Source organism: Uloborus diversus, chromosome 7, assembly GCF_026930045.1.
Source record: "Uloborus diversus isolate 005 chromosome 7, Udiv.v.3.1, whole genome shotgun sequence".
Lineage (NCBI taxonomy): Eukaryota > Metazoa > Arthropoda > Arachnida > Araneae > Uloboridae > Uloborus > Uloborus diversus.
Window position 1 is genome coordinate 97,627,116 of NC_072737.1, and position 144,179 is coordinate 97,771,294.

A 144,179-nucleotide genomic window follows, 5' to 3' on the forward strand; every position below is an offset into this window, starting at 1 on the left:
CTCAAAAATTTAAGTTCGAGGTTCCCCTGGTCGTGATATCCGTTAAGTTGGGATGCGATCAAAACAAAAAACAAATAAAGCTTAAAAACTGATCTTTTTTGTTGAAAACTTATGAAAAGTCTTATACCAGTGAAGTGTTTTAAAATCTAAATAATTACTTTATGAATACCACTCAATGTTACATCTTTATCATAATACTATTGTTTGTTGTGAATCTTTTATACAATAGCTTTCTTAGTTTCATGGGTGAAATTTCAATGCATCGTTAATGGAGTATGGAATTCAAGTTGTTATTTACAGGAAAACAATCAAGTTGAGCTATAGTAAATACCCAGTTTTGTCGATGCAAAATTATTTTCATAAAACATAACATTATCATTCTTATATGACAAACATTTCTAAGAATTGTGACTCCTTGAATGGTTGTTTGTTCAGTTATTTAACAAAAATAATAAAGTAAAAAAGTATTGAACCAAAATATAATTCAATGAAAACATTGAAAATCTATTATTTTGAAAAAAAAAAAAAAAAAAAAAAACAAATTTCTAAGTGCAGATTTGCACCTAAGGTTGCTCTGACGCAAAAACAGTTAAAATAAGTTACTGTTTATATTGTTATTTTATGAAGAGGATATGCAGAGGGTCCAGATAAAAATTGTGATCAACATCTGGGTCGCGATTTTTAAAAAGTTGAGAACCGCTGGTATAATCTACAAAATAAAGTGCACTGCGCATAGCCAAATATTTCCTCTGTTGGATATTTGCTGGTATACTCTCTGTATCACAAAAAAAAAAAGTAAATAAATAAATAAAAAATAAATAAATAAATAAATAAAAATAAAAAAATAAACTAGTAGCAGCTTTTGGCATTTTAATAGTTATAGTCATGAACTCATTAGGATTGAAGGATGAAGAGTTTGTTTAAATATTTATTCTTGGTTTGTTATCTAATCTGCTCATAACCAAAAATAAGACAAATATTGATAAAAATGGACAAAGTAGAATCATTTTATCTTAGGAGCTACTTTAGTTAATGTTGAACGTTTTGAGGGGAAAAAAAGATGTCTTTATTAAGAGAAGGAATTACTTGAGACGTTATGAAGATAATTTCCATGAAATTCAACTTTCATTGAAGTATCTCTTCTTATTATGTTAATGACAAACAATGCCTCTCATATTCCTTTGTTTTTTGTTCCGTTTATTCTTCGCTGTGCTTTTATTTTTTTTCCCTCCCTTCTCTTATTGACGCCTTTCATATTTCGCTATTATATTTGAAGTTTTGGGAGCGGACGGGGGTGTTTGGAACATATTTGTCAAGGAGCCATTCCAGACGATATCGTTGGAAGGCAGACCATTACTTTGCTAACGTCCGGCGCTTCTGCCGGGCGGAATGGTGATTACATAGCGCTTAACTGCCGGATCCCATTTCTTCGCCCGGACCGTAAATATCTGGCAAAACGAGCGCCTGGATCAAGGCAAAAAAATTTCGCAAAGGATTTTATTTAAAGATCTCGGTCACCGAGGCAAAACATTGGCCAGCACTTTATCCCTCACCAAAGCAAACAAAATTTTTAATTTGAATTAATGGACTCCTCGTCTTTTAATAAGGGCATACGTTATTCTTCCAGTGCAGGCGATTTCGTTCGATTGCCGAAGACTATTGGAAGGGAAAAAAGTGCTAAAAATCACCAATAAAACTTGAGCACCGGTAATAAAACAGACCTCCTCTGGCTCAGACGATTTGGATGGAATGTCTGAGGGGTGGCGGCGGGAAAAGAGCATCCCTCGCGCGCGAGGGACATGATTAAACTTTGTAAATCAGCTGCTAATTGCTTCGGGACGTGCCTGTTCGCACTTTGAATCCATCCCTCAAAGTTTGTTCTGTGGACTAACTGTCGGGGTAATGGAGGCCCACCTCCGGGCCTTATGGTTATGGACGACCTCTCCGCAAAGTCTCTAATAACCCGGGAAACTTTGGACGCGCCACATAAAAAGTCAGGATCATTGCGTAAAAATGAGGCCACGCCTACAGCCCCCGATGAAGTGTGTGGTCTTGAATTAAACACATGAATTCGGAAACCCGCTCGACTCTGATAGCCCAATCCCGGAATAGTCCGGGAGGAAAAGTTTTCCCGTTTTAATCTCTTCCTTTCCATTTTTGTCGCAATCGCCGGCGACTCTGTCCGAAAATTCATTAACGAATTCCCTGCACTTGAGCACGTAGCTGTTGACGGCTTATGGCTGCTTGTCTGTCGTTTTCCCGGTTGAGAATGCTAATGCTGGCGTCGTTCAAGCGCCAGTTTTTCATTTTTGAAACCCCGGTTTGGCGGGTAATTGAGGAACAGATTTTTGAATAGTCACGTTCGGAATCGGACACCGTTCCGGAATGGCGTGGACACGCGACTTTTTTTAATTATGGCGGACGAATTTAATATCTTCAGAGCAAATTTCAGAGTAGAGTAGGAGATGATACCGAAGGAATCGTGGATGAAATGGCCTCTCTGGAATGGAAGGAGAAATGAAAATTTATTTTCTTAAACTCGAAGGCATGTTTACATAGTAGAAGTGATTGTTTCTTATTTCACAGAAGGTGAAATATTTTTGTTTGACAACCTTTCTACTCTCTGGATTTAAAATTAAATTCATTTACATTCAGACAAATTAGTCTGCTTGCGTACAACCGTAGGGAAGGATAGGTGCGTACGCCAATACCATTGGCACCTATATCAATTTTGTTAGAAAATCCTGAATTTTTATTAGCTATTCTCGATTTTAGCACCGTACTTCTATCGACTATACAAAAATTAACTATTAAGATTCATCCAGATTTAAACGTGCGTACTTTTCCTTAAACTTTAAATATTAGTCAACGAGTTTTTGGTTCAATATTATTTTATTTGGGCAAAACAAAATAGATTTTTGCTGATAACCATTAAACCACAATTTTCAAGTCCGGAAGGCAGCTATATTATTGCCCTGTAGTGAAAGCCTCAGTTGTCATAAAAATAGGAACTATTAATTACAGCGGAAACAACAAGAAATTTGTGTAGGCAAATGCAGGTGTTTCAGAATTACATTTTCATTCAAGCATCTGAAACAGCCTTTTTCTACGATAATTTTGAAACGTAATACTTCTTCGTTATTCTAAAATTATTTTGATTCAATATGAAACATAATAAAAATATTTAGAGAAAAATATTATTTGAAAATCAAATCTAACCACCAAACCGAAATTTCTGCACCTATATACATTTTAATTGATTTACTGCGCATTTTATACGCGTTTCGGATGAAGCTTACTTTAAAATTTCCTGTATGTTTTCCGGCCCAGTTGATTATTATATATTTTTCTATTCTGTGTGTGTTAAACAATAATTTCAAATATTGTAGACATGTCATTGGTAAAGTCAGACCAAACAACGTAAGTAGAAGCACAAATTTGTAAATTACAGCAGACACGTGTTTCGGCGTTACAGGGAACGCCTTTGTCGGATGTCTTTTCATCCATAAGCTCATTATTTTTGCATTGAAAAAGGCGTTCCCTGTAACGCCGAAACACGTGTCTGCTGTAATTTACAAATTTGTGCTTCTACTTACGTTGTTTGGTCTGACTTTACTATTCAGCACAAAGGTATTTATTTATCTTATGTCATTGGTAACTCGACGTTATAAATGTACTATAAATTTTACTTATTTTCCTATAAGTCAGCGAGGTTCATGAAATATTACTTAGTATATGTGATCTCTTAGAGCTCATTTTAAACCAATTAGTTACCAAGCTGTTATTCAAAACTTTACTGAGATAACACATTTTAAAATTCGATTGATATTTTGCACACATTTTCTCAAATTATTACATATACTTAGAAAAAAATTTCCTGGCGAGGAAAAAAACCTCTTCTTTTCTTATTTTTTTTTTTAAATCATGAAGCATTATTTTTGTTTTAATGAAAGAAAATAACTGACAAACTTGCAGGTGCAGCTCTTTTTAAGACCTGTAAAATAAAACAGAGCAGCCAAGTTTGACATTACATTTCTCAGTTTTTTTTTTTTCTTTTCGCAACTGAAGTGCGATTTTTTGAGCATAAAAGACATTCAAATTGGGGGCATTGTTTTCTGAAACTTATTTACACCTTGAGCGGAAGCTGTTGAGAACAGGATGCATTCAGTGTGACGTTGATGGACACTAAACAGCAATTGCACGTCGACGTGTTTACCGAGTCGACCGTCAGCTTCACAGGTCGACGTTTTTCCAAAATGCAGATTATTTCACTCTAAAGTGGCAACATTAGCAGTTCTCACGCCGTGGTAATTTCTTCAGCAATGATGAAAAGGTTCGCCCGCCACCGAATAATTGTCTTATATGGCATCCAAAAAAGGGAGCGCGTCGGCGAGCTTTTGAGAAAGCAGTTCACATGGATGATATGCAAAATACACGTTGTTTCCATCTGGTAAGTTTGTCAGGACGATTTTACCGAATCAATTAATAGAAGCGTAAAGGAAAATTTTAGCTTGCAAAAGGAAAAGTTGCCAAAAAAAAAGAGAGAGAGAGAGAGAGAAAGAGAAATAAAGTTCTTCGAAAACATTTATCTCGGCTCCTTTATCCATATTATTATATAGATGTAACACATTTGAAATAAAGGCATTCTGTTAAAGTTCTAGATTATATTAGCGATCGCCAGCCGCCAGCAAAAAACCATTTCTTTGAAAATGGCTGCCAAATAATCAAGTCCCAGTCGCCAAAAGTGGCGATCATGTGTTTCTTCTTTGTTAAAAATAATATTGCGCGACGCAACAAGGTTTCAATTCTATCTGAGCCCTTTCCTTTAACATTGCCTACGTTTGTATAATACTTAAAAAGTAGAAAAATATTTTCTTTTGTTGTACACTAAACCAAGTTAATTTCAGGAAGGTTGGAGGATTGCTCTTTTCTCTTGGAGAGGAAAAGATCTTGCTCTTTTTCCATAAAAAATGTACAGTACCTATAACAAATACTCCTGTTAAAATGTCGATAAGATCAAAAGTAATTTTTACCGTTATTGATTGTTTAATAAAAATACTTTTGTTTCGTACGTAGACTATAACATTAAGTTTTTTGCACTGTTTAAAGCGGCTTTACAGTGATTCAAAAATGAAAAAAAAAATTTTTTTTTAATAAGAGAAAGTTTTTTGTTTTTTTTGCCCCCATTAAATCAAGAGCTCTACTTGGTTATGAATTATAAAAGATAATAATTTCTCCGCAAAGCTTAATACACGGTTAAAAACGGAGCAAAAAAATTGATAAAATGAAATGCAAAGCGTAGTGCTTTGGCGAAGATCCTGAAATCTTTAACATTTAAAAATATAATTTTTAGCAACCTACTTACGTCCTCTTTTCGTCTTTAAGACTATTGTAAAGGCAAATTATACATGCCCTTATGATTTTAATAATTTTATCATTTGCTTTATTAGTATAACTACCCACGTTTTTGAGAAAAATAGGTGCAGAAATACATGAATGATAGCATAGCAAATAAAAAAGTAAATTAAAACTAAATTTGAATGACAGACATTTGTGAACTTTGTGTTTTATTTATAAATTTCTATTCAATTCTCAGATGAAGAAGTATGTTGAAATTCATGAAATTTATTAATTTTATACTCATGATATTATTGGAAATTCAAATATTAAACAAAAAAAATTCCAAAATAATTCCGTAAATTCAACAAGAATGTAGCTTTAGCTTTGTATCGTGGAAGAAAGCCTTGTTGAGAGAGTTTCCAATAGAAAAACAAGGCATGATTTGCATGCGTGAGTCACAGGATGTAAAAAAGAAATTTGAAAAAAAAAAAAAAAAAAAAAATTCAAAGAAGTAAAACTCAAACCCTTATAGAAGACCTAAACTATACTTAACTTAAAATAAGTGTCTTTATATATTCACATTTATTTTTGATATGAATTAAATTACCTGAAACGGACTCCTTTAATTTATTGATCAAAACGGTTTCATAACCTGCTTTTAGTGAAAGAGATATAAATTAAAGTTAAGTTTTTGAAAAAGTATTAGCAACAATTATTGACCAGAAGTTGGAAAGGACAAATTTTTGTAGTCAACAGCAAAACAAGTAACTGCGATGAAATTGATTTCCTTAATGAAGCAAAGACAATAGTAGTAGTTTCTGTATACGTAAGATGACAAAAACAAACGGTTCTAAGAATTTTGGAACATAACTGAAAACAGAACTGCCAGCCTTACGAAATGGAAAAAAAAAAAAAGATAGATTGAGTCAAAGAGTCAAGGGAAAAAACGGGAGATTTTAAACTATGTTATTGAAGAAAAAAATTGGTTTTATCAAGCAATTTTAGTCCAAAATACACTAATTTAATCTATAAATTCAACAACATCTCAGAATTGTGAAAGATTCTTTGCATAAAGCATGCAAATGACAAAAGCTTTATCCAACATTAATTTACTTTTTAAAAAAAAAAGAACACTAATACAATTTATATATTTATATTAGTGTCATTAGCCCTAAGACACTTATGTCACCTTAGCTACAAATGAGATTGTGAGAAGCAAAGGGACGTATGTGGGCGTTTTGAAGTTCTAAGTAAAGCACGTTTAAAGATAAGGTCCTAGGTGGGCGCACTTATCAGGGCTACTAGTGCTACCTCTTGCCCCAAGACAGAGGAAGGGTTCACCTACCATTTGTACTGGTTATCCAAAAATTTTTTAATTTTTCCACTTACACCCCCTTGCTTCTCACTGCTTCAGTTTTAATTATGTTAGTAAATTGGAAAGAATATGTAATGTTGTAAAATAAAGTATGTATACTGAAAAAAAAAAGTCACCAAAGAATGTTCTACGGCAGTACATTTCATGTTGAAAAATAAGCTTCAAAATCAAATTTAATTTTTCCGGGGAAGGGGAGGGGGGTTAAAAGCAAGGAATGTCGAAAATACCTTTGAAATTTATCTCAATAGGTGATTCACAATGTACAATCCTGGAAATAATCAGAAAAAAGAAAAACTAGAAAGCGATGCTGAATGATTGCTGCCCAGAGTCACCTGCAGTGCGCTGAAACTGCCTAAGCCTTTTTCCGACGTGCATTCGATATACTGTATAGAACAGTGCTGCCATCGGGTCTCGGAAAGGTCGAGAAGTTATGGCACTGTCCCTTAGCAGGATTATACAAACGATTTTGCTTTTACAAACGAATATCTCGATAAACTACGATAAAATAAAAAAAAAATCTGAAGAAAAACGGGAGAAATTGGCAAAAAACGGGAGAGTTGGCAGGTCTGTAAAGATGAAAATGAAATCTAATGAAACGATTGCACTTTGACAGAATTTATTTCTCACCCCCAAAGAGAACATGGGGCGATTAAGGGCCGTATATTAACATCTCAAGCAGATGTCGACTCTTGACCTATTCAGCTGTCACTATCTGGTTAATCCCTGCGATTGCTTTATCTACAATGAGCTGCAAAGATTAACATGCAGTAGGAGGAGGGGGGGGGGGGAACAGCAGACACCGAATGCCCCTCAAATGTTTTCTGGCACCCCTCTTTTCGGAGCAACATTTTCCAGGATCTCATCTCATGATCTGTGAAATTTGCACAAAGGAAATAGAGATAAAAGGGAGATAGGTTTGGAAATCCGTGGAGATGTTATCGGTGCTACAGGTTCTATTTCTCCACCTTCTGGGATGTGACGAATGGACTTCCGCTTCTGTGATGGATCTCTGACATTCCATGTCGCGATGACATTCGATCCTTCCACTGCTCAAGAGATCCATTCCTTTTGATTCGCTGACAGTTGAGTGATGAGAAGGGGAACGTGCTTCTAAAATGAAATATTTGCAGCTTATCTTCGAACAGTAGATTTCAGTGTACCAGTAATCGTTCGAAAAGATCAGATTTCCAAGTGTTTGTGGCCTGGAATCTCATGAAAAAATGCAGTGTAACACACACACACACATATATATATAATATTAATAATAATATATATATATATTATTATTATCATTTAAAGTCTCACTGGTATGTAGCACAGTGGCAAGTGTTCTAAACAACAACAAGAAACTCAAAAGAATATTGACAATATAAATGGAAAACCATGTAAATATGCAAAGTTGAACAATATGAACATTAAGATAAACAATAGAATGGGCAGTAACTGCTACGTTATCAAAGAGCTGGAGCAGTTGGCATATTATACTAATTTGCAGGTATAATATGCCAACAACCTGCAAATTAGTATAATATGCCAACTGCTCCAGCTCTTTGATAACGTAGCAGTTACTGCCCATTCTATTGTTTATCTTAATGTTCATATTGTTCAACTTTTCATATTTACATGGTTTTCTATTTACATTTTTAATATTCTTTTGAGTTTCTTAATGTTGTTTAGTACACTTGCCACTGTGCTACCTACGAGTGATACTTTAAATAATAATATATGTAATACACATTTAATACTACAGCTGCATTTGCGCTGTCTAAATGTAGAATATTTTACTTCAAGTTTTAATAATTATATATATTTCGCACCCGTTAGTCCTAGATATTTTTAAAATTGCAAAACGTGGTCAAAATAGGAAGCAGAGTTAAGATGTTAGAAGTTTGAAGCAAAAAAGAAAATTTAGTGAAAAAAAATAAGAAACCTAATATGGCTCTAGGTAATTATGTTTATATTCCGGGAAACCACAAGCCCCTCCCATCAAAAAAAAAAAAAAAAAAACTCTAACACAAAAAAACTCAAAACATTTTCGACCGTAATTCATGTAATATTTCGAGTTCAAAGCTCTAGGAAACCGTGCTGAGACAAATATGAGAAGAGGTGTATTTGAATTTTAAAAATAAGAAAAACTAAAAAGAAAAGCAAAAGATTAAAAAAAAAAAATCTTTTTTAGCTCAAATGAGCCATTGAGCATTTAATAATCTAGAGCGCTGCGAAGAAAAAGTTTATAAAGGCAAGAATTACAAACGAAACACTGAAACACTTATTTCAGTGAAGACGGAATCCTTTTCCTTTTCTTAATGCACATAGATTATCAATGGAGCTAATAAGAAAAATACAAGTGAATTTCTGATCGAGCTTCATAATATCATTTTGATTAAACCAAAGAGGTTTCTTTTAGCCTTGAATACGATGTTCATTAGTCAAAACCAAAGTGGGATAAGGTACACTGTTAAAACTGCAGGTTGCACCTGACACTTTTTTAGGGTGAAACGTAGTAGAATCAAAGGGTCATGATACACTTAAGGGTGCCAGGAGCCAAATTGCACTCTTCGAGGTGCCATAGGGTGTCTTACGGTCAAATGGTACTACAACGTTTACCTTAAAAAATGCCATATGCAACCTGCAGTTTTAACAGTAACATTTAAAAATGAATGCGTGCTTGAACATTTTCGAAAAGCTCTTTGTTTCTTCAAAAAAATTTCCGGAATTTAGCTTCTTCTTCTGAGTAAAGAATAACTTATTGACACTGCCAACGTTGATGGTATTTATATTATGTATGGGGGTTCAAGAATAGAAAAAGTAAGACTTTCTTCAGAAATATTTCCAAGCAAGAAAGAACATTAACCCTAACTTTTGCAAATTCCAGTGTTTCGTGCATATGGGTTTAAAATATTTCCTTCGTTAGCCTGAGATACTTCAGGTAACAACGGATGACACGTGATCAGCAGCCAGAAGAATGATTGGCCGGAAGGAATTTGTGCTGCCAACTTGCGGAAAAGAAAAGTTGTCTACCGAAACAGATTAGTAAATAATGATCCTCGCAGCAAATGTGAACAAAGCCGGGCCTTTTAAATGAGCGCCGAACGCAGCTGTCACTCCAATTTATCATCGTCACTCAAAACTCTGCCAGAATAATACAGGCGTTTGTTTTCTGGGAGCACAGATGCTCAGCAACCCTTTTTGCAGTTATGCGTTTTTTTTTTCTTTTGTTTTTTTGGGTTTGAGGCTGATGGACGTTACACTAGAGAGCACAAAATTAAACAACGCAATTCTTCTTTACCTATCACTCTGCCAATTAGATAATTGCATAAAACGTTTGACTAATGAAGAACTTTCTGTTCGTTTTTTTCCCTCTAGACAGAATCAATGAAGATCCTTTTCAAGTGGTTTAAGCCTTCGTTTTGCAACAGGAAACGAGTATAAATATTGTTGCCTTGCGAACAATGCATCACCTCAGCATCATAAATCAAGTTTTGAAAGATATTTGTGCCAATGCTGCTTATACCAATAATGACGCAGACACATTAAATTTGCCTTTATTTCGACAACGGATAAAGAAATCTTATCTTCATCATTACACATTCATCAAATAGGACATTTCGATTCTATCGATACTAGTAGCTGTTGATATAATAAGAACAGTGCGTCATATCCTCTAAGTAGCAGATGCACGAGCACTCCTATTTCGGTAGGAGATATAGCGCTTGGACTAGGTCCCTTCATGTTTATTACTGCTCTAAGATGCTAACAATGTTTGTCCGGGGGAGCAGCTTCATGAGAAATTGTTTAAATCAAAATTATTTTACTTTATTGCCATTCCATACAATTTAGAGAGAAGATTGAAAATTCACGCACTTAGCAATATTTTATCGCAAACGCTCTGTGCAACCGGCATGAACTTTCATTTGCACACTCGAATACTGCTCTTGTGCAACTGTAGGTGAAGTGTCTGCGCGTTTACTCAACCCTCCCCCTCCAATTCACCTTGTGTGCAATCTGTACTCGCTTTGCCTAAAGTTAGGGCAAGCCTAACCCGGCAGAGTAGCAATGCTGTGACTAGGATATGCTTAGCCTAAACGATACAGCCAGGCTACGTATGCTCAGTTATAGTGGTTGTCCCTAGTGTACAAGGCTCATGTTCGTGATTCAACTATTTTTTTGAGCAGTCACAAATTGCTTATTGCTTTCATTTAACTGTTTTGATGTCCTATGATTTTATTTCCCCCCTCCTCTCTCTGCAGCACCACCGTTGACCGGCCTCACGATGCTGTTCCTCTAGTGAAAACCGTCTCAAGGTTGCGTCCATATCCTACGCATACATACATACACATACATACATACACACACACTCATGCCTGCACACAGACACAAACACACACGCCAACACACATACATACATACACACACATCCACACACAAATACATACATACACACAAATAAATAGATACACACATACATACACAAATACACACATGCATACATACACACATACACACACTCATGCCTGCCCACAGACACAAACACACGCCTACACACACACACATACACGCACATATACACACGCGTACCCACACACACATATACACACGCGTACCCACACACATATACAGACGCGTACCCACACACACATATACAGACGCCTACATACACACACACACACTCGTGGTTGCGAAAGAGATAATTTGAAATCAAGATGTAAAAATTCATTTTTTTTCCATGTGTGTTGCACAAAAGCTTGCTCACTTGATTCTGTTTTCACGGTGCATGTCTAAACACACTTTGCTGTATGGCTCAGTCTCAGTTCAGTAGATTTGCGTCCAATGTTTGTTACATTTATATTTAAGGCACATTCTATTGCAAAAATGCTCTTAAAATTATCTAAAGAAGTATATTACCCTATTTTACTGAACACGTATATTTTTTAATTAGTGAGCCTACAGAACAAATAGTAATTGTTTTTAAACTAATGTAATTTCCATTCGATAGCTTAGTTATTTGTTGCTCGCAGTATCATTACTTTTCTTTCGATGTTATTTAGACATTGATGACATCTACTTGATACGGTATCGATACCAAGTATAGAAAGGTCCGTAAGTACATTACATTAACCGAGGTTGTATTAATCAAGTAGTCAATTACCCTCCTAATTTTAAAAACGCAAAGGATTACAGACTAAATATTTCATTGCCAATATTTTTTAGTAACTAAAGGCTAAGATTTTTTGGCCAAATATCTATCAAAGCCCTTCGACTACTACGGGCTCCCGTCATTATAAACTGTATAAAAGACTTTCATGCGCTAAAAGAAACTGGCTACCTTCTATCTTCATATTGAAAGTATTTTTCTGAATTGTTGTCAAGAGCAGTAGATCTAAAGGTTACTAATTAAAATTGGGTAAAATAGTAGCTAGTAACTTCCAAATATTTTCTCAAAATGCAGCAATCAGAGAGTTAGAGAGATAAATAAGAAAAGGAAAGTTAGGAACCCATGACATGAAAAATTTAAAGGGATTTTAACTCATATAATTTTTTGAACTCAATAAGTTTTACTCACGTAATTTTTTTTGATTCATTAACATTAACTCATATCATTTTCTTGAAAACTTCCATTGTCGCCGCCAATGTATCCAAAAAAAAAAAAAAAAAATTGAAAAATATTAGACTCGTGATGCTGAATGGAATTATATATATATATATATATATATATATATATATATATATATATATATATATATATATATATATATATATATATATATATATATATATATATATATATATATATATATATAAAGGCTCCAATACAATTAACTACCAAACTTTTTTTTCTTTTCAAATTTGGTTTGAATTTGACTAAAAATGAATGGAACGAATTATAGAAAAGGTTTAGTGCACGTATATTGTCTAAATATGAAACATCGAGTTTTACATGAAGAATAAGCATGGAAAGTCGTATCATTCATTTCACGAAGTAAGTACATTTGTTGTTAACTTATTTTAATTCTTCGGATTTTATGAACAGTTACATTTTACCAAAATGTAGTTTTTAACGAACTTTGACTCATTTTATGACATGAATGAGAACTTTAAAATAGTGACATAGGTTAGAAATTGGAGGTTTCATAAGCCCGGCTTCCTTAGGAGGTAAGAACGGAGGAGTGATGCTTTCTGAAAAAAAAAAGACATTAAAAAAACTGTTTAGTTCCTAAAGAGACTAGGAAGAAATATAGCTCCTAAAATTACATGCAGCTTTGTTACAAAGAGGTGTCGCAAGTCTCGAAATTTTCTGTGCAAAACTGCAATAAAAGGTATGAAGATTCTATTGATTCCTTTATTAGAATAAAATGTCGGCCACCTTGTCTAATGGTCAGAGAAGTTTGACTGCGATGGGAAAACCCCGAGTTCGAATCCCGGCTTGGACATGGATGTACTTTCTCTGTGTGAATGTGTTGTTAGGCTGTGAATGGTTGCCTGTCCAATAAACGGTTCCTTATGGCATGTGTGTATACTGTGGAAGTCGGTTTTCACACCAAATTACGTTGCAGTTAGGAAAGTAAAGCAGCGCACCCTAAATTGCCAGTCTAGCTAGCACAGGACAACACCATTAGAATCAATTCAAACAACAGATTTTGGATTTTGACGATCCAGTAATATTGACATTATTGTTTGAGTAGATTCCAAATTCAAGATAAAGTTAACAAACAGCAACTCTCTTGTGGTGCTGTGGTTTTTAACAAAACTTTTCTTTTTTTTTTTAATACGTCAATACTTGTGACGTTTGTATGGTTTTTTAATTTTTTAATTTTATTTTTAATGATAATTTTGTTCTAAAAAGGTAGATGATTTTTAAAAACGATAGAAATTTTATGATTTAAATGGAATTATAGACCTTTAGCATACAAGCGATATCTCTCTAAATTATCAGTACAAATGATTCAAATCCTAATTAGCCAAGCTGTTGGGAGTTTCTTCCTTTTTTTCCCACTTTTACGCTAAGTATTTGCATAAACCTTGAGCTTTTACTATAACATTGATATACAATTTAAAGAAAAGTTTCTTCTTTGTGAATCTTATTAAACGCTCTCCCTTAAAACAATCTCACAGCATGGATTAGTTTCGCTTGTGAAATTATTACTTGCATTTGGTGAAATTTGACCCAACTATGACCAGTATAATTGATCTTCGCCATGACGTGTCAAGGTCTTCATCAACTTTTATCCGTTCCGCTCTTAGCCGCCTGGAAGGGTTAAACTTGTTAACTCCCGATGTATTCGAATGTATTCCGATAAAGAAAAGCGATCGAGTGTCTGAGGCAATTTATTCTCGGAGCGTGGTGATTAACACCTCCTCTGGTTCCATCCTCCCTTTCTTCAGACGATAAACATGCCTATCAGGTGATTCGGTCACTTCGCCAAAGGTCAACGGCGTGAAAGATGGAGGAAAAATAACAGAATTCTTATGTTGGAACGCATATTTGTTGCCGAAACTTCTTAGAGAAATGAGCTGAGATTGAGGTGCTTCCTCGAAATATTGGATAAGAATCGGGGTAAAGAAACGATAATTGATGTGGGGAATATTCTATCTATTCCTACTTGGAAATATTTTCTATCTATTGTTCATACTGTCATGCCTCAAATAACAAACACATTTTAAGTATTAGTTCGCAAATTGTTGGATATCTATTAACAACTGTAAGATATTGGTTATTAAGAAAAAAAATATTGGATTAAAAAGTAAATGGTTTAATATTAATCGTTGCATACAAATTGCGGATAACCTCTCTTTTTCTTTCTTTTTTTAAAATGCTGTGTATTTACGCCTTTATGGCTAAATGTCTAAAAATTAAAAATTGAAAATTTTCTACAAAGAAACGTTGTATACTAATATTGAACTTTCAATGCGCGATCGTTGTTTAAGCCGTAATCAATCCATCTCACACCCCAAGATGTCCCGGGCCAACTAAAGCCGTGTTTTTACCCGTTATAGGGCCATGAAGACAGCAGTTTTTTTGGGGGGGGGGGATTCAGACCAGGAACCGAGTAACCCTTAGTCCAACATCTCCAGACACATTGATTTGGAATGGGAACTTTGAGGATTTTGCGACCACAGCATAATTAGTGTTCAACAGTCACCATTAGCTTACACTAAGAGCCTTAGCCGGACTTGTATCGAACCCACAGAGCTTCAGCCACGAGCTGGTATCGATCGGGATACCTGCTTTAGTCCTAACCAACTTTCAAATTGTTTGGATTACTCTGAAAAGATTATTTTGATACTTTCCGTTATCCTACTTTGTCAAAACAACACGTAGGTATTCTGGCTAAAAGAAAATAAATTTGTGCAAATATCAAACAGTTGTTTGGTTCTCCGTATACAATACAGAAATATTTAGTAGTTTTAAATGATTAATTGATTCATATGATGCATTCTTCAACTTATATTGATACCTTTTGCTTCAAGAGAAAATTAAAAACAAATTTATTTGTCTTAGACCAAAGAAATGGATGCATGAAAATCATTGCTATTCGAAATCGAAACCAGCAGACAGTTTTAAATTCAATCGCGACAAAGACTAAAGAAAAGTATTTTACAAATTAAGGGATTCAAATGTATATAATTATAGCCTACAGAGTGGTGTAGTGGTTAGGCAGTGGCCCGTTACGTCCAAAGACGCAGGTTCGAACATACTTCAATCGGTAGACTTTCTAGGTTCATAAAATCTTCAACATCATTGTGGTATGATTGGGTGGCATCCAAAAGAACACTCGAGTACTCGTTTAGCTTTGAGTACTCTTGAAAAAATGAAATTCCTAGTTTCGTAACGAAGAGAACATAGGTGCATTCATCTGGTGGGGAAACTGGACGTCACAATTGTCGTGGTAATGGCATGCACCCAAGGCCCGACTAACTAAAAATGAGGCTCTAGGCCCACGTTAATTTGGAGGCCCTCTGAAGACACTGCAGTGGTTGACTTACAGGTATAGGGCCAGTCGGAATGCACTTTTAAGGGCCTAATCACAGAACTATGTATAACTAATTTATCACGTACATTTATGAATCCCCTTTGAGACCCCTCATAATTATGGTGAAGTAAATTCGTTTCTGACTGAGTGAATACAAATTCCCCTTTAAGGAATATTTTTTTCAATTAAAAAGTCGTTTTTTTTAAACCTTTAAAAATACATGTGTTTTCATATATTAGTAATGCTATGCATAATGTTTTAAGTAATTTGGCACCTCTTAGGAATATGGAGCCCCAGTCCCAGGTTTAGTAGGGCTGTGCGGTAATCAGGCCCTGCATACACCGATAGTGGTGTCACATGAAAGAATAGATGCTATATCGAAGGATCGCACAAGGTTGACAAAGGTGAACATACTAACGCAGCCACATTAGAAAGAAAAAATCATTCTAAGCAGCAATATACTAACAGAAATCAAAAGTATGTCTGAATAATATAGCAATGCAGCAGAGTGATGGTTCTTAACATTTGTCTTTATTACGCATAATACCTGCTATTTCACATAATTTTTGGATTTGAATGAGGTTATGTTATTTTTATAACACATTGACCTTTGTGTGTCTGAATCTGACTGTTAGCGCTGATGGTAACTACAAGTGAATGAATTATACATAAAACAGCATCCATATCTCTTGAAATGAAAATTACGCTGTTTTTTGATATCAATCGAATTAAATCAACACACACACGGGAAGTAGACACCTAAAAAAACTCCGATATTACCACGGCAAAACATACATCACGTTCTTGAGATAGTTTTGCTGATGAGGAAGTGTCTTTGCCAACCAGAGAGATGGCCGGCCGTCTAAGGTTACTGACCGTGCCATTTGAAACCTATCCACACCCACGAAGAAACCTATCAGTACGATTCCATCGGCAATTACTCAGAAAATGCGTTTTTTCTTGACTCTGTGCATCAATAACACACTTCCCCGATCAAGATTCAACTTCGGGATTGCTTTTGAGATTGCATTTTGTGAGCATAGCGAAGTGGGTTATCATTTTTAATGACAGTTTGAAGAAGACGGGTGTTTTTTAAAGAGATATTCAATATTCGTATAGTAAGACACAGACCACTAGCGCAACCTTCCACCACAGGCAAGACCTTCTGGAGGGCTTTTTTAAAATCAAAAATACCTTCTGGAGGGTTTTTTTTAAATCATAAAATCTTCTGGAGGGTTTTTTTTTTAAATCAAAGATACCTTCTGGAGGGTTTTTCTTGATCAAAATTACCTTCTGTTTTTTTTTCCTTTTTTTTTCTTTCCTTTTTTTTTGAGCAATCACATTGCTTATTGTTCTCATTTGACTGTTTTGAATTCCTATGATATTATTTTCCCTCGCCTCCCTTTGCATCACCAGCGTCGACTGGCCTCACGATGCTGCTCCTCTGGCGAAAACCGTTTCCAGGTTGCGTCCATATCCTACATACACACACATGCATACACACACACACACACACACACACACACACACACTCATGCCTGCACACAGACACAAACACACATGCCTACATACACACACACACACACTCGCGATTGCGAAAAACATAATTTGAATTCCAAATGTCAAAATTCAAATTAATTATTATTATTTTTTTAAATCAAAACAGTCCTTTCATATGTATAAACTACTGTATTAGAATTCGCATTTTTGTTAAAACCAATGCCTCTGGGGCGGGTTTTTAACCCTCCCCCCTTCGCTGCGCCACTGACACAGACTATAAGAAGGCATTCTGTATGACATTCGTAACAAGAAACTACATTTTAAAACTTTGTTGGCACATGTACCAGTTAAAAGTTGGACGGTGTCATGCAAAAATGTGCAACTCACCAGGCAGTACTTTGGAGGAAATAAATTTGAGCATCGATGCCTAGTTTCACAGAAATGGGTGGATTATTTGTTCACTAAAGGGTTCAAAAATTTTAAATTAAATTTTGTTCGTTGAATGGCATTGTAATGCAGAATTTGATCTGAAATCTTTTTTGCATCCTTTTGCAGGGGTTCAAACTTTTGCGATTCGCGGCACCTTTCGAAGAATTAGAATTTTCTCATGATACCCTAGTCTATACCTATTATACTATACGTATATATTAATACCGGTTTTATCTCGCAGCTACCCCTCACCTCTTTCTGTGGCACTCACTTTCGGAACCCCTCTCCTATAGTATGTAATTTTATCTACCAACCCACACGAGAATAACTCATTTTTTGATTTTTGCGTAGATTAACTTATTTTTGCGTTATCATCCAATTGAAACGATAAACAAAGACTTTTTTTAATTAATTTTTTTTATTGATAAAACCTGAATGCTTATTGTTTCTACTATAATGTATGTAGAATCGTTTGGGGAGAGTTAAGTGGAAAAGAAGCGTATTATTGGTGCGGATTTGAGTTGGAATATTTCTGAAAAAAACTACTACGAAAGTATTACGAATCAACTCGGTGTCAATTATATATTATACTTCCTTGTAACCCGAAATAGAGGTAGGTTAATATTTTCTAATTTGGAGTTCAACATATCAGAGTTGTACTATATCAGCATTCATTTTATTCTTTTTGATATTGGCAGACGGTATATTATCTATTGGTATTTCTCGAAAACCTATTTTCAGGATGCTGTACTTTAGCTTTTAAAGCGATTTTTATCACTCGAGACGAATGAAATTCATAAAAGCTAAATTATTGAAGAAAAAAAAAGTCCAATTTTTCAAACAAGACGTAAGGTAACGCACTAGTAGTGGCCACAGTTAAGCATAGTTTATGTTTTTTTTAAACTGTGGGTCTACAATATTAATTTAGATTTTTTAGCTCAATGAACATATTATAGCCTAACTATTCCTGAATCGTCCCATTTTTTAAAAATGCCAGAATATCAATTTTTTCAATTTTTTATCCATTTTTTCCCAAACTTCAAATTTGATCCAATAGTGGCCACTCCAAAATCTGAGATTTTCAGTAGTGGCCACATGCATGAGTCAGTAGTGGCCATCTGACGTCCTTTCCTTAGAATTAACATTACTGACTTTAAATTCAAATAACTGATGGATAAAATTGATTCAATATGATAGTTACATTGAGTACCAATATATGAATCACATTTTTATTGTACATTTCTTTCTTCAAAGCACTACGTACTTAGGATAAAATAAAAAGTTTTTAGTAGAAAATTTGTATTGGTATTTGTATTTTTACTCTCTAATGTACTCTAATGTAAAGAAAGAAGTAAAAGAAAATGAATGTACGTATATATGTATTCTACATATGAATTTTGGTAAGTAATTATCGTAACGTGGAACCGTAACATGGGTTCAAGCCAATTGACGAGAAAATTCACCACACATTATTTGTAAATATACAGGGGAACCAAAAGACCTTTTAATTTTTCTATTACGGGCAAAGCCGTGCGGGTACCTCTAGTTACTAATAAAAAAGATGAAAGTCTGTGTCTGTATATCTGGATCTCTGTCTGTCTAGATGTCTGTGACGCGTATAGCGCCTAGACCGTTTGGCCGATTTTCATAAAATTTGGCACAAAGTTAGTTTGTAGCATGAGGGTGTGCACCTCGAAGCGATTTCTCGAAAATTCGATTTTGTTTGTTTTCTATTCCAATTTTAAGAACATTTTCCCGAGCAAAATTATAAGAAGGACGAGTAAATTACCAAGTTATCATAACGTGGAACAGTAACATGGGCAAGCCAATTGGCGAAAAAGTCACCATACATTATTTGTAAATACATAGGCGAATCAAAAGACCTTTTAATTTTTCTACTACGGACAAAGCCGTGCGGGTAGCACTACTAGTTCATAAGAAAATAGTATGTACACAATTCAATGTAATTCTAGGACAATTTGTTTCCTACAATTTACCAAGGTACATCAATGGATATAGGAAATTGGTAGCATAAGTTTTTAATACTACTAAAGGCAGGGTATACATGCACCTAGAAAGTTATGGATTTCGGCTATGATAAAAAATGGTAATGGAAAGTCATGATTTTTGGCAAAAAGTTCTCAAAAATCATGGAAATTGACAATTGGTCATAGATTTTGTGTTCAAGAACATGCATATTTATCGAATTTTATACATTAGCTTAAACTTACGCATCTTGGCCATTTTTTTACGCTATTACGTGTTAATCCCAATATTTCACTTTTCTAAATTCGATTGCATCCGCTTCCTTAATACTCGCTCATTTTTCTTTTCTTTGTGATTTTACCTTTTGGATATTTATAATTATGTATTTAGCATTATTTTTAACCCTCCTTAATGTGTCTTATTGTGTAGTTAAGGACTTTTAGACTTTTAATTTTGCCAATCGCATTCGATGCAAAAATTTTAAGTCATCTGTTTTGATTCAAGAGACTCATAAAAATTATCATTAATTCTCAGCTATGTCTTAAGTTGATGAAGATTTTAGAAAATAAAATTGGTCTGAAGAATTAATTACGGACGTTTTGTACATCGATAAAATACAGAAATCAGGAAATTTTCGAAGGTAAAATTTTTAAAAAGTTCGTAAATCTTACATATTTCACAAATTCGGATACATTTGTAACCTATCATAAAACTTTGGCGGTAAATATCTGGTATTGTCTGGTAAATTATTTTTTAAGTACTTTAATATTTTATTTTTTTCTAATTATTTATGCTATTTATTGTGAACATAATTTTAGTAACTACTAAATTATTGTTAGTAACAGATAATTTAGAAAACTACTAGCAGTACCATGCTCCTATTTTTTATTCGGTAAGCTTTGAAGTTTTATCCGGTAAACTGATAGTTTCCCCCTTCCCAAAAATTTGAATTTTGGGCGTCCCTGAATATTAGCAGTCATAAATAAATATGAATCAATAGATTATAAATTGCAAAACGCATACTTAATGACGTGATTAAGACTACCAAAGAGAAAAATTGTTCCATAAACAAGTGTTATAACTGGGAATTTTATATATCATCGCTTTTTCTAATTTTACTGTGTGTGACTTACTTCTAATAAGTGTTTTACTTCAAAAAAAATTGTATTTTCAAGAAATGATTGCTTAAATCTAAGAAATTAAAAATTATCTGGTTTGCTTAGAAAAGGGATAACTTTGATCAAGCATTATGCCCTTCCCCCTTCATTTTTTTTACCTACTCAGCAATCAGGTTGTAATCTCTCTCTCGGTTCTAGTAGAATGTTTCTCCTCATTTTGTACTAGCGCGCCAAATTTCTGTTTTTTTTTTTTTTTTTACTAACAAGCTATTTAATAATCCCCCCCCCCGTGATATGCGCCCCTAGGCCGGGGCGTATGGACCTAGGAAATTGCCTGTTGAGTAATCCGGGCCTGTCTATAGAAGAGGTAAACGCACTAGCAGTCACCACAGTGAAATATATTTTTGTGGCATTTTAAAACTGTGGGCCTACACTATCAATTACCATATTTGAAACTCAATGAGCATATTATAGCCCTTCTCTTCCTCAATTGTCCCATTTTTCAAAAAGGCCAGAATGTCAATTTGTTCAATTTTTTCAGACCTCAAATTTGATCCATCAGTGACCATTATATAATGTACATGAGTCAGTAGTGGCCATATTGCTGTTTAGAAGTGGCCACCGGGTGACCACTACTAGATCGCACAATAATATCATGTCAGAAATGAGACAGGCTTTTATGTAAAGAGATTACAACCTATTAAAAGGAAAATTGAGTTGATTTATGAAAAACCTTCCTGATTCAGTAGTGGCCACTCGGTGGCCACTTTTGAATTTCTCAACTTTTTTGGTACTAGTAGTGGCCAGGTAAACTAACAGCCAAAAAAACAACTATTTCGAGTTAAAAACGTTCCATACATGATCTTCCACATTTCATAACATGGTTACAGCCCTAAAAATATTATTCTTGAGCATTATTCTATTCGTAATACAACACAATGTTTGTATGCCTCGTTACGGAGAAGCGTTAGAAGATAGCTGAAAAAACATCGACAATCCAGGCGACCATATTAAATAGTTGATAACAATTTTCCATGATGCTCTACCTACTCCTCCTTGAACTGCCCACTACACTATAGTCTGAGGTCTACCTCCTGCAAGTTTGTATCCACTGGGACCCCTAGAATCCTTATTTTTAAAATATAAACCTTAAAGTGGCCACTACTGGTGCATTTACCTTAGTCTTTATGACGTCTCAAATGATTTACTTTGGCGCATGTGTTTTTCGCATTTCCACGTTATGATAATCAAGCAGCAAATTAAATATTGCGCTCTACGCTTGCCATCTACCATACCGTTGTCAGTATGCGTGAGTAAAGATGCGAATTAAATATTTTGCGTTGCGCTTTGGCATCAAAGAATGGCATTTCCTCATTTGTGATGTGAGCAGCAAAAGCGTAAGCAATGAAAACGCACCGATTAAAGTAATTTTTTAAAAATGTTAAACTTAGTCAAAGTATTTAAAAAATGGTCAGATCCTATGTTTTTAAGCATGCTATTTCAGAAAGAAATATTTTAAAATTTTCGGAAACGACCCCATTACGTCTCTGGTAATATCGTCTGCTTTCTTCACATGAAAAAGAAAGGTTAAAAATGGATAATCGCTGTACTTGTTATTTCAGTAGATTTTTTTAAAATTGCTTAACTTTATGCGTTTATATGTGTTAATTATGAACATTATTTTTAAATCACGGCTAATTTTAGAATTTCTTACACCAAAAACATGTAACTGAGCTCCTTTTGAATGTCTTTTTTCCATTTTAACTGCTTTAAAATAAAATGTTTTTTGCTTTTGATATTACAGTTTTTCAATTATTTAATGTTTCAATTGCGCAAATTTTTTACTGCGTAAGCTTATTTCTTTTTTCGATGCTTGTTTTATGTATTACGGTCAAAATATTGCGATTTTTTAGTGCTCTTTTTGTACGGTATTTAGTATGAATAAAAAATCTGATGGTATAAAATGAAATTTTTGGAAAACTAAATTTAAAAACACAAAGTAATCAAACATTCCAGTTAGAAATTCGGATGAAAAAAAAAATATTTCTTAAAGAAAATAAAAAGTTTCAAAATGTGACTACAAGTCTTGAAAAAAACTAATTATTCAGAGAAAATTCATTTTTTGAAAAATATATTGTAACGGATTCGGTGCGACTTCCACTTTCTTGAAATGAAGACACAGTTCTTGATAAAAACACAGGAAATTTATTTACACTATGTACAGGAAAGATCTTCAACAACTGCTAAATTATTCATCAGCAATTATCACACAACACCGTAAACTCAACGTTTACACACGTATTTACTTCCAAATACGAAAACAACACAGCGAAATGCCTCGCTATAAACAGAGCAAAAATCTTCTCAGTTCGAAATATCAAACGAAAACTAACTGTTTATCCATCGCTAACGGCTTAAATACACCGAAAAGAATTTTCTCAAATATTCCACACGCTTCTCGAAATGCGTTGACCGTTATCAATGAAAAGAAAGAAAATAGGGGTCGTATACTTTAGCCGAATGAAAAAGGGGTTGTATATTCATTACGGGAAACTATTTACAGGTTACGTTCCTACAATATTTACTATTTACAGGATTTGTAACATTGCCCCCTTCCTAAGGACTGCACGTCCCGGGCAGTACAATCCCCAGAAAGGGTGCCAAACTTCTATCACAAGTTTACAAATATACACATTAATTAATAACTAACAGATACAGAAAACACAATAATAACAAGAAATATTACTAAACATTAAAAGCAAAAATTATCTACAACTTTTATGTTATCAACCATGGTTGTTTACGTAATACTCATGAACTATGGCCATAGTATGGGGCTAACCGATCATAATGTACAACCCTAGATTTTGCATTAGGTGATTTTTGGATCCTCACTACGACGTCATTCAGTCGGTTAACGACTTTGTAGGGTCCATCCCAATGCGACTGCAATTTGGGTGAAAGACCTTTCCGTCGGATGGGATTCCATAACCAAACCTTGTCGCCTTCGTTGAATTCATGTCCAGTAGACCTTGTGTCGTATCGGGTCTTCATCTTCTCCGCCGCGATGTTGATTCGCTCTCGTGCGAAGTTATGAACGTCTTCCAACCGGGCCTGGAGATCCTGGATGTACTCCTCAGGCGATGAAGGCGCATCCGGAGGACGACCGAAGACGAGATCACAAGGTAGCCGAAGCTCTCGTCCGAAGAGCATCTGAGATGGGGCATATCCGGTAGTCTCGTGGACAGCACTGCGGTAGGCCAGCAGGAACAAAGGTAGCTTCTTGTCCCAATCCTGTTGATTTCTGGATACCATAAGTGAGAGATTATTCAGGATTGTGCGGTTAAATCTCTCCACCATGCCGTCCGATTGTGGGTGTAGTGGTGTTGTCCTAGTTTTCTCAATTCCGAAAATTTGACATAGGCCCTTAAACACAGCAGAGATGAAATTCCTCCCTTGATCGGAATGAATCTGCAAAGGTGTTCCGTATCTCGAGATCCAATGTTGGACTAGAGTCTCTGCTACGGTAGTAGCCTCTTGATCTGGAATGGGATATGCTTCCGGCCATTTGGTGAAGTAGTCGATGGAAACAAGAATGTATTTGTTCCCATCAGCAGTTCTTGGTAGAGGACCCAGGATGTCGATCCCAATTCGTTCGAAAGGAGCTCCAACGTTGTACAGATGTAGCTTCCCTCTGCTTCTCTTCTTCGGTCCTTTACGAGCAGCACAGGCGTCACAAGAATGGCACCACTTCTCCACGTCATCCTTCGCCTTGCTCCAGAAGAAGCGCTCCCGAACTTTATTGAGAGTTTTCAAGACACCAAAATGTCCTCCAGTCGCACTACTATGTATTTCTTTCAGAACATCTGAAATCCTGGATCGAGGAAGTAGTAACTGCCACCTAGATGTCTTGCCGTCGTCAGATTCCCATTTCCGGTGTAGCACGCCGTTCCGTAAATGGAGTGAGTTCCATAAAGCCCAGTATCTTTTTGTTGCAGGACTGAAGATGGAAACGTCCTGCCAGCTAGGGCGTCGACTGTCACTTTCCATGAACTCTAAAATTGGTTTTATGTCGGGGTCTTCAAGTTGATCTTTTCGAACTTGGTCATCACTCCATGGATCAGGTTCTGATGATGTTGGAGTCACTGTCACCTGATAGGCGGTAGGGCTAGTCGTTCCATACTGTTTCTCGATTCGGGAACAATAGTGGCAGTTCTCAGGACAGGGTCTCCTTGATAAAGCGTCAGCATTCCCGTGAGATAACCCTTTTCGATGCTTGATCTCCATGTCATATTCCTGGAGCCGCTGTATCCATCTGGCTATCTGGCCTTCTGGATTCTTGAAGTTCAAAAGCCAAGTTAACGAGGCATGATCTGTCCGAAGCAGAAATTTTCGGCCGTAGAGGTAATGATGGAAGTGTTCTACAGCTTTCACTATGGCCAGTAACTCCTTTCTGGTGACGCAGTAATTTCGCTTCGACTTTGATAAGCATTTGCTCCAGTAAGCGATGACATGTTCATTTCCGTCAATTTCTTGGGATAAAACAGCTCCAATTCCCTCGTTGCTCGCATCAGTGTCCAGGATGAAGGATTTTTCAGGCTGAGGATAGGCGAGGATAGGCGTTGATGTTAAAGCCTCCTTCAGTCGTAGAAATGCATCTTCGCATTCTTTTGACCATTCAAACTTTTGCTTGCTCTCCGTCAGCTTATGCAAAGGTCGTGCAATGTTGGAAAAACCCTTCACAAACTTCCTGTAGTACGTGCAGAGCCCCAGGAAACTTCGCAACTGATGGATGTTTTCGGGACGACTCCAACTCCTGACCGCAGATACCTTCTCTGGATCGGTTTGTACACCCTCAGAAGAGATGATGTGACCAAGGTAGTTCACTTCCCGGCGGAACAAATTACATTTGGACGGGCTTAACTTCAGATTGGCTTCCTTAAGCTTTTGCAGCACCTTCTTAAGATTTGCCAGATGTTCTTCGAAGCTGCGTTCCACGATGATGATATCGTCTAAGTAGACCAGACAGGATTCGTAGGAAAGTCCTCTTAACACTGTCTCCATAAGACGCTCGAACGTAGCTGGTGCATTGCAGAGGCCGAAGGGCATCACTTTAAACTGCCATAAGCCTTGTCCAGTTGTAAACGCTGTCTTCTCTCGGTCATCAGGGTGTATCTCAACCTGCCAGTAGCCGCTCTTCAAGTCCAGGGTCGAAAACCACTTGTGTCCGGAAAGAGTGTCTAAGGTGTCGTCTATCCGTGGAAGAGGGTAACTGTCTTTCTTGGTGATTTCATTCAGTCGTCGGTAATCGACACAAAATCTGGTGGAGCCATCTTTCTTTCGGACCAAGACGATGGGAGAGGCCCAAGGACTGGATGAAGGTTCGATTACATCATTCTCCTTCATCTCTTTCAGGAGGGTCTCAACCTCTTCCTTCTTGGCGAACGGTAGTCGTCTTGGATGCTGTTTAATAGGGGGGTGTTCTCCAGTGTAGATCCTATGCTGCGTTAAATTCGTCCGGCCCACATCCTCCGATGTAGATGAAAACAGATGCTTGAAGTCGTCCACCAATTGTTCCGCAGCAGTTCTTTGATCCTTCGATAAGGGTGCACTCCCAATTAACTTCGATGTCAAGGACTCAGAAGACACAGTCTCGGGGGAATTGATTCTTCTAATGATGCAGTTTACGGGAGTACAAGTTGCTAACACTTCGCCTTTCCGGATATTCCTTGGCCTTTCACTCACGTTGGCGACTCTCACAGGAATTACATCCTTGGAAAGGTCCACAAGCGTAGATGCCACCAGCACTCCTTTTGGGTTATTGCTTAAGTTGGGGTATTCAATGAGTCCAAATCTAAAACTATTGCTTTCTTCAATGGAGCCGGGTATTAATGATTCTGACCTTGAGGGAATTGATAAATCTGTTTGGGCAATTATTTGATGAGCGGATTTTACATCACTTTCTGCGGGAAAGACTGCTATGTCTTCTCTCGTCGAGTGCCGCTCGTTAGTCTTGAAGTCGAGGTTGAAGTCATACTTCTTTAAAAAGTCCAATCCGAGAACGAAGGGGTCTATGATAGCAGCAACGAATGCGGTATGATGGTAAATGGCATTTCCAAACACAATTTCTAAGTTCACTTTACCTTCAATCTCGATCTTGTCACCTGTCACAGTTTGGAGGGTAACGCAGGGCGGCGTCCACAGAATGTTAAGTCCAAATTGACGAGCCACATCTGTTCTAATGATCGTAACATTGGCTCCAGTGTCAATAATCAGTTCGCAGGGAAACCCGTTTACATATGCGTAAACAAACAGTCCATTACTGCCGCCACTCGTCGATGAAATCTGGAAAACTTTAAGATGGGGCTCATTCCAATTTGGCGACCTCCGCCCCGCGAGATTGCCATGGCTTAGTTTTCCTGGACCTGCGAGGGAGAGGTGCTCTTCCCTCTGGTTTCTTGACGAGCTTCACAGTTTCTTCGTAAGTGACCCTCGCCACCACATTTCCAGCACTTAAGTGATTGTCCATTATGGTCCTTGGGAGCCGAATTCCTTTTGAGGATTCCTGCAATTTCTCTTATTTGCTTTTCCAGATCAGCAAAACGTGACGAAACCGGATCAGGCTCATCAGTTTTCACGCCGCGGATTGAATGGCGATCCTTGCGGGTTGCTTGCTGGGCGGCCTCCAACTTCATTGCATACACAACAGCAGAACTCAGGTCTTTGACATCCGCCATCCGTAGAGCTTTCTGGATTTCCGGATCTCGAACCCCGTCGATGTAGTAGTTGAGTGCCAGGTTGTCTCGAACATCCGCAGGACAGTCACAAAAAGCAAGATGAGACAGTCTCTCGACGTCCGCCGCAAGCTCTTGCAGGGTCTCCCCGGTTTTCTGGAAACGGGACTTCAACTGGAGTCGGCTGAAATCTTTCTGGCACTTCTCACCGAAGCGAAGCTCCAACGCAGATGTGAGGGCGGCGAAATCCAGGCGCTGGCTGTCCGGAAGGGTCTGGAGAATGTCCGCTGCGTCACCTCTCAGGGATGCTGCAAGATGACAGGCCTTGGTAGCAGAGTCCCATCCGTTCGCTTCCGCCACTATCATGAATTGGGTCTTGTATACCTGCCACGAACTTTTCCCATCAAATGTGGCCAGTTTAATGGACGGTCGAGCAACAGATGTGGGAGCGCCAAACTGTACAGAACTGCTTTCCGCGGTCGCCAATCTCCGTTCCATGTCTTTAATTATTTCTTCCTTAAATGAAGTAAATTTCTTGTCTTCTTCTTCCAACTTATTTTCCACACTGGCGATACGCTCTTCCACAGTATCAAATTTTTCTTCCAGAGCATCAACTTTATCTCCCATGGCGGTTAGTTGATTCTCCATCATGGTTTTCATCGACGTTAGGTCACTTTTTATTTCATTTTGACTTGTAGTAATTTTAGCAGTTAAATCACTATTTAACTGTTCCTGGTTAGTCGCCAATTCATTTTTTAATTGTTCTTGGTTAGTCGCCATATCATTTTTTACAGAGTTGATTGCGTCAAGAAGTTGTTTTAATTGTTCATCCATTGCGCGAGTAATCACCATAAAAATAAAGTCCAAATTCAAAAAGTCTTTATGAAAAAAATGTCCAAAGTCACACTTACTCCAAGAAAGTCCAGAAGAAGCCCCACGTTGGGCGCCAAATTGTAACGGATTCGGTGCGACTTCCACTTTCTTGAAATGAAGACACAGTTCTTGATAAAAACACAGGAAATTTATTTACACTATGTACAGGAAAGATCTTCAACAACTGCTAAATTATTCATCAGCAATTATCACACAACACCGTAAACTCAACGTTTACACACGTATTTACTTCCAAATACGAAAACAACACAGCGAAATGCCTCGCTATAAACAGAGCAAAAATCTTCTCAGTTCGAAATATCAAACGAAAACTAACTGTTTATCCATCGCTAACGGCTTAAATACACCGAAAAGAATTTTCTCAAATATTCCACACGCTTCTCGAAATGCGTTGACCGTTATCAATGAAAAGAAAGAAAATAGGGGTCGTATACTTTAGCCGAATGAAAAAGGGGTTGTATATTCATTACGGGAAACTATTTACAGGTTACGTTCCTACAATATTTACTATTTACAGGATTTGTAACAATATATATGTATCTACTATTCTGATTTCGTTTTTGTTTTATTTCGCCTTGTTTATTAAGAAAAGTATGTTCCAAGATGTTTACTAAGCCTCATACAGGTAGAATATTCAAGATGTTTTTTTTTAATCAATTGACTTGCTACACATCACCATCATCTGCTTATTTTATGAGATTTTGAATTACTGATAATTTTATTAAGGATTCAAGTCTTAACAATTTGACGAACATTGCTACTACAAACGTTTGTACAAAGCAAAGTTTAACCAGATGAATAGCTCAAAATAATCTGTTTAAAAATATTATTAATGGTTAAATCTTGCAAATGAGATATTTTACTGTTTATTTATTTTTTATTTGCTCAAGTTGCCAATTGTTTCGACTTTTACTCAATGGGGTGGTTTCCTCCAGTCAAAAGTACTACTTTTAGTCATTGAAATGGATAGAATGAGCAAAAATAATTACATGGACCCAGAAAATACTTTCATTTTCCCAACAGTTTTTTTTTAATTAATTTTTTTTAATGTCCGATTTTTCAAACAAGGCGTGGTCTTTATGACGCCACAAATGATGCACTTTGCCGCATCTTTCTACTACGTTTCCACGTTATGATAATCAAGCAGCGAATTGAAATTGCTCTTTACGCTTGTTACCAACCATATCGTTGCCAATACACGTGAGTAAAGATGTGAATTAAATACTTTGGACCGTGAATGACAACACTAAATGGCATTTCATCATTTGTGATGTCATCGGCAGAAGCGTAAAGCGATGAAAGAGCACCGATTTAAGTAATTTTTTAAAAATATTAAACTTAAAGAAATTGTTTAAAAAATGGTCAGATTCTATGTTTTTAAGCATGCTCTGTAAGAAAAAAATACTTTTAAAATTTTGGAAACGACCCCATATTGAAAATTAAGTTTTCAGGTTTGAGATACAATTTGCGAAACTGGAACCTAAACTTTTAAACTAAACGTTGTCATTTAATTCCATCTCTTATGACTAATAACCAAAAGACGCCGTAACAGTAAACAGCTGTAATGTTACATAAGACACACCTGAACATACATTAAACACATGTGGGTAACGCGGAAAAATCACTTACCTTTCAATATTTCTTCAAAAACAACAAATCGTTCAAAAAATGAATTTTTGTTTTATTTCAAAGAATTCAGTAACAACAACAAGATTGTGAACAAACAAAACAATTTGACACTTTTTCCCCGTTGGAGGTAACTAATTCTAAATAACATAAATACAATTTAGTTGTTGTCTTGTCCACAGACAGTAGGGGAAAGTGGGGCAAAGTGAAATGGTGAAATATTTACTTCACTTTTAGTGCCACTTACCTAGTAACATTTCAACTATATAGTAACTTATGTAGGCTATTCCAGTAAAGAAAAAATTACCTCTGAAAAGCAAAGCATATGATAATACAAGCAATTTTCAAAAGTAGGTACTCAAATTTTATATTTTATTGTAAGTCAAAAATTATTTTGATCTTGTCAAATGATAAAGTTCTCGTTATTAACATTTTAAATATTAATTGGGGACCTTCTAATATTCGGTGCATTATTTATTCAGTTAATGTTTAGCTTATTTACGTTTTTAATATTTTTCGCACTTTGGCAAGCGTATGTGGGGCAAAATGGAAGGGACAAAGTGAAATGATTCATTTCAATTACTCATTCAATCACTTACTAAATGAATTACGTATTCCTTTATTAACGAATTTATTTGCATTCCTTCATTTATTAATTCACTTATTAATTCATCCTTTCACTTATTTTCTTATTCATTCACTATTTTTTTCACTCATTTATTTTTCCTAGTGTATTAATTAATTAATTTATTTATTAGTTAATTGTTTCATTATCTTTTCATTCATTAAATTAACCTTTTTTTTGCTCTTTAATTTTTTCAAAAATATTTTTTGCAATCGTATTGAAAATATTTCATTCGAAAATTATTTTCACTTTGCCCCATGGAAAAAAAAGTGAAAATTTCCCCCTTTTTTTGAAGGCACAATTTTACTGCCAAAAATAAAAAAATGTTTCAATGCAAGTTTTATTGTAAAATACAATGCTCTTTCCTTATGAACTGTAATTTTCAAACCAAATTTCCAATTTGTTCATTCTGAAAAAGCTCGGTCACCATAACTATTTCACTTTGCCCCACATCCCCCTACTATGCATGGAATGACTCGCTGCTGAAAGCAAAAAGCACATGTTTTCGAACTAACTTCAAAATACGTTTTCAATCTTGAGGAATGCCGCATTTTTCAGGTTCAGAATATCGGATTTAAGCGTAAAATTCTAGCAGTAGAAGTCAAAATGAGAACTTTTGCATTCTTCAAGTAATAATTTGTGGATAAACATGTACCGCAGCATGTGCTATTGAATGAAGCGTTTTCAAACGAAAATCCTTAATTTATCTGTCACCAAATGAGCATCGATTCTTTCATGTCAGATCAATCAAAAAAGACAATTTTTTGACCTTACCGTTTTCAATTTTCATAAATTTAGCACAAAGGACAGAATATGCCAGAGTAAGTAATCCCGTTAAATTTTAGATTTCTACTTTGAAATTTGTTCAAAATATAAGCCTGTAAAAAAAAAAAAAACTTAACATTATGCCGGAAAAAAAAAGAAAAAAAAATGTATTCTGTCGAATAACTAATTTTAATCCTAATATAGTAGAATAAAAAATTAGAAAACATTGTAAAGCTAAGGAATGCTCTAGCTATCTATTGATATATTCCCTGACTTTCTTACGACAGATTTAGCTTTCAAGGGGATTGATTCACCATGACTTTTGACGTTAAATATCTTAACCCGCCCCCCCCCCTAGAATTTTTCGGAAAAAAAAATCTACTGCCCCACACTATTCTTACAATGTACTAAAAATTAGGTTGGCACCGCAATGGCAAGGCACTGCAAAAAAATAAAGAAATACATATTTTCCGTAAATGAGAAATTCCATATCACACAAGCCAAAAAAAAGAATTTTTGACCTCATCATTCCCGATTTTAATAACATTTTGCATGAAGGAAACTAAACGACAAGATAAGTCATTCTGTCAACTTTTAGATTTAAATTTTGAAAATTGTTGTAAAATTTTCTAAATTTGTTATTTGACACTGACTTATATGAGGCAGTAAGGAAAGCAAAGGGATGTAAGTGGCAAAATTAAATTGGAGAAAACCAGTACAAATGGTAGGCGAAACTCTCCTCTGCCTTGGGGCAAGAGATAGCATTAGTAGCCCTGGTATGTTCTGCTATACAGCATGATTTAGAACAACTTTTCAATAATAGCCAACCTAGCACCAGAACTTTAAACGCGTTTTACTCAAAACTTGAAAACGTTCACTTACATCCTTTGCTTCTCTTCTCACAGCCTTATATGTTCCTGACTGAACTAGGTCGGTATTGATTTATTACTATTTTACCTTAATGAGTTATATGCAAGAATTCATTTCTATGGTAATTTTTATTATTCAATCAAAAAGTAAACATTTGTCTTAAGCCGGTTTTACAAAAGCAATTTTGCATAGTATATATTTTTACATTATTCTTCCTAAAAAGATTCATTATTTCTTTTATTAGATAAGCATGGATCAATCTTTTTTATCAGATACTTGACTGGAACATAATCTGTTTCTATGTGATACAATCATTGATGAATCGCTAGCTTAAGATCGATTGTTATTATTATTAGAATATTTTTGCTAGATTATTAAGATTTGTTTTTCTTTGTCGGGTTACTATTTTATTTTCATTTATCTCTATCAAGAAAACGTATTTTTATTTCATTTACTCTTTGAACACATGAATGATTTGTACTTCATATACATTCACGAATCAATCACTGTGTCAGTTGCTTCCAAGGAACCAAGTGGAAACTTCATCTGAAGCAATTACAAATTAGTGACCTTCATATACCTCTCTTAGTATTAAAATTAAGGGTTAATTACTTTTTACTTCATATGGTTCATTTACGAATCTGTATTTCGTATTTAACTATAGTGAAATTCCGTTACAACGAACTTTTAATTCACTGCAAATTTTGTTCGTAGTAACGAGATTTTCGTTTTAGTGTAATTCAAGCAACGGAATGGAAATTAGATCGGGACTTTGTTGCATTGGTATTTGATGCAACGGGGATTACGCTATTTTTCTATTAAGTGTAAAAATCGTGTTTCTTTTTCACTAGATATGGTTTAAATATCCACCATCCGCCATCTTCATCGTTAAACATTGCGTACTATGACAATCCGGACAGTAATTATTCTTTTCACTAATACAATGGGTCACTAATTCATTGGCTACACTCATAATTAGTGATTGTAAAGGGAAGTCACTGTTCTAATTAAAGCCAAGAGTTAATTGTTTCTATGAGGTTGAATGATTATTTAGATTGAAAGTTGATTTACTTAAAAACCTCATATGGCTAATTTGGGCATAATTTTTTTCTTGTCGGCCTAATTAATGTGCAAGAGTTATTTTTCTTTATTTAAACATTAAACAAAGATATATTTTTCGGCTCGGTTATCTTCAATTTGAAATTGCATCACACATGATCGAAAATAACACTGGTAATCAAAACATTTCGGTGCTTTTTGATCAGTAACGCCTACTAATAGAATTTTTATTTCGAGTTCTAAATCTACTTTTCAAATTTCGAATTTTTGAGTAACACTTAGCTTGCTCTGAAACCCTCATCAACATCTAGGTAAATTTTTCAATCACTTTTTCACCCACAGGCATATTGAAGAGGTTGATAACATGTTCCATTTCAACTTGCGTGTTTGAACTGTTCGAGGTTAGTTAACATGCAGACTTCTGATTTCAAATTCTGTCAGGAATAGTAGACACTTGGTTTAAGGTCCCATAATCAAGCTGGCGGTCACCGTTACCAGCGGAGATTCGAAATGATGATGTGACTCGGTTGATGATAAGAACACTATTGCCAACTTACCCAAAAAACATACTGCGTAGATTATTCCAATTGAGAACATTTACTCATTGCAATGATGCAAAAAATGTTTCTTTTTTTTTTCTTTTTATTCATTGCTCATTTACGAAACTTGAATGTGGTGCAAAGTAATAAAATTAAAAAGAAAAAAAAACTGATTTGAATTTTGACATCTTGAATTCAAATTATGTTTTCCGCAATCACGAGTGTGTGTATGTAGGCGTGTGTGTTTGTGTGTAGGGGAATGTGTATGTGTGTGTAGGCATGTGTGTTTGTGTCTGTGCGCTGGAATAAGTGTGTGGGTAGTTGTGTGTATGAATGTGTGTGTGGGGGGTATATGTATGTGTGTGTAGGCATATGTGTTTGTGTCTGTGTGCAGACATGAATGTGTGGGTAGTTGTGTGTCAGAGTGTGTATGTTTTTGTGTGTGTATGTGTAGGTGTCTGTATGTATGCGTGTGTATAGGTGTATGTGTGTGTCCGTGTGTGTGTGTAGTTATGTATGAATGCGCGTGTGTGTAGGACATAGATGCAACTTGGAGACGGCTTTCGCTATAGGAGCAGCACCGTGAGGAGCCGGTCGACGGTGGTGCTGCAGAGGGTGGCGGTGGGAAAGTAAAATGATAGCACGCCAAAAACAGTCAAATGAGAACAATAAGCAATCGTGATTGCTCAATAAAAAATTTAATGAAATAAAATTGAAACGAATAAAAAAATAAATTATGTAAAATAAAAAGTAAACAAGTAAAAATGAAATAAATAAAGCAAATAAATGAAATAAAATAATTAAGTAAATAAAAAAGTGAAATAAAAATAAAATAATTAAGCAAATGAATGAGATAACTAAGGAAATAAATAAATTATAGAAAAATAAAAAGAGGGGAAGGCAAGGTTCTTTTCCTATACACGGCATCATTAACTTTAATGAGCTGAACTTAATAGTTACTACTTATCTTAGTCTCAATTACCATTGTATGCTAATCCTTTTTGTGGGCGTATTTATCTTGTGCACAAAAATGCATCTATTTGTATTAAATGAATTTCTCGGAAATCTTTTACTTCGCCTTCTTCAAACACTTTGCCGCAAAATTATTTCTAAAACAAATCGTCTATCGGGCGACTTTTACAGCAACCTGTCATTTCAGGAGAAACCGGGAGTTTATGAAACATTTAAATTCTCGACTCGACGGTTTGAAGAATTTGCTATTCATCCTTTCCCTGATAACGAGCGCGACAGCCGCAACTCTTTCCATTCCAAAGATCCTTCTTCCAGTCCCCCCCCCCCCATCTTCATCACTTGTTCCAAAATACCTAGATGTGCATTCTCCGTGCACTTTCATCAGTAATTGTTCCTTCCACTCGTTCGGTTTCCACGTTCTCCGAATGTGACATCTTTTGCGGAGGAGGGGGGGGGGGGTACCAGCCAAGGCCGATCCTCGACATGAATGTTCCATTCCTTCTGTTAGTCGCGAGGATTTGTTTGTGGTGATCAGTTGTCTCCCTGTTTTTGACGGTTCGTTATTGCGAGTCAAAGGCATGCCGTCTTCCTTTTTGTTATCCTTGACATAGTCTATTCTTGTCCTCCGGAGCAAGCGGTAGATTTGAAAGAGGGATGCGGAGGATTAGAACTTGTTCAAATTTGCTTTTCGACATGAACTTTATTCGAGACCTGTTCGAAGATTGTTGATGTGTCCGCGCATTCCTTTCTTGATAGCTTTGCTTATTATTTTATTCTTAAGCAAGGCTACTGTACTGTTTCAAATATGATTCCTGTTTTATGTTTAATATTTAAAAGGTCTATTAAGTCAGTGCAAAAGAGTAGCGGTTTAGGAGGAGGTTACACGAGGCTCGTGCCCCTCCCAAGTAGTTACAGTTTATTTAACTATCTTATTATTTCTTTTTTTAATTCATTTCTCTGCAACTTAAATAAAGCACTTTGCACTATTTAATACATATCAAGGGCTGGGGGCAGAAATGTTACAAGCTCCGAGGAGTGACTTTTCGATCAAAAGTTCTGTTTCTCGAACTAAATTTTAAAAAGACATGGCAATGGATTATGTCATTTGGAGGAAAACATTTCTGGTTTTAGTACTGCAAAATATAGAATGTATAATACCTTTGAAAAATTCTACAAATATTGTTTATAAGTAGGAAATTGCCTACTGAAATTTCACATCATGTGGCATGTCACATTTGTAGTGATGTCAGAGGTGGTATATTCACTATATAACTCGGTTTTTAGTATATCACTGTTTTTAAGCACAAACATTAAAATACACATATTTACAAAGTTCACTCTTCCAGTGACAATCTTCCTTTGACTGCCAGTGCTGATTCTGAGTTAGTCTTGTGGGAGTTCAAGTGGTTGCGCAATTAGGGTTTCCATAGTTGCCCAATTGGGATTTTTCTTTTTGCATGAACTGATCTGATAAATTTATGGGTTTCCCACACATTCTTGCCCGAGCCTTTTGTACCTCCTTTAAGAGACGTCTCAGTATCAGGGACACCTCTATTTAAAGGACATTTTTTTCTGAAGTCCCTTTGAATATGGACCTTCATGTATTTGGCTCTGATTAAAGTAAATGTCAATTTGGCAATATGTAACGACCTTTACGTGACCACAAAAAATAATACTTAAGTAGTGTGATTTTAAACAAATGTTTTTAATAATTTTCAGAAGAAAAACATTTTTCTAACACCTTTCAGGCTTAGTACTATTAATTTGTTTTTTGAAATATACTGGCACGGTCCTTTACATAAGTACGCAACAAATATCCTCGTTGACAATTAGATCTTTTCCATCCTTCATTCGTAACATCGAGCTGATGTGTGCATTATATGACTTCCTTTTACTCCAATTTAATGTCATTTTCTCATTATTGACAGTTTTAATGTGATTCAATAGTTTACTCTCTAAATATCACCAACAATGGCCAAATCAAAACCAGATTTTAAAAAAAAATCGCCAAATTTGTCGCCAAGTTGGTGGCAAAACTTGGCGACCAAAAGACTGGCGATATATTGCCAAGTGTCCGCTAAAATTATAGCACCACTTGAGTTTTCATTGAAATTAACAATGATTTCCCCCCAAAAAGTGGCAAAGGACCCCTTTAGAAACACTCGAATGCAACCAAAAAAGGAGGTGCACAACTAGAACTCACTAGAACTCTACGTACCAAATTTCAACATTCTAGGACATTCTGTTCTTGAGTTATGCGACATACATATGCACGTACGCACATACATACGTACATACAGACGTCACGAGAAAACTCGTTGTAATTAACTCGGGAATCGTCAAAATGGTTATTTCGCGTGTCTATACGTTCTTAGGCACTTATCCACGTGTGGTCGAGTCGCAAAAAAAAAAAAAAAAAAAAACTCAACATTCAATTCGGGGTTGAGCAAAATGGAAATTAAGGTCGATTTTTGAGTGAAATTTTTTTTTGCGAATACAATACTTCCTTTTTTTGTAAAAGGAAGTAAAAAGGGTTGAGACACCGTTGTTTTTACACAGGATTTTTTCTGTTACATTGTAAAAAAGTTTTGTGTAACTTTACTCCATAAAATCGGTGGTAGCTTAGCTTCCTTCACTGCTCTGGATTAACTTAGCTAATATAACTGGTGTAAAGTTACACATCGCTTGTGAAAGGTTAGACTATGGTAATGTAACTATAACGTAACGTCTCACTCATTTTTGCTTGAGGTTCCACCAGAATTTCCTGTATGCTTACATATAAATTGCTTGAAAAGTTACACATTAGCAAAAATTGAGTTTTCATCTTTTTCTCGAACGATTTATCAAGTTCATCTTTTTAAAACCAATGTACACCAATTATTTATTTATTTTAATATACATATAAAACATTTTTACTGCACTAAGAGAAGAAGTGACCTGACCTGAGCGGTGCGCGAACCCTCAACACGAATCTCAGATAGGCGCATTGAATTCTACTGAAACCACAGTGCAAGGTTCCTCCAGCAGTTTGAGTTTTTAAAACAATGATGCTTCACACTTCAGAATTCGTGTAACGTTACACGCATTAATATTGGTCACCTTGCACATTTTTTTTTTTTTTTTTAAGTGTACGTAGTGTGTGAGACGGGGAAAAAATCGTTGAACGGTGAAAGCACTCGCTTCGTATGTCGAAGGTCGGAGGTTCTTTTCTTGATGGTGCACTGGGTGTTATTTAATCTTTGTGATTTGAATTCTATTCTAACTTGTGCTAACTGTGCCGTGTAATACGCACCGTGGAGCACAGTAAAATGCCTTTATTATACGAAAAAAATAGAAAGAAATGAGCTTATGTGTGAATCACATGACTTCCTTTTACACCAACTTAATGTTATTTCCCCATTATTAGCAATTTTAATATGATTCAATAATTAACTCTCAAAATATCACCAACAGTGGCCAAATTGAAATCAGACTTAAAAAAAATTAATATATTTTTTTAAAAAATCGCCAAATTTGTCGCCAAGTTGGCGACAAAACTTGGCGACCAAAAGAATGGCGATATATCGCTCAGTGTCCGCCAAATTATAACACCACTTGATTTTGCATCGAAATTGATAATGATCCCCCCCCCCCCCAAAGGAGAGAAATACCCGTTTAGAAACACCAAATTGCAACCAAAAGGGGAGGTGCACAACTAGACCCCACTAGGAGTCTGCGTACCAAATTTCAATTTTCTAGGCCATACCGTTCTTGAGTTATGCGATATACATACGCACATACATACGTACAGACGGACGTCACGAGAAAACTGGTTGTAATTAACTCGAGGATTGTCGAAATGGATATTACGGGGGTCTATACATTCTTAGGCACCTATCCACGTGTGGTCGGGTTAAAAAAAAAAAAAAAAAAAAAAAAACTCAGCTTTCATTCAGGGGTGAGCAAAATGGAAATTAAGGCCGATTTTTGAGCGAATTTTTTTTTTTCGCGAATACAATACTTCCTTTTTTGTAAAAGGAAGCAAAACATTATGTGATAAAGTAGAGCATAGTTAACCAACTGCATTTACAACGACTTAGATTCCGTCCACTCGGTTTCAGCCATTTTGCTGCATCAACTCATAAATCAGCTTTTACAGACTGATTTATGTTGAATTTGTATAATACAGAATCAAGGAGAAGGTATCACAAAACAAATTCAAAGACATGTGGGAATATCCTCATTCTGTGGGAAGAATTCTCATTTTACTCATCACTTCTTCACTCCTCTAGTTTATTCCGTCAATAGACTAAGCCGTTGGACAACAAAGACGGAAAAAATCCAACGCAATCCAGACTATTAATGCTTCTCTCGTATTAGAAAAAAATGAAAAAAAAAAATATTCGCAAAAAAATCGCAGCGCCCTACTATTCTGAAAGCAGCATCTCATATGTCAAGCAGCTTTGTGGCCGTTGTCGTTCAAGCTGCGAAGCCCCTTTTCGGGCGGAGGGTGGGGGGAGGGAGGGAGATCTTTGAAGCGTCACCTCCACATTACCGGAATAGATAAAATATGACCCGCGCTTGTCAACTGTATGATGACTAATTTGAAATATGTCCTTTTTACGCGGACGTCCACGGAGAGACACTGGTCCGGGGCTGTCGTGGACGTTGATGGACTGCCGCTCGACCCTTCCCGAAAAATTCCAGCTTCCCCCTCCTCCTCCCCCTTCATCTAGGAGACTTTAGCCCCGCAGCGCGACAGTCAGCCAACCGATCGTCGCACAAGTTTAGTTTATTTAGTTTTTCATTTAGCCCGATTTTTTTTTTCGGGACTCGGAATTGGCGATGAAGCGCTCTTTTGATCTGAAGAGTAATTTTAATTATGGCGGGAACAAGAAAATATATGTCTTTGCCACGTGAGTTTGAGGTTGCTCTCATGGTAAGGAGAATTAGTCACGGGTGTCCATTTCGGAAGAAAACGGGGAGATTTTGTTAAAACAAAAACTAGTTAGAAGTTAATTACACATTAAATTTAATTTTTTATGTGTAAAAAAAAAGTTAACCAATATTTAATATAATCAATAGTTATGTTAAGGAGAAGAAAATCCGTCACGGGTGTACATTTCGGAAGAAAACGTGGAGATTTTGTTAAAACAAAAACTAGTTAAAAGTTTATTACACATTATATTTAATTTTTAATGTGCAGGAAAAAAAGTAAACCAATATTTGATGCATTATTTATATTGTATTTAAAAATTAAGCTAATCAATATTTAATATAATCAATAATTATATTAAGGAGAAGAGAATCCGTCACGGGCTTCCATTTGGAATGGAAAACGTGGAGATTTTGTTAAAACAAAAACTAGTACATAAGTTTATTACTCATTAAACTATTTTTTAAATACATAACAAAAACAATAGATAAGTTAGCCAATATTTGGTTTCAAGTAATGTCATTAGTTAATATTACATAGAATATGTAAGCAAACCTCAAACAATATGTAAGTCACATACTGCTTGAATTCATTTACTCGTTCATCTATAATTAATTTATTGTGAGGCAAAATTTCACGAAGATCGTCCAAGTTGTTACTAAGTTATTTGACTATCATTGCTAAAGAAAACATGAGAAAATTTCACCGAATCAGAATATGATCGACATGATAATTCAGTAAATACAGGGATCCTCCAAAAATATTTTCGGAGCAATTTCTTGGGCGGGGGGGGGGGGAGTAGAAATACAATATTTTTTGAAAAAGTGACAATAGCCCATTAGATTAGCTAAGAGTTGCTAATGTCGTTTAAGGTCTCAAATGGAAAGGTGGTATGAAATGTTGGAGAATATCTGTTTTCAAGTTATTTTTGGAGCGTTCTTTCTTAAAATTGTCATTAAACTACTAATTTTTCTTTCTATCTGAAACAATAGTGAACTTATGTTGGTCACGATAGGGAAACAACTACTACTGATATTTTCACTTTTCACTGTTTTTATACGGAAAAAATCGCAGTTTTCACTTTCCTGTGTCTCTGAATGAAGGAAATCACAGTTGAAAGTATTTCAATGATGAGTTACCAGGTGGCGGATTCAGGGGAGGGTCAAAGGGTCAGCTGACCCCCCTGTGACAAGATTTTTTAATGATTCTTATTCAAAACTTCGAATTTTAAGATCCGAAAAAATAGTACCTGGAATTATTGTTTTCCCTTTTTTTTTTGCTTCGTTCTGTAAGGTTTTTCTTCCTAGTACGTCATAATCCAAAGGATATGACTGAGTTCGTTTACTGGGCCACTGCTATTATGAGTTTTTTTGTTCATTTTCAAAAGAACAATCACCTCTAATGAGCTTAAAAGTTTTTTCAGAGCACTCTTCCACTTCAAACCACAACGTTTTGTGTACTATAAAATATTTATGTAAATGTATCCAAAGGTAACGTGACACGGTATCGTGACAAGCCTGTCTGCCAAATAAATATGATTTTTCGAGAAAATTTGGGGGAATATGATCCATGGCACAGATTACGCCGTTGAAAAATTTAGGGGCAGGGGGTAATTTGAACCGGTTTTGATAAAAATTTTTTGGCGGGGGTGGGGGGTCGTAACCTATGAGGGAATATTCCATGACCTTTGGTGGGGATTGGCACCCCCGTGTAATTGATTTTTTATGCGGTTTAATATGCTGACCATTGAAACTTGATCCCCCTTTCAAAAAATTCTGGATCCGCCCCTGGATCAGATCTTTGAGAAAAAATTGAAATCATCTACCTGTTCCCGTTTCATTAGTGATTACGAGAAGAAGTTAGTTGTGAACTGCGAGCTGTTTTTCATTACACATTGTAGCAATTGGAACCAATATGTGTACGGCTTATAGTTTAAGTGGTGATGACATACCTTAGTAAGAATTTAAATGATATTTGTTCACATGAAATGCAATTGCAAGATATCTATCTCCTTGCGTGAGTTATTCATAACAATACTTCCTGACACCTTTGACAGGACAAAAAGTCATTTTTTTTGTGTAGGAATAATAATAATAATAAATTTTCGCATTCGCCCTTTCCTCCTGCTTGTGAATCAATACCTTTGTAAATTCACGTGACTAAAAGTAATAATAAGTTTAATAATAATTTTAATAATGACATTGAAAATGTCATGTTTTAAAAATGCCCTACCAATCAGTTTTGTAAAATTTTTCAGAACATGCAATCAAAGATGTCTTATCGTTATTCATTTTATGCTGTAGTTTAACATATTACTGTAAAAATCGAAGCATTAGTTCAACTAATTATCATGTGGAGTGTAGAGTAATTTATTTTTGAAATTGTATAGCGAATGGAAAAAATCACTCCTCCACAATATTCAGTTAGGGGTTCTAAGGTATGACTGATCATAGCTTTATTCCATTCTGTTCGAATCCCTCCCATCCCATCCCCCGCAACTAGCGTCATGCATCCACCCAGTCATCCCATCCTCATTGCTGCCAGTCAATCAGCCGTCAGGTTCTTGGCGAAATTTGGCTGCCGATCATCCGTCATCGGAATCGGGGTAACCCTAGCGATCGCTAGCCAAATGTAGGACGGCCGCAGCATCTCACCCTTTTTTTCCCCTTCCTCTGCTATTATTTATTATTATTTATCGTCTCATCCCCTTTCCTTTCTTCCCTCTTTTTATTACTATTATTGTTATTACCGTGGGGCCCGGCTACCAGAGGTTCAATCTTTTCTTCCCCGCATGACATTTCATCAATCAGCGCTGGGTAATTTTGGCGATAATCGCCGGGACTCCTCTCTCTCCTCCAAGTTGGCTGTCACACTCGGTTGGCTGCCACTCTTATTTATTTATATTTTGATCTATGTGTGTGTGTATGTGTGTGTGCGCGAGGATCTCTCTCTCTTTTTATTTCCACTCGGGTCGCCTATCGTCTGGGATTCAGGTTGAACATCTGCCAGAGGTTTTTGGCAACCCCGCCCACCTCGGGATCATTTTACCATTCTTTATACCTCATCCCCCCCCTCCCTGCTTATCCGTCGCAAAAGAGTGCTCATTAACTCGCAAGAAGTACAAATGGAACAAGAAATGACGGGAGGCGATTTTGATACATTGTGGGAGTATAATTTTTCCAGTCTCTATGTGCAAGTTTCGCAAGTGTCTTATAAATGTTTATTTCCTTGTGATTAATATACCCACCCGGTGACGTGGGGAGGGTGGGGGAGGATTAGGAGGGTCAAACCCCATGACGTGATAAAACTCTTTGTTGTTCATCTGTGTGCATGAAAAAATACATGTACGCATATGGGTCGTTCTCTCGAAAATAGAAAATCATGTTCCACATTTTAGAACGCTTTTAATCAATTGTAATAATTAATACCAATTAATGATATTCCCGTTCTGGAATGTTTTTGTGCAATTTCAATAATTACTCTCAATTAACCATATTTTCTAAATTGATTCTGCATTTTTTTTTTTTTTTTTTTTTGTATGTTTTATCAATTATCAATGGTTTGTACATCTAATTTATGTTAGGTTTTAAAATTTTGATCACTCTTAGACATGGAGAGAAACATAGTGGACGAATAACAAGGGGAGAACTAATTGTTCAACAAATAATTGTTCTGACCATAAAGAGAATTCAAAACTACACAGCAAACAAAGAAGGAAACAGTGTTTCTATGATTGTCATTATGTTTGCGATTTGAAGAAGAACAGAAAATATCATTAATAAAAATGTAACATTGCGGAAATGGTTTCAACAGCGTAGACAGTATGAAATATAGAAAAGGGGGAGGGGGCATAAATAAAGAAAAATTTGTCTAGGGAATTTATTTTCTAAGTTAATTCTAAAACTATTTTGATGTGAAATGTATAATTCACCGACATTTTCTATTTTCATTTTATAGTTTATTGTTGTTGGATTAAATGGGGAATAAATTAAGAAAATAAGGTTAACTGGTGATAATCACTGAAGTTGATTAAAATAATTCACTGTTGGAAGTTGTTATTAAACTGCATCTTAGTCCCATATACGCATTTTTTTTAAATTGAAAAATCATAATTGTAAAGCAAAATTAGAAAGAGTAAAAACAAGCGATTCAAAATGTGTCAAGAACTTCTCAAAACAGAAATGAAAGCAAAATTGAGTCTATTATCAGAATTGGGCATTGAAAGAATTAAAGACTTGACTTCTGAAAAGTTGATTCTGGAAGTAGGGGAAAAAGGCCGGTTCTGCGACAGCAGGCGGATCGCCGGATCAGATCCGCCTGTGACCTCGCCTCTGACCTTGGGGTTGCGCCTGAAACCTTGAAGAAAATGATGAGGGTATTTTCCCGCGTTTTTGAATATTTTCCCGCGTTTTTGGATTTCGTTTTAGGGAACGGCAACACTGTGTAGAAGATTAGGAGGTTTTTTACTTTTTGGATGGCAACACCAGTTTTCGAGTGGCAACACTTGTTGCTATGTTTTTACTTTTCGATTTTTACTTTTAAGAACGTTCGTGGCGCCATCTATCGGAACTTTGAATATTTTTTTCCGGACTTAGAATATTTCCGCGAATTTAATTATTTTTATTTTACAGAGTGTCGGGAATCGAACACCCAAACTTTGAGTTAGCAAAAACGTATGCTAACCACTATGCTATATTTCCCATTACACTTTCAGTCTTAATGTGAATCTGTACCATGACAACGAATATTACAATTAAATTAATTTTAAAACCATCAGTTAATTCACTCTTTAGTACTAATCATGGCATATCATTAACTGTATTTCAGCTCATAATTGAAACTATCATCATTATTATTATTTTTCATAATAACAAAGTTTTCACTTAAGTAAAGATTTATTTAAATACAACCCATTCGAGATTTTAGATTTGGTTCAATGCTTTGTGGACTTGAAATATATTTTAAACTTTGATTTTCTTTTTCATGCATTTCAAACTTTATCATTTTTATTTTTTCTAACTTGTTAAATTTTCTTAACTAATTTCTTTTTTCTTTGTCAAATTGACAAATATTTTTTCTAACTTGTAAAAATTTCGAAGAAATAATTTTCTTAACTAATTTTTTTTGACTTTCATACAACAAAATATTTTTTCTTACTTGTTAAATTTTCGAAGAAATAATTAACTTAAATATTCTTTCACACATTTTGAACTTTAACGTTTTTTCCTGTCATTTAGCACTTTGATTTTTTTTTTTCACTATTTTAGCGTTTTTCAATTATTTTCAGTCTTTAACTATTTTCTTAACTTTTTAGTCTTTAACTAATTTCAAGCATTTCAGACTTAGATTATTTTTTCGTGATTTCGATTTTTTTTAGTATATTTTAGAGTTTGATCATTTTCTCGCTTGTTTTTACTTTATCGTTTTTTTTCCCGATATTTTTAAACTTAGAAATTTTTCACAAGTAGTGACAGGAATCGAACCTTCAAATTTTTCAAAACGTTATCATGTCTTCAATTTTTGCAATCATGTCAAACTTGCAATCAATTTACTCGTAGTAGTAATTAACACTTATCATTAACAAATTTTCTCAGATTTTAAAAAATCAACTTAATTAATTTTTTCCAGTAAGCAAATTGCGCACTCAAGTTACATTCCAACACTGCATATACGTTTCAAGAGTTTCATTGAATTTATCACATTCCATTTAATTAACTCTAATAATTACTTTTTCATTAATACTTAACTTAATCATTTTATCATACATTTATTCCAGTTACAAAATTATGCTTAAAAGTTATTTATTTTTCTTAGCACAAGAGATTTTAACATGTTCCTACTAAAATGCTTTTCACTCTAGTTTGAGTTTACTAAAATAGCAACTCATTTACGATTTAGATTCATTTAATCGTCTTTGATTCTTTTTTCATTGTTAATATTTTAAATTATCACATACGTTATTATTTTTATACATTCATCCATTTAATTTTCCAAAATCTACAATCAATTTACTTTTCGTATTAATTAACACTTATCACTATCAAATATTTTCATGAATTTTAAAAAATTATCTTCTTAAATAATTTTTTACTGTAACCAAATTTCCCACTCAAGTTATATTTTATCACTACATATGCTTTTCAAGAGTTTCACTTAATTTATCGCATTTCATTTAATTAACTCTAATAATTATTTTTTTATCATCGATATTTAAGTTAATCATATTTTCCTTTCTTTATTTTTTTTTCATGCAAACACTCTTGGTGGAATAAAACAAAATTTTCAACTTTCATGAATTAAATCCCCTCTGAATATTTTATTTTACTTTACCATACTTTACTATTTTACTTACTGCGTTTTACTATTTATCATTCATTACAGCTTTTCCAAAATATTACTTTACAACCAACCAATTTCATTAACAGAATTTTCATTACAATTTATAAATTTCACTTTTATTTAATTATTTTTACCTACGGTAAAATAAAACACATAACACAAAAATGTTAAACATCAATGAAGTACCCAAGAAATGTTAAAATTATAAGTCGAGTATCAAAACTTCATGTCAGCAAATTTTAAAAATAGACTTACCGAAAAATAACTTCTACTGAAATTCATTTCAAAACTTGGAATCAATTTACTCTTAGCATTAATAAACACTTATCATTAAGAAATTTTCATGGATTTTAAAAATCAACTTATTTAATTTTTTTCCAGTAAGCAAATTTCGCACTCAAGTTACATTTCATCACTTTATATGCTTTTCAAGAGTTTCATTTAATTTATCACATTTTATTTAATCAACTCTATTAATTATTTTTTTGATTAGCATTTAACTTAGTCATTTTATCGCATAGTGTTTTACTTTATTATTATTATTTTTTTTTTTTTTCATACAAGCACTCTTGTTAGAATAAAACAAAATTTTCAACCTTCATGAATTATAATCACTTTGGCTATTTCATTTTCCCAATAATATTTTACTTTAACAACTAATTTTTTTAACAAAATCGATATCATTTATTTTAGTCTTTATCCTTTTCGAACGATACATTCAAATGGAAAGCTATACGTTAAATTAAGAAACTTAATCTAAATTTTGACAAATTAAGTTATAGCTAAATACTGACTAAAATTAAGTACAAAAGACTAACCTTTTTGGGGTGAAATCCCTCAAGTACCAGCTATCGCGAAGTTATTTAAAAACAGTGAATGAAATTGTAATAAGTGGATTGTTAATTATAACTCAATCTCACAAAATTACAATTACACGCATGTTTTATTTGAAATCGCTGCATACGGCTGGCTGCCCATCGTCGATTTGCAGAACGCATGCCGTGATATCGCAAATCAACTCGGCTGTTGAAAAAAACTACCGTAATCCTACAGCACTTCGGATCGTCCACACACACACCGAGGCGAATTGAGAAAATGACTTTATCAATATTGCTATATACCCCTTTACCGATAACAGATAACAAACCCCACGTGCTAGTATTATTCACCACCTGGCCTACGTCTTTCATGTGATGTCACTGTTTCTGACCAATTAAAATTAGTTCACGTTTCTCAAATATCAAGCACATAGATCGACAATAGCCTGATGTCAGGTTTTCCAAACAAAATTTTAGATTTTAATTCGTAGTTTCGAATTAATTTCTTTTTCATTTCAAACTTATAAAAAAAATTTCCAGCTTGTAAGAATATTTCTTTCAAAAACAGATTTTTGATTCAAAACAGTATTTTTTCAAACTTGTAATATTTTTCTACTTAGAAAATGAAATCAAAAATTTTTGTTTTCTTTAATCATATAAAATGTTTTTAAGAAATAATTTCTCAAACTTGTAATATTTTTCCACTAATTAAAAAAAATCAATTTTTTTTTTTTCAATCATATAAAAATAAATTTTTAATCTTACAACAGTAAATTTTTCCGCAAAAATATTTTTTTCAAATCAAAATAATAATAATAATAATATTTTTGTAACATATTGTTTTTTTTTCCTTTCAATCTTTTTTTTTTCAAAAATTTTCAAACTTACAAAATAAAATTTTTTCAACTGAATCTTCAAACTAAATGATTTAATTAAATTTAAAACTCAATATCACTTTACTCTTAGTATTAATAACCAATAGCACTTAACCATTTACTCTTTGCACTCTAAGTATTAATTAACACACACGCATTACAAATAATAATAATAATGTTTAAGATACTTACAAATCATGCACTCAAACTTTCAAATATCCATCTAGCATGTTATTGTTCATTCGTGTGAGGGAACTTGTAATAAAACTTTACTTATCAACCGAAATTATAAGCGAAAATATCGCATTTTTTAGCACTTAATATAATCCTACAATTAACAAATTGGTTTTAACTTTGAATTTAAGAAAAATAAAAACTATTACACACTTAGTAACATATCTATCGATGTATATTATTTCATGACAAATCACAAATAGGTGAGGATCTTTTATCGATCATGTGACCAACTAAGTTAAGAAAGAGCGTTCTTATCTCATATGAGAATTTATAAGTCTTTAATATTTCTCTTTAATGTAAGTGTATTGATACGTACGAGTTTGTGTATGTGAATATAACTGTGTATTGTTTTCAAACCATTGTCATGTTTAAGCTTTACGGTTCTAATTTTGACTTTCCACTTAGCATTATTTGAAGTCCTTCGCATGTATTAAACTATAGAAATATCACAAAAATTATATTTTCATTCAGTCTTAATTACAAAACCATACAATAAGATGAAGACAACACCGATAGTATAAAGATTACTTACAAGAAAGTGCATATAAAAAATATATGTAAGAGTGATTTCAAAGTATAATCCATCAACCATATTCAACAACTCAATAAAAACACAAGTCTCTTTTAAAATGATAAACACAATTTATTCACACACACAGTAAAAGACAATTAAATAAACTTACATCTTTAAGTAAAACTCTTCAAAACTTTCAAGCATATTTTTAACATCGATTGCATCAAATAAATCAGACACATGACATTTTAAACATGGACTATCAACATTCAAAGTAACGAAGTCACGAGTCAAGTTTTCCCAATTAACATTAAAAAGAGCCTGTTCGAAAAAAGTGTCGAACTTTCGACCCCTTGTTAATGATTCACATTCATGCACTCTCATGTAAAAAATGAATCCATTTTTACAACCCACACATTCTTTTTAGAAAGGTACTTTATGTTGCATATGAGCTCATCAAATAGTCACTTACGTAGAGAATCAGCCAGTTTACCAACTTCTTGTGATGTATATGTGCTGATTTTATCACATCGACAATCACAGGGATATTTTTTCTCAATTTCCGAAAGGATGTACTCTTTTAGAGTATAAGTCATAAGTTTGTCTTTGACACTACGTGAGATACAAGGGGGACGCGTAACACAATTTGTCAATCTGGCTTTTCCAAAAGTAGAACTCTATCAGGCATCAACTGGAACACTTCTCGTTTCAGTTTGAACAATCTTTGCACACTAACACAGATGTTACCATTCGCACTCGACTCTCCTTTTTTATAACAAAAGCGAAATCACGGTCTTCGATTAATTTTTGATTTATATTTTTACGTAGGCTTGAAATAAGTGATCTCCACACATCTGGTTCTAAGGAAATACCATCCATAGTTGGTCGAAAAATACCATCTTTCCCACACGTATATCTTCTAATATGCACGCGTGTACGTTTCCGAAAAGTATTCACCAAAAGTGAAAATACAATCACCCAAGTGTATCATATCATCAGGCTGTGGAGAAGCCTCAATGTTCATTTTCATGTTCGTTGCATCCCATCTGTTCATCTTCAGGCTTCAAAGTTTCAGAATGATTTTCACCAGCGTTAGTCATTCTTAACTCTCATAGGATTAGGAGTCACAATACTAAAACAACTTCCTGTGAACTTAAAAAATAAATCAAACTAGGTTTTAACACTAGCTGGTGAAGAAATATCCTAAGTACATAGAATAAAATTTCACGATCTCTTTCAAAGCTCAGAATCACCCTGAAAATGATTCTCCAAACATCCACTATAAACCAATGAATATTCACTTTAACCAATGAGAAGTGTACATAAGTCTCTTGCTACTGACGTCATAGAATATCACACGAACTTTTGAGCAGAGTTGAGTTGTTTTCCTCAGTATTCAGATTTTTAGAAATGCCAACACTTTGACTTCCAACTTCACCCTGACCTACTACGAGTAATTTTAAGATGGTAGCAGATTTTCACATCACATCGAATGCCGATGACGTTTTCGCATCTCATGCATGACATGATCAATCACGTGTAATTGATCATGTCAATTTGCATGAGATGCGAAAACGTCATCGGCATTCGATGTGATGTGAAAACCTGCTACCATCTTAAAATTACTCGTAGTAGGTCAGGGTGAAGTTGGAAGTCAAAGTGTTGGCATTTCTAAAAATCTGAATACTGAGGAAAACAACTCAACTCTGCTCAAAAGTTCGTGTGATATTCTATGACGTCAGTAGCAAGAGACTTATGTACACTTCTCATTGGTTAAAGTGAATATTCATTGGTTTATAGTGGATGTTTGGAGAATCATTTTCAGGGTGATTCTGAGCTTTGAAAGAGATCGTGAAATTTTATTCTATGTACTTAGGATTTTTCTTCACCAGCTAGTGTTAAAACCTAGTTTGATTTATTTTTTAAGTTCACAGGAAGTTGTTTTAGTATTGTGACTCCTAATCCTATGAGAGTTAAGAATGACTAACGCTGGTGAAAATCATTCTGAAACTTTGAAGCCTGAAGATGAACAGATGGGATGCAACGAACATGAAAATGAACATTGAGGCTTCTCCACAGCCTGATGATATGATACACTTGGGTGATTGTATTTTCACTTTTGGTGAATACTTTTCGGAAACGTACACGCGTGCATATTAGAAGATATACGTGTGGGAAAGATGGTATTTTTCGACCAACTATGGATGGTATTTCCTTAGAACCAGATGTGTGGAGATCACTTATTTCAAGCCTACGTAAAAATATAAATCAAAAATTAATCGAAGACCGTGATTTCGCTTTTGTTATAAAAAAGGAGAGTCGAGTGCGAATGGTAACATCTGTGTTAGTGTGCAAAGATTGTTCAAACTGAAACGAGAAGTGTTCCAGTTGATGCCTGATAGAGTTCTACTTTTGGAAAAGCCAGATTGACAAATTGTGTAACGCGTCCCCCTTGTATCTCACGTAGTGTCAAAGACAAACTTATGACTTATACTCTAAAAGAGTACATCCTTTCGGAAATTGAGAAAAAATATCCCTGTGATTGTCGATGTGATAAAATCAGCACATATACATCACAAGAAGTTGGTAAACTGGCTGATTCTCTACGTAAGTGACTATTTGATGAGCTCATATGCAACATAAAGTACCTTTCTAAAAAGAATGTGTGGGTTGTAAAAATGGATTCATTTTTTACATGAGAGTGCATGAATGTGAATCATTAACAAGGGGTCGAAAGTTCGACACTTTTTTCGAACAGGCTCTTTTTAATGTTAATTGGGAAAACTTGACTCGTGACTTCGTTACTTTGAATGTTGATAGTCCATGTTTAAAATGTCATGTGTCTGATTTATTTGATGCAATCGATGTTAAAAATATGCTTGAAAGTTTTGAAGAGTTTTACTTAAAGATGTAAGTTTATTTAATTGTCTTTTACTGTGTGTGTGAATAAATTGTGTTTATCATTTTAAAAGAGACTTGTGTTTTTATTGAGTTGTTGAATATGGTTGATGGATTATACTTTGAAATCACTCTTACATATATTTTTTATATGCACTTTCTTGTAAGTAATCTTTATACTATCGGTGTTGTCTTCATCTTATTGTATGGTTTTGTAATTAAGACTGAATGAAAATATAATTTTTGTGATATTTCTATAGTTTAATACATGCGAAGGACTTCAAATAATGCTAAGTGGAAAGTCAAAATTAGAACCGTAAAGCTTAAACATGACAATGGTTTGAAAACAATACACAGTTATATTCACATACACAAACTCGTACGTATCAATACACTTACATTAAAGAGAAATATTAAAGACTTATAAATTCTCATATGAGATAAGAACGCTCTTTCTTAACTTAGTTGGTCACATGATCGATAAAAGATCCTCACCTATTTGTGATTTGTCATGAAATAATATACATCGATAGATATGTTACTAAGTGTGTAATAGTTTTTATTTTTCTTAAATTCAAAGTTAAAACCAATTTGTTAATTGTAGGATTATATTAAGTGCTAAAAAATGCGATATTTTCGCTTATAATTTCGGTTGATAAGTAAAGTTTTATTACAAGTTCCCTCACACGAATGAACAATAACATGCTAGATGGATATTTGAAAGTTTGAGTGCATGATTTGTAAGTATCTTAAACATTATTATTATTATTTGTAATGCGTGTGTGTTAATTAATACTTAGAGTGCAAAGAGTAAATGGTTAAGTGCTATTGGTTATTAATACTAAGAGTAAAGTGATATTGAGTTTTAAATTTAATTAAATCATTTCGTTTGAAGATTCAGTTGAAAAAATTTTATTTTGTAAGTTTGAAAATTTTTGAAAAAAAAAGATTGAAAGGAAAAAAAAACAATATGTTACAAAAATATTATTATTATTATTATTTTGATTTGAAAAAAATATTTTTGCGGAAAAATTTACTGTTGTAAGATTAAAAATTTATTTTTATACGATTGAAAAAAAAAATTGATTTTTTTTAATTAGTGGAAAAATATTACAAGTTTGAGAAATTATTTCTTAAAAACATTTTATATGATTAAAGAAAACAAAAATTTTTGATTTCATTTTCTAAGTAGAAAAATATTACAAGTTTGAAAAAATACTGTTTTGAATCAAAAATCTGTTTTTGAAAGAAATATTCTTACAAGCTGGAAATTTTTTTTATAAGTTTGAAATGAAAAAGAAATTAATTCGAAACTACGAATTAAAATCTAAAATTTTGTTTGGAAAATCTGACATCAGGCTATTGTCGATCTATGTGCTTGATATTTGAGAAACGTGAACTAATTTTAATTGGTCAGAAACAGTGACATCACATGAAAGACGTAGGCCAGGTGGTGAATAATACTAGCACGTGGGGTTTGTTATCTGTTATCGGTAAAGGGGTAGATAGCAATATTGATAAAGTCATTTTCTCAATTCGCCTCGGTGTGTGTGTGGACGATCCGAAGTGCTGTAGGATTACGGTAGTTTTTTTCAACAGCCGAGTTGATTTGCGATATCACGGCATGCGTTCTGCAAATCGACGATGGGCAGCCAGCCGTATGCAGCGATTTCAAATAAAACATGCGTGTAATTGTAATTTTGTGAGATTGAGTTATAATTAACAATCCACTTATTACAATTTCATTCACTGTTTTTAAATAACTTCGCGATAGCTGGTACTTGAGGGATTTCACCCCAAAAAGGTTAGTCTTTTGTACTTAATTTTAGTCAGTATTTAGCTATAACTTAATTTGTCAAAATTTAGATTAAGTTTCTTAATTTAACGTATAGCTTTCCATTTGAATGTATCGTTTGAAAAGGATAAAGACTAAAATAAATGATATCGATTTTGTTAAAAAAATTAGTTGTTAAAGTAAAATATTATTGGGAAAATGAAATAGCCAAAGTGATTATAATTCATGAAGGTTGAAAATTTTGTTTTATTCTAACAAGAGTGCTTGTATGAAAAAAAAAAAAAAAATAATAATAATAAAGTAAAACACTATGCGATAAAATGACTAAGTTAAATGCTAATCAAAAAAATAATTATTAGAGTTGATTAAATAAAATGTGATAAATTAAATGAAACTCTTGAAAAGCATATAAAGTGATGAAATGTAACTTGAGTGCGAAATTTGCTTACTGGAAAAAAATTAAATAAGTTGATTTTTAAAATCCATGAAAATTTCTTAATGATAAGTGTTTATTAATGCTAAGAGTAAATTGATTCCAAGTTTTGAAATGAATTTCAGTAGAAGTTATTTTTCGGTAAGTCTATTTTTAAAATTTGCTGACATGAAGTTTTGATACTCGACTTATAATTTTAACATTTCTTGGGTACTTCATTGATGTTTAACATTTTTGTGTTATGTGTTTTATTTTACCGTAGGTAAAAATAATTAAATAAAAGTGAAATTTATAAATTGTAATGAAAATTCTGTTAATGAAATTGGTTGGTTGTAAAGTAATATTTTGGAAAAGCTGTAATGAATGATAAATAGTAAAACGCAGTAAGTAAAATAGTAAAGTATGGTAAAGTAAAATAAAATATTCAGAGGGGATTTAATTCATGAAAGTTGAAAATTTTGTTTTATTCCATCAAGAGTGTTTGCATGAAAAAAAAATAAAGAAAGGAAAATATGATTAACTTAAATATCGATGATAAAAAAATAATTATTAGAGTTAATTAAATGAAATGCGATAAATTAAGTGAAACTCTTGAAAAGCATATGTAGTGATAAAATATAACTTGAGTGGGAAATTTGGTTACAGTAAAAAATTATTTAAGAAGATAATTTTTTAAAATTCATGAAAATATTTGATAGTGATAAGTGTTAATTAATACGAAAAGTAAATTGATTGTAGATTTTGGAAAATTAAATGGATGAATGTATAAAAATAATAACGTATGTGATAATTTAAAATATTAACAATGAAAAAAGAATCAAAGACGATTAAATGAATCTAAATCGTAAATGAGTTGCTATTTTAGTAAACTCAAACTAGAGTGAAAAGCATTTTAGTAGGAACATGTTAAAATCTCTTGTGCTAAGAAAAATAAATAACTTTTAAGCATAATTTTGTAACTGGAATAAATGTATGATAAAATGATTAAGTTAAGTATTAATGAAAAAGTAATTATTAGAGTTAATTAAATGGAATGTGATAAATTCAATGAAACTCTTGAAACGTATATGCAGTGTTGGAATGTAACTTGAGTGCGCAATTTGCTTACTGGAAAAAATTAATTAAGTTGATTTTTTAAAATCTGAGAAAATTTGTTAATGATAAGTGTTAATTACTACTACGAGTAAATTGATTGCAAGTTTGACATGATTGCAAAAATTGAAGACATGATAACGTTTTGAAAAATTTGAAGGTTCGATTCCTGTCACTACTTGTGAAAAATTTCTAAGTTTAAAAATATCGGAAAAAAAAACGATAAAGTAAAAACAAGCGAGAAAATGATCAAACTCTAAAATATACTAAAAAAAATCGAAATCACGAAAAAATAATCTAAGTCTGAAATGCTTGAAATTAGTTAAAGACTAAAAAGTTAAGAAAATAGTTAAAGACTGAAAATAATTGAAAAACGCTAAAATAGTGAAAAAAAAATCAAAGTGCTAAATGACAGGAAAAAACGTTAAAGTTCAAAATGTGTGAAAGAATATTTAAGTTAATTATTTCTTCGAAAATTTAACAAGTAAGAAAAAATATTTTGTTGTATGAAAGTCAAAAAAAATTAGTTAAGAAAATTATTTCTTCGAAATTTTTACAAGTTAGAAAAAATATTTGTCAATTTGACAAAGAAAAAAGAAATTAGTTAAGAAAATTTAACAAGTTAGAAAAAATAAAAATGATAAAGTTTGAAATGCATGAAAAAGAAAATCAAAGTTTAAAATATATTTCAAGTCCACAAAGCATTGAACCAAATCTAAAATCTCGAATGGGTTGTATTTAAATAAATCTTTACTTAAGTGAAAACTTTGTTATTATGAAAAATAATAATAATGATGATAGTTTCAATTATGAGCTGAAATACAGTTAATGATATGCCATGATTAGTACTAAAGAGTGAATTAACTGATGGTTTTAAAATTAATTTAATTGTAATATTCGTTGTCATGGTACAGATTCACATTAAGACTGAAAGTGTAATGGGAAATATAGCATAGTGGTTAGCATACGTTTTTGCTAACTCAAAGTTTGGGTGTTCGATTCCCGACACTCTGTAAAATAAAAATAATTAAATTCGCGGAAATATTCTAAGTCCGGAAAAAAATATTCAAAGTTCCGATAGATGGCGCCACGAACGTTCTTAAAAGTAAAAATCGAAAAGTAAAAACATAGCAACAAGTGTTGCCACTCGAAAACTGGTGTTGCCATCCAAAAAGTAAAAAACCTCCTAATCTTCTACACAGTGTTGCCGTTCCCTAAAACGAATTCCAAAAACGCGGGAAAATATTCAAAAACGCGGGAAAATACCCTCGTCATCTTCTTCAAGATTCAGGCGCAACCCCAAGGTCAGAGGCGAGGTCACAGGCGGATCTGATCCGGCGATCCGCCTGCTGTCGCAGAACCGGCCCTTTTCCCCTACTTCTGGAGCATGTTAATGTGTAAAATATTTGAAGTAAATTCAAAAAAAGAAAAATAAGAAAAAGAAATCTCATCCCAAAAAGAAAACTGTTGAAGCACATATTCGCATGACAATTTTCGAAAAGCGTTTTATAGTTGCAGTAAATTCATTCCTCAGTTGTAAAAAAGTTTGAAAAAATGTTAGTTTCTATATGAGAAGTAGCATAATCAGTACACGGATTTTTTTTAAAAAACAACCCTGCAATCTTGAGCAAAAAGTTAGCAATTGTTAAAGCAATAGCTAACTTGTTGAAGCAATAGCTATAGTTGTTGTTAGCAACTGAAGAAAGGCACGCGTCCTTTCTTCCTTCTCTGCCTATTTTAAGAAATGGACTCGTTTTCTCAAATTATTGATAAGGGCCATTTGTGGTCAGACTATAACTGCTCCACCCGTTCGAAACTTGATTCAATTAAGTTGCCTCGTGGAAAGAAGGCCCTTACAGCGTTGTAGAGAAGCTCCTCGAATAAATTTGCCTTATTAGAAGTAAAGTTGATTCAACTAAGTTGCCATGTGTGAAGACAACGAGAAACGTCAGCTAACTAGTTGACTGGCAACTTTTTTTAAAAAGTTGATTCCACTAACCGCCTCGTGTGTAGGAGGCATAAGAAATAAAAAAAAAAAAATGAAAACAGTGGATTTCTGGCATGATTTCTCTTTATTTCACTTTAAGCCTCGAAACAATGCTACTGGTTAAACTTTTGTGTACAAGTATAAAATAATGACAAGTCTATATGTAAAGATTCTTTTGTTACACAATTTACATTGAAAAAGAAAAGAAGTTTCTCTGGCCTACGCTCGCAATGCGAGGAACAAAAAAAAAACACTCGTAGAAATGATTCACTCGCTTGGAACGAAGTATTTACTTAGAATCGTTACAAAGTAAATCATAGCCTTTTGCTATTCCAACTGCTGTTTAAGAATATAGAATTTTTCCCATCGATTCATCATCGTTAACTGAAGTTGACTGCAACCGCATGAAAAATGAGCCGGTTGCGTCTGCAGTTGAGAAAATTGAAGGGAGAGATGAAAAAGAAAAGAATAAAAAAGGTAGAAGGAGCGGCGATAAAGAGAATCGTACAAGGGTGTAAAAAAGTGCAGTAGCTGATTTTTATTAAATTGATATTAATCGTAGCACACTATCATTGCATTTAAAACTTCATGTCGCATTTTTTTCCCTTCTTTTGTCGGCAACTTTGAAAATTGTTCGCGAAATCGAATGAAATAAACGTCATTTTTACATTAGAAAAGATTGCGGACATATTAAATCTGCCGAAAACAAGATTTTTTTTTTATTGCTCGATTATTCTTTTAAATGGAATGGAGTGGGATGGAAGTTTAAAAATATTGTCTGCCATTGAAGATTGAAAAGTTTCTTAATAATCATTTTTCTTGTATGATGTTATTTCATTGTAATAACTGGAATTTTATTTGTACATCATAATAAAAAAAAAACGATAGTAATGGAAAAACTAACTCTAAACTAAGAAAATATTGCTGAATTTTCTAAAATTGAAAATAAATGAATTAACATAAAAAATGAACTTGAATTATTTGATAACTCCCATCGGGCAACAAGTGTTTGAAAATTGCCGAATGCAATTAATAATAGGCAACAATAATAATAAACCCAGTGAATAAAATACAAACTATTTTCCGATTTAAATTCACAGTCCGGAAGAAGAATATTTGAACTGCATCCCAAATTTATGCTGCCAATAATAATGCTCATAAAATAGTTCGCATTATCTTATCTCATGAATCAAAAAAACATCTTGAGCTTTACGAGGAGTTTCTAAAGAGTTACCTGAAGCTTGATGTTACACCTATTTTGTTTGAAGCCAAAAAGTAACCGATGTTTCTTTCAGAGTACTCCAAGTTAATAAGAAACCTTAAAATCTGTTTTGATGGAAACATTTTTTCTGGAAAAAAAAATAAATAAATAAAATAAAAATAAATAAATAATAATAATAATAATATTAAAAATAAATAAATAAATAAATGATATGCCTATTTGGCGAGGTGGTACAGTGACAGTAAACTTAAGAATTGATGAATAGATGTAATTTAAATGACCGGAAGCCAGGATCATGATTATTGATAGAACTAAGCCTACTTTGCCCTCCAGTTGGTCCTGCGTCCTTGAGTTTCTTCTAACATTTTATTTTATCCGAAGATAATTTATAAGACTCATGTTGTAGCCATAAATAAACAAAATTTATCACAGTAAAACTGTAAAATGGAAATATTTATTGCCATAAGGTTGCAAGAAAATAAGTTAAAAAGATATTCGTGGTCAAACTTTTAACATTCTTAGATACGCCTTTCCACCAAAGCAGAGTGCTAAAAAGTAGAACATACCATCAATGAGCCGCAGAACAATAGGGAAGTTGCAACCTATTAAATGTTCATATTTTGGCTATTGGATATTGTTAATTGACCCTCAAAACTAAAAAATTCACCACCGCCGAATTTTAAAACACCGTGATTGATTTTTAATGAATTTTTAAAAATCCACGCGCAAAAGTGCGCTCTTCTGAAACGTCACGAGCCTACGTCACATGGCGCTAATAGGCAGCCTTCCGCCGAAGATCCCTTTTTTTTTCGCTAGGGCCATTTTGAGCACGCTGGTATTTTTATTTTTTGGAAATTCAATAATTCTTTTGAACACACTATGGAGGCCGGATTCGTTAAAGCACAATCTAAATAATCTTCCTCAATTAACATCAATGATGATATTCGAATATTTCCGAGAGGATGAGAGGTTAAATGTTCCAGAAACGTGAGGAGTTAAATGCGAGGAGCTAAGCCTTTTACGTTTCGTCTTCGAAGTCGAATATGCACGTCCTTCAGCTTCTCCCATATCGGAAGAGCGCGTGACGTCACTTCCTATGCCATTTGACGTCACAAGCGCTTGAACTTTAAAAATTAATTAAAAAAAAAAAACTACTTATCGTATCGCAAAAATTTTTTCACCTATGATGTTCATATATGTTACTCTATCATATAAAAATAAAATTGAAAAATCAAAAACTTCCCTATTGCAGATAAATCATTGAAAACCGTAAAACAGATCGGCAGCCCAAGACATTTACAAAAAGAAAATCTCCTTTTTCATCTTAAGTGTGAAAACAGCTTTTTATCGCTGAAGTGCAAAATTTTGTAGGGAAAATTGTTTTAAGTGAGAAAATGAATGGCTTAAGCAGAATAAGTTTAACAATTGCACCCAACGAAATACTTTTAGAGCCGCCCGCATTGTCTAGTGGTCAGAGGAGTCTGACTGCGTTGAGGAGGTCCCGGATTCCTTGTCCTTTCTTTGTGTGAATATGTTGTTATGCTGTGAATGGTTGCCTACTCTATAAACGGGTCCTCTTATAGCTTATGTGTACTGTGGAAGTCGGACTTCACACCAAATTATGATACAGTTGGAAAAGTGAAGCAGTACACCTCAAATTCCCAACCTAGCTGGCATAAGACAACAACAACAGCAAATATTTTTAGATTGCTTTAAGTAGATGACCGAGTCAACACCATTTGGGAATCTGTTTTTTTTTTCTCCTTTCTGCGCATGGTTGATTTTTATAACCAAAACGAGATAAGTTGATAAAAAATGGATGAAAAAAAAATTGAATTACTTGTTACTGGTAAAGTTTTTCTCTTTCTGAATTATTTTCTGTTGAGGAAATGCGTACTGATTTAACTGCTTGGTGTCGAGTATCTCAGAATACGACATGAAAGGGCCTTTGACTACGGAAAAGGCGTCAGCCGAAGAAAGATTGCCTCTTTGTTTGAGGAAGTCTCTTTAAATCACCCCTCATAAATCCCGATATCCTTAAAGTTTTATTTTAGAGCGCAAATTTCGCAACAATGACCATAACGAACCGTGTAAGAGTCTCTGGATGGAGGCAGAGCGCGAAAACAGAGTCTTCCATATTTCATGTACGTCATATCCCCATCTGTCCCATTTTATCACCGGGACAGTCAAATGGGAGATTTGAGCCGACATGCGAGACGTAATGAAAATCCGTGGGCACATCCTTTCCTACTTCAAAGAAAGGGAGAAGGAAAAAAGGGGGGAGCCACCTTTTCTGGAGGCATCTCGTTCTTTGTTTCCTTGACTTTGAGCAATGGTTGGATGACGCTTAATGCCCGGAGATGAATAATATTAATAAATAAAGCGAAAAAGCTGACGTCACGTTCCTCTGCGGATAATTTATTCTCTCATATTGAAAGACCTGGTTGACAAAGATGACCATAAAGTATGGCAACTCCCCCCTATCCCCGTGTATGTAAACGTGGCGTATCGGTGTTCCCTTTCTTTGCGTTGCCTGCCACCTGTGTGATTGGACAATGCGGCGGCATTTAGGCCGGCATTGTGCCATCAAGCAGGCCTTGGCTAGTGAGTTATAGTTGGGGGCTCCGGTTTAAGAACTACTGTTCTCTCTTTAGATGCAAAGCTAGAAGATGGCAAAAGTCGCGTTGATATATTGGCAGAATCGGGATCCGTGGAATTTTGTCACATTGGAATGTGTGGAATAAATGCAGTAAACATTTTATCGGTTGTTCATGAGTCAATGTCTGAATTGGACTAATCAAATGTAATCAAATTCAATTGAAATCAATGAAATACCCTTCTGTAGTGAATGAAGACAATTGCCTAACTTTTTGATTATGAATATTTATGTAACTTTACATATATATATCACCAATAAATGAATAATAATATTCTCTTTACTAGTATACTTTTCGGAGGTATTTATAGCAAAGGAGCATTGTGCTTTGTTATACTGTGACTGCAATAAATAATCATCCACGTTTTCTGTGGTCAAGTACCATTTTTTTCCTTTCCTTTTATTACTTTTATTTATCTATTTTTTTTTCCTTTCTTTTTTTGATAAGTGTAAAGCTAATGTTACAAGGAATGTCGTTTAATGTTTTGTTTTCAGCAACAAAATCGTACAATTGATCTTGGGAACAAGATGACAATTCTGAAATCTGGGAGCCCTAAATTTTGTTGAAGTTAGTTTTAGCTAGAATTAAGACTTGTCTTTTGCGAAACGTGCGTTAAACATATCGTAACTGTATAAAATAGTTATTTAATACTTCTTTAAATATTTTAAAAGCTTGAGTTTTTCTATTTGTGTTGTCCTCTATCACCTTTGCTTTGGAAAAGAAAAGACCCAGAAGCCTCCCAAAAGAAATGGATATTTTTTCCATGGTTGTGGTTGTGGAAAATATATTAGGAAGGAATACTATTTTTCGCTAACCATCGAAAAAACTAGTAATAGATATAATGGAGAAATATACTTAATTAAATGATGTTCAATTGAGTTATCCCAGTACTCTGTTGCCTTTCTAACTCGATCAATCAGTTAGTTATCTGAATTTTGTCGAAAGCAAAAAATTTTTATTACTAACCGACAGGAACGGATCCAAATTTTTCCTAGGGGGTGGAAGTGTTAAGTTTCAACTAACAAGTGTTTGCTATAATTCCCATAGATAAAATCATCAGCAAGTTGGGTGAAATACGAAGTGTATGTGTAATATGAACCTACTTCAAAATGTAACATGTAATTAATATCAAATGTACACTTCCTCAAAAGTTATAATGGAATTCCTAAATGAGAATCACTTGAATCAGCAAATGATTAAATTCTTGTCATTTTATTCTCCCCTAGCACCTTTAAAATGAATTTATTAAAAAAAAAAAAAAAAAACTGCTCACTTTCGAAATTGGCTCTTTCGTTTCGAAGCATGCGCAGAAGCTTGAGTTGCCTAACTTAGGGCCAATAGAGATATAATTGGATACAACAGGTGCAAAAACTTAGCAGATAGTGTTGTCTATTATCAGGCTTTCAGTTTCGTTCTCAATAAAATTGAATTCATGTGAAAAATTTTAAAAAGCTTTACGTGTTTTGTGCATTATAAATATGTTCCACTGGCGAACTTAGTTGTTATGAATTTTAAAAAATCTTGCAGTTTTATGAATGACATTGAATAAGACGTGCCCATTCAAATTCGCACGACAAAATTTGCCCTCAATTCCACCGAATCTTTCATCCCAAAAATAACAGCGTCGAATGAATGTGAAGTTCGTTCCGGTGTTAGAAAACTTCAACTTTCCCTCCCCCATCAAAACAACTTATTTTGTTTACGCGGGGAAAGTGGGGGCGGGGTTGAGGGCAACCTTAAAAGAGCAAACGGTTTATGCTCACGATAAAGAGCCTTCAAAAACAGGAGTAAGTAATGTTCGCAAACGAATCTCCGCCGCAAAGGCGAAGCTGGGGAAGTGTTCCATTCGGCCTCCAGAGACCCTTTCACTTTCCCCCAAGACTCTCCTGTATGCACAAATAAGTGCCTCCGCCATTTTGGTGTGCAACTTTTTATGATTTTTGTCTCTTGTATGACATCTTTCCCACTCATTACAAATAAGGTGAGCAAAATCTTGAGAAAGTAGAGATCCTCACCATCCTTTCTAATTTTATAACGTTTGCCTTACTTTATGCTCTTTTGGGCCACTAGAAGAAGCGAAACATAGTTACACATATCTCGGGACTCTGGTGTACAGGTGCGCCTCGAGCTGAAATTTTTGGGGGGCGGAAATCCTCAATTTCCTGAATGGAACTCCAAATTTTCCTCAATGATGATAATTTTGTTGAAGGGAACTCTAAATTTCGTTGAATAATGATAATTTTGCCAAATACCCAGACAAAAATCCTTTGAGTAAGGATTTTTTTTTTTGGAGTCTACAGTGACTTCCCGTGACCTCCCATTGGATTGCCCCTGCGCGTATAAGGAAGGCTGGATCTTAGTAGAATTTATAGAGACACCACGACCAGGTCCATGATTGGACGTTCAGGACGTATACCTTTTGATTCCTAAAAATTCCAACTGTTCAATGAAAGCTCTTTCTACTGTAGGTTGTACACAGAAGGTTGGATCTCCCTTTGCAGAATATATGCATAAACGTCATAATTAAATTCCTGATTGGACATTAATGTTGATTCCTAAGAACCCTAAGTGGTAACCCTCTTGTGAGTAAACAGGATGTGAAAATCCTTGAATAAGCGGACGGTGTCCAGTCTTACTAGACAATCTGTATGTATGTGTGTGTTGTGTATGAATGTATGTTTATGAGGATTTTGGGTTGAACCAAATGTCTAGGGTTGCCAATCATCACCAAGGGCGATGGCGTCCCCCTCCTCCACAGAACGAGAACTTCTTAAAATAAGATGGTAAACCTATCAAATTACCCCCTAAAACTTCAATTGCGCAGTGTGAGCCATAGACCTTCTCTTGTAGGCACCCCTGCAATGTCTTCTCACACAAAAACTGTTTCCTACATAGATTTTGTTATCATTTTGTCATTGAAGCCCTGACTGACTAAATAGAGTATTTTCTCACAAAAGGAAGAAATTTGAATAGCCGGTTGAGAGTTCTTCGAATCAACATAAATTACGTCTTTAATGTCAGTTCTACAACTTCTAATGGAAAGTCTTACTTTCAAGCTTTTACTGTACATGATTACTGGAGTAGACATTGCGTCCTCAAATCTGCATTTGGTCAATGTGTAAGAGAAGGAGCCTAAACTGTTTACTAAATGTTTTTGACTAACTGGAAACGAAAAGCTGATCTAAGCATTTGAAAACTGCCGAAGAACATATTCATCAAGCAGTAAATTGATAAAGTTTTTTTACGAAGTTGGGCAGAATGTATATCACAAATACTTTTTGAATAGCACACCAAATCCATAGAGAAGCATTTGCAGTTGTTTGGAAATTTTCATTTCTTCTCCTCCTCCCCAGATAAGTTTTCTGTTGACGTTTCACTCGTCACAAGTTGGTAAACAAATAAAATTAGTAAACAAATGAGAGGCAAGTAGGAAACGTTTGATCGAGGGGAAGTAAGAAAAGTTTGATCGAAGGGCAAGTAAGAACTTTAATCGAGAGGCAAGTAAGAAAAGTTTGTTCGAAGCTGCCTAAGAATCTTCGAGTGTTACTTTACAGAAAATAAACGCAAAGGGAAAACGAAAACAGCTTCCATCATTTGCAAAGTCCCATTGGTATGACTTTTAAACAGCCTTAATAGTTCAATCTTTTGAAATTAAAAAGTAGGTAAATAAAGAGAATGCATTTGCATGATTTCTTACATATTTGCTTTACTATGTTAAAATCAATGGCTCTGGGGGGTGTTTTCACCACCAAGCTCCGTAGGGGCTTCACGGAGCCACTGCTCCGAACCCCTCCTTTATACAACAATTACTGGCTACAGCTACATTTTGGGGACCTACATTTCCAAAAATTAGTCCCAGATCCCCACTTGTGTTCAAATATTACACTTATGATCCCCCCTTACTTTTCTATAATAGTCTACTTCAAAACCAGAAGCTACATTCGCTCTTAAAAGCGTCCATTTGCTTCTCACTATCTGAACTGTCCTCCTATTATGCGACAAAATATTCGTTCAACTTTGAAAATGTGAACACTAACTGATGTTCAAATTATTTTTCTACTGGAATGAAATATTGAATGGATAATAAAATAATGATAGTAAATTAACACATTTGAATATTTTTCGTTCCCGTTATTTGCGGATTACACCAGGGATCTCCAAACTGCTTTTCCCGGGTTACATCCACATCCTACTCGAACTGATTTTGTTCAATCCACGGAAAGCTTATAAATTGGAGGAAAAAAATGTGTGTGAGGGGGGCAGGAGGGGGGGGGTGTAACTAGACCATCTGAACTGAAATTGTTGGGTCGTTGATCCACTTCTCCAAAAATTTACTATGTGGACTGTGGAGCTTGAGTAAAAAAAGTTGCAGACCCCTGGATTACTCTATGGAATTTCGAGAAATAGTTTCGTATGCATAGAGCCAAAATGGCGGACAGAGTTACGTTCGTGCGGACAGGGATTCCCCCCTTTCCTCCCAGAATGTCAAATTCAGAAGAGAACGCGGGGCGCGACGGAGTAGAAAGTGCAATTACTGATTGAAGCGAAAATGCAATCTTTAGTCTCATGGAATATCTATTGAGGGATTCTCGGGGAAGGGAGAAAGTGACGAAAGCGAACGAAATTATTCGACGAATGACTCGCGACTGTCTCGCTCATTATCGGTGGAATTATGAAGAGGAAATTCTTTGGGCAGAAATAACTCAAATGCATCGGTTATTTAAATTCATCCCGCTTTTTGTTGGCAACGGGAAATGAAAATATAGATTGTTCGCGGCTTTGTTTTGGATTAAATGCTAGCGAAGCGTTAGTTTGTTTCTGAGAGATCCGATTCGACTATGGGCGACTCTATTGCAAACGAAGCTCAATTTTTTTTTCCACAACTTTCTTTTCTCAATGCTAAAAATCCTTTCCTTTCTCAAGTCAAATATAACTTATTTTTCACGGTTGGTTACGTTTAATCTGTCGACGTTTATCAATGATTCTATATAAATGTTTGTTCTTGTGGTAAACTTTTATCAGTTTTTCCAGTCTTAAAATTTGTATCATTTATTTCAGTGCATAAACGGTCACGTTGCCGAAGCTAGAATCTAATTTCGAAGAAAAGAGGGGGGGGGGGATGCACTTCTTAAACCTAAAAAACTATGATCTTTATAATGCGTGAACTTCAAAAAATTTCCCCCTTTTTTTTCATTAAATATATAAAAAAGGATTACGATGAATCTTTATAGTTCAGTATGTACAGGTCAGCACAAAAAAGTTATTTTTTAAAAATTTGATTTTGCTTTGCTTTAGCTCCAAGATATAAAGCGAAATTTTAACATAAATTTCCTATTTTTAGGTTAAAAAATCCTTGCATTCTTTAAACATATATAGAAGATTTAATAGAAGATTTTTTATTTTTATGTAAGATGAACTTTCTTTGACGTTTTTGAGGCAAATAGCGCATTTGTAACTAACGCCTGGGGGGGGGGGGAATAAGATGTAGTAGTAGTTGTTTGTTTGTTGACAGCCAGTTTGAATCTTTTGACTAACTGATATGTTTATTGGCGTTTTTGAAGATGAAGGACTAGGTTTTCGACTTGGGATTTTCATTCACCTTTTTCATTTTCATAAATCTTTTCCGTTTTTACGATACAATTTTGGAGTTTGAGGTATTATTGTGAAAATCAACCTTATCTATGCTGGTGAACTGTCAAGTATGTCTATTAACATATATCGCATCTCTTCTAACATGTATAGCAACCATAAATATTAAAATACACTCTCAAATACTTAGTTTAATTCTCAGAGAAGTATACGTTCCATCCGATGTTTGCCAGTTAGTTTCATTTTACCAAGAAAGTGACGTAAGTGTTTAAAGAAACCGACTTCATATCATAGTTTGGGATAAAAACATCTTTCACGGTTTTTTTTTTTTTTTTTTTGAATATTTGGCCCTTTTATGTTTTAAACATTCTTATGTTTAGTTAAACATTTGCAGACTTCAAAGTATAGTGTATACTTGGAAGTGATTAATCTAATTAAACAGCCGCGAACTCTAAATTCTGAATGAACAAATCAAACAGGAAAATGCACACGATTGAGTAAGATAGGGCTTAAATTTTGATAACTTTGTTGGTAATTTTCTTCCTTTAATAACGTAAGATCTAAACGCTTGTTTGAAGAAAAATAAAGAAATAAATTTATATAAAGGGATAATAGAAATAAAACTAAATTTAAACTTTCGAAAATAATCAACATTTGAATTGCTTTTTGACACAGTAAGCATTTTAAAATCTAATTACTGTTACTGTAATTTACTAAAATTATTTAAAGTTTTTATTAAACTTTTTTTCATTTAAAATGTTTAATGGTGTTTCTTTGTGACTGCTACTTAGTTCCGGACTTTTAACTTTTTTAATATAAAAATGCCTTTAAAATAAAGGTTTTTCTTTTAATTTGGAAACACGGGGATGCGATACGTTTTGCAAATTTATCCTTTTATTATGTAATATTATGATTTTCTGTTGCTAAAAGTAAAATATGTAATTCAATACATAAAAAAGGAAAAACTAACAAGATGAAAAGATTAAATTGAGCTTGAGCAACGTATTTTCCCCGAACTTTAAAGTAATAAAACAGAGATTTAAAATTGTAAAGTGAAGCTTTTTTGCGACTGCTTCCAAGCGCAGAAAATTGTTTTAAAAAAATTTAAAAAAAAGAAAAAAATAGCTCTTTGTAACTTTATTTAAGCGCTTAAATGCAATATTTTCGCAATTTTGTGTTTTAATCACGTAATTTTGTTATCACACCTGCATAAAGGTTTCATATCTTACACTGATTTTGATTATTTAACTGATAGTAGTGTTTATATACTTTGCAAAGATTCGGTAACGTATTTAGTTTCAGATATAGACAGTGTTTCATTTTTGTGAAAATACAAAATAATTCGTTGAAAGCACATTTTAAACCAGTGATCTGCATCACCGGCAGGGAGCTATTCTCTAAAATGAAGAATGGAAGAATGTCAAGTCGAAATAGGAATCATGTTTCTAACTCTCATCTCGAGAAATCTCTTTGAATTATGTCAGCATAAGGAAAAGTCAACGTAGACAGATTAGAAAAGACAGGATTGCCAAACTTGGAGAAACTATTTGAGGAGCATCTGTGGTGATTTTGAGGAGCATTTTAAAATTTTGCGGAGCAGCTCGGTATTTTGTATGAAAATCTATATAAAATATATAAATCTATATTCTAAAATTGCTTTTGAGCTTTGATAATCTTCTAATCACTAGCTAAAAATAATTATTTTAAAATTAATGAAACAGCTTTAAAGACTATGTCATGCTTTGAGTAAGCATCTTTCATTTTCTCATTTTTACATGCCTGTTAAAATGAACTAAAATATAACAAGAGTAAATTTATTATTTTTTTAGGATCTTTCGTAAGACTGATCAGAATTAAGACAAAACTGGAAATAAAAAGCAAAATAACTAATTTGCGGAGCTGCGGAGTTTCGCTATTTCTGCGGAGCAACTCCGCAAAATGCACTGTAACAAATTTCGGAAACGTTTCTGGATATATCGGAAACGTTTCCGAAATAGTAGGAATCCTTCATCCAATAGCGAACTCCTCAATATTCAGAAAGCTTTTTGTTATTTCAAGATATCTAGAAGCGGAAGTGATGACGCAACGCTTCGAAACCTATTTCATCCTTCCAACACAGGCGCCAATGAGTCGGAAATAACGAGAACTTCTTTTTTTCTTATCTATGGTTGCTGCACCAACTGTTTAGCATTGGATTGCTTGTTATTTCATGTCTAGAGAGTAGTAAAATGTGTCGAAACTAATTTTACGCCTTTGCATTTTGGACTGCCCTTGATTTTTTAGACGATGTACGCAGCTATTAAGTTAGTTAATAACCATTTGCTTCTTTACAATTTCCAATGCGACCATAATTAGATATATATTGTGTGTTCAAGCGTGAATAGTTTCAACACCCGTGTTTATACTTAATGAAACGAAACCCTTTGGATTACTTATTCAGTTGTAATGGAAGTACTTAGATTTTCTTCCGCTCATGTTCACTTGTAAGTATTAATGAATATTTTAAAACATGTTGTTATATACATTTATATTTTTGTTGATTTGCATTTGATGAGGCTCCAATTGTAACTGTTTTTGGGTTTATCGAATTAATTTAAAGTTATCCTACATACCTATGTGCGCGGTGTACTATTTGTTGTAACCAACTGAAACTGATTAATTACGCAAAAGAAGTAAGATTTATATTTGAGAAGCAATCACAGAAAAGTTATTTCGAAATACTTGGATGTACATACATTTTGGTTCAAAAAGAAAAAAAAAATCAATTGTTTAATTCATTAGAAATATGGTAATGCAAATATTTTCTTGTATTGTAATATGCTTCACAAAAAATGTGCCGGTATAATTTATCTTTTTTTATTATAATTAATTCATTCATTTAAAAATATTTATACCATTAGAAAATGACCATGTTATCTATTAGTAAAAACATAGTTATGAAATTAATTCATCTGCTTATTCATTTTGTTAAATGTGGTTAACAATAAAAAAATTCCTTGACATTAGTTCCGAAAATAACATTTCCTTCGTGGATATACTAGTTTAATGTAGGACAGTCAGGAGGAATTAGTCAGTGGCAAAAATGGAACAGTTGCATTTACATGCTGAAATAAAAAGTAATATTATTTCATGTCATCGTTTTAAAAGTGATCAGTTTTTAAATACTATGTTATTAGTATGCAATGCACATATGGTGAGAAGACGAGGGGCGTTCACCACGCAGATTGTGCCATTGACATTTTCAAGGGGTTGCTTTTTTTAAGGTGGGGGGCGCTTTATATCATTTTATGGGTGCACCATCACTCTTATGGTGTGGGGGGGGGACTCTCGTATATATGAAATGGAATAATCATGTAATAGAGTTCAATGTTTTAATAAATAAAATATATAATGCATTTTGCGCACACTCTAAATCAGTAACCTATTTTGATTAAGTATCTATATTTGTGATAAACTGGAAAAGGGCAAGAACAGAAGAATAAACCCGAATGGTTCCAGCAGGGGGACTTTGGTGTCATATTTAAATTCATCAATTTCTCTGTTGGTACTTTTCGGTACACTTTGTTCGTCAAAGAAATTGACTTGACATGAACGAATTTCGGAACGCAAAGTGTAGGTAAGTTCTGTCAAATTTTATCCGAAAATAAAAGTTATCAAGTTTGATACAAGATATGTTTTTAAGTTCTGCATTAAAAATACAATATGTTGATAATTTTGTCTTGAAAATATTGAGAGAAAAACTGAAGTTTAATATTGTTTAACAAACAATCCCACTTTTGAGAAAATACTCCCCTTCCCTCCCCCGACGATTTTGTGATTATGAATGAAACTACTATATTATTTCATAAATTTTCAAAAATTTATAACTGTGCATATGTTATGCTGTTAACCATGCTATTTGTCATTAGAAATTCAGAAAAAAAAAATCCACGAATGATTCTAAAATTGCTTGTTTCATTGCTCTTAGATATGAAAAAACTGAAACTGATATGGCATGCAATACTATAGTAAAGAATTATTTTTTAGAAAAAATCACGGAAAAAGGATTCCGAAATTCTCAGAAACGTTTTTGAAAATTGTTTGGAGAATTCCGAAATACTCGGAAACGTTTTCGAAACTTTCATGAACCACAGCTGCACGGAATACTCAGAAACATTTCTGGAAATTACGGAAAGAGGATTCCGAAATACTCAGAAACGTTTCTGAAGCTTACAGAAAGAGGATTCCAAAATACTCAGAAACATTTCTGGAAATTATAGAAAGAGGATTCCGAAATACTCAGACACGTTTCTGGACATTACAGAAAGAGGATTCCGAAATACTCAGACACGTTTCCGGACATTACAGAAAGAGAATTCCGAAATACTCAGAAACGTTTTTGAAAATTTCATGAACCGCAGCTGCACGATATACTCAGAAACGTTTCCGAATTTTTTTTACAGTGTGCGCAGCAGTTGGACACCCTGGTAAAGAGCAATAATTTCAGCGTTCTTACTAAGCTAAAAGAAACACCTTTTTGATAACTTTAAGGTAGTTTTATTTTTTGCAACAAGTTTGTTTGTTTTTTTTTTAATTTTTAAATCATGTTTCGCAATTTTAATTACTTTGTGTTGAACATTGACTTTCACGAATTTTCAAAGTAAACTAAAACCTTTTTCAAAATTTTACATTGCCTCCATCTGAATTGAAGCGCACCCAAACCTGTTTTTATGCGGAGGATAGGGACCGCATAAAAAAAAAATGTTCAAAACTTTACGAGCAGCTTTTAAAAGTGTTTTCGCAACACAGTTAAAACAATGCGGGGGATAGGGACAGCATGAAAAAAGTCTCACGTAAAAAAACCCCAAAAACTTACAAAATAACTGGGGATTGCCCGTCTTTAAAACAAATCAAAGTAAACCAATTGATGATAATTTTGCCGAGTAGTCCTACAAAATTCTCCGAATAAGGACATTATTAGGAGGTCAAAGTGACTCCCCATCGGGTCCCTATGTCGTCACTTGAAGATACTGCCTCGCACTCGTTTTAAAAATAATTTCGTCGATTGAGTCCCAATTTGATTGAAATTTTCATATACCGCATAAAAATAATTAGCACAAAAAGAAAAAAATAAGACCGCCCAAAAACAGGTTTGGGTGTATATATATAATTTGATTGATCCGGCCTGCAAGCCCTTCCATTACAAAATGTTGCCCCTTTATTGAGATAAGGTTGATGGCCACTGTTTTAAACAATTCTAATGTGGGCTTTCCGGCCATTACAGTCATAGTGTAAGGAAACAACATTTACATGTTGAATATCCCCTGTTTCCTCAAAAATAAGACCCGATCTAACCTTTAATTTTGCAGTAAAATTATACTCTAGGATTTTCCATCTATGGAAGTCTTATTTTTCCTGCTCACTAATTAATTTTTGTTATATCTCTGCATTATCTGTTTTGTCCTTTTGGCGTATAAACGACCACTTAGCTCTTAAGTGAACAAACCAATCACAGATTATGTATTCCAATGCTCCATTTCAAGAAATAATGGTTACTGACGTGATACATCAAGCATTCGTAAATCCTTCTCCTTTTTGCACAAAGCTTTAGATTTTTTTATTCTTAGTACCAACCGTAATTTTTTGTACCCGACGAAATAGATTTTTCTTTTTGCACTCATTTTGTCTGAGCATCAATATTTATTATCTTTACAAATTTTATAAAAAGTAAAAATTTAATGAATTTTATAAATAAATTAAAAACAAATTACAAATTTAATGAATTTTATAAATAATAAAATTTTAATAAATCAAATGGTTAACTGCCGGTTCCAAATTTTAAAAATGCGGAAGTTTCGAAGCTGTTGCAAGCACATTCGTTTGCTTGCTTCGTTTCAAATGTGCATATTTGTTGCATCTATGCTTTGTTATCCAGGAATTATGTCTCCATTTTGCTGTCGGTTAATAAGAAAAATCATACAAAGGCCTTTTAATTAGGTCTTATTTTCGGGGCATCGCGGCAGCAATGTTTCTTTTAATTTTTTTCATTTTTCTCTTGGTTCCTCTTTAATAGATTCCTAATAATTTTGAAATAAATTTTCAGGAAAATGATTCTTAATGAACATTTTATCAACAGCTATAAGGGCCGTCCTAATATCACGTGATTGGACTGAAAAAAAGGTGGGAGAGAGAAACTTTTTTTAAAAATAAGAATAAAAATAAGTATAACCTCGCGTTTTTTCTCAAATAACTGCTGAAATACTAAAACTTTGCATCATTATATTTACGTAAATCTGAATTTTTTTAATTTTGTGCAGTAAGAACGAAACTTGGGTAATAACATAATTTTATCGTTTACCATAATGTTTGAACCTGAATCAATGACATCGTCATTAGCTTTGGTATATTTCTAATACAATTCTAAGCAACTCCTTGGAAAGGGTCCATCAGCAAAAAAATAAATAAATAAATAAATAAATAAATAAAATAAAAGAAAGAAAGAAAAAAAGAAAAGAAAAAACGTTTTGCTATCTTTTGAGAGTTACTCCTGTCGATATTTTTGACTGGAACTGTTTGTTATAAACACAACTGTTTCAGTGGTTCTTGGCTACTTGTATACTTTCTATTTTAACGTGGAAAAAAAAAAAGTTTTCATCTACGCCTGGTTTGTTCCTCATTCTTTAATTGTACGTTTTAATGCATCTCTTACTACTTTTTGATGACTTGAGATATTTATTTGGCAATATATATATATATATATATATATATATATATCATCTCTGCATCACGTGCAAGTAATAAAAATAATGAATAAATAAACTATGCGGTAAGAACATTTACATTTTTACACAATAAAAAAACTCCATTTATGCATAATTAACTAAGATTCATTTTGAAACCTTTTTCAGTTTTTTTTTTCTTTTTAATGTTAAATTATAAATCAAATACTATAGGCGTTAACAGTTCTTAAAATATACAGTTGCGAAACATTTTTTAAAAGATTGTTACGAAGCATTTTTAAAAATATTAATGCCGAAACATTCAAACAGATTGTTATAATAGTTGTGAAACTTTTTGAATGTAAGGAAACGTCTTTTTAGCCTACTTTCCCAGTAAAAGTCAATAAAAGAAGAAAAAAGCACGAAAGAAGGCTTAATGCATCTTAAAAATGTCGCGAAAAACAAAAATAAAATCAAAAATAAATAAGATAATTAAATAAATATCGAAAAATTAAAAATTGGAAAGTAGGGTATTGAAATGGGGAAAAATGTCTCTCGGTCTGTCTGTCTGACCCCCCCCCCCCTCCCCTAATAACTTTTGAATGAATAGTCCGATTCGAACAAACTTTTTTTTTGTTCGAAAGATCTCGGCGAGGACACCTCATTACCATATTTCACTTTTTGATTTGAACTATTTTTTGTTCTTGTTTTATTTCTTGAAGGCGGATTTATTTCAAACATATTTTGTTGGAAATAGCTCTTGACGCCAAACTCCAGACTCCAACTCCGAGAATTTAGAGGCACCTGACTCCGACTCCTGTGCTCGACAATTAATCGGACTCCGAGTCCCCGACTTCGACTCTGACTTCGTAGCTTTGGCAAAAATTTATACACGAAGGACAAATGACTGACTCCGATTCTTGGATATTCGTCTCCGACTCCTTTATCCCAAACTGAGATTGACTCCGACTCCGCAGCTATGTTTTTCACTGTGAAATAATTATTGTTGATATGATTTGTTTTTATTTTCACGCTAAAGTTTTAATTTAGGTATTCAGTTTTCGGCGAATAAACTCGAAGTCAATTATATTTCTACATACGCTATGCGCAGACGATTTTTTTTTTTTTTTTTTTTTTTTTGACAGTGAAAAGTATTTTTTTAAGTCGACATTTTATTGTTTTTATTTATTTTGGTAAGTGCATTAATTCATTTAAAAAATTATTTTTGGCAACAGGGGAAAAAGAAACGATTTTTTTTATATGATGTATTTATTTTAATAAGCTTATTAATTTTAATAGTTATTTTTAGGTTTTGGAAGCTGTTAAAGAATTTTTATTTAAAGGGAAAAAAAGTGTATTAGCTACTTTATTTAAAAGGTGCTGTTTTTTTTTACGCATCTAATTTTTTTTAGATGTGTGAGAATACTTTTTTCCTAGAAATTAGCAAGAATATGTTTGAAACAATTTGCGATTTTAGCTATTTTTGAGGATATTGATCAGGTACTAGAAAGTAGTATAGGTATACGGGAAAGTTGGCTCGTATAGTTCTAGACAGAACTTCTTGTTTAAGATTGTTGGTAGTCCTGAAACATCTTGACCTAGTACAATAAAGTTTTTATAGATTATTACCCCAATTGTCTTGAACCATTTTTATCTTTACAAAATATTTCTTAAAAGGTTTTATTGCTGTTGCAAATAAAAAATAGCAGCGAGACAAGTTTTTAAATAAATGTTTCTTAACAGTAACAGTTTCTTTTAAAAATATTTCTTAACAATCAAAATGATTCATGAAAACTTTAACAATACGCTAAAAAGATCTTGTAACAATCAAATACGTTTCAACAGGGTGTTAAAAAATGTTTACAACAACCGTAACTATTTCTTGTAAAATAATAGCGCCTACAGTATTTGATTTATAATTATATAATTAACCGCTAAAAAAAAGAGGCTAGTAGTAAAACGAATATAATTATGCATTTGCTCTAAGTCTTAAATATACATTTTTCCCCCTTAATGTTTCCGCTTTACGAAATAGGAAAAATTTATTTAAACAATTTAAACAATTTTAATTTGCATAAATGCAAAAGATTCTAAATAGATATTTAATGAAAATATTATTTAAAAAAAAATAAATAAAATCTCGGATTATTAAGTTGATGAATGTGATTCGAAAATTCTCTTCAAACCTATTACTTGTCAAAGTTCGCAGTGATATCGGAAGAAACGTCGTTGGTCAACGTCATGTCCATAAATCTTCATTTGTAATAAATCCTAAAGATTGAAAATTGATTTCCTGCACGCACAACGGTACTCTATTTTGGTAGCAGAAAAGATAAAAATATCTCTTTTTAATTTGGTCTACATTTCAGTTTCTCGAAATAGTCACCAAAAGGTGTCAATAAAGTAAAGATTTGGGATTTAACTTCAGTTCAAACTCAAGAAACTTTTCTTAATGCATCAATTTTTAAAATTTACTTCTTATTTCAAGAAGATCAGTCACGAAGACTTCACGTTTTAAACTGAAAAATTTAATAATGAAATCATAACTTATTTCTGATCATACGCAACGCATTATCAGTCGCGATAAAACACAACTACTCTTTTTCGTTAGTAGTAGAGGAAGAAACTTGTTGAATTAACTTATTTTTTATCGAGGACCTTAAGTTTTGTGAAGCTAACTTAGTCACTTAAGGTTCACTAATTTATATGGTCAATAACTTTAATTGTGTACCGGGTGGTTATAATTAAAGTTTCCCTCTGTTTGGATTTACGAAGAGTTCGCTCTAACACACGTAGGTCGTTGGAACTTCGTATATACATTATATAGGCTATTGGAAAAGGTAATTTGCCATAAGAAAGCACTAGTTCAAATTTTTAGCACGAGATGAAAGGAACACATGGAAAAAAATTGGGAGCGGAAAAATTTTGTTTATCCACTGAATTTATTCAATGTATTTTTCGTTTGTTTCAAAGTGATGTAGAATAGAGAGATTGATTCCTCTATCATTTGCCTCAACGTACCGATGAACATCGCAATTGATAAAGAAGCCAACAAGCACTCGCCTGGCGGTAAGAAATTTAACCTATTTTTTTCTTATTACATATTTGTTTTTTTTTTCTTTGTCCGTACAGCATTGTACATACTATGCCAAATTTTAATGACTTTCACTATTAGAACGAGTTCCACGGTTTAAACGAATAACAGAAGAATCCTCTACAAGTTGACCACTTGCGAAGCAGTACTTAAGTGTTCAACTTGCACAGGTGGTCAACGTTTAGAGGTTATACAAATATGTAGGAATTAAATTTAATTAAAATGGAGAATAGTTAAAGGGAAACATTTGATTGTCATAGATAATACATATACGAACAAAACTCAAATAAAACATCACAAATAGATAGTTAGGCATCTTAAAACTTCAGTGTCTAAGGCGCGTCATAACAATGGGGTGGTTTCCTTCAGTCAAAGGTACTACGTTCAGTCACTAAAATTGATAGAATGAGCAAAAAAAAAAAAAAAAAAACATCGACCCAGAAAATACTTTCATTTTCCCAACAGTTTTTTTTTTTAAATTAATTTTTTAAAGTGCCCGATTTTTCAAACAAGGCGTGGTCTTTATGACGTCACAAATGATGCAATTTGGCGCATCTTTCTAACACGTTTCCATGTTATGATAATCAAACAGCGAATTAAAATTGCGCTCTACGCTTGCTATCAACCATATCGTTGCCAATACACGTGAGTAAAGATGCGAATTAAATATTTTGTTCTGTGAATGGCAACATTGAATGGCATTTCATCATTTGTAATGCCACACGACAGAAGTGTAAACCATGAAAGCGCAACGATTTAAGTAATTTTTTAAAAATATTAAACTTAAAAAAATTATTTAAAAAATTTTCAGATCCTATGTTTTTAAGCATGCTCTTTCAGAAAAAAATACTTTTAAAATTTTGGAAACGACCCCATTACACACACAATTTCCCTCTTACGTGTATCGTCGTTCTGTCCTGCGCTCCGCTCGCGTCGACTTTTCAGTACAATTACAGTTCCATTAGGGGAACAGTACTAATGATTCAATACTAATTCTGTACCTTAATCACCTTAATCAATCTCACCGATTCACCTGTTTGTGTACTTGTAACACCTCTTCTATGTTTGGGGAACATCTCTTTGGTTGCCCCTCTGTTTTTGATTCTTGTTCCAGTAATGACTTTCGAACCCTCATGCCCTCTGGAGCCATTTCAACTCTCTCCGGGACTGCAAGATGCCTCATATCTGAAAAGACTATGGTGGCGTAATAAAAAAACTGTACCTGAGAATTATACATCTGATATCGTACTAATTCTGTACCTGACAAAATCGGTCACCTTTTTAGGTTTGACTATAACTTTAATTAATATCTTCTGTACAACATAGTTGAAGAGAATTTCCGATAAGGCATTGAAACGAATAAAAGTCATAGACCAAGAACTGGCTACACAAAAAATGTGATGATAAGGTACATTAAAATTTCTGTATAGAGAGAAAGTGCATACATAGCCACGCATTTATCACTTGGTCTGCCAGGGCGGGTAAATAATCGGGTGGAGTGGCGGGTAGTCAAACAGCGCAAATTTTCTGCAGAAAACCTGCAGATTTCTGCATGAAAACTGCAGTTTTTTTTAAAGGTAAAGCCACAAATCTTTAAAATATCTGCAGAATTCTTTAAAATTTCTGCAGGTGAACTTCTGCAGGTTTCGTGAGGAAAATGCAGCACATTTGGCTCTTCCCGGTTAAAATTCAAGATGAACAGTCATTAGACAATAATTTTTCTTTTCAAAAAAGTGGATTGTTTCCAACATCCGACACGCTATATTAGAACACAATACAAAAATTAAAAAATACTTGTTTCCTTTACACAAGTCACTTTCCGTCCATATCACTTAAATTTAGCAGCACATGCCGCTAATCCTTGATCTAATCGAGAGCTATCTGCCATCCCGCTCGAAATATACCTTCTGGAACGCAAAAGCAGCGCATTCTATCCCCTGCCCCCCGTCCGGTAATTAAGAGCGAGCATATCCACTCCCCGATTAAGACTCCAATTGAGTTCCTATCTCGGTAATGAAATGTCTTCGACCGCAGCGCGAGGCATCGATTCCGAAGTGACCCGACTTGTTGACACGCGAGAGACAAACCTAATGATGCGCATTTTCTCCCCGGTCCCTCTCCCTCTCCCGGCAGAGCCAGTGGTCAAGGGAAGATTTGTTTGTTCTTTGTTTTCCCGCTCTGCTGGATCGTTTCGCGCTTCGTTGGTGCAGCCGCGCTTTGGGAGTTTTAATTGGCGGAGGAGCAAGCTTCGCATGAGGGGGATGACTTGAAACATTCGAAAGATAGGTGAATTTCGAAGGAAAAATCGTATTCGTGGAAAAAAAAGCTTAACCAGCCTTCAAGAAGTATCTCGTTTTAATCAAATAGCTTTGTAACAATATATTTTTGTTATTTTTTTCCCCGAAGTAGTCAGAATGTAGCGTAACAATCTTTTAAAAAATGTTTTATAACAATGAAAAGATGTCGAAACAATCTCTTAAAACATTGTTTCATTTCTTTCAAAATGCATCCTAACAGTCTTTAAAAAAAAAATTAAAAAAAAAAAAATGTTTCGTAACAATTAAAATATATTGTATCAATCTTTTGAAAAGCGTTTAGTAACAATCAAAATATATCGTTGCACTCTTTAAAAAACTGTTTCACAGCAATCAAAATGGATCGTAGCAATCTTTAAAAAAATGTTTCTTAACAATATACATCGTAAAAATATTACTTTAAAAATCTTTCGCAACAATTAAAATATATCGTCAGTCTTTCTGAAAATACTTCGTAACAATGAAATTATGTCGTTAGCAATCTTTTGTGAGTATATTTTATAACGTAACAATGCTTCTCTGCAACATAACAATCTTTTGTAAAACGTTTCAAAATAAATGTGAAAAGATTTTATAAATTTTTTTTTTGCAACAATTGTAATTATCTTTTAAGAAATGTTCTAAAGCAACATATTTTCTATGAAAAAAAGTTTCTCACATTTATTATATTTACAAAATAGCATGACAATGCCCCAATCTTGAGTTGAAATATATTGTTTATATAAATAGGGATGTCCGGGCTCGTTGGAACACAGGGTGTGTTGGATCGGTCTCGATTATTTTAATACTATTAATATTTTTTATTTTAATTTATGATCAACTAATAGTACCTATCATCCTACAAATCCTTTATGGTACAGTTATGTTGAACAAATTTATTTCAGAAAGTTATTTTTGCAGTGTTGGCTGAATAACTTTTATAAATCTGGAACTTAATTTTTTAAAATGGTTATCACTGAGAACAGAGCAATAAATTGAACTCCTCTATTTTAGTCAGGTCTTTTTTCCACAATTATTTGTATTTTCTTTCTTTTTTTTCATAAAGAAAAAAAAATTTTTTTCGAACCATGAACTCAGGGTACGTTGGTCCACTTTCAGTAAACCCACACAACCGGTAAGTTTTAAAAGAATTATGTAAAAAAAATACTCTAAGTAACAATAAAGTTGATGAAAACCCAAGTTGTGCTCGTTCTTGAGAAAATGAAGATGGTTCTGTCATAAATAGCTCGAAGTTGGTCTGTTTAACATTTAGTTTAATTTAATATGATATTGTAATCTTTAAACTTAATGCTCTTTTCATTATTAACGCAAAAGAAAATATGTAAGTTACAAAAAATATAGGATTGTATTTATCATTATAATTGTTACAGAGGTTGCTTTTGTAATGCGGATCAACGCACCCTGAGCTCGAGGCTCGTTGATCCACTTAACCAAGTTCTGCTAAAAGTTAATATAAAAAGTTAATGAATGGAATATGCGCAAATAATCTGGGATGATGAGAAATATTCGATGAAACTCTTGGCGGAAAGTCATGCTCCTCTTTCATTTTGAGAATGCTCATCATTTTATAATTAATGTTGAGATGGAAAATGAAAAGCAGAAAGGCGGGCCGAAGTGCTTCGACTCTCTCAAAAGTAAGCCCACGATATGTGTTACAGTTCAGTTTTTTCAGTTAGTAAAAAACCTGATCGTTCCTTCGTATTTCTGAGTAATTTTCACATAAAAAGCTGAACGCTCATTTTTGACCTTAAATAGCATTTTATTAAAACAACTGAAGAAAATCTGCTTAATTTGCTTGAAAATCATTTTTAGCGACATCACTACGAAACAATAACCTACACGAATCGAAGAATGAACGTGATTCATACCAAAATATTCATTTACTTCATAGATTTTTGTTTCGATTTGATTTATTTATTTAACTTTATATCGACTGTCTAATATTTAGATTATGTGATTAGTATGATTAGAATTAAAAAAAATTGTTTGATTAGATGTAAAAAAATACTGCTAAAGATTTCTCTACATGTTTTTTAATTTTGTGCCGAATATGTTTTGATATTTGTAACATATTTTTTCAAGTAATGTTGGAAGAAAAAAGAGGAAAAAAAAAGTTACAACATCTGAACAAAAAAATTTATGCGTGTGTGTGTTTTTTAACTGTTGTTATTATTTTAATTTTGATTATTATTATTTTCTTTTATTAGCGTATGTGTGTGAGTAATTGCAATCAATGTTGTTTTGAATTTTAGTTCTTGTTCCTTTCAAGCTTTAGTTCTTGATGAAAAGTTACATCAGAAACCACAGCTTACAAAAGTTTTAGTGTTCAAGACATTAAACTATGTTTTCATCTAATCTGTTTAAGTATTGATAAGAAGTGTTACTATTTTAATGGAAAGCAAAAATAAATATAACTTCTTTAAAGACTTTGAGGCAATGGTATTTTTTGCAGCAACTTTCAATTCAAAGTCACACATCCCTTTGTTGAAGTTGGAAAAAAAAAAATCTCATTTCCACGATTATTTCTCGTCGAAAATTGTTTGAAACTGACATTTTTTCAATTCGGGAAAGTTTCTTCGTAAAAAGTTATGATCGACGACATAATTCTTTCGGCTTGTGTTTCCTCAGAAACTATAAAGAGCGGATCATTCTGGAAAAAATAAAATTTTTTGACGAGATCATTCCGCGCGAACAATGGGATTCATAAAAGGGGTCTAAAATGAAGCGGCGAAAGATTTAAATCCCCTCTCCCCCTCTGAAAAAATAGAATCGAATTCTGAATTGTGGATAAAAATGAAACATTTCGGAGTGAGAGGAGGAAAAAGGATGGTGAGAAAATGTGCCAAACAGCGACGAACCGGGTCGCCAATATGCATATCCCTCTGACAGTTCCCCCGACTCGGCGGGGATTATGGCCACTCCCGACGGTGTCGCCCTCTCTCGAGCACCGTTTGCAAACAGATACATCAGGCATCACGTGAGCGAGGCACTTTGTCAGGTATGTGGGAAAAGAAGATATCGAACACTAAAAGAAGGACCCGGAGAGGGGGGTGGGAGAACTTATTGTCGTCGAATCCGGGGGATTAGATCGGGACTCGGCGCTCGCCTTTCTTTTTATGATGTCTTTAAAAGTGTCAACTGCAATTCATAAATAAATTTCTAATCAAATAACATTGTTTTAAAGAGTGCTGGCCAAACAGCGGTAAAACCTTTTTACGTGTTTCTGCATAAGTTCTCGGCGTCGACTGCTTTTGAAAAATGTTCCAGCAGAAAAGGGGTGAGCGAAGGAGGAGAAAGATATTCTATACCATCCCGGTGGCCGTGATGGAAACTCATTGCAGTTGCTTGCTTTAATAGCGCGAGTATTTCACCGGTTGGGATGACAGATATTTCAGCATTACGCCCGGCTTGTGGATGTGGGGCTACTTATTTATGAAGGGAGACCCCTAAATTGCCGCCGCTGCCGGTACTTAACGCGTCGCCTCCGAATGATCTGCGGATCACATTCATTTGCATTTTCGGCCTGAGTTACGCAAAACTTTGTTCTCATTTACACCTTCCGCGGCCGCAATCGTCGCGGCTGATATAATAACGGGACGACGGCTCCTAAAACGCATAAAAAACAAAAGATCTTATTCCACTTTCATCCCCCGCCCACTCCTTTCTTTTTTTTTCCTCTCTCTCTCTTTCCATCCTCCTAGTAGTGTCTTTGTTTCCTCCAATCATGTGTCACGCTACCGAATGGATTAAAAATGGCTAAAGGAGAAGAAGAAGGAAAAAATACAGAATCGTATCCTCAGCTGGAAGGTTAGCTCTTGCTTTTCTAATAACTTTCCAGTTTTAAGCGAGTCGTTCATATTATAACTAACTGTCCACTTCTTTCAAGTATTGCCAAACATCAGAATAGTATTCTTATTTACCGGAGATTAAAAAACCACATTGGTCGAGAATTAACTCACAAATTTATAGAATACTTCTGGCAGTTTGGATCCTCATATGAGTGCACTGCTAAACATGGAATGTATTTAATTTTACTAAACGAGAATAGATAAAGTACAAAGAAAAAAGATAAACAGAAATTAGATTCCTCGGTCCGTAGTTTTAACTCTGCATTCTAATAAGTTTCCAAGTTTGAGCAAGTTTTCAGACGTGTAACTAATTGTTTACTTCTTTCAAATATTTGTCGAGCATCAGATCAACTTTCTTCCTTGTCATAGATTAAAGGGCCACTTTGGTTAGGAACTAACTCATAAGTTCATCAGCTAATTTTGGCAAGCGTTTAGGTACCGTAGCAAATAGTCTACTTGTTTCAATTATATTTAAATCGCTCAATTATTTCCTTGTCAGAGATTATAAAAATACTAGCTGCGTTGCTCGGCTTTGTACGGTCTACCTCGAAAATAAAAGTTATGTCAAGTGACTCGTGTTCAACAACCAGGCTTGAACAAAAAAGAAAAAAAATCAGTAAAATTTTGAGGCAGATTGCGGAAAAATAACCAAACAGGAAACACTTTAAATCCCCCGATTACAGGAAAAGCCTCAAAACAAAATACAGAATTTCACTTGTTTGTTCAAATTCGAGTAACAAAAATGGCAACAGATCATCCGTCTCAATATGATTTTCTTCACGCTATGAATTTTAATAAAAGCATTGTTGCGGAAAGTTCAGATGAAGCACTGAATAACCATTTTAAATTTTCCACGAATTAGTGAAATTCTGTGAATTTCAGTCTTCAGATTTGCGGAATTTCGTTCTTTCAAAGTTTTATGAACAAAAATACAGGAATGAAAAAAAAAAAAAAAAAAATATAATAGGTCTGTAAAATAAATGTAACTTCATATTTCTGCTAAGTATACTTTATATTATGCTACTCACTGTTTAGAAAATAATTAATGACATAGAAAACTAATATCATATGTTTAGAGATTGCTACTCAAAAATGTTGTAAAATAACATAAGCTCACTTTTACATGTGCAAGCAAAAGAACGCGTGCGTTGTTTTCAGTGCGAAATCTTTCTGCATCCTGCACAAGAATCGGGGGAATTTTTCGTTTCAACGATTTTTAAGGTTTCATTACGAAATAGATAAAGTAAATTAATTTATATTTTTATGTAAATTTTAATTAAAAACATAGGTGAACCATGTGCCCTATATAAAGTTAGTAAATCATTTAAACAACTAGTAACAAATTGAAAGCAAGAGGAAGCAGTTACATGGTGTTGAATAAAACTGATATTCTTTTAAAGCATGATTGTTTTCGTTCACGAATTAGCTGTTTTTATCAATTTGTTGTAATTTTCAATGCGTTTCAAAAAGTCCAAATAACTTTATGTAACAGACATCTTAAAAATTACTGAATAAGTAAACCGTACAACAATAATTATAGTTGAACTAGCTTATAACGAGCTCAATGGGACCGCGATTTTTATTCTTTATAACCGAATGCTCGTAAAAAGCGAGTTCGTGAAAAAATCATAAAAATTCATTGTAGTTGCTTTTTTCTTATTTTTAATCACTGTACCGTTCTAAATAAGTTAGCTACTTTGCTTTGAACTGTCTGAATGTCTCTTTCTTATGCAATTGTTTCTGAGTAATACACATGTATACGCACATATAATCTTTAAATGTTTCGTCACTCCTTAAATTAAAAAAAGAGCTGTTATCGTTGTTCTCAGAGTTTATGATTTATCAATAATTTTGATTGACTTTGAAATATTAAAGAAATTTACCAAAAAAGAATAAGCTGAGGAAGTCAATAGAAATTTTACGAATTCCAAAAATATTGCTCGCTTTAAGCAGGGTTTGCTCGTTAGAAGCGAGTTATGCTATGCTCCCATAGGCTTAGCATTGTACCAACCAAGTGTTTCTGATTTCCTCTCTAAATCCGGGATATCGTTAAATCAGGGATCGTTTTACGCGAGTTCGACTGTATTCACTAACGTTTTAACTGCTTCATGTTCCTTAGAATTATTTTAAAATTTAGTCTTGTGTGCATGGAAGGGGGGGAGGGGGTTGGGAATTACTTCAAAGGATTCGAACGGCATGAAAACTCTTCTGAATGTTCCTCAAAAGCTCTCTCCATATCTAAAATCGTTGAGCATCTATAGCTCTCTTGTGCATAAAGGTTGAAAAGCGTGTCAACATTTATGTCAGGATGAATTCGAATTTATAAATGCAAGGCATGTCGATAGCATAGCACATCGTTTATCAATTTCCATCACGCATGGTGGCTCCCGATTGAGAAAATAGATTAAGTGAATGACGGGAACTGAAGTGAAGAGGAGAAAGCGACGGTGGCAACTGAAAATCGTGATTGTGGTTGTTTGAAATTTGGGGCCAATAGATTATGAACGTACGGGTCAGAATTTCAAAACGTTTGCTTGGCATCACAGATGCAAGGATTTAGCGCGAAATATAGAATAAGTTTCGGTTGTTCCCTTCAGGGTTAGAAATTTAATAAAACTTCTATAAGTAAGCAAAAAAGGATTTTTTTTTTATGAAGATTCAAATTTGGCACTTATTTAGATTTTTTGAGAAAGACGGTTTGATGTTAATATCAGTTCCCTTAAGTAAGTTATGGTTAGTGAGGCAGTTCACAATTGGCTTTAGTATCCCAGAAAATGTAACCGTTATTCTTCTTTATTCATTTACTGTCAAGGTATGACGGGTGAAAATTGCTTCTACATTTGAAAGCATTAATTGCCTGTTAGGTAATATTTTTTGATAGTTGAACTTTTAACTCCAATTCCAGTGGATTAACCTTAAACTCCAGTAGATAGCGTAGAATAGTTAAGTTACCGGATCCAGTTCAGCCCTGTCAAAATAAAGTTTTCTCTGTATGTTAAACATTGCCAAAAAATATTATCAAATTTGCATGTCGTGGCGCGAGTTTCATTATTGATAACGTCAGCGTTACTCGATAATTAAAAGAATTTTGACATCTTCAATTCAAATTATATTTTTTTTTTTTTTTTTTTTTGCAATTACGAATTGCGATAGGAATCTACTCGTTAGGGTTCTTGGTCGTAATTTTTTCTATTTGCTCTTAAGAGTGATTGAATCGTCAATTTTTCTCTGAAAAAAATAAATGCAAAAGCTATTATAGGTATGATTTAACTTGTTTATGCAAGTTAGATTGTGGTAAAAATTTATTCTATCTTGAAATAAAAAAACAATATGCTGAGCTGAAGATGAGTGTAAGCCCAGCTTCTCGAAAACAATTTGCAAATTTAAAGCTGTCTCCAGAGTTTTCCAAGTAAATCATACCGTTTTTACTGCGTATTGATTTTATAAAACTGGTTGTTGAGTTAAGATTGTTTCATTTATGATCTTTGTTGAATTCGGAATGCGGAAAAGTATCGATTAGATGAATTGAATTTAAATAATAGTTGTATATTGGTTCTAAATACAACTTTTGCAACATTAAAATAAAACATGTTTAAAAAATACACGCAAGTTTCATTTTTACCTTCATTTTAAGATTTCATTTTAATGATTCCGAATTTTTCTCTGCATAAAATCATTCTAACGCGGTTGCATTCTGCATTAATGAACAAGTGTATGGTGAAAAAAAAAAGCTTCAAAATTGACGACTAGAATCGAGGAAAGTCTAGGAAATCTGCATTATATTCAAAGTTTCAAAAGTCCATTATACACAATTCTAGGTTACTTTTCTCCGACGTTTAAAATTTCCTCCCTCTCCCCCTTAAAAAATCAAAAGGTAAGGTTGAAACTGAAAAACAAGGGGGAAGGAAATTTCGTGTAGGCGAAAAGTAAGGGACACCCAATTCTATGCTTGCTTAACTTCAGCCTGGAAAGTACCTTGTAAACTTTAACAATTACTTTTATTACTTATGGCTACAATTCATTTTTGTTCTTGGCATCGATTAAAAAGCTTGTCCAGCCAACGACCAACCCACCCAAGGCAGAGCAAGTACTATTATAAAAGCATTAGAAAATCTATATTAACCATATTAAAGTCGGATGACGTTTTAGGAAACACTTAAATACGCAGAAATAATTAATCGACTCTTTGCATTTTCTATGAGGTTGAACGATGAGATTTTTGCTTTCCCTGAGCACGATTCATCAGCTCTGGTTACTTTTGAATTTTCTGTGTATACCGTAAACGCGGGCTACTTTGGCCCAGATTTTTAACCTTTCTTATTCTTTTTTCAATCATTTTATAACTATAAATATTTCCAAGCTGTGGAAACTTGTTTTACACATCTAGAGATCTCTTAATTTAAATTTTGAATGGTGATCAGTTTATTTCCAAGTATTTTTTAACCATTTATTAGTGTTTTTTATTTGGGCCAATGTTACCCTTGTGTTTGGGTTACTTTAACCCAAAGTGGTTTTCTCTATTTAAAATCACTGTAGAAACTCATTTTAACTCAACACTCTATTTAAAATCAAACTAGAGTCAAAGAAATACGTGTGTTCATACGAAAAACTATTTAAATGAAAAATGCATTTAAAAATTCGAGTCACACATTTTTGTTTTAAGAAAAATTATTTTTATTATTTCTTTTTTTTTTAAGTATGTGTGTGCAAATTACCGACGGAGAGTGACAAAAAGGATCCTCAATTTTCGTTCACTTCCAAAACGTTTTGGTGCATTCCTTTTTTTTTTTTTGCTCTCAACATTCGCTCATTCTCTCGTATCAACACCTATTCTTTGAAAACCTGAGCTCATTCCATTCTACAATAATAAAATTCCATAAACTTTCCAGCAAATTTAACAATATTTGTAAGATGTAGAAACAACTGAGTAAACTTTTTTCTAAACTTCCTGCAACTTTTAATTCCTTTTCATCTTCCATAATGAAAACCACGTAACTGAGCCTCGAAGAATTGAGTCTGCAATCTCTCTATTTATCCGTTGCCAAGAATTCCAGGTACTTTCTTGTGTTTATTCTGTATAAAGACTCGATTTTAACTATTTTCTACTTTTTCAAATCTCTCTGGCGGATTTTTTCAATGTTCTTATGCTGGACCAAAGTAGGTCGTAATATTTAGGTAAAGAGATATGTTGTCACTGTCAATTGTTTTTAAAAAAACCTAAACAGAAATGAGAAATATAACTGTACTACGGCTAAAGTATTAAACAGTGCTCGTAAATAGGTACAGTGAAGCACCGTTTATACGTTTCTCTTTTATACGTTTTTATCAATTATACGTTTTTAAAATTGGTTCCTGCAAAGTCTAATACACATTAACCTATACCTATTATACGTTTTTTTTCGTTTGTACGCTTTTTTCATATAGTCCCTTCAAAAACGTATAAACGGTGCTTTACTGTACTTAAAAAAATCTTAGCTGATGTAGAACTGCTTCTAGCACAAGGAATGTAGAACCTCTAGCATTGCTTCTTGAGCAGAGCATGGAACTTGCTCAAGAGCGTTACTTCTTGAGCAAGTGTTTGTAATACATAATTGAGTGCTTGGGGATGCTCTCTAATGGAATCTGCAAAACATGCTGAAAAAATTGCGACCTGAAGGTTGACAAAGGACGTTGTATCTTTTTATCCAGTTGAGCCAAAGAAGGACCCTAGGGCCAAAGTAACCCGCGTTTAAGGTATCTCTTCACTTTTATTACGCAAAATCTCTTCTAAATAAAATTATTTACTCCGAAGACAATTTCTGCAACATTAAAGATTGAAAGAAATTAAAAGTTTAACATAAACGCAAATTCTTGTCCATTTTAAGCTTTTGCTTTAACGATTCCAAATTTTGCGTTAAATCTGAATAGAATCATAGCAATGAGATTACCCTTTGCATTAGAGGAAAAAAATATGCTAACTATTTTACCTTAAAAGTCGGATAATGTTTTAGGAAGCACTTGAAAAAATTCTTATTGAAATGAGATTTTTGCTATCCTGATGCACGATTCATCAACTATTGTTACTTCTGCATTCTCTATGTTCTTTCTTCCCTTACAGGACGAAAAACGAAATACTTAATTTCGGAGATATTGAAAGTATAACATGCTTAAACGCCACTTTTTGTTTTTATCAGCATTTTAAGCTTTTCTTTTAACGATTTGATATTGTTATTAAGTATGTATAAATCATTGTAACAAGTAATTAGAGAAACTCAGAGTTAGCGAAATAGGTATTTTAAGCCCATGATTTTAAGAAGCAGTTGAAAAAAATCTTATGGGGAAAATTAATCGGTACTTTCGCATTTTCTAAGCTGTTGAACAATGATATTTTTCCTTTCCTTGTGCTTGATTCATCAGCAATGATTATTTCTGCATTCTATATATATATCTTCTCACTTTTATGACTCAAAATGCCTCCCAAACATAAACTTTCATACATCCATTTTAATCTTACGTTTTAAAGATTCCATTTTTCTTCTTGAAATCTACAAAAAATCATTGCAATAAAGTTGCACTCTCAGAGAAAAAAGTGTTTTAACCATTTTATGTTAAACTCGGATAATGTTTTAAGAAGCACTTGAAAGTAATCTTATTACAGAGGAAATTAATCGGCACTTTTGCATTTTTTATGCAGTTGAACAATGAGATTTTTGCTTTCCTGGGGCACGATTCATCAGCTATGGTTACTACTGCATTCTCTATGTATATCTCTTCACTTTTATGACGGGAAACAAGAATACTAAATTTCGGCAAGTATGCAATTTTGTCGACAACTTCCAGAACAAAGTTTTCGGACGATCGCTCCTCCCACCTTGTTGTTCTTTTCGCGTGAAACTTGTAATCATATAACTCGCACATACGTAATATGAATAGCTAAAGAATTCGGGTACAGGAAGGGTAATTGTTTTTTCGTCAGGTGGCGCATATTATGTCTTAAATTTTCCGCAAGAGAAGCCCACGTGACTTTTTTACACCCCTCTCCAGTGGTTTATGAGTCGGGGGTTATTGCGAAAATCCAGGGGCTGTGTTGTTTGCAAGCCTCAAATTAAAAATAAAATGTTCGCGTCGCATTATAAGCTATTTTGTTTCCAGCGCTAGAGATGCAATTTCGGCCCAAATTGCCGTGGATTGAGCGGAAAAAGGTGTGGATGACTACATAGAGGATGTCCTTTTTTCCCTCAAGTTTTTGCATTTTTCAGGAATTGAATTTTTTATGGCTCCATCCTCGCATCCAATTTTTCACTTTAAAAAAGAGTGGTGGCATTTAGGGAGGAAAGTTTTAAATTTTCTGTCGAATGGTTTTAATCACATCTGTTCGTAAATTATGTTTTTTTACGACGCGTTGGAACTTTGTGCACGAAATGACTTCAGAATTTAATGATCGTCAGTGCTTTTTTAAAGTGTTTTTCTAGTGTAATTTTTAATTTAATATCAGGTTACAGTAAAAAACTTTCAAAGCAAAATCTTCCCACATTGATTTTCAAAAAAATTATGCTTATTCTGGTTTGTTACCCATGAAGTTGTCTAATTAAAGCAAAACTGTTAGTTTACAGAGAAAAAAACCTTAATTTTAATACCGATATTTACCGAAGACCTTGTTTAGTATGTTTTGAATGATTAAACAGCTCGTACTTCTGACAATTGAGGGTGTGAGAAGCGAAGGAATGTAAATGCCAAAATAAAAATTTGGAGATTACCAGTACAAATGGAAAGTGAACTACTTCTTTGTTTTGGGGCAAGAGATAGTACTAGTGGCTCTGGTAGGTGCTGCTATACAGCATGATTTATGTGAAAAAAATTCAATGAAAGCCTATCTAGGACCGCAACTTTAAAACGCGTTTTACTCAAAACTTGAAAATGTCCACTTACACCCCTTTGTTTCTCACTTCATCAATTGAGGTAGTGAGAAGCAAAGGGATGCAAGTGGCAAAATTAAAAATTTCGAGATAATCGATACAAATTGTAGGTAAACCTTTCTCTGTCTTGGGGCAAGAGATTGTACTAGTAGCCCTGATCGGTGCTGCTGTATAGCATGATTTAGAAAAACATTTCAATGAAAGTCTACCTAGGATCAGATCTTTAAACGCGTTTAACTCGAAACTTAAAATAGTACACTTGCATCCATTTGCTTCTCACTTCCTCAATTGTGAACCAATTACTGAGAACTCTTTTCAATAAAATGAGAAATTTCTATTCACGCATCGATTTTAAAAAGATTTCAAAGCCGACCCTAGTAGTTTGCTTCTCTAAACAATATTTTGGAATTTTGCCCTCTTATCTCCGTCCCATGCAGTCTTTCAGTAAACTATTACGTAGATTAGGCAATGTTTTTTTGTTTTTTGAATGACTCAGTAGTAGTAAGCGAAATACAAAGATATTATTTAGGCAGGCATGTTTGGTATCTCTTGGTGCTGAGTGCAATTCACTTTGGTTTGAATTTTGGTTCAGAAAAATTTTAAACGGCACCGTTAAGGGTGCCATTTTCGGCCATGAGTTGCCATAGAGGGAGCAAAATGACTCTTAAGGCCCTGTCACTTGCTCTACAAGTATTTCATTATAAACAATGCCATATACAACTCCCCCCCCCCGTGTCAACTTTGAAGAGTTTTTTGCTTTCACCCTGATAACTATCCCCTGCCAATTGATTTAGCCCAGCAAATAGATGGCAAAATTAAATCTGAAATACAGTTGATATTTAGTATCACAGTACTCGATAAATTACTCGTTTGAACGAAAGTTGGTTATTTCTCTTGGGATTACAATGACTTCGTTTATAGCACACTCCAATGAGTGTCAACACATAGTACATATGAAGTAGTGAGAAGCAAAGTGATGTAAGTAGACATTTTCAAGTTTTGAGTCAAACGCGTTTAAAGTTGTGAGGCTCGTATGCTTTCATTGAAATTATTTTCTAAATCGTGCTGTATAGCAGTACCTACCAAGGCTATCAGTAGTATCTCTTGTCCCATGGCAGAGGAGAGGTTCACCTACCATTAGCAATGGTTGTCTCTAAATTTTTAATTTTGTCACTTACTTCCCTTTGCTTCCCACTGCCCCATATGTATCGCATATAATGGACCAAAACAGCAATTAAAATTATTTTATCGCCAGAGTGTATCTTTTATCAGATGTTCCCTCGATTCGAATTCGATTCGGTTCTCGAAACCACCGTACGAAACGCCATCTCCACATTCCATCAAAAGAGTACTTGGGTTGTAATTTGTAAGACTACCCCCGGTTGCGACCGCAAGAATATCCACAAAGCGCCATTCCACCAAATAACTACCGCGTATATTGAGCCACGTAATTAGCATGGAGGCTTCTTCTGACAAACAGGCCGGTGCTTAGGCCAAAGAACGACATCCCCCATAACGCAGACGGACAGACAAGCTGTTACCATTTATTCCTCTGCTAATGGGGGCTTGGAGCACCGGCAGCCCGGAGTGGGGTTATCTTCTTCGAATCCAGGGGATAGTGGAGCCCTGGGACACTAAATCTGGAGCCCCGGATGTGGTCCCAGGGAGCCATCCGTCACAGACAGCTCCGCCCCCACCACCTCGAAGATTTAGTAATTGAGAGGATGGAGAACGCGCTGCCCGTTTTTCCACTCCCTGAGTTATATTCTTGAAGTTGTGATTGCATCCCTTTAGGATAGAAGGGCAATTAGAGATTAAGCGCTATTGAGAGCGAAGGCGTCCGGAATATGAGATGGAAAGTTGTTCCAGAAATGTGAAATCGTGGAGAGAGGGCAAAAGCCTAAATTAGTAAACTTATAACCTTTAATATTGATTAAGCAGAGATATTAGGGACAGAAAAAGTTTTCCTTAATATAAAATAGAGAAAGAAGCGTAAGAGAGAGAGAGAGCGAAAAGAAATGAAAGAAGAAAATTTGAATTTCGGGCATCTTGAAATCTAACTAACGATTGTGTGTGTGTTTCTCTCTCTTTCTGTGTGTTTGCAGACGTGTGTGTAGGCGTGTGTGTATGTAGACGTGTATGCGCGTATAGGGCATAGACTCCACCTGGTTCCGGGAGTTCGCACAGTTAAATTTGCCTTGAATGGACGCAAACCATTTACAGCCATAAGGACGAAAATATGTTCTCTTAATAAATATTAAAACAGCGAGTTTTCTTGTCGTTATGGTAATCTCAAAAGTCAGAGCAACATCAACTTTGGTCAAGTGAGGATAATAAGCAATTCCTGATTGCTCAAAAATACGGAGAGAGAGAACATAACTTATAATTTTTTTTCTTAGACTGTTGAATCCAAGAGCTCTGGATTTGTAAGCGTGCTTCAAAAGCAACAATTGTGTCATAGATATTTCACTAGTTAGAAATCTCATGATTACACAACAATGACACTTATTATCTACTAGAAAATTGCCCGTCAAGGTATGACGGAAGAAAATTGCTTCTACATTTGAATGAAGCCATTGCCTGTTTGGTGATATTTTGATAGTTGAAATGTTAAGCGTATCTCCAGTGGATTAAGTCTAAACTCCAGAAGATAGCGTTCTTTGTTGACCACTTTTTTTGTTTCTTCATTCCCCTGAAATGACACAGAGTCTTACCAGTAAAACAGTTAAGTTACCGGATCGAGTTCAGATTTGTCACAATAAAGATTTTCCCTGCATGTTAAACATTACCAAAACATATAATCAAATTATCATGCCGTGACTCGAGTTTCATTGTTGAAACACGCGCCCTACTCGATCGTTGGTTATTATACAGGGTGTCCACCCTACTGGTGGACCAATAGCAAATTTCTAAACCGTAAAGAGATAAGCGTATAGTTCCAATTGAAAAAAATCTTTAAATTCCGTTAGGAATCGAAATTTATGAAATTTTTGTCAAAAAATCAAATTTTGAAAAAATTACAAGGTCTAACTTTTTACACATATATATATATATATATATATATATATATATATATATATATATATATATATATATATATATATATATATATTAGGGTGTGTCTTATAATGCACATTTTAAAAAAATTTTGAATTTCTTAAGGGGCACCTTTTAATTGCTTCCTTTTGATGAAAAAACAAACATCTAAAATTTTTTTGGAGTTTGAATAAAATTTAAAGGGTGCTACCAGTGATTAAACTTACGTTTATTGGGAAAAATTGTGTACAAACTAATTACTTTTTATTAACTGGCATACCTTTAATTAATATGAAATTGGGTTACTTAGTAAAGAAACAAGGCATAGATATGTACTTTTTTGGCATATAATAAAGTTACAAGCATTTCATGGTGTGCATTCAATCTTGAAATGTCAAATGAAAAAAAAAGACTAAGCTTCGGTTATCAGTCCTGTCATTGGTTTCCGCTTTCACTCTTTTGCATTCACCATTGTTGCCGTTTTTCTCCCCGCATGTTTCTGCCTATATTGTTGAACTATGAGCAGTAAAAAATGTTTCTGCTCATTTCTATGTAGCTTGTTGTATTCTTCAATTAAAGCTACACCACGCACTGCAAGATCATTGGTTACTTGTATGTGAGCTACATAAGCTTTTACAGATTGGTAATTATCATCTGAAGGCCATCATGCCTTAACATCTCTTCCAAGAAAGCTTGTAGGAAGACCACTTATCGAGAAAAATCTTAATGTATTTTCAGAAACAAAATCCTCCTTTTTTCACAAGTTCTTTCTCTTTTTTACTTAAAAGTATATCAATATTATCAATTTTTTCTTGGCGTCCTGGTTTACGTTGAGCCAAAAGAAATTCTTTATCTTCTGCAATACTAATCATGCATAAAGCATTGGCATGAGCAATGTCAAGCAAATCGTCTAATAAAAATTTCCATCTATTTTCTTTTTCAATTGTTGAAATAGAACGCTTTTTCTTATTTTCTTTATTTTTTCTAAGATTTGCCTATTCACGGAAGAGTTTTTCTATTTTGTTAACCACATGTTTTTTTTTTTTTTTAATATTATTGGTATGCGAACTTTAGCCCATACTTCCATGACATTTAAAGCTGCTGAATGGCAAGCAATTCTAATTTTTTGTTCCATAATTTGTTTGTAGTGGAAAAACAAAGCCATGATTTCCCTTTTTGAGGGAAGTTTTATATGGCTTAATGAGGCAGACATTTGGCCTTATTAGCCATACAGATGTTTGTTTTCTTGTGTTGATACTTGATGCTGTCGCCATGATGAATTTAAAAACTTGTAGCTCCAAACCCAGAACTAAATAAAGTTAAAATTTTAAATATTAAACTGCAAATAACATTTCACATTGTAAGCAACTAAAAAGAACATGAATTTACATGGGGAAAGAAAGTGTTGCTAAGCAATCACGTGTCAAGGTAGAAAACATTGACGTATGAGCTAACTTGTAGACAAGAAGTAGGGAGTTGATTGCAGTTAGTTAAATAGCATGCTTTAATAAAATGTAAAATAAACTCGATGTCAATATTTAGATTAATTATCATTGATTAAAATTTATGATTAAGAAATCATACATAATAAATATTGAAATAGTCAATAATGGACAAAACAGCAAAAAAAGTTTGATTTGACTAATTTTGTAACGGTGGTAGCAACCTCTAAATATTGTCCAAATTTAATTTCTGAGGTATCAAAAAAAAATTTTCATCAAAAGGAACAAAATGAGAGGGTGCCCCGTTAGAAAACAATACCTTCAAAACTAAGGTGCACCCTAATATATATATATATATATATATATATATATATATATATACAACATGAGGGTTCAAAAATTGCCGAAATCATCCTTACGTAATTAATGTATGGCCCCTTAGAATCTGCGTAGCCTTCACAACGTTTCCAGGTTAGGTTTGCTCCAACTGCAGGTGCTACAAGACGGGCAACGAAAAAGGAGTCACACTATTCAAAAAGTTGAGAAAACATGAACGTTGAATGTTGAGTAACATATAAAATTGTGCAGGAATAGTTTTGCACTTTCTAGTATTACTTATAGTGTACATTACATAAGTTGTAAGAAATGTATAAGTACAATGCTGTCTAAGAGAAGATATGTTTTTAGTACAAAAACGAAGCAAACTTTTCTTTAATCATCATATATTATTCATTTTTTTAGTATCATCATATATTATTCAAACTAACATGTCTCTTAATTTCCTCGTTTTCTTTATTTTTTATTTTATTTCATTTTTCTCAATTTTTAATATTACTTGGTAGTAAGTGAAACCCGTTTAAAAAACTTCTTTCATTGATTTATGGGGTTACCCTTTCTTTGTTGATACACTTTAAGGGTTAACTTTTGTTTGAAGATATAGATACGTGCTATAGTTGATATTAAATGAATATCTTCTGTATGTTCAAACAAAACTGTATTTTATGCACCCTCTAGTAGCGTAACTAGGGGTTGGCAGAAGTGGCTCTCGCCAAGGGCGCAGCAGCCAGGAGGGGGGGGGGGCGGCATTTCAACTGATTAAAAAAAATTAAAGAGTTTTTTTTTTAGTCATAGAATTATTTCAAAAATGCTTTAAAAATTGAAAAAAAAAAATCTCAAGAAAAAGAGCTAGAAACACTTACATAACATCTACTGAGAAGGGACATTGGGCATCATTGAAAACAATTCTAAGAAAGAAAATAAGAAAAAAAATTACAATGCTGCCTCCTATTTGTCGAATCAACTAATCAAAATGCTCCAAAAAAAAAAAAAGTAATAATAATAATTTTTTTTGGAGGTCACTATGACTTCCGGTGATTTCCCAATTGTGCGACCCTGGAGGGGGGGGGGACGCAATTTCTTTAATTTACCAGTGACGCTTGACCCCATAGTTACGCTACTGACACCCTTCCCTCCCCCCTTTTTTTTTTGACTTTGAAATACGTATGTTCAATTTTTCTCTCAAATACGCACCCTACACACACGGAAAGAAAGTTTACATGAGTTTTGTTGAAGAAATATGATTTAGATTTACTTCGAGAGAAATGTGTTAAGTGGATTTTTTTTTAACTAACCTAAAAACCGGAGTATTTCAGCATTACCGGTAAAGCAATTTTTTACGGAAAAACAGAAAATAATGCCGGAAGCGGGATAACGAATTGAACGGACAATGCAAAATCGGGGTGTCCACAGTATATGATTGCTACTGTAAGCAAAAAATATGAATTCGTTTTTCGAATTGAGGAAACATTGGAATGCACGAAAAAGACTGCATCTGTAATTTGATACGAACATTAAACAATAATCACCGATTTTTTCCATCTGTGATTTTCGAATGCCAAATCCCGATATGCGAATATGGGGTGCTGAACACAGAACCAATCCTTTTTGTTCAGAGTTTGATTAATAAAGTGCCCGGATGTTTTTTGGCAGACAAAAATCCTTTTTCCATCTCCGCGTTATCGTCCGGAAAATGCGAAGAGAGGAAAAAAAAAATCAAATAGAGGGAAAAATTTAATTAACGGAGATCTGCCTTTTTCTCAATTTCCTCGAAGTTGAAGTTTCGAATGGCAATAACCAGAAAGAGAAAAACGCGAACACGCGTATTCTTTCGAATCAACAAAAGCATTCAGAAAAATTCATTTTTTCTCGATGACATATTAGCGCGGGGGAACAGGGATCGCTGATAACAATGGTAATGAGAAAAGAAAAAATCACGTGGTTTGTATTTATTAACTCGAAAAGTGGCGCGCGCGCGCGCGAGAACACGTGACTGATGAGGTGGATTTCCGGTTCCGGTCGATGAAAAGGTCTGAAGTTTCTTCCACGAGGGGCTTCGCCGGGTTCCTATTCGTCGAGATAGATCGCCTCGAAAACGAGAAAAAATAAATTAAAAAGTAACATAAAAGGATCGAGTTTTTCAGCTGAAATGAACGTTTCATATCGTGGAGGAAAGGTTATCCTTTTGTTAAACGTTTTTCGCCACAGAATGCTGTCACATTCGTTTTCCTTCCTTAAAAAATATTAACGTTCGTTCATTATTTTTCGTGAAACTTTAAATAAATAAATTCCCTTTTCTCTTTTCAATAGGGAAACTTAGTTTTAAACACAAAGAGCTCGAGAATGTCATTTATGTATGGGGAACGTGAGGGGAAAATATACGAGAGGAATCTTTCGTAATAAATGCTGTACTTTTTAATAAAATTCACTTTTTCTTTCCAAATGAAACATTTATTTGTAGATACCAGGGGGAAATTTCAACTTTTGCTTTGTCAGTTTTGAACTGAAAACCGATACGAGAAACTTTCAGGTTTTTTTTTTGTTAATCCGGAAACTCATTGTCTGAATGTTTGAGTGTTTAACAATACTTACGAAGTATTTGGGAATCTAATAGATGGAGCTATTTTTTTAAAGCTGTTCTGAACATGAAGATTTTTATCAGCTACATTGAATAGGGATTAGTCTTTTAAACTGCTTCTTGTCTAATCGCAAAACATTTTAGAAAAATATTGAAATCATATGCAGATGAGTAGTAAGTACACTGCCGTGCTAAGCACAAAAAACTCGTATCTACACTTTTTTGTCAAAATTGAGCTATTGTCAGGAGATGGTTCTATGTAACATGCTTTACCCATATGCAGTGTTTTACTCTCATTTGTATATGGGAAATACTTTTTTTATCTAAAAAAGTGGAATCTGAATCAAATAAATGGAGGCGTAAAACTTTAAATATCAGTTTCTCAGCTTGAGATCAGCTACAGAAACGACTTTTGCGCTTAGAGTGCTGGCTAAATTATTAGACTAAGACTGTTTTAAAAGCAAATTCTTTATTCATCACATAACTATAGATAGATTAACGAACAGTGAAATAATTATCTAATATTTAGTATGCATTCTCTTGTTCTTGCTGAGCATTTTAAGTCTTTTTGGCATACTTTTCACGAGGTTTACACCATTTCTTAACTTTTTAAAAAAGGAGGTAAAAAAATGTTTATACTCAGTATTATATATACTCACATACACATACTCACTAATTGCCTAAAACTAACTTTAAATATAACAAAACACACTAATAAAAAGAACTAGTGAACTGTTTAAGCTGATTGAATATATATTCCTGGTAGGTAGATAAACAAAGACCATGAACAAAGCAGACAGTGCTTCCACCTGTAAACATTAAATTATGCTAAAATAACGTAATAATCAGTGTACAGTATGTACTGTATTTTAACAGTAAAATAAATAGTATTTTAGTACAAATAGTGTACAAAAAAACAAAAAAAAATCTTTAGTCTAATAATTTGACCAGCACTGTAGGACGGCAGTTCAGCCAATGGACGAAGACTGTTACTAACACTTCATTTATATTATTAATATTTTCTTTGCAAGATTTCCATTTTCCAATAATCTCTTCAAATCTATTACCGCACAGGACTGAATCAAAGAAGAGGTAACACTTAAAAGTGCAAAACGTTTAGCTTTAAATAATATGAGACACAACTATCTTCTTTTCGTTTTGTCTTATAGTTCGTATTTTCATAAACTCCCCTGCTTAAGCAAGAAACATTTGTGCGTAGTGGGGGGTGGGGTGGGGGGCTAGTCTGATATTCGAACAAGTATGACGATCCCAAGCAACATGACCATTCAAAAAGGTTTGAAACTCTCGCGTAGGCTTTAACTTTGATTGTTTTTGAATTTTTCAAAATATACCCAGTAAATAGCTAAATTGAAAAAAAAAAAAAAAAAAAAAAAAAAACTGCATCTTTTCTTTGTCAAGAGATTTTTTATTCCCCAACAAAGTGTAACTGAAATCCGTCTTTTAGTTCGGGATATACCCTTAATTTTCACCACGTAGACGTTCAGGATAGCCTAAAATTTCTTCCTGGGCGCTGTTAAATTTTTTGAACAGCTCAAAATTGCACAGAAAATCATACAAATTATGAAGTTAAAGATGGGAATGGGGTGCTCTCTTCGGGATCTTTGGAATTTTTTTCCTCCGAATGGATCTATTTATTCCCTTAACGTTATTAGGAGGGGGTGGGGTAGACCAACAGAAAGATAGTTTCCCCATTTCAAAACCCTACTTTCAACTAATTTATTTTTCAACATTTATTTGACCATTTTATTTATTTTTTAAATTTTTTCTTTTGTTTTTTCTTTTTGTTTTCAGTAATATTTTTAGAACAGATTAAGCCTTTTTTTTTTTCATGACTACTATTTTTCTTTCTATATTTTTTAAAAATGTTTTTACGACGATTTCAGCTCAAAAAAGAGTACAAAAGATACATCGAATAGTATTTCCTAAAGGTCAGAGTGATATGTTAGGTGATTCCCTTTGATTTGTTGTCGACGAGGAGTTATAAATTGAGCTTGCATTGCAGTTAAAAGAAGTATAGCTGTCATATTAGCACTATATAGATTGCAAATATATGATAATTAAAATTAAAAATGGAGATTTTTTGTTTCAAATAGTCGAATTTCTAACAATTCGCGATGAACCTCTGATCGCTTCATTATGTTTGTATGGTTTTTAAGCAATGTTGTTTTAATAAAAATATTAGTAACTTTCTTCATAAGGGCTTCATTTTACTTGTTTTTTCAATGAAAAAAACATCAATTTATTTCAAATTAACTTCAGTTATTCTTTTTTATCTACAAAGTAACATTTTTTTTTTTCAAATGAGCTCTGAATTTTTTTTTACGGAACTCAACGTTGACACTATACGATCAAAAATCGCCTTTGCCGTTTCTTTTTACTTTTTTTAAAACTTTTTAAAAATCATTTATGCAAATTTCAGTGTTCAGTTCTTTACACTTCATTGATAAATGCTTATAGGAAAAAGAAAGTACCAGCTCTAATCCTAAATTCTTCCTTTAAGTATGCAGACTTAATATTTTCCATTTTTCTCTTTTTAGTTCAAAATTGAAATGGCTCACTGTAAACATTTTGCCTCCGTTAGCGAAGAAATTGAATTCCTTCACTTAAAATGCCATTCAATAGAAATAAATTATTATTGACATCAATTACACTTAACCCGGAAAAAGAATTCATAACAATTTTTTGCAATATCATAAGTGCGCTAAAAAAATTACAAATCTCTGGGAAATATTCCTGTAATGGAGAGCAATATCATTCGAATCCAGTCAAATATCGGTAAACAAGGGGAAAATGTGACTTTCGAAGAATAATATTTGAATTTAAGGCTCTTCGGAAGCAGATTACAGAACTTTTTGTTTCGTTTTGAAATCGGAGAATAGATGTGATAAAAATCAAGCAATTGTAATCTAATTTATTCCGAAAACTTCTCTGAGCTCACTTATTGAAATAGAAGGCGGATTTCACCCGAGAAGCTAGCAGTAATAAGCAGACGGTGGTTTTCCGAAGAGAGTAAGAAAAAAAAACGGCGAATATCATTGCGGAGGAGAAAATAACTGACAAGATGAAAAAGTTCCTTTTTGGTCCTTAATATAGTGGAACAACAGGGGAGTTAGTTCGGTGTGAGCTTATCAAAGACCAGGAAGAATTTTCGAAAATGTACCTTAGGTTTGAGCAGATGTTTCGGCTGTCGTTTCAAACTTAAATTTAATTTCACTCGTAAAAGAATCCAAATTCTGTTTTGACAGTAAGAGCTATTTCATTTTGCTTCATTCGCTTCCCAGACGCGTGCAGGAGTTGGAGAAATATGCGAGAGTGTCCATTAAGAGATAATGGTAATTTTGCCGACTGCGGAGCTTATTGCTTTTTTTTTTCTTTTTTAACACTGATACAGATTTTTTATTTGCTACTTCCCGGCTGATTGCATATACGAACGTCTTTCAAAATCTTGACGCTGAACTGTTTAGATACGGTGTTTTTCATATGTATATTAAAGCAATCACAATTTTGACAACGTTTCAGCCCTTCGTTTATCTACTTTTAGCACTTTTCAAAGATAAAAGTTTATTTTAAGTTGAAACTGTTGCAAATGAATGTGGAGGTATATTACGATATGTGTGCTTGTATACGGAACGAAACGGGAGAGAATTTACCAGTGGTGAATGGGGTTTATTTAAAAACAGTTGAAACTAGTATTTCTCAAAATGAGTATGGCTGCAATATAGTTAACTCTCCTAAAAGTTTTAACAATAATTCAGGTGGTTGGTTCCAAAATCAACTCAACACATTTTTTTTTTAAATATTTTGTAGGTGAGATAAAAACATATCCCGCTCAGCTCACTCAATTTTTACAACGGAATTCTCGAATAACCTTTAATGTACGACTTGATTTTAGGTTTTCTATTTTTTTAAGTATTTTTTTAATCAGTAATATTATTTAATTACTTTCAGATAAAAATATTTTGTATTGAACTGGCTTTGAAATAAATCTGCCCTATTTTCCAGTTTCCTTTCAAACCCCAATTTAATTTATGGCACATTTTAATTCTATTCCTTGCATCCGCCTGTAAAATAAAAAATTTGGGCTGATTAAGCACTTCATAATAATAATGCTATTGATGTTATCAGTACACGGTGACTGTTCTGCAGATGTGCATTAAGCAGGTTTTGAGATGAAATCGGTTTTTTGACTGCTGTTTTCGACCTGATTGAGAGGCGTTGTTCTAAATTGTTTAAGTGAGCATGAGAGTATCTACCAAGAAGTATCAAATTATGCTAGGAAAAAGTTTCAAAATTCATCAATTGAGCTGGTTTTGGATTTTAAACCCTTCGATTATTTTTTAAGAGATAATTAATGAATCCACAATAAACTGCCTAGAGCTTTGGCTAAAAAAAGGAATGAAGACAAAAGGATTACATTTCATTTCTAGGTATAAAATTCTTGGTTGTATTCAGGAGAATTTTAGAATTAGGCTAAATTTAGTTTGAGAACGATTCTTTATATTTTGTTCAAAGACGGGGTCATTTTTTTCAAACAGAATAGGAAAAATTCAACAGGCTGCAAAACCATTTAGAGACATTTTTACATGCTTCAATGATTTCTAAATATAAATTATTTTTTCAGGTGGAATGTAAAAAAGTTTTTTCAATCACTTGCTCAATTATCTTTCTAAATCGTAGCTTTTAAAGACTTTTTTCTACTTAATTTCAATTGCGAATCCACGAACAAACTTTCTTAAATAGCCAAAATGTGATAGAAGAATTTTATCTGTGAAATAATTCAGATAAAATTCTTCTAAACGGCAATCATATTATAAAATAAGAGAGTTGTAAAACCATTTTATTTTCTTGCTTTGTTAATGATAGGCAATTATTAGTTCGTTACATAATTGTGATATCTTTTATTTGCTTTCTGAAAAAAGGAGTCCTCAATTGTTTTTCAAATTTTCAATTGAGGAGAAGTGTCCTCGACTCACATTTTAAATTGAATCGACCAGTTCGAAATCCATTCATCTCCATCAAAACTAATTATTTTACAAAATAGACAAAAAACTAAGTTATTTAACATTCATCTAACCTATAGGGCTTTTTTCTTTCTTTTTTTATTGTGGCATATAACTGTTTACTCAAGATTTCATTACTTCGATGTGATTACAACATTTCTTGTATCCTTCAAAAAAATAATTAAATTACAGATTTAAAAAAAAAAAAAAAAAAAACTTCTTTTCACAATGTACTCAAAAAGAAAGAAAAAAAACTTTTCTGGGTCAGAAAGAACAATTTAACTGTTCCTATATTTTGCAAATGTAATTTCATATATAGTTTCAGTCAGTAATCAGGTATTCTTTGTTATTCTTGAAATTGTTTTATGAGACATTCCGATGGCTATCCACAATCTAAAAACAACAATTTCAAAAATGACGAAAAAGTACTCAAATTTGAACATATCGAGAGTCAAAATGGCTCCAACTACGTGGTATTAGAATTTTAAACTTTCAAATACTCATCAAATACTCAAATCAACGCGTGTGCTCATTTTTTAGGTATTTGTGATCATTTTTGAATATGTAATAATTTCAAAACTGAGTATTATGTGCTCATTTTGGAGTATGAAATAATTCAGCACACTATTTGAAAACATGGGCACTCAAATTTGAAACAAAAGGTTTCAAGAAAATTTGAAAGTATGAATGTGCTCATTTTTGAAAACTTCATTATTCTCAGTGCATTGCAGTTAAAAATACACGTTTTGGCAATCAACTTATGCAGCAAGCAATCTATATTTTCCAAGATTGGTGGAGGGTAAAAATTACCCCTCCCCCGGTTATTTTCTGGAGAATCCATTGACGGATGAAATGACGAAACAGATGAGGTTGACATGGGCAGCGAGAGTCGGTAATTAATGGATTATCCATGGAGGCAAGATCCTTCATTAGCAGACGATAAAAAAGGGTATGATTGGGGTATGGAGGTGACTCTTCCGACGACAGAACGCTCATTACTTTGACCGTATTTTAGAAGAAGAAACCGATCTTTCTGCCAGTGTCTGTTCTTGTCATCTGCGTCGGCAGGCCCGAATGACGGAAAAGGGAGCACGAGGGTTGATTTGAGCTTCATCTTTGGGCCCTCCTTGAAGGAAGTTGAGCTTTCACTAGCAGCGTCTTCAGAGTAATCTCTCTCCAGAAAAACAATATGACAACTATTTTTGATTTGCAAATGATAAAAGTTTCCAATAGTTGATTATCATTTGAACATGCCTCAATTTTGGGCGCAAAGATCGGGTCTTTTTTTTCTGAGAGAAACCTAAGAACTGATGAAGTAGAACACTGCCCTTCCAAGTAAACTGTCTTTTCAAAGAAAACTCCCTTTCTATCATCTAACCTTTCGTTATTGTCATTAGTTGCTCTTTTTCACCCTCTTCATTATCATCTTTATATGGGAAATGATATTCTTTTCATCATAGGCATTGTTAATTCTGCATTTGCAGTAAAATTTAACACCGCAGTGAAATTCCTTTACAACGAATTCCAATACACGAAATATTCGTTTCAGCGAAATCAATTTTCTATCCTGAATTACTTGTCATTACATTGCTTACATTCCATTACAACGAAATTTTCGTTACAACGAATAAAATTTGCGGTCTCTTGAGCTCGTTAGAACGGGTTATCATTGTACTACGCTCTTTCTCATTCACCCGGGTATGAATTTGAAAACATACGAAAATTTTAAAAACTTTGTAGTAAATATCCCATTTTTTGAATTTTAGGTTAAAATTAAGTTTTAGACACTGGGAGTTATATGATAGTTTTCTTTTCACCTATCAGCAGCAAGACCGCCTACAGAAAAGTACCACAACTAACAGAAATACTACAGCTAACAGTTTCTTCAGCTAAGCTGACAGAATCTATCATCTTGTATCTTTTTTTTTATTGTTCTACGTCAGAGTATTAGCTGTAAATGAAGATTTAATTGGATTAGCAGTCATGTTATGAAATTCATATCTCAAGATTATCATCCTTGATTGTTTATCTACAGTGTTCAATTAATTTTGTGATTTTTTTGTACTGTTGTATTTTTTACCTTCTGGCCTTATGTGATACTCTGGTGCATATTAAGTTACTTTGTGTGTTTAATAAAAAAAATGGTTTATCAAACAAGAGATCCATATTTTATAAAAACCAAATTTCAGCAGGTTTCTGAATCATGGGATTGAGAACTGGAGCAAGGTGACAGATTGAAGCCTTCAAATACTGTCAGTGTTTGACTTCTGAACACTCTCTTCTGAAATATCTTATTAGAAGGTGAAACAAAACGGTTTTTCGTTGCCTGTTTTTGAAAATTTTTTAATGTTCAACTCGTTGAAACACCAACGATATTGTTTTTCGATGCGAGATGATCCAAACATGCTTGTTTGAGATGTCTATGCTCAATGTTAATTGCTTATATGTGACAAATATACGTTTTCACAAAATTTGGTTTCATAAAACCAAGTTTTAGCAAGTTACTGAATCATGGGATAGAGTACCGGAACAAGGTGACAAATTAAAGCCTTCTAAAAATATTATCAATGATTGATGGATGAAAACTTATTTCTACTAAACTATTCTGATTCTAGGTGAAATAAAACTTTACTTGTTGCTTGCTTTTGAAAGTTTTTAACATTTAATTTGTTAATGCATCAGCGATATTATTTTTTGATGTGAGCTTATTCAAGAAGGCTTTTTTGAGAAGTCTACTCATTGTTAATTGTTCATCTGTGACAAATGTACGTTTTTAAATGCTACATTTTTAATTATACGCTATTCCAGCTTCGCACTTAAAAATATATATATATATCGTGAGCACTACAAGTGAGTGCTACCGTGAACACTTCACTTTTCTACAAAGTGGGGTGTTAGGAAAAAATAACTTTCAAAAAGAAAGAAAGAAAGTGCGAGTAATGGTCTCACACTATCAAAGTAATAAGAAAATAAAAAAAATCTGAGAAATAATGTCCAACGTAACATAGCAGATATATAAACTAAGCAGATAGTAAATTGCGAAAAATATCACGTTTTGCGAGTTTATTACTAGTAGTAACATTAATCTCGAATATTTAATAGAAACAAAATATGCTTTAGAAAATTTTAACTGCTTTCATTGGGTCATGTGAAACAATTAAATTCAAATGACACTCATCAGTTCTGACTTTTCTAGTTCTAGAAAAGAGGTGGCACTAAATGAACTCCTCTCATTTCCCCCAAACTGCAGAAAAGAAGTAGCACCTAATGAACCCTTTCATTTCACCCAAATTCTAGAAAGGAGGAAGCACCTAATAAACTCTTCTCATTTCACCCAAATCAAAAACGCACTTTGAAGCAAACGTTTTCGTGCTCTGAAAGTTAAATAATTTTTCGGTTTCACTCAAAATCAAAAAGTTCCGCCTAAAAAAAGAATCGAGCCTGCTTCACCGTATACAAACGTCGATTTCTAAATACATTAGACCCTCGTTTTACACGAGTTTATTTTTATTTTACGCGGTTTAAGATTTGACGGATGAGTTTCGGTTTTACGCGGATGCGGCAATGCAAACAGATAGCATTTTCCTCTCTTTCAAAACCCAAACTCCTAAAGATTGCAGATTACATATTAATAAACTGCATTTTGTCCTTGCTAATAACCGAACTTAGACCCCTGGAGACATTTTATGCGATTGGTTCCAGAGCTTTTTCCAGAAGTAAAATTATTAAACTCACACAGTTCAGAACTCACTGGAAGAAGAGCTTTCAGGAGTGGCAAATGAGACCAAAACCAACGAGGATACCGACTTTGGTGACGTACAACCAAAAACGTTCACATTGAAAATTTTGAGCCATTCCTAGACAATATAAATGATCTTTCTGATTTGTTAGTGAAGGAAGATTCTATCATGGAAATAACGCAAGTGATCATGGATGTGTTAATGCTCTGTAAAGAATTGGCGAAAAATTCTTAATGACTGCCAAAAGACTATCATAGCCAGCTCTTCTTTATAAAAAAAAAACACGAAATTAGTTTATGTTTTCTTTATGCATGTTTTGCATAAAAATCGATATAAGTACACATTAAACTTATTATACAATTAGTCATCACTAGAATGAAATAATTTTTTACCTACGGAACCTAACCCCTATTTTAACACTACTATTAGGTCTCAATTTACGCGGTTTCGATTTACGCGGCATATCCGTGGAACGTAATCCCCGCGTAAAACGAGGGTCTACTGTATTAGGTAATACCTCGCTCATTCCTTTCATCAACGTCATATCTCAAAAAAAAAAAAAAGTGATTCTTCAGGAGAGCTATTTAAAAAATTAACAGTAAAGCATCATGTAGTAAAACTATGAAGCCATTGATTGAACTTTTTTAAGTATGTCTTTTTCAAGAAAATCTGGTATTTTTTTCTCTGTTTCATGAAGAAGTATAAAAAGTGAATTTTAAAAAGTTGCGTTTTTTTTTTTTTTTTTTTTTGTTAAAGTCCAGTTTTTTCGTTGATGAACTTAAAAAAAGAACGCTAAAACTTTAAAATAAACATTAAAATTGTTCGTGTCAGTAATCATTTACGTTTTAAGTTCATTTCACTTTGGTTCAATAATTAGATCCCTCACTTGCGGCATCCTAAGTCAATGGAAAATAGCTCTTCGGTTTTTATCAATAAATGTTCTTCTATTTCTAGAATTAAAAAAAAAATCTGAATGCATTGAAAATTTCTTAAAACATCAATGGTTGTAGGGCCAAAATTAATTTTTTATCTTAATGAATTTTCTTTTTTAGACAAAATGGTATACGAAATAAAATACACCCCACACAACTAGTTATCCTCTCAATTTACTCTTGTGGAAACAATAGACAACTCAGTTCATCGATCAGTGAATCCAGATATATACTATTGACTATGGGGTATATAATATCGTTTCTTGAAGTATACTTGAATAACGTTGAGTGTCACATATGAGGGTGCGGTCCCCCGGTAGCGCCTGGGTACTGGCAGTGCGGTCTAATACGGTGCGGCAGTGCGGTATAACATCATACTGACGCTACCTCTATATAAACTGAGGAAGAACCGAAACATATGTGAATGTAAACATATGGATATTTTTATTGCTATTTTTTAAATAATTTCTCTATGTTTATATCATTTTTCTTCTTTTTGAGCAATCAAGACTGCTCTTGATTTCCCATTGCCCGAGGCCTGACGGTTTACAAATCTATTTTAAAGATACAAGTAGATTAGTGAGCCGTGTGGTCCATTGCAGCATGGCTAGTGAAATTTATGAAAACAATGTTATCGAGAAGGAAAATTGCCTCTTTGAAAATAAATTTTCCCCTTGTATAAATGTAACGTTTATTTTTTATTGATTCTTTTTGTTTGTTTGTTCGTTTTTGTTTTATTTATTGTTATTACTATTTGTTTTATTTCTTGACGATAAATGTTATTATTGATGATATTATGATATTATTGACGATAAATATAGCCTGGAAGCAAAGGCGAATGCCGAAATTAAAATAGGAAGATAGCCAGTCCAAATGGTAGGACAAACTCTCAATCGGTTTGGGGCAAGAGATGCAAGGGAAATTTCCAATGAAATTTTATCAAGGATTTGAATGTTGCAAGCATTTTACTCAAAACTTAAAGTCAACTAACATCCCTTTGCTTCTCACTGCCGCAAATGTTTTCTCATCTAATGGATGCTTTTTATTTATTCATTTAGACATATCTATCGCATTGGATATTCTTTAAACGTTAGTATTTATACATTATACTTGTCCTGTTCTTTTGAGATGAGGAGAAATTTGAATTCGAAAGTGAGAGCTTCTCCTTCGAGTCCAAAGATGGCGCTGGTAGAGAAGGTGATTCCTCTCTGAAGAAAGCGAGTGTTTCGGAAGATTTCGGGTTGCAACTTGCGGTTTTGACATCCCCCTGTCCAAGGTTCTGTATTTAACGCGGTGGAAAATATGCGAAATTAATCTTCGTTTCGAAAAGCACGTTTAATTTGCGTTTGTCACCGCGCCGGATACTGACGATGACGGTAATGACGTGGCGAAGGGAATCGCGAAACTTGTTCATGAAGAAAATCGACACGAGTGAAGGAATGGACGGAAGAGACACACACACAAACAGCATCCCCTCCTCCTCCCCCGAGCGAAGGAATTGCTCAATCTTGGTGCTCCTGCCTTTGAAGGCACGCTCTCTAATCGTTAAAATTTGTCGGGATGTTTGCATTCGTTTGTCTCGCGTATGATGCTTGTGATGGGGGGGGGGGGGATCATAGCGGGATTTTCCCTTCAGTTGCTTTTTGAACGTTTAAAACTTGTGAATGCAGTGTTCGTAAGAAACGAAGATGGTAAAGGCGCATGTAATGCGAACGAGAATAGTTAGGAAGCAATTTCGGGATTAGGGATGTAGCTGGTTTGAGACAGGGCTCGTTTTGAGTATTAGGATTTCGTTTGAAACAGTTAAATGTAGGTATTCTTTCAGGTTTTGACACCTTTATTCTACGTTCGCTTAATCACGTGCACACCGACCTTTCTCTAGTGAAGCCCATCTACAGCCAATCGCGGCAACATTTTGGACCACGTTTTTTGTCAGTGTAATTAATATTAATAAGAACTATTTTATGGAAAAAAATTCGACTTAACATCTCGATCATGAGTGATTGAATAATTTTCAAAACCTTTTGTAATCGTTGGAAGTGCCACAAATTTTAATTTTTAAGCAAAAAATTCTTTATACCTTTTGTCCTTTAAAAATGTCCACGCAAAGTCACTATGGATTTACAAATAAAACTTGGTGCGGATGTTTTAGAATTTTTTTAAAAAGGAAAACATTCTTTTGAACTGAATTTTACCAGTAGCAGAGTGAGGGAAGGATCAATACCCCCCTCCCCCTGAAGTCGATCTTAGTGTTCACTTAAACTTGGGAAGTAGATCGGCAATTAATGTAGATTGCCTATCGCTGTTCTATCATAAACAAGAAGAGATGAACGTCAATAGAAACAGTATTTCCCCCCAACATGTCATTTCATGCAGCATTAGGTTAACGTATTTCACCACCAAAAATAAGCCAGATTTTCAAAGAATATGACAATTTCAGATCAGGTTAAATAATACTGCAAAACATATTACTAGAATTCTCTCTTTCTCTGCTATTTAAAAAAAAATAATTACCCACATGCCCCACTCTCCCCTACTTCAGGTCATTCAAGAAGAAACTGATTGGTGGGTGATCACAGATAGTATGAATATTCATAGAACATTTCTCGATTCAACGTTTCTTAATTACATCACAAATTTTATGGTCATAAATGGTAAATTGAAATTGAAAAAAAAGTTGCTCGGAAGGAAAAAAAACAGAAACTAAAAAAAAAGAAAGAAAAAAAAAGAAAGGAAGTAAGGAAAAAAAAACCCTGCCCAGCACAAGTTAATTTTTTTGGCGTACTCGTCTCAAAAATGGATGAACACATTCAAGAATAAATCTCGAATTTTGAGAAATCATGTTTAAGAACCTTTACTTTTCCCACTTTAATTTATAGACATCTGCAGTTAATATCTAAAAGAAAATAAAGAAGATTAACCGAAAGAACCGGATTTATTTCCAAAATGATCTTTTGCACATTTTTGTAGTTAATAATAGGTACAAGGGTTTTTTTTTTTCCTTTTTATCAAGCCTTAATAAGTGAAAAAACTACTTACCGAAAGTGAAGACTTTCTTTGATTTACATATCATTTTATCATGAAATTTGTTATTAATTTCCTTATAACTTCCTACACACATTTTTTAGATGTGTATTGTGCGCTTCCCCCAACCCTTTCAAGAATAACAAGCAATAAGGAGCAATTCATAAGGAAATACACTCTTCTTTTTCAACAAATTAAACCATTAAACCCCATCTCCCCTTTGTCACTAAGTGTCACACTACACAATAAACCACCCCTCCCCTTTTCAAATGTAAAGCTGTTTTTCATATGCAAATCGTTGTAAAAAAGGTGTGATGTCACACTTCTTGTTAATCCTCCCCTCCCTATCGTCACAAACGGTCACATCTTCACGAATCACCCACGCCTCTCAAAGCTAGATATCATTTGAGGACGACACCTAAGTACAATGATATTGCATGTTTACTTGAATTGTTTTTTAAATGTGTGCGTATATACAGTGAGAAACTCTGAATGTGCTATCATGCTCGAGGCCGTTGAACTTAATTTTGGAGAACATGGCTAATATTTATGAGATAACAAAACGATGAGGTATATTCTTTTACAATATAGTCAACTCTCGATAACTCGAAGTCCCAAAGGACCGGTTTTAACGTTCGAGTTATTGGTAGGTCGAGTTATGGGTAATTTCCACAACAGTCTCAAGAGTTTGGAACCCGATGAAAATTTCAAGATAAGGGAATATTTGAGTTATAATTTTCGGGTTATCTCGATTCGGCTGTATTTGTTAAGGATCAAATACTCGAAAAGGGCATTGATGACCAAGAACAAAACTTAATGAACTCTTACCTTTTTAATGTGCTAAGTCTTGGAAATTCTTAAGCCTTGGAAATAGACTAATAAGAAACCTGTAAATAAAAATGTAGTTGCATTTCTTTTATGTTTACTTTGCAGTTTACGTACGTTTTGTTTAGCAAAAATAACAATCCGATAAAAGCATCTACCATCCAGTATCTGTAAAACCATATAAAGGTGAAGTTGAAGCAAGACATTTTTGCTGGTAGAGAGCATTAAAAATTTTAATGCAGCCTCAAACGGACACTTCTTCAATTTTCTCAGTCATTAATGACCTATTAACTGCATCCTCCGAGTGATGCCCATCATGACTGAATGAAGTTCATTTATTGTGGGTGACATAGCAAAATATGGTCATTTTCCTGTTCGCTTGTAATTAAAAAAAAATGATTGATAACCTGTCGGAAACTGTTACTTTCTTATGTGTTAAGTGATTAATGTCATTGTTTAAAAGCCAAATAGTCATGTTAAATTTAATTAGTCGAACTTTCAATTGTTTTAGTTTTTGAGGATAAGATAAGATAAAAATTAGACAATCTCAACGGAATTAGATTTTTATCTATTTTGATAAAAGTAGTTTTGTTATATGAAGTAAATGGTTTTGAATCATATATTCTCTACTGCCTTTCCCTCTTGTGTCTTGCATCAAAAAGTACATTTATTTAGTCTAACACTAAGAAAAACTTCTGTTCTTTTGCTTTCCACCTCGCTTTATCCATAGAAGAAAATTTCGCTAGTCGCATTCGATATCTTTATTGAAGTGGAAAAAACTACCCAGCATTCGATTGTCTTTCCTCTACTCTCCACCATCCCTCCCCGAAAAGAAGAAAAGAAAGCAAAGAAGACTACCTCCGTTCTGCCCGACAGACGAACATACTGTGTGACAAGCGGTTAAAGGGAGGTTTGACAAGTTTCGAAGACTCGAAGGGGGTTGAAAAAATATATAGAAGATCTCCAAAGCTCGGACGTCACTCCACAAAAGACGACGACCACGGGAACGGGTTAAAGTAAAGATGACAAGTCGGGATGACATATCTCCGGCGACAAATGACGTGAAAGGAAAGGATGGTCGAGGAGGGGGAGATTTTTAGCGCCCCTGTGTATGTGGGGGGGGGGTGTTGTTGTCGAGAAAAGCATCGTCTGCTGCAGATGGACTGGGGCGGTCCGGCTCAGATGAGGTCGGCTGTCATTCGCCATCGGCCCGTAATCCTTCAGGGCAGTCTGCGTGTGACACTTTCGACGGTTTCCGACGATTAGGATGACAAGGGGGAACCCGGATGAAAGTGACGTTCGACTGCCCCCGAAAAGGAACACCGAACGAACGAGAGAGAGAGAGATCATTGATGTTCCAAGGAAAAGTCGAGCGCTTGGGAATGACAGATATTCTCTCTCTCTCGGTGCGGACTATCTTCGCTTTTGTAGGGCGGCCCCTTTTGTCCCGGTAAAACTGTTTTGTGGTGCGCCCTGCGCCCTTAGAAATGGCCGGACAATGAGGCCCCCCTTGTTCATTACGGGCTCGTGCACGTCCCGGGCGAAGTCCGGACTCCGGAAAATTTCAATTAAAAATACCAATGGAGGATGGGGTTCCGCATGTCTGTGCGGACGAAATGGAGTGAGCACAAGCACTCCATCGGCCAAGGATCATAATTCAAACAAAGTCTGCTAAGCGGTCGGCCTCTTTGTTGTACTGGAGTGCGGCGCTAATCAACAAAGATGTTGGAAATTGGACTGAGATGCGTCGTTGAAGTAGTCAACAAACGGTTGACTAATGTCTTTGCTGGGTTCTACGACAATAAGTTCTTCTTCCTGCTCTTATTATGCATCAAACAGAGTTGTGAATTGAATTAATTTTAATAAGGTCTGCCAAGTTCTTTATTTTCGATGCATGGTGCAATGATTAATAAAGTGGTCAATTTATGTTTGGTTTGTGAATGAAAGTTTGCAAAAAATGTCTTCTCTATTATCAAGAAGAGATCATAGCAAATATAAGATGAGGATGCAACCTATTAAATTGAGTTTCGGCCCTAGGATTAGATAAATAAAACTTATGCATAACTATCGGGAAGAATGGAAAGTTAATGTCTAGATAAAGGAGTTAAAGTAAGATATTGTTTCCTTTTAATGTTTGACATATTTTCAGAAAAAAAGAAAATGAAAAAAACATCGCGTTATTGCTTCAAAAGTAACACGAAATATACACATATATGAATGAAAAAATCGTTTGGGACCGGGAGTAAGTAAAATATTTAATAAATGTTGCTTAAAAATAAAAAATACAATACTAATAATAACTATCATTATAATAATGTTAATTTCTTATGATGCCTTTAGTTCACATTTTCACATAAAGCGACATTTCTCAACGTTTCTTCAAAAATAACTCAGCACGCAAAAGATGACATTAATCATTTTCTGAGTCATTACAAAGGGATATATGATCTGTAAAAAGCATACAGTAAACGAATAAAAAAAATGCATGAGTATATTTGAATCATTTTGAAACATTATTTTCAAAAGAGCAAAGGAGGGAAATCGCGCCATGATTTCAAAAGCGAAACTTTATTGGATTTCTTTCTTTCTTCCTTCATTTTTCAAATTAATGCCATATCGATTGATTAAGTTCTTGTAATTTCAGATTTCATATGAAAGATAGAAGTTATATGGAAACATTTTGTGGCAAGCGGAAGCACCCGAAGAAACTTATGTAAGTGAACGCTGTCCTTCTAAGTCTATATTTTGGGAACTCCTACCAAAAAAATATATATGAATCTTTTCTACGTTTTATCTTGTAAATTCCTACCCCTTTTTAATCTTGTACACTACTTGTTTAGCTATCGTCAGCTGATATGAGAAACCCAGTTTACAGGACATATTTCTGTTTGATTCCGCTATAATACAATTCAAAAATTACGAACTGAGAAAAGTTTTAGGAAGATGACACTGAGAAGAAAGTTTAGAGAAGTGTTATCGAACGTGTATGAAAATTTTTACGGTTCTGGGGCGGTAGTGCAAGCAATATTGCGTCCTAGAGGAGAAGGGGAGGGGGGAGGGTCGTGCGGTTCATGATAGTTTAACCTATTTTGATATTAAAATGCTAGGATTGGTAATACTGCTGGAAATAAAGATTTCTTGGAGTGTTTTATCCTTCCTCTTTTTTCAAGCGTTTCTGCTACTTGGCACATTTTGTTGATTATCTTAAATTTTCAATTAGCGAAATTTATATTAAAAAAGAGCAAAACATACAAAGCGAGCAGTTTTAGTTTCAAATACCTGTTTATTCTCAATATGTCTATATAATCAGTCCAAAGATCAACAAATTATAAATTTACGACATAAAATATAAGGTACGTCAAGGAATTTGGAGATAACCAATACAACTAGTAGCGGAACCTCTCCTCTGTCTTGGGGCAAGAGATAGTACTAGTAGCCCTGGTAGGTGCTGCTGTACAGCATAACTAAGGCAGTGAGAAGCAAATTGGTGTAAGTAGCAAAATTAAAAATTCGGAGATAACCAGTACAAATAGTAGGAGAAACACTTATCTGCCTTGGTGCAAGAGATAGAACTAGTATCCCCCTGGTAAGTGCTGCTGTACAGCATGATTAAGAAAAAAGATCAATGAAAGACTACCTATGACGTTATCTTCAAGCGCTACTCAAAACTTGGAAATGTCCACTTACATGCCTTTGCTTCTCACTGCCGAATATTAAAAAAATATATATATTGGTCAAAACAAAAAAAAAATTTTTTTTTGTTAAATCACTAACATAAGTTGCATGTTCAATACAACACCCCCTACTTTTCTGTATTACTGATGAACACGAAATTATGCATTTTGTACTGAACATTTAATTTCTTGTTGTGACAATAAAATGAATAAAAATATTTCACAAATGACAATAGCATTATTTTTAAAAATAAAATTTATTTCAGTTCTAGGAAGGTTCATGTCAGTCAATAGAAGATCAGAAGAGCTTCCCGTCAGACGCAATCGCCCACAGTAAGTCATCATTACATCTCTAAAAGATGTCGAAAAAAAAACTGATGTGGTAGAGAAAGTTATCTAGTTTTGAAATCAGTTAGCCTCTTTTACCCTAAAACAGATCAAAAATAAAACTCAACAGAAATTACATTAAGTTGCAATGCTGCTGTTAATTACATACAGAGTGTTAATAAGCACGAAACTGCAGTCCTCGGCTAGAAATGACTGAGCTGGCGGTGTATTTCATGTATTACAGATTGTTTTTCAGTGATATTTATTCGTACTGTCGATGAAATGCACTTTAATATCGTCGACCCAGAGCAACAGTAAGATATCTAATCCCAGAAATAACACTAAGATATCTTACTGTTGCTCTGAGGCGACGATATGAGAACTTAACTTCTCTACAGAATAAGTCATCGCTAAATCGATTGGTCAAGGAAATCATTCCATCTTTTCATAACTGATCAATGTCTTGATAAAACGACCGACCCTTCCCCAAAATTTTTAATCCTTAACAATCTCTCCAACAAAATAACGATTCTGATTTAGCGGTGAACAAGCTAATTCAAACAGCACCAACTCTTTATCAGTAAATTATAATACTAATCGTAGCTCTTCTCAAATAACAAAACTGGAAAAGCAATACTTGTAAATAAGAGAGATAAAAAAAAAAAGGCAACTTCATTACCGTATCGTGAAAGGGCTTTGTGTCTCAACGAGCCTGAGATACGTCTGGCCGAAAAAGAATGAATCCCCAGAAATAAAGATATATATGCGCGCTGCAAACCGTAATTGAGATGTGACTTACAGCTGCAACAGAAGATGCTTATTAGGCGTCCACATATAAAGAGTGCCTTGCCATCAAACTCGATCGAAGAAACCCGTAACGGACATAATTGATATTACACCAAGGAGCCGTTATGAGGCGGCCCCGAAGAACTAAATGGTGGTTGCCCCCCTCCCCGGCACGGATAAAGTTAATAAGAAAATAAGTTTTATGACCTCGCGTGGGGGAAGGGTGGGCAGGGGCTCTTAAAAATTAAGACTTTAGTTTTTGAAGGGAACGGTCGGAAATTATGATGTGTTGAATAACAGGCATACGCTTCAGAAAAGGATTGTTTATGCGTTGATAAGCGCTGCTGAAACAACTCCACTCTTCTTTGCTTTTGTTGCTTTTTGGTGTAAGTCAGAGTAAAAGAAACCGCGCTTCTTTTGTTTCAAAGTTCATGGTTCTGCATTCTTTTGATTATAAATTAAAAATGCGCATTCTGAAGTATAATTATGACAAAAATATTGTATATATTTCTGACAAAATGCTAGTTCCATTAATGTAGTTTTTAATGTAGAAGATAAAAGTCCAAGAAAATGTGATTTGTAGTAATATTCTTTTTGTATCAATGAAGAAACGTTTTTACAGAACAGCTTAAACTTTAGAATAATTATTCTCTAAGATCAAGCTTCTTAAACACTGTAAAAAAATTCTAAATGCTTTGCAAGACTTGAAGATGACTTAGATTCTTGATACTTACTTGCAATTCTGTATAAGGTTTGGCCACGGTTGCAATACAGAGCTTTTGGAGCTTTTCTGGTAAACATGGAAGGTTCCAAGCTATTACATTAAACCTTCTTAAGTTTTTTCTGAAGGTTCCAGACGTACGACTGACTTTCTCCGGGGAGATTTCTGAATTCTTCAAAGGTACCAGGATAATTTCAGAAACGTTACTGAATTTTAGCGGCAAACATTCCTGTCTTTTGCAAGATATGTTATTTGAAAAAATTAGGCACATTAGCTGCCCATTATTTTCCAGGAATGTTTCTAAATTGTTTTTACAGTGAAATGCACTAAAAGTGTGGTTCAAATATGTTTACCTTACAATAAAATACCTAACAGCTCGTTATAGCATCTAGAAGCAGCGGATTCACTCCTATTTCCAGTCATGAGTCCGGAATAGCCATAACAGAGCTGGAGATAATAAACTGATCATTGAACCTATGATTACTTTCACACTGGTAGCTGAAATTAATTTAGCACATCCGCGACAATCCGAAACCCTCACAGTCCAGCTTGAAAATGCAGTCTCTGGATGCCGTAACGAGCTGTTCGGTGTTGCTTGTAGTTCTTCCTTGCTTCTGCAAATGAAAGGTAACTCTCAGTTTATGTTTAAATAAGCTTACTCTTTTTATGTTAGTACTTATTATTTAAAAAAAAATATCAATTAATGTTATTCCATAAATATTCTAAAAACACATTTGACGCCATTGAACGCACTATGCATATCGGGATATAAATACTCGGATATGCATAGTTACACTAATAGTGTATTACTTAAAAAGTTGGTTGTACATATTTTCATTTAATATCAAGTTATTGAATAAAAGCTTTTTGAATAAAATTGATACAAAACGAACAGGTACACAGCAATAGTATTCAAAACTACTGAATTATGTTGAATTTTTTTTTCCGAGCAATCACGATTGCTTATTGCTTTCATTTTGACAGTTTTTGGCGTGCTGTCATTTTATTTTCCCACCGCCACCCTCCGCACCATCACCGTCGACCGGCTCCTCACGATACTGCTCCTACAGCGAAAGCCGTCTCCAGGTTGCATCCATGTCCTACACACACGCGATACCATACACAACTACACGCACACATACACATACACACACATGCGCATACACACAGACACCTACACATACACACACAAAAACACACACACACGCATGCATACAGACACCTACACATACACACACACAAAAAAACATACACACACTCATACACACAACTGCCCGCACATTCACGCCTGCACACAGACACAAATACATATGCCTACACACACATACACATACCCCCTACACACAAACACACATACCCCCACACACAAACACACACGCCTACATACACACACTCGTGATTGCGAAAAACATAATTTGAATTCAAGATGTCAAAATTCAAATCAATTTATTTATTTATTTTTTTTTTGGTTAAAGTGGCTTTTCCAGGACACACGACAAATACGGTTATGAATCCGTATTGGCAAATATTCGTGTCTTTTGTTTCTTATCTTGAAGTTCAACAAAGATGTACTCATGCAAAGAACAAATATCTTAATCTTTCGAAACGCGTGTATAGATCAGCGGTTCCCAATCCATGGGCAGCGGCCCACAAGTGGGCCGCAAACAGCGTGTTACTGGGCCATGAACACTGGTCGAGAATCTGAACCAAGATAAGTCTTGGGGTCTAATTTCCAGTTTTTTTTTGCGAAAATTCACTTATTTGATGTACCGTCACCCAAAACCTCTCCCTGGTTCATTGTCAATAAAGAACTTTAAGATTTAAGACTTTTCGTGTTTCTTCGGAACTTTTCAATATAGTTGAAGGTGAAATCAAATGAATCACGCATTCTATTAGAGAAAATTGCCGAAGAAACTAGTATTAGCTTTAAGTTAAAAATACACCTCCTTTGCTGAACTGGCGTGACTAACCAGTGAGTTGATACACTTGAAGGGTTTTTAGACAACCTGCTTATTTGAATGAGATGCAGTTTTTGTAAAAAGGTAATATAGAAATGCATTGAATGTTGCGAGTTATGTGACACTAAAACAGTTTCCAGTTTCAATTCAGATATCAATATTGTCAGAAGAAAAACAGTTTCAAAAATCTCATGGAACTACCCCCTCCCCCACCCATTCCCTCCGGATGTAAATTTCGGCTGTACAAGTAATATATAGTAGTTAGTGGGCCTCAATGGTGTTTTCTACAAAACTGGTGGGCCGCACAACTAAAAAGGTTGGGAACCGCTGGTATAGACGAAGAATTGAACAGGGTTGTTCGAAAATATGTCGTTCTTCACGTTATCTGCAACAAGCGTCGAAAAGGATTTTTCTTGATAAATAATATAAGTATCGACAATTTGGGAATTCTCCTACTTTTTTTTTCAAGTACATACTTCGGAATTTTATTTGAATTTTTACATTGATAATGCACATGTTGCTCATTTAGAAGAAGTATGCCACAATAAGAAGAAATGAAATTTAACAGGAGAAGCGTTTGAAGTTGAACTCTTCAGGCAATTTGCATTAAGAAAAGTTAATTTTTTTGTGCTCTCCCGAGGTTAATATTAGAGCAAAAAAATCTGTTATTATTTTCCAAAGAAGATAATCTTATTTGAAGGTCTTTAAGCGAAAAAAAAAAAGAAAGAATATTTAAAATTTCATATTGTGGCGCTCTTTGTTCAAACGAGCGATGTGTGTGTTCTAAGAGTATTTATTTCTGAAGAAAAATTAACTTGATAAAAATGACTGAAACTTTTAACAGTTGGTATTTATTCTCAAACATATCAAAAGTTTACTCATTTAAAAGGAATTTCGTTTTTATGTTATCAATCCCAAAAGTTATTTTATCCAAAACTGTAATTTCGACTTCTACAATGACAGCTCTCTCTCTCACCTCGTTACCTTTCATTCAATTTCTGATGAGTTCTGTTTTCCTAACCACACGCGATCTTCTCTCTTTCACGTTAAACCATCAAATCCACCTCAAACAAGCACCATTTAATCCCGAACGTTGAATTCTCTCTAAAAACGTGCACACACCCTTTTCTGTATAATAACCGATTCGGTGGCGTTTTCCGTCGCCAACGTTATCGAGTCCATTTGGCCCAAAGGCGTATTCGCGCGACCGCCCGTAATTGTGCAGCAGGGTTAAATAAAATATCGCCCGATGCCACCGCTCCGCTCGTAATTCAAGGAATAAGGTGGAGGCAAAGTCGCAATCGTAACGACACGTTTCTCAATTTTAACTCGGGAGGGAAGGACGGGCACATTAAAACTGCGGCCTCATTCCTAATTTATAAAAGTAATCACGGATATAATTCACAAAAGGAGGGAGAGAGCAATGCTGAATGATATTGGACTAGGAAATCAAGACGCTGGTTACATAATGGCGTCTAAAGACTCGAAATGCGTCCGGTTATTACGGCTGACGAAAATGATCGGGGAAACTCTGTTGGCCCTTAATTGTTTCCGGTCCGTAGCGAGCGGAAGAGTGGCGTTGAGGAGTATCGCCCCTACTTGCGAGATTATGATTTCTGGAGGCATGATGCGATGTTTGATAGGGAGTTTTCGCTTACGCTCGATTCCGGAGAGAGTAGAACGCTTTGGCGGCGAAAATTCACACTTCGTTAAGGGAATTTGGCCTCGTAAACGAAACTCTTCTGAGAGTTTGAAGGGTTGCGATTTTGAAATGGGTTTTTCTCTCTGTAAACACTCCCATCAGAAGGTTTTTCGTTATTTTCAAAGTTGTTCTTTTTAATTGAGACTTCCGGAGCTAAAGTGGATCGAGTCCATAATTATTTTTGATTAAAAATTTAATTGCCGTGTAAATTATTGTTTCTGAATTTTCAAATAATGATTCATATTGAAGTTAGCTTTTATACAACAACAATTTTAAAAATACAGTCTAAATCACTTCCAGATTTAACTAACTCGAATCTTGATTATTTCAGAACTATAACTTATGGACTTGATCCACTTTAGCTCAAAATGATTTAATTGCCAAACGTCTTTTGCTCAATCCTCAAATTCAAATACAAGTTATTGCTCATCATTAAAAATACGAAGTTATTAGGGAAATGCGAGTTACAAGCAGTAGCATTTTTTGAATGGTCACGGGTACGTTTAAAATAGGGGGGGGGGGTTAAAACACACTCGTATCTTATTCGAAATAATATTCTTAGGTAATCTGTGCTTCATTTCGGTAGAGTTCTCTCGGGTTTTAGAATGTAATCAATTCATACTCCAATATCTTTTATTTTTTCTGACACATTTTTATTCATTTTGCTTCTTTATATGATTCACTGGGAATTTCGAAATTTTTTTTTAGTTTGTAGTGAAGATTTTTTTTCCTTTGAAAGTGCTCTGATATTCTTAACATAATATACAATTCTCACTGCTTGAAGTACCTATTGCGGCATTTGCCACAGTGATGATAAATTGTATGCTATTTTGTAACATAATCAAAATATGATTGTATAAATGTTCTTTACTCTCAAACACTGACAAAACTAAGGACTAAGAGATGACGTGATTTCGCTTTAAAGCATTCAGTGGAAGATTTCTTTAAAAAAAAAAGAGAAAATAAAATCAAGCATTTTAAAAGATATAAAAATATATTTATTACATATAGGTTAACGGTACCAGTAACAGACATGGTTAAGACATAGCTCTCATGTTAACTCAATTTTCTGATCCTTTTAATGTATTTAAAGATTTTAAACTATTTTTCTTTCATGAAACTACATCTCATCTAACGTTTGGCTGCTTCTGGATCCTCTAAATTAGTCAGTTCTATATTTATTTGCTTCATTTGGAAAAAAGGTCCGACCCCTAGTAACAGACACAAAAAAATCTGATGATATCGAGTAACAGATACAATGAGGAAAGGATGAGTAATAGACAAAACTCCCTTTTTTCTCTTCAAAATGTGTGAAAGTTTTTTCTTTTTAAAACTAAAGTTTTATTAAATTTAAATGAGCACGAAACACACATACACTAGCTGACCTCACTGTGTCTGTTTCATAACCTTCAACCACTGCCTAGTAAATACCAACTGGCTCAGAAAATTCACGATGGTAACACTAGATGACTACCGTATACATGGGTCACAGTAACATTTGTTTTACCCGTCTAAAATTTTTATTATTTAAATCCAAACTTATGACTGTCTGTTACTGAACCTCTTTCTGTTACTGGTGCCATCATCCTATATTTTGAATTCATATACTTCCTTAGAATAAAATGCACGTGATAAAAACATAAGTAACACGTTTTTATTCAACAATGTTCAATGCATAACAAATAGAGAAATATCGCTCATGGGCTGCAATAGCGGCACTACTCAAAATATCGTGTTTTTAAATAAGTGGTTTTAAAGTTGCTAAGGAAAATACATGAGAGATACATTTTACTTCTGCCATCTTACGGCAGATATTGAATTATGAGTTGTGCAAGTATTGCTGCTGAAAAGAATGTATTTTCTTATTTACACCCGTTCTTAGTTCAAAACGCATGTTTTTTGAGCTGTGCCACTCCTGCAGCCCGTGAGTGATACATACATTTTTTGTAACCTTGTCCCGTCGACTCTCTTCATCCGATTCCATAATTACTGCGGAGACCGAACTTTCTAAAGTCAATCCATCTACCACCTTCGGAAATGTCTCTACGATCTCCCCAGCGATTGTGATTGTTCCTGATTGTAATTATAAATATCCTCGCGTTGATTTATGAACGCGTCTGCTTCTTCTCCTTTAATTTCCTCTCCTGCCCATCTCTCACGGCCACACTCACACATCACAAAAAGATTTCCCTCTTTTTGCTTCGCCCGAAAAACAGGCGAAAGTATCACGGAAAGCGGAGCGCATCACGCACCCGCAAAAACATCGACCCGGTATATCCTTTTCTTTTATTACGGACTCGCAACAAATAACAATCTCTGCCACGGAGGGGAAGCCAGAAATTGGCCCCTGGTTTTAAATTAGAAAACCGGAGCCCGTTCTCGATTACCCCTATCCCGGCGCCGAATCCAATCGTTAGTTTGTCAGTCGGGCGATCACGTGACGTGCGTTTGATGCATTGGGGCCTGTCTCTGGGCCCCGAAGACAAACGGCACCCGATCACGAAGAGCCCCCGAGTAATGACGTGGAGCTGTTTGTGGGATGGGGGCCACGGCAAGCACTGCCTAATGAGGCTGTGTTTATTTTGTTTCTGAAATTTCTTACATCCAGTTGAGTCTTGTCAAACCAAACAGGTTTGTAGCTGTTCCAAACCAAACAGGACTGTAGCTGAACATGTTGATATCCAAAATGTTCAGTATTTCTAAAATTTCTTTCAACACATTGAGTCTTATAAAAGCCAAACAGAACAGTCGCCGAACACGTTAAACAGTGTTCACTATTTCTAAAATTTCTTTCACCCCGTTGAGTCTTAACGGGTCTCTGAACACGTTGAGAGTCAAAAAGTGTTCAATATTTCTGATTTTTTCCCCCTTCTGTCGAGTCTTATCAAACCAAACACAACTGTAGCTGATCATGTTGAGAGCCAAAAAGTGTTCAATACTTCTAAAATTTGTCCCCCCCCCCCCCCCGTCGAGTTTTACAAAAACCGAAATGCAACTGAAAACGAGAAAGTCAAAAAGTGTTCAAGCACTATAATTAAAAGAAGTATGCGAAAAACTGCTCTCCTATCTGTAACTTGCGTTTATTAGTTCACTATTTTAGTTTAGGGAATAAGTAAAAATGCAACAGGCTTTTTCTTAAATTGCATGAAAAAAGGAAAAAATAAATAAAGAAAAAGCGAAAAAAGAGAAAGATAACCCTTCAAGTACCATAAGCTTTCCGGTAAAATGAAAATTTCAGGCATTTTCAAAAAAAAAAAAAACCAGAAAACTTTTTTTTCAAACAATAATCTTTTTTCCTGATAACTTTGTTGTCCTAAGAACATGAAAAAAATATATTTCATAAACAATTTTTATTTAATAATTCATGAAATTTTAAAATTAGGTCTCCCACAATGAACCTTAAAGATTTTTAAAAAAAAGTATATTTACGTACATATAAAATAATACCCTCCATTTTTTTTTTTTTTTACGATTTTTGAGTATAAAAAATTCATTATTTCTGCGAAAATCTACTCCATACATTACTCTTTAACTCCTAGAATTCAAAAGAAAAAAGAGTAAATAAATAAAATAAATTCAATAAACGATTTTTTACGGTTTATATTTGTGTCCGACTGACACAATTTTTCTTTTTATTTTTATGTTTCAGCTATTTTCAACACCTTGATCTGATTTATATGATTTTTCCAATTTGCCATATGAAACAAGAACAACATTGCTCGTCAAGTTTCACCTGGGTCCCAGTTTAAAAAAAAACGCTAGTTCTAACTAGTTATAAAGAATCTTTAACCTTTCTGCTCTCATAATTGAATTTGCTTCGCGCCTATCCAGCCGACGCGACAACGAAAGCCTTCCCCATTCATCCTCTTCAAACCGTCGTTCCCTTAAATCGCGCTTCTTTGCACCTCTTGTCTTGTTGCCAAAAACACCGATTTCCAGGGACGATCCTTCTGATGAAGAAAAAGGATCCTGATCGTAATAAATTGAAAACATACAGTTCATAAATTGTTTGTATTCGATAATTTATGAAATAAATTTCAAAAGTAGCTGGCGCATGTGTCTCATAACACTGCCGTGTGCAGGTAAATGGCAGTAACTGAAAATTTTTTTATTTTCCATTTTCGTCATCTATTGCACGTTATCTCTATTGTACAAGCTAGCTTATTTGGTTTCTGTCGAAAAAAAGGCACAAAAAAGACGCTTAATTCCAACATTTCCCTGTTGTAAGTATTGAATCCAAAACGCGTTTCTTCAAATATCTCGAAAACTCATTTCTGCAGATACTGCTGTATACCTGGATACGGCAGAACAGTAGGGTAGACCAGAGTTAGTTGTTACACGGGGTAAGTTGTTACATTCGAATTCAAAAATAACCGCCAAGAAAAACTGACTTTCCTTGCAATAGATGATAGCACTCACCCATCTGCATTCCCTGACAATCTCTGGAGAGCTTGCAGTCAGTAGCATGGAGAGTGCTCAAGGAAAACGGTTTTTTTTAGTCTGGAAGTAATTTTTCTTTCCTCTGTTATTTTTCTACTTGTGACGAAGCCGTTGCAGATAACGAATTTATTTCTATACTACGTGAAAGCCTACATTTTCAGGTAAGTGCTAACATATTTAAATGTTTTGTACAAAGATATAATACCAGTAATATGCGCCAAGAACTAAAGTAGCGTCGTATGGGGCAAGTTGTTACAATTTTGTTGGGGCTAGTTGTTACAAGTAACAACTTGCCCCATGCAAGTTTAAATTTAATATTATGTTTCTTTTTAAATGTGATATGGCGGGGGACTATAAAAACAAGACGGACAAGGGCAAAACACCTGAAGAATCATACCTGGATGTGGCTAAAGAAGTAATTGCAGGTAGTTTATTACGAAAGGCAGCCGATGACATTCATGACACTAGAGAGATTCTGCACGAAGATGAAAAATGCTAGTGGTGGTAAGTAGTATATCTGATAAGTTTTCTTGCATGATTTAAATCATATAAAGTACTGTAGTTGGATGACGATAGTAATAATAATAATAATTCTGATCTATCATTCTATGATTTAATTTATTGTTAATGTGTATGGTTGAATAAATAATAATAATAATTACAACAATGATACTATAGATCTTTCTCCAACGTTGCAGACAGGGCAGAAGTGAAGACGGTCCGCAAGCGGAAACCGTAGGTCAGCGCCACTTTAATAGATACACCAGTAAAAAATGTTTTGCAAGCCAAAGCTGGGAAACAAAAATCTGTGAAAAGGAAATTGTGTCTAACAGAGAAGAAATCAACATACACAAAGGTTAAAAAAAAATGCAGAAAGGTGCGTCCAAACAGTGCGTCCTTCGGATGAAGATGATGATGACTGGTTCTGCATAGAGTGCTCTAAACCGTACTCAGAATCTAAAAAAAAACCAACTAAACGGCTTCAATGTCGTAATTGTGACAAATGGGCACATGACCGATGTGCTAAGTTTGATAAATTACATGCTTGTAAAAATTGTAATTCGCGCGCGCGCGGACAATGATAATGATGATGATAGTTTATTAGAAAAAGTCATTAACGAAGTAAATCTGTAAAGCCAAAAAGTTTTTGATTTTTAACGTGGTTAAGAACTTTCAAAATTTAACAGAATAAACCAGAAAATGTGTAAAATTCATTTCATTACTAAAATATATCTCATGTAACAACTAACCCCATATACTGTAACAACATGCTCCGTGGTGGGGTAAGTTGTTACAATCTACATCTATTCAAAAAACCTGAAATATTTTGGAGTAGTGACTTCTAATCATTTTTTAAAAAATATGTTATGAATGTTAAACAATCTAGATGCATTTTAAAGTTTTATGCGTGTAAATAATTGAAATAGTTTAGCGTAGAAAAAATATTGAAAAAAAGTGTAACAACTAACCCCGGCCACCCTACTTAAAGTGCTAAAGAGGGGAAATATCCATAGCAATCCTTCAAAGGTTCAGTTGGGAAAATACTTTCACTTAAATTTCTTGTATTTTATATTATGTGTATTTATTTCACATACAGTGGCTCCCAAAAGTGTTCGTACACCTTGAAATTTTGTTGTAAAACCAAAATAACGCAAAATTGAATTTGAATATGAAGTCCAATTTTTTTTTCACACCATTCTTATGCCATTCTGAATAAAACTCAGTAGTTTTTTTTTTTTTTTCAAAATATTGCCAGATTTTATTTTTGAAATTTGTCAAAAAATGAAGAGACGGAGAAATAATACGCCACAAAAGTCGTCGTACACTCAAATTTTTTCGAATAAATTCATGATTAAAACTATCATATGTCATTTTTTTATTATTTTTGCATTGTGTTGACCCTTAAAAGTCATTTGGCTTTAATTTTTTGTTTAATTATTCCTCAATATTGTGCTTATTACTTTAAAATGACTGGTATTTGAAAAACACCACAAACACCATTCGAAATTTGAATTGTTTACTCACAGTAGCGGTAAATTAGTTTGAAATGTCTCTAAATTAGGTAATTTATACCATTCTATAGTGAAGTGCTTGATAAAATGCTTTAAAGACAAGAATAGGATCGAAAACACGGTAAGAAAAGGTCAACTGGCAAAGTTAACAATGCGTGATCGGAGGTTTGCAGTTAAAAAAATTATGAAAAATACACATTTGAGTGCTGAAAAAATTTCTGCAGAATTGAATGAAACATTTTACGTTTAATTTTCACTTAAAATTGTTCGCCAAGTTCACTGATTAACTGGATTAAATGGGACCTCTTCCCGCAGAAATTTTATTGTTCGTGCGAATAACAGTAAGTTTACGCTTTCCGTCACAAAATCAATGATAAATAAGCTCAAAACGTTTTGGAACAACGTCTTACTTATAGATGAAAATAAATTTAACATTTTGGGTTAAATTGTTGTATAATTGTAAATAAAAGAAAAAATGAGGAATTTAATCTGAAGAACTTAGTTGGAGCAGTTAATCAGGACGGTGAAAGTGTTTTAGTGTGAGGGTGCATTACAGCATCAGGACTTGGAAATTTGGAATTTTTTGATTAAGTAATGAATCATGCTGTTCATTTAAATATTTTAAAAAGCAATTTTAAACTATTAGCCCAAAACCTGGTAATCGGAAACAACTTTGTTTTTTATCGGGATAACGATAAGAAGCACACGTTTGCGTTTGGTGCCTCAAAAATTGTCCTTAAGCTTAGAAATACCCCCTCAATCTCCAGATTTGAACTTAATGTAACATATTTAGAGATATCTGGGGTCTAGATTACGAAAATACAGCTTTGAAACGAAAATAGAGCTAGAAACAGTAAGACTCAAACTGGGGTTGAACACTTACTCAGAAATTACGCAAAAAAAGAACGAAAAAACAATGAAATCTATTACCAGACGTTTAAAAGCTCTTGTTGATACTGCATGATGTTCTACTAAATAATAACTTTGTAAAAAGTTAGATTATTTGCTAATTTTTTGACATTTTTTCAAAGTGTACGAAGACTTTTGTGAGATAAAATTTCCGGCAATTTTTGGTTTTTGATTTTTTAAAAATTATGTTTTAATGTTTTATTAAAAATTTTCATGTAGTTTTGTTAAATATAGATCATAGATCTTATAATAAAATACCTATTCCGAAATATTAATTCTAACCAATGGATAATGGCCTATTTCACTGAAAATCGTAGGTGTACGAACACTTTTCTGAGCCACTGTACATACTTTACATATTGCTCTTCAAGAACCTCTAGGTATAATGGAAATTCGTTTATCCGGATCTCCGGAATATCCGGATCAAATTTGCTGCGTTTCTAAAAAAAAGTTATGTTTACGCAGATAATTTTAAATTAGGGCAGCAAGAGCGTAACTATAAGTATACCGAGCATTCGCTTTCATTTTTATTAAACGTACAACTCTTTGATGCATCGTACAATAAATTATGTAATCTAACAAACTCCACTGCAGCAGAACTACAGTAGCTCTCAAAAGTGTTTGTACACTTTGAAATTTTTTAGTATAACCAAAATAACTCAAAACTGAATTCGAATACGAAGTCCAATATTTTTTCACATCATTCCTATGTCATTCTATATACAACCCATTGGTTTTCTTAACTAATAATAAAGCTGAAAGTCTCTCTGTCCGGAGGATGTCTGTAGAATGTTTGGATCTCTGTGACGCGCATAGCGCCTAAACCGTTCGGCCGATTTTCATGAAATTTGGCACAAAGTTAGTTTGTAGCACGGAGGTGTGCATCTCGAAGCGATTTTTTGAAAATTCGATGTGGTTATTTTTCTATTCCAATTTTAAGAACAAAAATATCATAAGATGGACGAGTAAATTGCAAAATTATCATAACGTGGAACCGTAACATGGGTACAAGCCAAGTGGCGAGAAAATCCACCAAACATGATTTGTAAAAATACAGACGAACCAAAAGACCTTTTAATTTTTCTCTTACGGGCAAAGCCGTGCGGGTACCACTAGTTCAAAATATTGACGGATCTTGTTTTTGAAATAGGTCAGAAAACGAAGAGACAGAGAAATAACACGCCACTAAAGTCATCGTACACTCAAATATTTTCGAATAAATTCATGATTAAAAATAACATATGCCATTTTATTAATATTTTTGCACTGTGTTGACCCTTATAAGTCATTTGGCTTTAATTTTTTGTTTATTTATTCCTTAATATTGTGCTTATTACTGTAAAATGGCTGGTATTCGTAAAAAAACGCAGACACCATTCAAAATTTGAATTTTTTTCCCACAGTAGTGGTAAATTGGTTTGAAATGTCTCTATATTAGTTAATTTATTTGTTTGTATAGTAAAGTGCTTCATAAAATGCTTTGAAGAAAGAAATGGGACAGAAAACAAGGTAAGAAAAGGTCAACTGGCAAAGTTGACAAAACGTGATCGGAGATTTAAAGTAAAAAAAAAAAAAAAAATATGAAAAATACATTTGAGTGCTGTAAAAGTTTCTGCAGAGTTAAATGAAACATTTTACATTTAATTTTCACCTAAAATTGTTCGCCAAGTTGTCTGATTAGCTGGATTAAATGGGACCTCTTCTTGCCGAAATTTTCTTGGTAGTGCGAAAAACAGAAAGCTTACGCTTTTCGTCGCAAAATCAATGATAAATAAGCTAAAATCGTTTTCGAACCATGTCTTACTTACAGATAAAAATTAATTCAACCTTTTTGGTTAAATTGTTGTATATCTGTAAGTAGAAGAAAAAATTAGGAACTTAATCGTAAGAACTTATTTGGATCAGTTAATCAGGACGGTGGAGGTGTTTTAGTGTGAGGGTGCGTATCAGCATTAGGACTTGGTAGTTAGTAATTTTTTGATGAAATAATGAATCATGCTGTTCCTTTAAATATTTTAAAAACCAATTTTGAACTCTTAGCCAAAAATTTGGATATTGGAAACAACTTTGTTTTTTTATCAAATAATGATAAGAAGCACACGGTTTTCAACGTTTGCGTCTAGTGCCTCGAAAATTGTCCTAAAGTTTAGAAAATACTCCCTCAATCTCCAGATTTTAACTTAATGTAACGTATTTAGATATCTGGAGGCTAGATTACGAAAATAGGGCTTTAAAACGAAAATAGAGCTAGATACAGTAAGACTGGAAGTGTGGTTGAGCACTTACTCAGAAATTACGTAAAAAAAAAAAAAAAGAAAGAAAGAAAAAGGTCCCCGGGTTTCAAAATAACTTGTACCAAATTGTAAAGCAGTAAAGGCTAAGGGGTACTGAGCATTGGAAAACTGCAGTTTTGTACGTTTGAAAAGTCGCTTTCATATTCGTGGTCTCTAGTAATATATTTTGCTCTTTAACTCGATGCTTGAATTGAGTTGAGCCTAAGATATTCCGTTAAAATCGAAACCCTTAAAGTTTGTGAATAAGAAAGAAAAAAAAACGAATAGAAAAGACGTTACTATGGCAACGCCAAATAAAACATCAGTAGTTTTAATGGATGTGAGATTATTCGAACTTGATTTTTAACGGATTGTAACTTTTTTTGCTTTGGAGATAGTATCTTAGTTTTTCGACCATAAGTCAAATTATCTGGAGTAAAAAAAGTCACTCTTTCCAGTGGTGTCAAAAAGAAAACTGTAGGACAACTCCTTCACTTTTTACTGATAGATTTAATAAAGAAAGTAGTGCCTACATTTCTGCTAAGCCTAAAACAGTTCCAGCTAAAAACGCAGAAACTCCCGCCGTATTTAAGTTAGAGCATTGAAATAAATTGAGTAGAACGCGGAAAATTCTACCCTTTTCCAACGATATATAATATTAATATGTGCAAGTAATTTTTTCACCCCTTTAATAGGCAATAATACCAGGTGCACACCCCCGGGGCTCGAAGTAATTTTTTTAAAAATTTCAAAGCTGTAGGTGCTATGTGGTCTCCTGGACGCAGGTCCGCCACCGACTTTCTTCCAGAATTTCTTAGAAACCTTACTTTTATTTACTATAATGAGATAAAGAAGTTGTAAGATTTTTGTTGAAACACAAGAAGACAGATTTTGTTTTCAAAACCAAGTCAAGTTATTGTGACTTCTCACCTCCGTGAACTAGAATTTCAGGGATGTAAATTCATGTAAAAAAGATGTGTACATGTTTCTATTTGCTTAACATGTGCAGATTGTAACAACGAAGAAAAAAATTCTTTCACTGAAAAATGTATTCATTAGGCCTGTATTAATGGAAAATTCTTACCTTAAAAACAGATCTTATTAATGTCATTATTTCTGAGGTGATAATAAATGATGGTGGTGAAATACATCAATTTTAGACAGTCTACCAAAATTATAAATAATCAGTATATTTTCAAATTTACTAATTTGGAAATTACTATGCTATTTTTCAACACAAATTTTAATTAAAAGGGTAACTAAAATTTAAGCAATACTTTAACTAAATGAACTTATTATTAGATTCCCACTAATTATTAAAATAGCTCATTGTTTTCACAATTAACAAACTTACTTCCTTGATATTAAACTGGCCTCTATTTTCAAGCACTGAAAGTTTTTTCTTTTCTTTATATATATATCCATTAACAAGATATTTATTATTTATTTTTTATTTATGAGTAAAATAATTGGAGTTTATCTGGGCCATTGTTTATGGTTACTTCCAGTAGGTAACACGTTCATGTACGAATGAAAAAAAAAAAGAAAAAAAAAAGGTTTTGAAATTGAAAAATATTTTCGTTCAAAAGTTACACAGTCTGGAGATTGGCCCTTAAACGGCGCACATGTTTGAACCAGAAGACAGAGGACCAATTATTTGCTAAGAAATTATGTGGAAAACTGTTTTAATATTTTTTACAATTTTTATTTTTTCAATTATGTCTTAAAAACAATTCTGTGCAATTTTATGGCAAAATATGTTTTTTTGTTGCAATTAATGGTAACTCTGCTTTTTCCAAGATTTGCTTTGCTTATTAGCCAAACCTTCCGGATTATTCGGATTTTTGGTCATCCGTACTTGCCCAAATAAACGAGATTGTGCTGTACCTTGTTAATCATTAACTGAAAAAGTGATTTTTTTTTTTGGTCACGTAACTGTTTAGGTGAGCTTCATGAATTCCGAAAATTATGTTTATTGCATACTCCACTAGTTTTAACAACTTCAATGAGGAAAGTTTCCAATGCTTATTTACTTTATCTTTTAAATAAGTTACAACTGAAACCTTGCCTTAAGTGACATATACATGGAGGGGAATGTGAGGCAAAATAAAATAGTTAAGATGACTGAGCTTTTTCAAAATGAACAAGTTGGAAATTACAGTATATAAAGGAAAAATATTGTATTTCGTAATAAAATTTGCATTGAAATAGTATTTTTTATTTCTGGCAGTAAATTTTCGGTTTCAGAAAAAAAAGGAAAAGAATTTCACTTTTTTTTCTATGGGGCGGCAAAGTGAAAAAGGGAATATTTTTGTAATGAAATATTTTCTATTCTTTTATGAAAAATATTTTTTATCAAATGAATCAGTAAATAAAAGATTGAATGAATAAATGAAAATATACTGGAAAAAAATAAATGAATAATTAAATAAATAAGTTAATTAATGTATGAGAAAAAATAAATGAATGAGTAAAAGATTGAATGAATAAGAAAATAAGTGAATGAATGAGTAAATAAGTGAATTACTAAATTAAGGTATGTTAATAAAGTAATTAATAAAAAATACGAAAGAGATTTAATAAATGATTGAATAATTAAACGAAGTTAACTATTTTACTTTGCTCCATCACCTTTGCCCCGCCCGTACTTTTCTAACTGTAAAAAATATTTAAAATACAAATAAGCTTAATATTAACTAAATACTGCACCGAATATTAGAAGGTCTGAGTTAATATTTCAAATGCTTATTACATGAACTTTATCATGTAATAACACCAAAAATATTTCTTGATTTACAACAAAATATTACAATATGAGTACAATCAGTTTTTGAAAATTTCTTGTATTATCATATTCTATAACTTTCAGAGGTAATTTTTTCTTGACTGTAATAGACTACAGCTGTTACTACATAGTTAAAATATTACTAGATAGGTGGCGTTGAAAGCAGAGTGAATATTTCACCACTTTGCCCTGCTATTTCACTTTTCTCCACATTGCCGTACATGATAAGCCATATGGTGTATTTTAAATGTCCATTTAAAAAGAATTGAATGAAAAGCCCAGCTCTTCTGGGGTGTGAGACGCAACACCTCTTCAGTTAAGGGCAAAAAAGTGCTAGTAATGACTAGTTACAATGTATCTTTCTTTTGTAATTGAATTTACGGTGATATATCCAGCCGGCGACAATAGACTTCCTTATTCCTCCACTTCTAACCGTTCTTTCCTGAAGTCGTGCTTATTTACACCTCTTGTCTTCTTGCCAAAAACCCTCTATTTCCAGCTCGATCCTTCTAGCACTTTGTAAAAAAAGTAAAAATTAGTTTTAAAAATTTAATTTCGTTTCTGACAAATGAAAAGTTTTCATAATCAAGAGTTGCAGCCACTCTATGTTTCGAAAAATTGTGATGTTACACAAATTTTAGTTTGCCTTTTCATATCTGTATTCGTGTTAAATCTTATAATAAACATTATTTTATATTTTAAAGACTTCGTAGAATCTAACTAATATTTATCGTCTGCAGCGTTGATTGTTTAAAATTAATTTATGTTTTTTGAGCGGAAAATTCATTAGCGTAACCCTAGGTTTTTTTTCATCACTGTTTGTTGTTAAAATTCATTAGTTTATTCTATTCTAAGAAAGATTAAAGTTTGCCAAAAATGTATGATAACAAGTATAAGTACGATTTGAACAAAATGGAATTCTTCTTGATGATCTAATTTATTTTTTGTCGGATTTTTTACATTTTAAAGCAAATTTGGGGTGAATTATTATAACTTGGAACGTGCCAAATTGGCGATAAATTTCCCTTCCAGCATTCATTAATATTTTTTACAGTGTGATTGAACTTTTGGGATTTATTGAGTTATTTGATGCCAAGTTTTATCCAAACAAAGCCCGAGAAGAAAGCTATTATCAATGAAAACAAATAAAAGGAAAGGGCATTAACAACGTTCAAATGAGAATGATAAACAAGTCCCGATTGCTCAAGAAAAAAACACTAGTAGTAACTAATTATAATGCATCTAAACCTTTCTGCCTTCATAATTGAATTGACTCGCATCTATCGTGCCGACGACAGCAGCCTTCTCCACTTCAAACCGTCGTTCCCTTAACCTACGCTTCTTTGCACCTCTTGTCTTATTGCCAAAAACACCGATTTCCAGGGACGGTCTTGCTCGCGACGGAAAAGCCCCATAGATTCGCGGTCTTTACCCCCAAGAATTCAATAGAAAAAAATTTAATTAAATTAAATAAACAAATATTTTAGGATTTTTACTTAAAAATTTTTTCTTAAATTTTAATTTTTTGCCTTGAAAGTATTTTAACGGTTTATATTTATATCCGATTGACACAATTTTTCTTTTTCTTTTTATGTTTTGAGCTATTTTTAATAACCTTGGCTTGATTTATATGATTTTTCTGACTTGCCAAATGAAACAAGAACAACATTGCTGGTCAAGTTTCTCCTGGGTTCTAGTTTAAAAAACGTTAGTTTTAACTAGTTATAAAGCATCTTTAATCTTCCTACTTTTATAATTGAATTTACCTCGCACCTATCCTGCCGACGACAACAGCCTTTCCCATTCATCCACTTCAAACCGTCGTTCCCTTAAATCGCGCTTCTTTGCACCTCTTGTCTTGTTGCCAAAAACACCGATTTCCAGGGACGATCCTTCTCGTGAAGGAAAAGCCCCATAGCCTCGCGGTCATAACTCAGCCGACAACAACTGTCGATAACAAATGAATTTAAAATTTTTCCAAAAGTGTGTTCGTGATGTCGACAAACATTAACATCGAGGGCGGGGAGGGGGGGCGGGAGGGTTTTCTCCTGTAACGATCCACCTTCGATTACACAGAATTTTCTTTGGATTTAGATTTTTTCCCCGCTTATTTCCCCTTTTCACTCTATCATCATTAAAATTGTTAAGCTTTTGTTCGTCGTTATTACCTGGGATTTTAGTCATTAATAACGATATCGTTAAGGGAAGAGGGCTTAATTGTTTCGTTAAAGAAAATGCTGTCATTTGCGCTTAATGGTCTCCTCTGCTTATTCGATCATTGGGCTCCGTTTAATTGTCGGATACACCTTTGAACAAAAAAAAAAAAAATAAAAAAGAACAACTCTGCGTCCATTCTCGAACGATTGAGTCATAACTGATAAGCAAATATGCTCACATTTTCGTAAAAGTTTCTGCCATTGACTTTTTATTTTAAAAATGTATAAGGGAAAGATTCAATATTTATAATGGCACTGGTATGCTAAGATTCGTAGGAAAACGTTATGTTCTGACTTAGTTATTTCTTCGAATTGCAGCTATTTAAAAAAAAAGGTCCGTTTATAACGAACTTCAATAAAAAAAATATAAAAACTTTTTTTATGCGCAATAAAAAATTAATGACTAGATTAAAAATCCTACTTAAGAGTCGGTATAAAAGCAAAGCCCTATCCTTATGGTTCAGTTGGCGAATCTGGGGTACTGTCAGTGACGTAGCTACAATTTTTGCCGCCCGGAGGGGGGGGGGGGGGCTCTATTTGTCTCCCTTTAATTAAGACCTATCTAATATATTAAAGATTAAACCATAGAAAATTATTGAACTTAAAATTGAAAACTTTATTTAAGGAAGAGAGGAAACTAATTTAATCCTTAATCCTCCTAAAAAAAGCGGGGGGTTCTGGCGCCTATACCGAAGAAATCTTCTAACTTTACATAAAAAATCAAAGTTGAAAGTAACGCTTGGGGGGGAGGGGGGAAGTTCTCTCCCGAATCTTAATCAAAACTGAAGTCAGTATCAGCATTTAGTGAAGTTAGGAATCTTTTCTGGAATATTTTCCGAAATTTAAGTTTAAAAATACAATTTAATTCTAGCTTGGAGGACGTTAAGGATGGCTTACTTAGGAAATATTTCAACTTTGAACACTGAGAAGCGTAGTTGTAATCATACCAAAACCTTACATTTCGAAGAGGTTTTTTCTCTTTGCCTCCAGTACTAGATTTGTAACGTGATTACCTTATTTAGGTTTTTATTCACATTAAAGGTGCTGAATCACCGCCCTTACAAATATGCCATCCGGAGCGGACTGCCCCCTCCGCCCCACCCTAGCTACGTCACTGGGTTCCGTTTTCTAAGAAATATACCTTTTTTTTTTATCAGTCAAAAATTTCAAAAACCTGCTTATGAATTTAAATTTATCACTTTGAACGCTTTCATCTCCTCCGTAATTTCTCTCTTTTGAACCGTGACCGAAAGAGTTTTTAACGTTCTACTCGCGCCTTTCGATACTCGTCAAAACCTGTTTGAAAAAAAAAGGACATGTTTTTCTGAAATCTGGTACTATCCAATGTCTGAGACATACTTTAAAATTTAATATTGAAAAACAATATTCTAGTTATTTTAGCAAACCTCAGCAGCATTTTTCTGAATATCAAAATAACGCCCGGCATTTTATTTTGCACTTTTTTACATCTAAAATTCACTTTTCGACGTGTAAAAATTCTTATTTCCCCTGCCATTAAAAATTAGTTAGATAATAGCTTGGAGCTGTTTAATTAAAACAGAATCTACGTATGACGTGTTTTGAATTAAAATGGTAACATAATTCAGTCATGCGCACTATGAACTTTTTGAATCGCTTGTTCCTTGCTGTAATATACGAAGGAATAATAAGCAAGATTTGCTTAATATTATGATGGATTCGTTTCCGAAATTTTCAATGCATTATTTTTTTTTCCTGATAGAGCATGCTTAAAAACATACAATTTGACCATTTTTTAAAACAATTTGACAAAGTTTAATATTTTTAAACAATTATTTTAACTGGTGCGCCGATTCAATTTCATTTTTTACGCTTCTGCACATGACATCACAAGTGATGAAATGCCATTCAATGATGCAATTACGGCAGAGCGCAATATTTAATTCGCTTCTTTACTCACATGTACTCTCAACGATATGGTTGATAGCAAGCGTAGAGCGCAATATTTAATTCGCTTCTGAATTATCATAACCGAGAAATGCGGTGGGGACAACAAGCGTAAACATTCAGCCCACAGTGGAGGACGTGCCAAAGTTCATCAATTGTGACGTCATAACGACTACGCCTTATTTGAAAAATCGGGAATTTGAAAAAATTAATTAAAAAATAACTGTTGGAAAAATAAAAATATTTTCTGGGTCCATTTTATTTTTCTTGCTCATTCTATGATCTTCAGTGACTAAAAGTAGTACGTTTGACTGATGGAAACAAGTGCATTCTAAAGCAGAATAATATTTATTGGTGAAAAATTTGTTTAAGAAAATACTTAATTTTTCAATTCTCAATGCAGCGGAGTGTCAAAATTAACAACAATAACAATATATAAATTAATAACTAACAGGACAGTAAATTTTAGATAAGTAATACAAGATGCGATGTTTAAATAGAGTTTCAGGGGTCATTCAAATAGAACCACTGGAGGTCATTAATTCACCTCCTTTAAATTTTACTGAAACTATTCTGTGGCAATAAGTTTCAACTACTTACTAGAAAAAATTTCAAACTTTTAACTTAATCGATTAAATTGATTGAATACAGTTCAAGATCCTAAAAAATCTCGTAAAGGAGATCGACATGCTTTACAAAATTCACTGCTGGTTTGTTGCACCCTAAAAAAAGAAACACTGGAAAGATATTTGAATTGTTTTAATAGAACAGAGAGAATTATTGGCAAAAATATGATATAGTAAAATGAAAATTTTTACCTTGAATTTTTCAAATACGGATCATTCGAATATTTTCCAAACATTTACATCGAATGGTCTTAATATATCTTTTCTCCCCTTTTTATTTTTTGGTGCGATTGCTATGGTTTTCCCTGGTTGCTTTACAGCAAGTTATTTTGGTTCTCGAAACATAGGTAGCAAAAAGGAAAATTCGAATCCTTAAGTTTAGCTGTTTAAGGAAAGATTAAACTTTGCTTGAAATGAGTAAGTTTTTTAAGTAAGCGATAAATTGCCTTGTAATTGGTTTATCACTCAGATTTTTGAAAAATTTTGACACCTTGCATATTGTCTCAGTACAATATAATAACTATACAACCCTGCAAAATATTTTTTCACATTTATTATATTTACTGTGACGCAGATGATATAGCTTGTTTGTGGAAGAAACAGAAATCTTAAAATATATTTTGAATCTGTTTGAAAGTTCCATTTGATTTTTGTTTTGGTTCCACTTAAGTTTTGAAAATGACCGTAATTTTTTAGTGACCTTGCGAAAAGTTTCCATAATAACCAAAGTTTATTTAATCCCGATTTTGACTCAGGATCGAAGCTTTATCAATTTTATATTGAATGAAAGTATTACAAAATATAAATCTATACTATTTGAATTAAATTAAACTTGCAATTTTTTATAACTTTTTCGAAACCATTTCTAAATTATACTGCATTTTTAATTACAAAGTATCTAAAATAATAAACTTCAAACCAAAATTAAGCACTAACAAGATGAAAATTAACTTTTGAACAAAAAACGTAATTAATTTTTTCGAAAATTTAAGAAAAAAGTATATTAAAGTATGTATCTGTTTCCGATAGAGAATTAAAAATTCTTTTAAAAGAAGAAAAACAGTGTTCTTAATGAAAGAAAATCTTAAGAATGCATAATCAGCTACTCTAATTAAATCTCAGCTAATTAACTGCGGATAGCACGACAGAGGTTTGTTTAATTAGTAATTTACTTCAAGACGTTCACAAAAATAACACTACGAATTAATGCGCGGCGTGGTTCTTTTTTTTTCTTACAATCATCATCCTAATATGAAAATCAAGTCGGGATGAATTAACTATTTCAGTGCATTAGAAACGAAATTAATATGGTTAAGATCGTGCAAGAAGTAAGTTTGGGACAGTTCTTGTGCTGTTTATTTGTCTTTTTCACAAATAAATAAATAAAGGAGAGGAATTAACATAAAACATAAATACGTTTTTTCTGCTATGCTGAAATCAGAAATAGTACTTCTTACGAGCAGTTTTAAGACAGCATAGCTTATAATTGTAGTCAAAACTGCTGCAAACGTTTGAACTTATTACTCGTATAGCAGAGTGAATTATCTTCTGACAAACATTTTCTAAATGTGGATGCTAACTACTTTAGCCGGAAATGTGTTTAATTGATCCGTAACCTAATTCCCCAATCTAATAATAACTGATGAAAAGAATAATAATTATGTATTATTATTATTACTGCTGTTGTTATCGCATAATAATAATAATAATAATAATAATAATATATTATTGTTATTATTATAAACAACTACAATATTAATATATTATTATTTTATCATCATCATCATCATCATTTTCATTATTGAATTGGGAATTACATTACGGATCACTTAAACACATTTCCTGACTAAGAAGATTGTATTCACATTGTTATTATTGATATTAATTTTATTGTTATTATTATTTGTTACAATTATAATAATAATAATAATATTTATTATTATTATTGTTATTATTAGCTGACCCGTGAAAGCATTAATACTCCACAGTGGTAATTAAAAAAATCGTTTTTTTGAAATGATAATTTTACTAAAAGCAAACAAAATGGGAATTCTTCGTTTATTTTTTACCGATGGCGAATAAAAAATAACTTCAAAATGATGCCTAACTTTTGTAGCTAATGAGGCCACACTCATTAGATGCTGTACATCAAAGCAATGCTTTCTAGAAAAAATATATCGATTTTTAATTTTAATTTATTTATTTTTTATTTTATTTATTTATTTATTTATTTTTTGAAAAATCACCACGATGAGATTTTTTCTTTTTCGCCGATTTCAAGGATTATTTTTAATGATATCTTATTAATAAAGTTTTATAAACTATTGAGGAAATTATGGCATTCCCACGAAAAAAGAAAAAAGAAACACCTTTGAAAAATAAATAATAAAAATTATTATTAGCTGACCCGTGTAAAGCATTTGTGCTCTATAGTGGTAATTCAAAAATTTGATTTTTTTTTAATGGGCAATTTTACTAAAAACAACCAAAATGGGAATTGTTTGTTCATTTTTTTCCGATGGCGAAGAAAAGACATCTTCAAAATTATGCCTTACTTTTGTACCTAATGAGACCTCACTCTTGAGATGCTATGCATTAAAGCAATGCTCTCTACAAAACAAACTCAACAAAACTTTTTTAAAAATCGCCAAGATAAGAACTGGTTTTTTCCCACCGACTTCGGTGAAAAAAAAATAAATAGATAAAATGTCTCACTTATGAAGTTTGATAAACTATTGAGGAAATTATGGCGTTCCCACAAAAAAAAAAAAAAAAAAAAAAGAAAAAAAAAAGAAAAGAAAAGAAAAAAGAAGAAAAGAAAGAAAAACAAACCACCTTTGAGAAGTAATAATAATAATAATTATTATTATAGCATTCCGAGTTAATCGCAGCGTAGCTCATTTTTTTACAACACACATCATCAAAAAGTAAAAATCAAGTTGGTAAAAAATATGTTTCAGTGCATTAGAAATAAAATTAATATGGTTAGGATCGTGCAAGAAATAAGTTTGAAATAGTTCTTAAGTTGTTTAATTGTCTTTTTCACAGAGAAAAAAGTCAAGTAGTGAAAGTAGTATAAAACGAGCTGATGTGCGCATCACATGACTTCCTTTTACTCCACTTTTAATGTCATTTTCCCATTATTGGCAATTTTAATGTAATTCAATAGTTTACTCTCTAAATATCACCACCAGTGGCCAAATTAAAACCAAATTTTTATTTAAAAAAAATCGCCAAATTTGTCGCCAAGTTGGCGACAAACTAATGCCGTTTTATTACCATTTTTTAAAATAAAAATTCAAAACGGGGACTCAGTATCTTTACTAATAATAAAGCTCAAAGTTTGTCTGGATCTCTATCGGGATTTGTCTTTGTGACGCGCATAGCGTCTAAACCGCTCGACCGATTTTCAGGAAATTTGGCACAGAATTAGTTGTTAGCATGGGAATGTGCACCTCGAAGCGATTTTTTGAAAATTCGATTATGTTTTTTTTTCTATTCCAATTTCAAGAACAGTTTACCGAGCACATTATAATAACGTGGACGAGTAAATTACCATAACGTGGAATCGTAACATGGGTGAGTTAATGAACATAGCAAATTGGTGAGAAATTCATCATCCATTATTTGTAAATATATAGGTGAACCAAATGATCTTTTAATTTTCCACCACGGACAAAGCCGTACGGGTACCGCTAGTAAAAAATAAATATGGCTTTTACAGTGGTCAAATCAATAAAACTAATTTTTAGGATAAGACGTTTTAAGAGATAAGTGCTGACCAAAATATTTAAACTCGTATAATAGAGTAAATTAAATTATCTTCAGACAAATATTTTCTAAATGCAGACACTTTTCTTTTTGTGCGATCTTTCTTATTACCTCTCAACTTCTGAGATCCTTTACTGCTTAGACAGGCTTCGTTGTCTGAACATGAGTTTGATGGTCCCTTAATATGGTTTTCCACACCAGATTTGTGCATAAATGAATTAATTGGATTTAAAAATTTAAAACGGAAGTTTATTTAGAATTTAAGAAGTTAATTTCTCGTACACCAAGATCAACTCTTAACTTACTTAATCTATACTAATATTATAAAGAGAGAGGGCGGATTTTGGTGTGTTTATATGTTCGAGGTAATCTCCGGAACCATTGAATCTATTTGAAAAATTCTTTCACTATGTGAAAGGTGTATTTCTACTGAGTGACATTGACTCTAAATTATGCATATATGTACTATATATACTCGTTTTTCAAACCAATAGTTTGTCTTCGCTACCACTTTATGTTTCGTACTGATCTATTCTTATATACGTAAACACAATCGCTTAATATCCCGCATGTGCCATCAAATCAATAGCTGAAATTTACCCTTTAACTGAATGTTAAGGGATAGAAAAGAGTGAAAGAAAAAAAACCACGATGTCGGCATAAGAATCGCCAAAACATTTGCAAGTTTTTGAGGTTGCAGAAGATGAGGTATATATCATTCTATTCGAGTTGGAAATTGCGAACCATTTAGGGTAGCAGAAAGTTAATGCATCAAAATTTATTCTAATGAATTATAACAGGAATTCGCTTCGAACAAATTAGTTTTTGAATTCAAGTATTGCAGATAGACGATATTAATCCGTGTTTCTAAAAGTTGTAATTTGCATGCATTTCGGGTTACCCTTCGAGCTTTTTTATCTATACGAATATTATAAAGAAAGAGGGTTTATTTTGTATGTTTATATGTTCCGGGTAATCTCCAGAACCACTGCACACATTCAAAAAAAAAAAAAAAAATCTTTTTTGTATGACAGGCACATAAATGCACAGTAGCACCTATACTAATATTATAAAGAGAGAGCGGTTTTTGTATGTTTAAATGCTCCGGACAAGATTGACACATGATTGCAACCTATTGAATGAGAACGTTTCCAATCACGCGACCAAATTAGTAACCAATCAGCGACTCGCCTATGATCCCAGAACGCAAATTAATGTTTGTTGGCATGAACAATGGAAATGAAAAAAGTTTAATAAATTTAACCAAAATCAACAAGCAAACTGAGGATATGTGTGCGGTTTTTTTACTAAGTTGCAGCAATTTTGCTTAGAAAAAACGACCTCTCCAGTCTTGAATATACTACTTGAATGTCTCTCTTCAGAAAGACTCCGTACGTTTAATAAGAAAAAAAATGGGCCATTTGGAAAGCATCTTTAAAAGGTCAGCAGCAGGACGGATGTTCGATGAGCCACTGTTTGAATATAGAAGCCGTGGATAAAACTCTAAAAGAACTAAAATATGACAACATTGTGAGAGGTGTTATCTTTGCATTTGCCGGTGACTTTTATCAAACTATTTCTGTGGTTCCCTTGATAAACATGTGCAGATATACTGCAAGCCTGTTTGAAGTCGCATCTTTTATAAACTCTGTATGATCTCGATACCTTAGAACACTTTTAAGAGCTCATATTCGTTCTATTAAAAGTAAAGGCGGTATTCTAATTATTTCGTTGCGAAACTTCAATTTGTTCTTTGTATGCAATGGGATTGGACCCCAAGTAAAATAAATGTTGATCAATTAGGATTTATAGTATTATTCTTACTGGACCAGCAGCAGGTCAGTCAGGAATAATCCTCAAAATCCCACTATGGTCCTTGCACATTTCCATTTCCAATATAAGTAATTGCAATTTAAAATGAAAATTTTTTATGCCATCCCCATCATCCAACTGAAGTTCAAACGTACAATTACGAGCAGTACAACGTTTCATGTGGGAAGATTATTTTGTTCACGGGGAAATAAAGGTTGGTCTCTCTTGATTAGGAAATAAATTTATGAATTTCTCTCAAAAACTCATAAAAACGAGACAAAAAAATTTTGCATACTAGGGTGTTTTAAAACAAAAAAAATCTGCATAGTATTTATTTAAGACAGATATTTTTTCAACCCAAACAAGTTCGGGACTGGCCCCTAGTAATAAATTTAAAAAAAAAAACATTAATGAGTTGAATTTAAAAATTTAAAATAGAAGTTTACTCGGAACTTAAGAAGCCAAATTTCCCGTACACCAAGATTAACAACTCTTAACTTACTTAATTAAAAAAAACGGAAATTAGCTAGCCAATGACCTTTTCAAGATTTTTTTTTTAAAAAAAAGATACTTTTCTGTCAAATAATCCAAGTTGCAACTAAACTGCAGGTAATCTGTTTGAATTCGCTAAAGTTCAATGACTAAAAAAGTTATGCTCTTTCTTTTTCTTTAAATCAAAGAGCAAAACTTTTCTTAAAATTACAATACTTTTACTTCTGAACTGGTCCTCGAGATTTTTTTTTTTTCTAATATCTAACTTTTTTTTTCAAAAAGTTTGTGTTAAACAACTTGTTATTCTGTTCAATCTATACAATTTATTTTAAGATTTATAATTTTACCCTCATTCAATCAACGAAGCTCTTACCATTCATTTTCACTGTGGTGATAGAATCAGTGTCAGAAAATATAATAGCAGTAAATACACAGTTTTAAAATGCTTTTTGCAATATTTGACATTGCAATAAAAAGCGTTGCAGTTTCCTTCGTAAGTTTGTGCCCAACACAGAGTGAACAGCCATGCTTATTTACTGGCACGTCATTTAGTTATTGGTTATCCTCTTATATATAATAGCCGATGATCGAGTAACCCGCGTGTTGCAACAGTGAAACTCGCGCCACGGCGCAATAATTCGATAATATGTTTTGGTAATGTTTAACATTGCATTGAAAGACTTCATCGTGACAAGGCTGAACTTGATCCGGTACAGGCACGTAGCTAGAACTTTGTTAAGGGGGGGGGGGGGGGTCCAAGGTTGCACGAACTTCAAAAGAGGAGGCATGC